General features: G+C 37.1%; 3 protein-coding genes across 7 annotated transcripts; 2 read left to right on the top strand and 1 right to left on the bottom strand.

Moving 5' to 3' along the window:
- Positions 1 to 467: 467 nt before the first annotated feature.
- Positions 468 to 90376, bottom strand: LOC124405131. 2 transcript variants are annotated; one of them, XM_046879783.1, is made up of 7 exons: positions 90021 to 90376; positions 34278 to 34331; positions 14385 to 14494; positions 9337 to 9453; positions 4858 to 4928; positions 1668 to 1946; positions 468 to 687 (listed from the first exon to the last, which is right to left on the bottom strand). In XM_046879783.1, the coding sequence occupies exons 4-7, from the start codon at positions 9407 to 9409 to the stop codon at positions 577 to 579; spliced, it is 534 nt and encodes a 177-aa protein (XP_046735739.1). In that variant the 5' UTR covers positions 9410 to 9453; positions 14385 to 14494; positions 34278 to 34331; positions 90021 to 90376; the 3' UTR covers positions 468 to 576. The 2 variants fall into 2 exon arrangements, with proteins under 2 accessions (XP_046735739.1, XP_046735740.1); XM_046879784.1 differs by lacking the exon at positions 34278 to 34331.
- Positions 90377 to 105705: 15329 nt separating this feature from the next.
- Positions 105706 to 114399, top strand: LOC124405963 (probable elongation factor 1-delta). 4 transcript variants are annotated; one of them, XM_046881234.1, is made up of 9 exons: positions 105759 to 105895; positions 108659 to 108799; positions 109679 to 110035; positions 111682 to 111780; positions 112094 to 112193; positions 112327 to 112517; positions 112945 to 113014; positions 113100 to 113225; positions 113353 to 114399. In XM_046881234.1, exons 2-9 carry the CDS (start codon positions 108707 to 108709, stop codon positions 113505 to 113507), a joined length of 1191 nt encoding a protein of 396 aa, XP_046737190.1. In that variant the 5' UTR covers positions 105759 to 105895; positions 108659 to 108706; the 3' UTR covers positions 113508 to 114399. The 4 variants fall into 4 exon arrangements, with proteins under 4 accessions (XP_046737189.1, XP_046737190.1, XP_046737191.1 ...); XM_046881235.1 differs by lacking the exon at positions 109679 to 110035 and having other exon boundaries at positions 105760 to 105895; XM_046881236.1 differs by lacking the exons at positions 109679 to 110035; positions 111682 to 111780 and having other exon boundaries at positions 105760 to 105895.
- Positions 114400 to 114843: 444 nt separating this feature from the next.
- LOC124405964 (splicing factor 3B subunit 6) lies at positions 114844 to 116147 on the top strand. The gene is made up of 3 exons (XM_046881237.1): positions 114844 to 114987; positions 115174 to 115292; positions 115629 to 116147. Exons 1-3 carry the CDS (start codon positions 114955 to 114957, stop codon positions 115855 to 115857), a joined length of 381 nt encoding a protein of 126 aa, XP_046737193.1. The 5' UTR covers positions 114844 to 114954; the 3' UTR covers positions 115858 to 116147.
- Positions 116148 to 144179: the final 28032 nt, after the last annotated feature.

Consider the following 144179-nt stretch of genomic DNA (forward strand, 5'->3'; position numbering starts at 1 on the left):
TACAATTTACGCGCACGTTTTTTTTTTTTTTTTGTTTACCCTAGTCATACACCTTTGACGATTTTTCTTGTAGTAATATAAACATTAACGTTAACTGCAAGTATATGATCAATTAATTATTCATTCATCTCGAGTCTGCTGAGGGGTTTAGATTAATATTTACGTGTATGTATAAGTAGGTATATAAACTGTGAAAGATGCTAGTCAACTAGGTTCACCGCAAAAGCTGAGCATTTCATTTCTCGTTAACAGGATCAGATAACTGGTTGTTTAAATAAATTGTCGAATAAAGATAAGAAGAATGAAAAATATAGTCTTTTGAAGAAACTGAATTTTTTTTATCAGTTTTAATTTGCAAACCAAAATAAAAACAAATTTCCGTGAATAATCTCCTTAGGCCAATGGATTGTTAATTTATTTTTTCCGCATCTTAATTCCGTTTTCGGGTAATGCATGCTTGCAGCTACAGCTTTTGCCGTGAAGGTAATCGGGATAAACGGTATACATATCATAATGTGGGTAAATTGCAATAATAAATTTTCTGTGTAATGTTATATAAATATATACATATACAGGTTACTGAATAGTACAGGTAAGCGGATGCGAAAGAGCGTGAAGAATCGGCGTGCCAGCGGCGACTTCCGTTCTCGTGTCACCGTAATCCTCCTCGCAGTCAAAGTAGTTGCTCTGCGAATGAAAAATGATGAGAAACGAAAAATTAAGAAAATAACAGGTGGGGGTAAGAGTCTAGAAAGATCGGAAAGTCGATGGAGTGTGAATATCGAGTTTTTGAAGAAGCGAAAATTTAATTTGCAGAATTCAAAAATGTTCAAAGTCGAAGTGTAAAGAAGAAAAATTATACCGCAGTCAAAATGTAGAATCGACAAAATTCGTCTCGATAATATAGAATCGTATACAGCAGATTTTGGATTTTCCGTTCTACGATTTGATCTTTCTATTTGAAATTTTTTTATTTTTAATTTTCTATACTTGGACTTTCCTGCACATTTTCATTGATCCAAAAATCAGATTTTTGCCTCTTTGAAAATTTGATATTTTGGTCATTCTGTCTATCGGTTATTCTAGTTTTTCACCCCTACTTCAAGCATACAATCAGGGTGAAATGTAGAAAGCTCAAAGAGTAGAAGTGCCAAATGTGGAATTTTCAATGTCGCAAAAATGTATTTCATAAGATATCGAAATGTGGAAAGTCGAAAGACGGAGGAGTCAAAACATAGAGTGTAGAGTGCAGAAAACCAAACCACAGAATCGTCACAATTCTACTTATTCAGTCTGACGATTTAATATAAATCAGATTTCTACAATCTAACCACACTAAATTTGAACTTTCGAAATTCAAAAAACTCTATGAAACAGATTTTCACATTTTCAAGGGTCCACATTATAACTCTACTATATATTCTCTGATCTTTCTACATTTCTACCTCCACCCCATAAATATTATCCAATCCATAGTTTCTCCATTTTGGATTCCTACATTTCATATCTCTACAACTAAAAATTCTGTAAAATCCAGACTAACTGTCAAAGTTTTGGAAATACGCTATTACAATGACACTTCCGCAACTTGATCCTTCTACACTTCTACACCCTGCACCCCGAAATTGTCCCTCAATTTTTTCCAAAATTTCTCCCCCTCTTTTCACCTGGCAGTCAATGCATCGACAGCTGTCAGTCAGCGAGCACGTGAGTCCGAGTATTTCCGCCGCTTCTTTGTAAAGTTCGGCGCTGGACTTCCGGTGTCGAGGAGGAGATGCCGGGGCGCTTACGGTTCCCGTTCCCGATGCTCGTCTGCAGCTGTTCTTCGACCTCGACGACGATTCTCGCGACAGACAGGAAGTCAGCATCGAACCCTTCGGCTGGCTTTCGTTCACCATCAACGCTCTTCCCGCCGGCGATGCGAAGAGCTGCAGCATGTCCATGTCCTGCGATCAGTAATTAACGACGTTCGTCATTTTTATCATTTAATTTACAGTCAATTCAAAAACCGCTCATTTCTCTCATTTCCCTAATTATTTATTTCACCGGACTAGAATCAACTTTTCATTAATTTTGCGATGATGAAGAAGAAGAAACTCACAATTCATCTTCATGTGCTTCAATTTACGAACGTCCCCTTAAACGAAACCACGAATTGAAAAATTCATCATTTAACGATAATAGTTTGTGAGTTTCTGTTTAAATTAACGCCCGGACTTCAGATATATTTTTACTGAAATTTTAACGTGTTTTTTCACCGTTTACTAATTGTTTGAGAAAAAAAAATTCCTCTAACGTTGACAGAGAATCACATATAATGCATGAAAATTGACTTATTAGGATTGTTACTTTTAAGGATGCAGTATGAAAAGTTTTCCCAGAACGTGCGTCAATTTTTCCGCAATTTCTAAGACTGAATTTCATAATAATTTAAAAAACTACCCAGCAGTTGTGGATAAATTAAAGAATTTATAAATAATTACGACTTATAATTTATTTTACGATGCAATTTATAAAATAATTTCCATCTCGCTCAATACGTAACCCTCAAATTGAACATGTGCTCAAAAAAAAAAAAAAAACTCTTTAATACTTAAATTAAAAAATTTTATAACATTGTTATCAAGTTGAATTTAAGAATTTATTATTTATTACCGTAGCGGGTATAATAATTATGCAAAAAATTTTTGCCGAAGAAAAGGGAGAAAGAGAAAGAGAGAGAGTGAAAGTGGTTTTCTTCCAGATTTGAAAATTACAACGGAGCTACGGGCAAAAGCGTACAAGGATTGGTGCAGAGGAAAGTATAAAACAAAACGCCGCACGTGTGAGGGGAAAAACGCGAAAAGAGTTTGCACTAATTCGTCGCTGCGTCCGTCAAACTGTATATCTAGCCCTGCTTTTCTGTCCTGGAAGTAATTTTCCAGAGAGGTTTTCATTCTCTCCCAACTTCTGTTTATACCGACTTTGTTCGGTTTCCTGTCGTCCAGACGCTCCGCGAACGGTGAAATTATTCCAAGACTAATATTATTCTAAAGTGAATCTCGCGATGAATTTAACTGTAGAAAAATTTTGTGAAAAAAATTATTTTGAAAAATTAAAAAAATAAAAGTTTTAAGAAAAATGGTCAACATTTTTTTTTACAATCTACCAGAACTGAAATTACTCAGAACTAATAATACAATTGTTAGTTATGAATTCTCAAGTGAATATGAATTTGAATAGTTCGTAATAAGTTATTTGAAAATTTGTGAAAAAAAATTTTCTGCCAAAGTAATTTTTCCTGCTTTTATATGAAGTAGTTGGATTATTAATCGAGGCCGTTAGTTTGACTCAACAAATTCGGCGATTCCCTTACAGTTTGAAATAACGAGAAGCGGTTAACTGTTTAATTGGTAATTAAAGCGATTGCTGTCTCGATGAACACTTGTATTTCTTGCGCTAATGTCACTCTATTTGCATAACGGATACGCGAATCCCAACCAGCAAGTGATCACGGCGACCCCGGACGTTGATTCAAGATAAACGAATGATCCTGGGATTCCAAAGCTAATTGCTACGGCCAACTAATCGACGCCTCCCGAAAAAAGCAAGCCTAGTAGTTTAACGACGAGGCAGAATCTGCGTTATTTCGTAATTATTTGAAAAGAAGGTGAAAGAAACTGGATTTTGATGGAAATTAGATTCTGGAACGACGATTTGAGGTGTCGCGAAAATATTAAAGTCTTTCGAAAGAGATTTGAAAATATGTGAAAATATATTTTTATTTTTTGCAAGTTTAAGCTGATCTATGTTACAAGCATTAGATTCTCGTCGCGTTTTATTCATACTTTATTAGAAGTCAAGAAGTTAATTAATTGCTCCTTCCTTGTGCGAGATGCAAAAAGAAATTGTATCAAAGATTTTGATCGCGTCATGTTACATAGATTTCATTATAATACGAGATTTCTGAGATTAAAATTTCATGCTTACTTTTCTATAACCTTTAAACATCATCATAAAAATTGAAGAATATAAATTGGATAAATTTCTTATAGAATTAGTCTCATCTGAACTTAAATTACAACAATTAAATTACTTATACACAAATTATTTCCTTTAGTTTAATTTTTTCCTTCCGAATTTCCAGCCATTTTTCAAAACTTTGCATCACATATGCAATTTGAAATTTGATTAGAAAATTTTGCTCAACAACAACCCCTTTAATAAAAGCGTGTATGTATTAATTATCGTGGGCGTAAACTTGAGGCTGGTTATTACGTGTAACTGCATTATATTGTCAAGCCACGCATTGTGTTTCGGTAAAATTGAAACAATCCTGCATTTGCTGTCGTGTTATTATACTCCGATCCTAATATTCTACGTTACATACACAGATTTTACGAGTTTCAATTAAATTTATAATTGAATTTCATTCAATTAAAACCCAGCGTACAGTTAATAGCGATACAAATATGTCTGCATACACGCACATGCACACACACTCAGTTATGTAACGTAGCATGCATACGCAAATTGATTACCAATTTGCACACACACATATATATATATATATATCTATACATATATGTATTTCGCGTATAAACGCATTCTACAGTTTTAACGGAAAATCCGTGATATCCGCGTCAGAATAATTAATTTCAATTGTAATTATTACCAATTTTATACCAATTACCGAAATATGATCATGTGTTACCTATACACGTACACACATGCTTATTTTAACCGTAAAGTCGTGAAAAAAAAAAAAATGCTTTACGTGGAGAAAATTTGTACCAAGAAAATGTCCGATCCTGACTTAATATATAATTGAAAAATGAATTTTCAGCAGAGTTAATTAAAGAAATTCTAATCACCTACCGGCAACGATTCCTGTGTATGATCCAGCACGTAAACACTGTTTGTGTAGCCGTACAACATCGCGTCGAGATCTGAAATCAGAATAAATTTCTTCATTATTTGTGAGATTCAATGATTTATCATTCCATAATTATTCATCATAAGACTCAATCAATTTTGTATATCAGTGAAAAAAATCTTGATTATTTTTCTTCTGATTTTTGAGACGTGAACTTTGTTTTTGAATTTATATATTGTTCTGTCAGTTTCGTTTAAAGACTAATAACCGCATTCGGAAATAAAAATGGCAGCCAGTTTTTCAGTTTCTTTTTCCTTGGGTTATTCGATGCGATTTTCAAAGCTCCAAGATAACAGTTTCAACCCAACCAAAGCTGAAACTCTTTTTCCACTGTTTTTGTAAAATCAAATTGTAAAAAAAAAAACGAGAAAAATCTCGATTATACTGTTCGTGAGTGAAAGAGACCAGTCCGAGGGACAATTTGATAGGTTTCGGTTGATCGCAGCTGGCGTAGCTGAGCTCAGCGCGAGTTTCAGGTCGATAGGGGTGAAATCGAGTGAGACGGTCGCAGGGTTCGGCTCGGTTTGGAAGCAAATACACTGAGAGGTACTTAACTGTCGTTAAATAATTCATGAAACGACGACAAACTGTATGTATATCGTTCCTGGGTCAATGACCATCGAACGAAGAACGGTCCAAGAGTTATTGTCGCCATCTTCCCTCCCGTCTGCCCTCATTCTCATCTCCTTGGGCCATTAGATTCGAGACTATTACCCATTTTAAACCTGGAGAAATTATCGCTATTCGACATCACGTTGTTATGTGCTGTTATATTTGAATAAAATTGTCAATTTTCTTGCCATTTTCGTACACTCTATAGATTCACTGAGTAACTTTCGATACGATTTAATCACGAATTGTAATGTTGGAATCGTATATAACAAGATATTGAAAATATTTTGATACTTCTGCTTTTTCATTTGTGAAGGCAATGCTCAATTTTTGCTTTCCCAGGTCGATACTTTTTTTTCTTTCTTTTCTTCTTCTTCTTCTTTCATTTACTAACAGATGTTATTGAAATTAGTAGAAACTCGACTCGAGTGAAATGAGGAATTGTGAGATGTTGAGAGATTTTGATTAGTTTTGCTCGAGTCACGCTGTTTGTCAAATAAAATTATTGAATTATTAAAAAAAAAAAATACATTACTCTGAAAGAGTTAGTTGAAAAAATCCAGAAAAATTTAGACAAATTTTTCAGAGTTAGAACAACAACATATCAAAAAAAAAATGGATCGATTGGGAGACAGTCTCATACATGTTTATATATAAATTTCTCAGAAAAAATGACGAGACGAACGTTTTGAAAAAGTATTTCAAAAACTTACTTTACTGAAATCAGCCCCAATTTTTATTAATTATTCCAGATTGGAATAAGAAATTATTGAAAATGAACATTGGATTTCGTCATTCGCCTTCTCTCTCTTTTTCTCTTTCCGACCCAACAGTAAACCCAAGAAGCGGTTCCTAGACCCAATAAAAACTTTTACCTTCCATCTGAAGGTAAGAATATACATACCTATAAACTTATGTATATACATATATATATATATATATATATATATATAGCACACAATCCAAGTTAGACGGAACTTGGGTAATTCCAAAGAATTAAATAGTTTGAAATTTATAAGCCTAATGACGAAGGGAACCGGAAAGGGTGAATTCTCTCGTTGAAATAAACCGCTGCGGTAGGCTACGCCTATATAGGTATATTCGTGTGCTAATTATTTCGACGTGCATTCGGATGGAAATAGAGATAGTGGAGGGAGAGAGAGAGAGAGAGAGAGAGAGAGAGACTCGCACGGATGATGTGCCGATTAAACCGAACGATCCAGTGAACAGAAGTGAAACTTTTTGAATCCGCTGGCAAGTTTCGCGGTGTTTAAAAGAAGTGAAAAATATAATAAAAGAATCTTTTCTTCTGGACGTACTGCAGCGTGTATCGTCGTCGTGACGGAAACTCAGCTCGGGGCGTTTAATGACCAAACTTTGTTCCCCCTTTTCGTATGATAAGAATAGTAATATAATAAAAAGAAAGAAGAAGAACGAGTGGAATGAAAAGAGAAGAGAGAAAAAAAGGGGGTGAAAAATACACCAACTTTTTTTGTGTTTTTTTATTCACCATCGACTTTCAGCTTCAGGGTAGGCGACATGATTTTCATCCCTGCGCGGCACCGTCCGATAAATCCTCTTGCTGGCGAAGGAAAAGTTTTTACTTTCACGAGACACCCTCTCCCTCCCCTCCTCCCCCCCCCCCCCCCCCTCCCTCTAAGGGATAAAGTAGAAGGTGGTACACGGGTAACCACCTACGCAAATGCATATGCATACATATGTATGTACATGTATACATTATATATACGTTATGGGTGCATCACGACTAGAATGGAGCTACATTTTTCAATATACGTCCGCATAAAGTGCTTCTGCACCAGAGCGGGGAGAATGAATTTGTTCTTTTTACACCTTCTCGTTCTGCCAAAGAGAGAAGAAGAAAAAAAAAAAATAAATAAAAAATAATAATAATAATGAAAAAAAAAAAACTGCGAGAATTTTTATCCCTTCTTTTTTTCTCTCACGTTACGTCAAACGTGGCGCACTTCCTTCGACCCTGTTTCTCCACTCTCGACACATTCTCAACCCCCTTCTCGTACGGTTCGTGTGATATGAATATTCATCGCCACGCGCTCATAGCGAAGGCGAGCTGCAGGTTAATTTCTACGGTAATTTAAGGCCTAACGATCCCCGAATCCGTCCATACAATCTCAAGTGACGTTTCAATTAGAATCGAAGGCTACCGCACCCCCATTTTTTTTTTTTTTTTTTTTTTCACTTATTTATTCGGTTTTCATTTTTTTTTTCCACCTTTTTTTCTCTCCGCAATTATTATACACACCCTTGTGATTATTATCGCTGTATCCTCCTACTCTTCTTTTTCTTGTTCAGTTTTATTTTGTCGTTTTCATTTCTTTTTCTCTGCCCAAAATTATATGAACCTCGAAATATGTGATTAAATCATAAATCTTGAACGGTTAGGACGGAAAACGATGAAAATACTGGAATTTTGTTTGTGGAAAAGATTAAGAGATGTGAAAAAAAATTTTCGCTGATTTATGTCGTTGATATGAATTTGAAAAAGCAAATTATTAAACACAGACGTTGATTGCGTACTACTGAGAAAATATATGTATTTTAATCAATCGAACAATAAATCTAGGTATCGAACGAAAGAGGAGAAGAAATAAAATTCGTACCTTTTCTGGAGTAAGCTTATAAATTGTTTAAAAATCAATAGGGCGACTGTTCAGCACATACAATGGGCATGTACTATATAGGTGTATATTTGTAGATACGTATGTGGTGTACACACGTCGTTGGTGAATTACGACGCGAGGCGTTGGCTGGTTGCCACTTCTTCCTAACCCGAAGCGTCGGGACAAATGGTGGGAATAAATTCCAAGTTTTAATTTCAGAGTGGAAGCGAGATTATTTGATAATTTCTTGCACAACCGGAGATCGGTATTCCTAACGCACAATTCGAAAATCGCTGTCACAGCCATTTGCTACTATTTAACGAAGTTCTTTTACACGCGTTGAACAGATATTTGTAGCTTTTTTCAATTGTTGCCTGTTTGAAAAATAAGGAGGAGAAGAATCGAAACTCGGGTACCAAGACTTGTCTCTCCGAAAGAGAAATGAGATTCAGAACTGTTTCAACTTATTCCATTAACTTGGGTGTAATCAGACTGAAACTGATTAAAATTAAGAGTTGAATTCAGCATCCATAATTTGTTAATTGAACCTTGCAGGAACGTCGAGTTGGAGCGAATTTATGACTGATTAGATAATTGCAAAGATTTGATTATTTAAAATACGTAGGAAAGTTTTCGGCTCGAAACGATGATGAAGTTATAAAATCGAAATGAATGCAGAATTCAAATATCTTTTAATGACAACAGGGGTGAGTTATTCGCCCAACGAATTAGCCTCGATAATAAAGTTTACAGGCGTCATGGCTAATCTTGCATTTAAACACACAGCTAACAAAGCCTCGCTTCGTTGCTCCAGCTTCCGTCGCCTGAGCAGATATACCGCTTCTGGAATCGCAGTGCTCGCGGCGTAATCCGCGAGTAGATTTTCGCGTCGTTTGTGCCGTGTGTATGCACTCTGTGTACGCGTGAACACGGGCGTATAGGTGGATACTAAAGTCTTCCCAAAGCCGCAAATTGTGTACCGGATTTAACTACACAGCGTTGCAGGACTCTAACTTCACTGTCAAAAGCTCGAAAGTTCGTTTTATAAGCTGATCCGTTTAAAAATGGCTGCGGCACGAGCGGACGACCGCTTATAAACCGGCTAAAAATCATATAACGAAAATCGAATAGCTTTTTTACTAGAAAAATTATCCAAATTTATGTACTCACCCGATGGCTGTGTGCACGGTATTCTAGCAGCCTCGACCAGATCCTCGTGGCTGCCCGGTGGGGCCTCCAGCATCGCGGTGCTGCCCGACGACGACCTCACGCAGAGCAGGCTCAACGCTGAAACAGAATATTTTTCAGTAAAATATGTTGTTCGGCTGCTTTCAGACGTCTCGATTCTCGTATCAGTGGCAAAAATCTGCCAAGGTTCCAACTTCTTGGTCAGAAAGTACGCGTTTGAATGTATTCCGAATTGACGGTAGCCATTATTCCACCTCGCGATTTTAAAACCGCATAAATTTGAACTTCGTTGTTGGAAAATTCTGAAAAAATTCTCGAATACGTGATAAGATAGCAAAAAGTTATTTCTTAAATTTCATCAGAAGTTTTCGATACTGGCGCAAAGTAATCGCTTTAAAAGACTTTGGCTTATCGCCATTTTGAAATACCGATTGCAGGGAAACGCGTTTCTAATAAATTCATGATATTTGGTTAAGATTTTGTTCGAGTGAGGTCAAAAATTTGTTTAATATTAATCATACAAAACCAAGTTCCTTCAGACAGTAAATTTCGCGATAAACTTCTAGGGTGCGAACACCCGTGTGATTCTAATTTCCGAAATTTTTCTCTGATCAATTATTCGGAGCGGGGAATTGAAGGATGCATTATTGAAATAGGATCTCACAAATCCGTACTTACATAGGAAGGGTTTTGGCCGGAGGGAAGTGCTAGAGGATAAATCCCTTTATAAAGTCTACGGCAGCACACGAGGCTGCAGGAAAGCGGCGAAAGCCATAGATCTTCTTACCAGGATGCCTGACTACCGATAAGGATTCAACTTTCGGTGTGCTCTGCAGGATCCGCTTCGGGGGTAGGTAATCGATCGAGACGAGCCGTAACGGGAGCCATCGTAGGACCTCACACCGGTGAGGAAATTAACGAATTTCGCGAATATTCACCCCTCGGATTTACGTATACCTTATACACCCGAGATTACAGCGCAGTATGTATCTCTCGTGTATGCCCGACTGATTCCGTACCCAAATCAACCAATTATTGTCCGGAGGGAAACAATCGTTGGTGCCAATTATTGTTACCGCAGTTTCGTCGTGAGTCAGCGATCGATCGATGCGGATATATTTGGGAAAATTGCCGATGAATTCAGATCGGGGAAACGACGCTTCTCGAATTTTTCTCTTTAAACAGACTAATTTTTGACGTTGAATTTGTATTGTTGCGGTGAAATTTTTTCGAGAAGAATTATGCGATATCTATTCCTTCCGTTCTGCAAGATTACAGGGACGCAGAAATTAGGAAGCATTTTTTGTTAAAACGGAGCGGAACAAAAATAGCAACAATATTTTTTTCTTCTAACGACTTATGCTCATCTTGTGGCAAGACTGTGGATGTAATATCGCCAGTTTACCCGGCATGCTTTGCAGGACTATAAATATTTCACGCAGAAGGCAGGATGCGCGTACACTCAGACTGCTGTAATTATCCTTTGACGACAGCGTACAGTGCGGAACTCGAGGAATTTTGATTACGCTATGCAATAAGTATACGGTTAGATGGTCCACGCTTTATACGGTACACGATGAGCAAACACGTTTTCACCGTAATTAATTACCCCAAGTTACGTCATTGCATTGTGCGGAGATGATCAGGGTGTCCAGCCCTCCTTCGCAATAATCCTAGGGAGTCCTGGATGTGATCCCCAAATTTATTGTTACTCCGAAACAACTTCTTGATATTTTTACCATTTCTTTTTTAAGGATGAATGAAAATAGAAGAAATCTTTAAAACCACGAATAACGTGAGTCTTTGAATGATTCGACTTTGTAGAGTATTTCGAACTTTTCAAATAATTCGAATCTTCAATTAATACGAATTTCTCGAGTAATTCAAATTTTTAAGATGACTCGAATGTTTCGAATAACTTGCTTTTCGGTTCAACTGTTTACCGATCCCCTTAACTAATTATGAAATCGTTATTAACGTTTAGCGTAAAATAACGTTCAGTGATTCTTGAGGGCTTTGAGTCGTCTAACCACCAAACAATTCGAATAATTCTAACTACTCTTAATTATTCGAACTATTTGACTTATTCGAGCTATTCTAATTATTCAAGATATTCTAATTATTTGGGTTATCCGAATTATTCTAGCTATTCCAATACTCGAATATTTGACTGTGAAACTCAGTGTGTCAGTAAATTGTAAACTTTCAACAATTACAATCGCTATCCCCTCTTCGAAACTTCTGTAATGTTTTTATTTTATTTCATCCCTCAAAAGACACTGTGTATTGAAAAAATGCCGAAAAATTACGCATCGATTCTACGCTCTTTCGTTCATTATTTGTTTCGGTTCTTTTTTAAGGGATGAAAAAATCGTCAAAAAAAGAAACAGAACCCTTCTGTTGTATCCGCTTATAAATAATCACGTGATGTGAATAGAGGACGCAGGGGAGGCCAGATACGTATCTCTCTGTAATCGAAACGACAGTTGAGCGCAGGTGACTTTAACACGGGGAATTGGATAACCGGAAGCTTTTATCTCTGACTGACAGGGAGGGGCGGTAATCCGTCATTTTTCGATCCCGATCATTTTCGAGTTTTACTTCACGCTTTTCCTTTTGTTCCTTCTCTTCGTTCTCACTCTTTGACAAGAAGAGAGAAAAAGAAGAAAAAAAGAAAAAAAAAATCAAACGAGTGTAGTAAAACGGCCGGGTAATGCGGCGTGTCTGATTTTCTATATAGGGGTTGAAGTTATCCACGATTCCAACGACTTTGTATCATCAGTGCAGATCGCGTCAGTCGCTACCGCCCTTGATTATCTCCACTCGGGTGGAAGATCTTCAAATCTTCTCCGATATTTACAAACCTGTCTGCCAGAATGGCTTTTAAAATCCACAAATCGATTAGTGTTTAAGGCCTGACTTATTCACCCCGCATCTTTGACATCGAACCAAGAGGCACTCGGTCGGTCCTCGAATCAACTTCAGTAGTATGATCTTTGAGATTTTCATTCCAGGTGAAAGCAGGGATTTTTATCGAAAGCCATGTTTGAAAACTTTGAGGGGTTTAAGTCAGACTTCATATTTTCCAAATCATTCACCGTTTTATTTAGGTATCCAAAAAGTGATCGGTTGCGGGGTGAGAGTAGAAATGTGGTTAAAAAACAAAACAGAAATTCAAGGGTAGCTGAAAGTTTTCGAGTGAAAAGATTTGGACAGACTGTAAAATTATCAACATTTGCGGACAATAAAAGTTTGGAAATGTAAAAATCGGAAAAATATTGTTTTTTTATAAACTAATTGAGAATCAATTCTTCGATCCTCGTAATAATTTCGCCTGAATTTAGTTATCCGAGATTTTTTTGGGATCACTGATCATTTGATCGTTTCTAAATCCAATATGGCAGATGTAAAACCGACAAAAACAATAAAAATCGGATGATTGTGGCCAAAACTTGTTACTCAGGGGTTTTTGGAGCAACTAATCACAAATATGAAGTCAGAATTAATACTAAACTGTGATACGGCTAGAGCATGCAAATTTTTTAAGTGAGATACTAGCATCCCACTGTGACTGAAAGAGTTGAAAATGTCTTTCCAACTGGGGTGAAATTAACCAGATTTACTTTATTCCCCTGAGTCGAACATTTTCCGATGCGAAAAGTTTCATTCCGAGGATTCCGGATCAGGATTGACCCGGTCGAGGTTCGCTTATCTCTCTCGGCCGTTCGGGCACGTGCATGTAGGAGGCCGTTTCGGATTTTAACAAAGTGCCCGGTATAAATGAGTAACTTAATTTGAATGGGCGGGAGGGTCGCTGCCGGAACTCGCGTCCATTCTCATCCGAATACTGCAGGACCAAAACTCGCTCCTGAAGCTCGGAGAGAGAAGGGTTGGTACTTTAATCACCCTCTCCAATTTAAATGCGATCTATGGGGGGCGTAATTTTCTTTATACCTACCTACCAGAGTTGGCTCGCGTTTCGTTAGGTTTTGAGTAGATAATAATGCGTCTGCAGGTTTTACCCGCGCAGGACATGGGTTGGATAATTTTTTTATAATTTTACTAAGAAATGTATCGTGTATCGAGTACTCGTCAAATTTTCGTTTCCGGAAAATAAGAGGATCTCTTTGCAGATATAAAAATAGAAGATACTTGAATTATAAAGATCGATACTCCATTTGAAATCGCTTCGAAACGGTTGAAAATATGGTAATTCTAATCGGTTTTACTTTTCGATGGCTCGTTTTATTCAAAATACCATTTTTTCAAAAGTCACCGCGACAGGTTTCCTGCTTTTTTCAATAGTTGATTCAATATTGTCATCTGACGATCACAATCAATGTCAATAGCATTTTGTAAAATTGAATATTCTGTGTGATAAAAAAAAAGTGTTTCAACGAGTTTGCAGAAATTAATAATTTTCCGAATAAAATAAGCCATCGTCAAATTAAATCAGACTAATAAAACAAATTCTTGTCATTTTGAAGCGATTTGAAATGAATTAACATCGATATTTATAAACTTTTGAAACAGTATGTGGAATTTTTCATTTATGGTTGTTAAATTCATTCTAAAGCTGTTGAAATGGTTCAAAAACGAAGTATAATCTATTAAATTATTCAATTTCTTCGAGTCTTTTGAAATTCTTCGATATCTTTGAATTTCTCTCGGAATCGTTTGCTAAACTTATAAAAAAAATTTCCTTTCAAAGACACCGTTAAAACTGCTAATCAATTTTTTTATTTATTTTTAAAACATTTATCTGTGAATGCCATGACACGTTTTTGAATCCCAATAAAAAAAATTTGAAATCCTTTACGTGAATCTCAAGAAATTACCAGGTGAAATGTTTCAACAGCGGTATTAAAATTTCATGTAAATTTTGTAAATTACGTAAAAAAATGATTGTAAAAACGTGACATAAAAAAAGCAAAAAAGCAACAAAAAAAAATGGACAACTTGGCACCTTTTCAATTGGTTTCAAGATAAACTGTCGTACATTATAGGCAAGAAACGGGTATTAAACTCACCCCGCTTCAGTTCCCGCCACGTGATCGTGATTTCGTTGCCACCCCTTGAATGGCGTTGGATCTTCAGCGTGAATACCTTGCTTTAAAATAGCGCCGGCTATTTGGAAAGCCTGAAACATAAAATGAGAGGTGAATTCGTTAATTTTAATGGGGCGCAATAATACTGCATAGACCTGAAAAGGAAATTCGCATCTCGAATCCTCATCTCGTTAAATATTCAAAATACGCCCCCTCCCCTCTATTATTCTGCTCTTTCGGTATCTCTCTTCCAAACCTGCGGAAGAAAAACACGCGGACTCCAGCCGATCCCATTATACCCGTCCTGACGCCTGACCAGCCTGCGTAAGCGATCAGGCGCAGGCATTCTTGTACGCAGGGTGTATAAAAATTGCACGATTCAAGTAGGGATGGCCGGGGGTGCCATAACCCCTGGAAATATAGAACGACACGGTGTAGCCGTAGCGTGCTTATTCTTCCCTTTTCTCTTGGTTCATTTTCTTTCTTTCTTTCTTTCTTTTTCTTTTCTTTTTTTTTTTTTGTTTCTCGTTTTTCGTTTTTCTTTTTCCTTTTTTTTTTTTGTCCCTTTTTTCATTTCCGCAGATTGTACTTTTTCACATAAAACAGAATTTCATCACCCTCACAGACTCTGTATAAAGTTATTGCCGTATAGATAGCTGTGCGTCGTAATTTGCAGCAAATTGGAGACACTTTGAGTATAAAAGTGTAGTGATCCTAAATTCAAGGAGGTTTGTAATTCTGAAAATCGATACGCTTATTATTTTATTAATGGGATTGACTTACTTTGAGTATTTATCGAATTTTTATATTCATGAGATGTGAAGAGATCTTTGAAAATGTGAAAATAGAAAATGCTTAGATATCGATGATTTACTTTAAATCGATTAAAAATTGTTAGAAATCTTGTAGATTTCTTCCAAATTATTCTACGACGTGTCATTTTATTCAGGGAATTATTCTGTAGGAATCTGCTTCAACAATTTTTTTCTGTTTTTTTTTTTATTATTATTATTCTGGCATTGTTAAATATGAAATTTTACAACATTGCAATCAACAAATGAAAATGTCAAACAGACTGGCGAAAGACAAGAAATCTTATTACACAATCAGTGACTTTGTTAAAAATAGTTGTAAGTTTTGTAAAAAAATGAGCCATCGTCGAGTGAAATCAAACACTTTTCTTACAATTCCAGTTTTTTTTTTTTTTTATATCCACAAATTCATTATGAGTTTTTCGTAGCGTAGGTATACCAATATAATAATAATTCAAATCAGTGTAATGAGCAAAATTTCTGAACACGTGTATTTCAGAACATCAAAGCCTTCCGAGTAAACAACAAATATATATAACATCCTGCAAAGGGGTAGGTAAGCAGAATAAAATGAAATAGAAATCAGAGTGGCTCGGTAGGTTTCTTCATTACTTTGTCTGCGTCTTTGGGCCATGCGGAGGAAGCTGTAAATTAACTCCGGGATATCTCGAAGTGAGAGTAACGACGGGTGAAGAAAGATGCGTAAGTATTCTCAGGCTTACAGCGAAGGCAAAAGGGCGTCTCGAGGGGTGGGAAACGGCGTGAGAAACAGGAAATCAATATTCATATCGGTCCCGGTGCCCGTTATCACGCGAAACCCGGGAGTGTCTCGTTGTATATACCTAAGCAATATCGCGGAAGGTTGTTTTTGACGCATTGTTAAAACAGCCCGCAGATATATGTTATATGTATATTAGGGTGGCGCAAAAAACGGACTATTTTTTTTTTTTTTGTTGAGTCTCGTGTGACAAAATGTTAGTTTTTGATGTTTTAAGAGCTCACTCCAAAGGAGGGTCAAAAAATATAATTTTAAGAGGTCACTCCAAATTTTAAAAAATGTCAAAAATCGTCAGAAAATTAAATTAAAAAAATTATATTTTCAGTATTTTGTTTGATTTTTAATTCATGTCGTCGTGTATTGTTATCGATTCTTTCTTACTAAATTGAAGAAAAAAAATTTATGAAATTTTAATATGAATATTAAAAGGTCGCTCGAAAAGATCTAAAGAAATGCACGGAAAAATTGAGAAAAAATTATTAGCGATCTTTCAAAATTCAAATTTTGAACTGAAACTTTCGGAAACTTATTTTTTTTTTTTTTGTCTATAAAATTATACCGTAACGAGAAAAAAATCGATTTTTGACTATTTCTGACGTTTCAAATAATGTGGAGCGACCTCTTAAAATTTTTTTTTTAAACTGTCCTTTGGAGTGGGCTTTTGAAACATTAAAAACTAACATTTTGTCACACGAGACTCAAAAAAAAAAAGAAATAGTCGGATTTTTTGCGCCACCCTAATGTATGTACATATATTAGGGTGATTCAAAATAAAAAAAATAAAACATTTTTTTTCACGAAAACAGGCTTAAAAGTTTCGTTTAGGTATAAAAGTAAGCCTGTAAAAATTTAAGCTCTTGATAGTAATATTAAGATGATCCGCATCGGTTTTTTCTATTTTACATAGAATAACAAGGGAAAAATGGTTTTTGCTCCTTTCGATTTTTATAACTAGCCAACGACGTGTCGTACAGAAAATTCACAGACAAGTTTTTGTAGAGAATTGAACGTTCTACAAAAAAGGTTTCTTGTTATTTTTCGATAAATCTACTCTTTCAAAAGTTATTTAGGGTTAAAAATTGATCCCCTATAACTTTTGAAAGAGTAGATTTATCAAAAAATGACAGCAAACCATTTTTGTATAGCGTTCGATTCCCTACAAAAATGTATCTGTGAATTTTCTGCACAACCCGTCGTTAGCTAGTTATCAAAATCGGAAGCATCAAAAACTATTTTTCCCGAGTTATTATTGTGAATAAAAATTGATCCTTATAACTTTTGAAAGAATACGACTTTTCGAAAAATGACAAGAGACCTTTTTTGTAGAGCGTTCAATTTTCCACAAATTAGTAAGAAAAAAAAAAATTTATTTTTCCATTTTGAATCACCCTAATATACATATATACATAACCGTTCGCCTTCGGCGTCGGGAATGACGGATCTAACGGAATGAATAAACCAGGGGGTGGCAAGCCGTGCCTGCTGCCTCTGCTTTCCGGAAAATCACTTGAAATACATCCACCGATAGACGGGGGATTTTATTGCCACTCAAAATCCTCCCCTCATACGTAGGTGCCTATCACTCATCTGGAGCCGTGCGTTATTTACACATGTATTAAAAAAAGAAGAAAAAAAGAGGAGAACAGGGATGGATAATACATTTTTTTATACTCGCGGCTAACCCATAGTAACAATGGTCACAGAGCTAAAAATAATCGATACATCGATTGATTGAGTCCAAAAAAGTAATCGAACAGGACTTGATTGAATCGGTAAAGATTAACCGATTATTCAATCATTTCGTATTTTTTTTCAAATGGTGCATTTAAAAGCAAAATTTTGTAAATTTCAGTATGTAGTCTTAATAGCGGAAAAGTATTTTGAAAATTTATAGTTTTATTCGCAATGTTTTTCAATTTCAGGTGAAAATATTTATTCATCTTTCATTTGTTATGTCAAATAGGTATTTAGCAAGTAAGACAACGATAATAATTCATACTTTAATTTCATTAATTGATACTGTATTGCGTTGTTCATGGGAGTAAAAAAGAAAATTTTATTGAACATCGATTATTTTTGGTTGTTTTTAACCCGTAGACACAGTTGAAGTAGATACGTGGTTTATGGAATTGCAAATCGAAACATCGGGAAGCTTAGAAACGGTTGATGAAAAAAATTATCATTCGATTTTTTGTATGGAAATTCTTAGAAAAATGGTGGAATTAAGAGGAAATTAAAATTTTAGTAAGTTGTAAAAGCGTTTGTTTCCAAGAATTCGTAACTTGAGGTATATTAGAAATTACAAGGTAATGAAAACCCTCTTTTAAATGTGAAACTACCCAATTAGTTTCCCGAATTTTCCAATCAACTTTATCGTTTTTAACGTATTTTCATTTATCGTCTGGTTAAAAAAAGCCTTAAAACGAAAAAATGATAATAACCGAGCTGCATTTGATTAAAACAGTCTTTTCACATAGCTGAAAACGTATTTAAAAAAACGAAATTTTCACTTTCGCTAACAAAGTGCAATCATTATAATATCATTACTCCGTAAACACGTTATTCATCCAATAGCAATGGATTTGCAACTCATTATATTGGCACATAAATTTCATACTAATGGCCTGTGGCAAATATTTTCAGGGAACTCGTTATCGAATCACAAAAATATGGAACGTACATGAAATTGTCATGAATTTCTAGTGATTGCGATTAAAATTGCGATTCATCGAAGAAAAAAAAAGTATAAACATTAATAAAAATTCATCGTTAATATGCATAAAAATAAATTCTCAACTTGTTCCACAATATTGCACGAAATTGAATCGGTTTAAAAAAATTGATGTCAATTTTTCAATGTCAGTCCTTTTTTTAAAAAAAGTTTATCGAGTTTATACCTCGATGAAATGCTTTGGAAACTATATCCTATAAAAAATAAACAAAATTTTTCCGTTCAACGTGAAAAAATTGAAGAAAAAAAAACCAAATACAAGTTTTCTGATCGTCTTGGACTTTTAATGTGACGTAATTTTAGCATGAAATTCGCTTACCTGACAAAAAAAAAAAAAAATGATTGAAATAAGAATGAAGAAATCACTTGTTTTTCGTGATTATTGACACTGCAAACGACAATTTTGCGTTTAAATTTATTATATTTTTTGTTCGCAACAATCCTTACAACGAAAAATACAAAGTAGCTACCCGTCTATCCATCCAACCTATGAACTGTCTAAACTTTATGAAGCACCTCGACCATACTCGTGCAGTGCACAGTACCTGCGCCCATGTGTGTATTCAGATGTATATACCAATACAGCTAGGTGAAACGGATACGTTATATACGGCCGACTGGGACCCGGTGCCAATATCCGTTGGAATTAAAATGGATGGAATGTTCGTATTCCGAGAGGAATAAAACGTACGTCCTACGTGGATACAGTTACGGATGGGATATACGTCTACGTTGTAGGTAAAGTTACGTGTTCAATTACGTATTTAGGTATAGAGAATTAAAAACGAGGCAAGGGGGTGAAAAATTTTTTTTTTTTTTTTTTTTTTGTTCACCGACTCCCCGACGTGCTTCATATCGCATCCCTTTTCGAATATCTTTAATTTAGAATCTCTCTTTTCCGTTTTCTTTAATAAATTAAATTCTTCCTCTCAGCTCTCTCGATCCGCAGGAAAAGCAGGATATGTGATATTTCAGCGGGTATCATTCAGGATAATGAATCGCGAAAACTAATTCCGTATGTATGTACATGAAACGAAAGAATAGGAAACGCATAATATTTCAAATCTGCATGTGAAATTGTGAAATTTGAAGCAAAAAAAAAAAAAAAAATCGAATATTACATAACAAATTAAGGCAACTTTTGCAACTTGTGTGTGGATATTTTTGGATTGCACCTATTGTACAGCCAACGAGACGGCTATACGCGAATACCAACCCCCTGCACGGACAACGATTCCGAGTGATTTATGATTGGACGCAAATTCGCGTGGTTATACCGTGCAGTCGTGCCGGGGATATTGCAGCGAAAATCTATATTGTATACATGTAGGTATATAACATACACAAGTCATACGGAAATGACGAATATACAGAAGTGCGAGAACAGGGGTGAGTGGCCTGCTGCTGCAGCAGGTCTGCACCCGCTTTACACCCCCGACGGAAATACATTACATGCAAGCCCTCTGGCTATAGGAAAAATTTCTTTCTTCACGCTATAGGAAATTGAAAAATTCTACTAATATATGATAAAAGAGTAGAGGAGGGTGGGTGGTGAGCCGATATAGGGTTTGTGTGATCGTCTGAAGGGGATGGGGGTGTGAATAGAGGACTCTGCATGTGACCGTGCAGCGACGTTATGGATGGCTATAGCTATGAACTGTACCTCGGCTTTGCAAACCCGATACGATCCTCATTCTCAAAGCAAAACGCACGAGGGTGTGAATTTTTTTTTGATCAAATTGCACCGCTACGTGCGGCACGTACCATATATTATATATGTATATGTATACAGCGTATCGAGCTCACACAGGTATACAAAAACACCTCTCGCCTCTGCATGAACAGGCGTGGAAGTTTCGTCTCATTTCATCAATTGCGAAGGGAAAAGAGAAATAAATGAAATAAAATAATGATCATGAAATGGGAATGAAAGAGGAAAAATTTTCCACCCTTACACCCAGCTGCAGCGTGTATACGAGTATATTCAAGCCACGCATATTGTATAAACACGATATTTATCCACCGTGATGAAATTCGAATTTGAAATGAAATTTTTTTTTTTCTTCCAGTCGTTTATATTTCTTTGCAGAATCTACGCTTACAGTTGAACAATAGTGGCGAGAGAATATTTGTTCTAACCAATTGTTTAAATAGTATTATCGTTTTTTCTCGCAGAAAATTGCTGGACGCGTGTTTTTACAACAACAAATTCATCACGCCGGCGTTTTTTACCAAGCAAGAAAAAGGGAAAGCTATCATCCTCTCTTCCTTCTCTACATCTCTGTTAAAATATTTACGTAAAAAATAGGGATACTGTAGAACGTCGACGGGTTGTACTAACATTAATTACGGGGGAGAAATTTGGACAGTTAATCACGATATACGTTCAGAAAGCAGGCGACGTATATTTCAACCTTTTAAATTCGCTACAGCAAGAGACTGTAAAAGTCTGCCATTCTGCCTAAGAACACGGCGAGGCTGCTAGATTTATTTAGTGGTGACAAAGTGGACCGAGAGCACCCGTAAGTTCCTGGATAATGGAGACTCGGCTTACTCATGTACATGAATAGTTTATTCTTGTCAAATCCGTGGAATTTTATGGATATACCAAATGGGCCATATGATCACCTTTCTCGCGCACTCAACGCACCGGCGGCGGCCTAAATCGTCGATGAATAGTTTCGAACAATATAAAATTTTGAAATGTTAGTCGTGGTTGAGTCGTGAGAATTTTTAACACTGGTTAAGTGCCTGTAAAGTGTAAGGAATCATCACATTCTTCACTCGGTTGGAATTCTTATTGTCACTGACTTCGTTTGTATGTGTTTTTTTGGCCTCTCGATTATAGCTGAAAACCGAAAAAATTCAAGGAATTGCAATATTTGGTGAGATAATTTATTTTCAACTTGAATTATCTCGTCTTCATAGAATATTTCACGGGTAGCCTTAAAGTCTGTCAAAGTAGTTTCAACCCCTGCCAGTAATCATTCCCTATTGAGTCGAAGTATCAATACCAGGTGAAATAATCAAACCCCCCTGGAATTCCCCATGAGAATTCTTGAAATCCCATAAAAATTCTCAGAACCCCATGGGATTCCCCATAAAAATTTTCAAACCCCATAATAAATACAAAAACCTCTGCCGTGCTTTGATAAAAATTCTGTACGATAACCCAAAATCCGGTAGAATTTTGATCTCGCCAAAGATTTTCATCCACCGTGGCGATTAAACGAAGAACTGTTGCTCTAACGTTTTGCAATCTGAGAGCGAGGCTTGATGAAAAGTGTGAGAGGGTCGATCCCGGGAGTCATTACAAGTTATCATTATCCTTGAATTTCTTGTCTCTTCATCCTGCAAGTCCGTCGAGCTCTCAAAGTACACGATATTGTCTACAGACATTATTTCTCATTCCATCCTCGTTGACTACACGAGTTAGCGATGCTCCGGTAAACTGATATTGGCAAATTTTTCATTTTTTCCTTTTTCACAGAAACACGTTTCTCGGCTGAGACTCATCCGGCCTGACACGCGAAGAATGAACAAAGAAGACGTAATAACGTAATTTTACGCAATCGAATGGCCGATATATCGAGATTTCAAATAAACGAACATAAAATAAAGAGAGATGAATTGTTCGAAATCTTAATTTTCGCAAGTGTCGCTGATCGGAATGACTACCAACTACTGACTCAAGATTTCTATCAATTCAATTTTCGTTATTTTATTTTCGCATGTTTGAAACTCCTCCATACATCGGCCATTCGCAATATTGTTTCTTTCAAGTCTTAACCCCCAGCGAATAAAATGGCTGCTAATTCCGACTCCACTAGCCCTTATTCCTTTGGAATATCGTACCAGCTGGCTGGAAAAGGTCAGACACAAGTTGCAAGATGCGTGGCTCTCACGTTATATATCTGAGAGTCGAGTTCCTCCGGCTAACTTGATTTGTATATGTCGCCTAGTCGCGCGGTCTTCGCACGTGCTGCAGAATTGACGAAGCCAATTTGTCTCCGGCACCTGTTAAGGCATGACATATAGGTAGGCATCTAGTATATACCTGTTATATCTGCGAGGTGCGGAGGCTAACTGATAGTCACGGAAAGCCTAGGAGTTCCGAGAGTTGCGAGAGTTGCGAGTAGCAAGATGAGAATGATTAATGAGACCAGAAGGTGATACAGGAGGCCGCCAAATTTGGAGGTTAAACCGTATATAACGGCGTAAATAACAACATCCACACACGCAGAGACTGAGCTGTGCTATATACATACATCCTGGATGTTGTTCCCTCGGTCAATTTAACTGACAATATACCTGGAGGCAGGAACGCCACCCCAGCGTGTTTGAAACGCGTCAAAAACAGCTCATCCCCGAAGCGTCGTTTCGGCATACAACGATTACTGTTTTGGCGAGGGGCTGTTAGGCCACCCGAAATCCATAAAGCGAATCCGCCCATCCGTCCAAATTCCATAAAAGTAGCTTACGTCCTATGGCTGTAAAGTAAAACCGTCCTAGGATCAAGTTGTTTCAGTTGATGGGAGCATATTTTTGACACCGCGGTTTTCCTGGAATTTCAAAATCCTCGATGTCCGCTACCTTTAGGGTGTATCTCAATTCTTCTCGCGAGAGGTGAGAGCATTTTACTCTCGCAAATTTAGAACACTCTTGTATAAGTGGTAGAAACGTTTTATCAGTGAAATATGCATAAAATGGATATAATAACGGTAAAAAATCTAAAACCCTAATTTCGTACACGCTACATCGTAAAAAATTTTAGTATAATATACCGAATACGTGTCACGTGAAACGAGAAAAAAAAATTACAGACATTACTGACCTCGACACCGGAGTCTATTCTTAAATCTAATTATCAACTTTTCATTAAACGAATAAAATTTTCATTGCAGCTGATAATAAAATATTAATTAAATAGTATGATAAGTAGAATAAATTGTTCACGGTAGAAATGAAATCTTTCGTTAATTATAGTAAAAATAAAAGTCTTCACTTACTAATTTGTCTTTGACGTCACCGTTACTTGATTTCCAATCTTCAAAGCTCTAGTATGATTTTTATTTTCCGCCCACTGCTCCCGAACATCTCGACACTTTGAAGGTAGAAAATTAGCTGGAAGTCTGCAGTTTTTTTTTTTTTTTTTTTTTTTTTTTCTTTAAGCAAAAACTCAACGCAACGAACATGTGGGCAGGAGGAGAAGGCGCGGGGGAAATTAACGCCGTGCGAGTGCAGAGGCGGGATCGGATCAAAGGAACGATTGTTATTAACGGTCCAGCAACGCCAAGGGAGGATCTAATTCGAGGCTGCCACTTCGACGGTCTTTCGACGCCTCGCTTCCTCGCCCCTGACGACGACTGCTTATCATTAGCATCTACACTTGCGCCTGACGAGTCGTCATCATATCCGACCAACCATGAGGCGATCTTTGCACCGGAGATAAGCTCTCCTCGTCAAACTGACTGCCCTCCCACCCCCCTCCTCCTCCCTTTCGCAGTCTGGCTTCAAGTTCAAGACAGACGCTGTCATGCAAATGATCTCGTTTCAATCCTGATTTTCAATTGTGAATATTTCGTTGTTAACAATTTTCGTGAAATCACGTTTTTTCACCTTTTTTTTTTAATGATACGTAGCTCATTTTATTCGTTAATTAGTTACGTAGAAACTTGCACGATAGATTCCTAGCAATCGTAATGATTTCAAGATCTTAAACTTGTGTTATTCAACGAGAAATATGTTATTTTTAATCAGTATTTAACTTTGACGGTCTATGGAGAATTTGTTTAGGAATAAAATGAATTATTGTGAAAATATAATATGATAATCAGATTAGGTGTTCATAGCTGAATTTCAGTGTTTTCACATTTTATCTTCCGAACTCTTTTAGTTGAACGTAACGAGATCAGCTCAATTGACACTATTTGAAAATCTGTTTCGTCACGGTTTTCTTTCAAAACTTTTTCAACTTGACTGTACACTTCGTAAATCCTTAAGGATGAATGAGAACCATAGTCTAAATCAAAAGTCAGGAGAGGAAGAAAATATGGTTCGAAGAATTTATTATTTAATTTAGATTGTAAATTATACAGTGATTACGAATGACACGATATTTCTGAAATAAGACTGAAATGCAAACTAATTTCGTTTCAAACTAGACCCACTTCTCAAATTTATTTCTATCACATGGTAAGGATGGATGCTTTATTCGTGTTTATCGTTATTCGCGCAAATAACATTTCTGACAATTTCTCAACCACTTTTCTCTTCTTTCCTAACTTTTGAATCAGACCAATTCAACTTTTATAATTCCGTCTGTGCGACGACGCGCTGGATCGGGATAAAAAACCGGAATTCCCAGTTTTAAGAATAAGGAAAAACCAGTGAACTGAGAACTGATCGTGAGCAGGCGGAAAAAGGAGAAAATAAAATTTATGAGAAGGATCAACTCGACGCACTCCTCGCTCTCGTATCTTCAATCTCTCGATAAGATCTGGTCCGGTTACCCACCCCTAACTTATACGTCTTAGGGGTAAAGTTACCATTGTTTTTGCGAATCGTAAACTGTGTGCATTCAATGTAATTCTATGCTTTGAAAAGTTATCGAATCGATGAGACTGATATGGTATAATAAACAAGGGTGGATGATATATACATATAGATATATATTGATCTACGCGGGATCCTTGATGTATCAAATTATTAATTTTACGATTTGACGAGAAAGATATCCTGCGGAGTATTTTTTTTTTTTTTTTTGTTTTTGTTTTCTCTCTCTTCATTTCTCCTCTTGTTTGGTCTGAGATTAGAACCTCGTTGAACCTGATAAATTCGTAACTTCACAACTTTGAAGAAACTTTGTAATTCATGAGCTTTTCGTTTTTATTTTTTTCCCCACCTCCTTACCAATTACTGGAAAGTAATTAGGAAAGCAGCGGGATAATTTAAATTTTTTAATCAGAATATATGAAGCATTCCGCACCGAACCGACCTACGCAGTAACCTCACCATCGACCATTCATTTTATTTCTAAGTATGTTGTCGAGTCGTAAGACAAATCGTCAAAAAAAATCTTTATTTGACTTTTAGTCGAAACTCGGGGTGCCGAAAAATCTTATATACAGTAAAAAACCATTTTTTCGTTAACTTTACACCATATTTAAAAATAAATTAGTCGTAGATCGATTTGGGATGGAATGTGTCGCACGTATTACATTTTCATCGACTTTTACAATTCGCAGTATTAAATTCGAAAATTTGAAAACGGTTTAGAATCGAGCTTGCGCGCGATTTTCTAAAATATTCAGCTATTTTTTAAAACATAAAACTACAAGTACGGTTCCTCGGAATAACGGTTTACTGATGGATGGATATAAGAATGCGCAAATAACTATATAACCACCGTGGATTGACATAACTGTGCAGGTTTTATGAGAGGAAATGAAAACGGATGCAATACAGATTCCAGACTCGTTGTTTACGGCGAAAAAGGAAGGATGTTCAGATTACGAGCTCCGCCGTTGGCCCATTGACCCGAAGCCCCAGATAAGGAAGACGTAAATATCGTGATTACCTATTTCCCACACTCCGTGTCCCCGAGTCATTGTCGTGTGAAAAATCGTTCGATGGGCGCGATATCGCCACGTTTCGAGGGGTAGTGTACAGAAAAAAGTTTAAAAAAAATAAAAATAACACAAAAGTCGATGAGATAAAATCTCGAATAACGCAGAAAGTCCGCAAAGACACAAATTTGTCTCATAGAAAAATAAAAACTGAGAGGACATAAAAATTTATAAATAAATTTATATACCTATTTATTTTTTTTTTTTTAAATGGGCAAGATTAACGAAAGATAAAATATTTAATTTAAATATTAAAACGTTCAACAAAAATTAACAATTATTTCCACGTTGTTTCGGCTCTCCTGAATCCAAATTCAACCACCGAAATTCGATTCTTGGATTATCAATCAATGCTGGACGAGAATAGCCAAAGGTCAAGGGGTGAGGGGGGGTGGAAGATTTCAAGGAAATATTTCACCACGGGGTTGCGGCAATATATCGAGAGATAGGAACTGTTGGCGAGGCCGTCGCATCGCGACGGGGGTTTCCACCCCTCCTCCACTCCACATTGAACGCGTACGGAATAATTCGAGGCCACAAACTACCCGGGTCGCCTCGTTCAAGATGGGTCGACGCAACACGGCGAAACGGGAATGCCTGTTACAGGCCACGGAGGCCCAGTTATATTATCGGGATCGTAATTATTTCTGTTGTCTTCTCCCGTTTTCTCGCTGCTCTGGGGCAGCTGTAAATCGGACGATCTATAATCCCGAGACACCTATGTAACCCCCGTACACCCGGCGTATAAAACCGGGCCAATGGCGGTTGTGGCCTGCAGTGAGTTATACCCTCCATCAGGCGGGGGTCGCTCAAAAACTGCTTCGACCAATCCTCCCCATTCACGCCGCGTAGCTATCCTCGTTTATTTCAACTTCTCCCCCACGAAAGTTGTCTCGAAATTAGGTGGGTTGCTTTTTACTTTTATTATCTAATTTTTTCTACTTCGATTCTAACTTTTTTTCCGTCTTCTTTTCACGTCGGTAGGATCCAGTTTTTCAATTTATCTAGTAATTTAGTTCACTGTTACAAATTATTGTCGCCGTTTTGTAACGTCATATTCTTTTTTCTTCTTTTTCGTTTTATTCTTCTAATTTTCGTTCAACTTTTATTTATTCTTCTTTCTGTTTTATGTTTTTTTGATTTTTGTTTCTTCTCGAGTATGCGAAAATTGAGATTGTAGTTTTTTATGAAGAGAAGATATTTTCTGAACAATTCTTTTTTTTTATTTACACCGTTATTATATATTCAATAGTATAATTAATTTTCTATCAGCAGCTTTCGATCTTCTCATACTTTATAAGTTTTTTTTTTCTACTAATTCAGTGAATTAATGAATTTCAGTTCTTGGCCACAGAAAACAAACAGTAACAGACCCATTTAAACAAAAAAATGAGGTATTTTTTACAAGTTCGAGACACTTATATTCATCCTTGGAACTAAAAAAACTCATCATGCGGTCTGCCTAATTTTTTTTTTTAAGTAAGTTTTTCGTAACTTCATCAAATCTTAGCACGTTCTTAATTCATAATTGTGGGAGTCTAGTTGGGACATTGATTCGTTTTAGTTATGTACTGGAAAATCAGTTATTAGAATAAAATGTTAACTCAATTTCACTAAAACCGTACAAACAGTTTCGACGTAATCGTTTGAAAAGTGCTAAATTCATATCGTTTACTTTAATTCTGGACCACTGTTTGAATTTGAAAGCTAAGACTCGTGTTTTCCATCCGTCAAATATCATTGGCTGTTTAACCTCGATTTTGGTGAAACGTCAAGTAATTTTTGAGGAAAAATTCAACAATGGATTTCCCGTCGAATTGATCGAGCGAGAAAAATGTCTTTCATTAGAATATGTAAAACGTACGAGGCTACAGCGATATTCTCGGACAATGGATACGAAGGGATAAGAAGGAGAGTGAAAAAAGAAGATGTCGAGGATATGCGAGGAGAAGAATGCGTCGTCTCAGCAGGTTCGCAGGATTTGCGAGAGCCAGTTTATCGGTGAACTAGAGAGCTTGGTTAAAAGCGCTTTCGGATAAAGCCCTTTGAAGCACCGAGTAGGTAAAATGCTTTCGGATGAGAGAAAGTTTTCGCATCGGCGACGCCCGCGCCCCTCGGCCTTCTTCTTCTTCCTGCTTTCGGTATGCCTCCAGAAGTGGAGAGAAGATTCCAAATTCACCAGACACAGCTGCAAGCCTACACCTCTACGCTCGTCTTTCTATAACTATATACATTTCTATACACCGGCGTCTATCCCCGAACTCTTGCAGGAGTTGAGCTTTTAATTACTCATGCCTGTCAGCCGTTGCGCCTCCTGCCCCAAATTATCCTGCGAGAATTTTCTTCGTGGATAAAAATTATTCACCCTTTCCTTATTTCTTTCTACTTCGTCTTTCAACTCGATATTGTTTACTTTACTTATTAAATCTGCTTCGTCGACCGGGCGTGCTTAAGGCCTTCAAATATACGTCACGTTCTCAATAGGGGAGGGGGGTGATCCACTTTTTTGAAGTGCATTTATCGGTTTTTTTAATAAAAATTTTCAATTGAAAAAAAAAACAGGGGAGAAAATGCGAGAACAAAGTAGTTAAAAACACGTTGAGAGGGGGGTAAAAAAAAAAAAAACTACGTGACGATGCATGATATGAAAGAGAAGAAGGAGGGGGGGTACAAGTTGGTAGAAAATTGCGTGACGTAATCATTGAATGGCCACCTTATAATGATTTTCTTCGTTACTAAATCTACCCTTTTCAACCCTTTTTCACCAGGCTTCTTGAAAACTGCGAATTCCAACGTGACGGGTGAAACAGTGAAATTCGAAGCAACAATGGGATGTGGAGAAAAATTGCAAGGGAGAGAAGAAGAGAGAGAGTGAAATTGATCCTCTGAAGCTTCACACCGCGTGATCGCAATCAACGAAGCAACGCGTTGAACGCCTCCGGGCTGCACGGAAATCCACAAAAACGAAGCCTTTCCAGGGACAAAGAGAAAGAGAGAAACGGACGAACGAAGAGAGAAACACCCACACACACACATTTCTCAGCTCCGATGGCACGAACCAACGAAAAGCTTCCTCAGCTTGCTCGCCGGATGTTTTGCTCGCGTAGGTATACGTACAAGTATGTATATAGCTAACGGCACTTTCGCTAATCCTGAAAATTGGCACAACATGGCGCGGAGGAAGGGAGGAAGGGAGGGGGAAAGGAGATGAGCGAGTGGTGCAATACCGTATTGTATTCTCGGAGAGACACCACGAGGAATCAAGCTGACACACAACGTGTCCGACACGTGACGGTGTGACGTATCGCGATCGGTACACTCGACGTCAGGTTGGAAAGGAGGACGTTTAGTTCTTGGATAGCCAATTTCTTTCCTATGGTTATTATACTGGTCGGTGAATTCATTTGAAAAGCAATTCTAGGTGGAAATGGTTCCCTGTAGGACTTCTCGGATAAATTGTATACGGGGCATTCCACGTCAAGTTAGCAATTTTCAGACCACGATACATTCGATTTTATTCTTCTTCTAGGATTTTTTTATGCTGTGTGAGGTTAGTGTCCATGATTTATTTCGAATTTTTTGGAGTTCTTTTTTCAAAGTTATTCCAAGCCTAAATTTTATGGAAACTCAAAATTTACGAATTTTTGATCTTTGATAATTTTTAATAGAAGAGTCTTGAATTCAACTTTTTGTAAATTTTCAAAAATGAGATTCTTGATGAAATTTTGAATTTTTTCTTTCAACTTTAGTTACGACAGACTAAACGTTGCGCAGAAATTTCTGAAACATTTTCTTTATTCAAAAAGTTGGATTCAAGACGCGTCCAAACACCACCTTGCTGTTATTGATACGACCTTTCAACTTACACGAATGCCCCATATGAAGGTGTATGTAGAAAAACTAATCTCTGTTGTCCACAAGGACGACATGTCGAACCTAGACTGTTTACATTTGTATTACGCTCTTACGTGCACATCAGAACGACGTGTGTGTACAAACGAATAACTCATTGTTATTAACCGTCTGAGTTCATCGAAGATTTCACAGAAGAAAGAAGGTAACAAAAGTGACGCAAATACAATTTCGAATTAACAATTTATCCCTTATAATTTCCTGCCAACCGAGGACCCGATGGAGTCACTTTTCAAAGTCCGTTCACTCGAGATAGACTTTTCGAACGACGTTCGATTCTCCGGAGTATAAGTAACAAGTGAAAAGGGTGAAAACAAGCCAAGACCGCTTGATCAAGCTCAGAGGAAACACTCGGCTGAACAAAATAAGCAGAAGAACGTAAAGAGAAAGTCGCGACTCACCCTCGGGTAAAAAGCGAGGAGGACAACGTCGTCGTCGATAACGGATGTTGACGGAGCTTACAAACCCAATGACACTTGACAACACCTTTCAGGCTGCTCCAGAGTCTAGAGTCTCGAGTGCCGAGTATCGAGTCTAGACTCCAGCCATCGAGTGGGCCATTCCACACCGTCGTCGCTACAAAGGCGTCAATACCATTTCCGGTTCTTGCTTGTGCCCCTTGTGTGTTCGTGTGCGAAGGTAAATTGTCCGCGTATTGCAAACTGTGTCGTGTCCTACACTCCCTCAGGTTAACAACACTTGTGTGGTGAGAACCATCGCTTATACAACGAGTGGGAACAATTAGTGCGCGTCTGTTCTGTACAGTTTGGTGTTGTGATACGTGACGAGAAGTGTGACGTTACTGTAGCCTCGTGCTAAAATTTTTTTGGTCGTTCCGGTCATACGATCTTAGTTTGTCTACGATGTTTCACATGACGTCGAAGAGCAGTTCTGGTGAGTTTTTTATATCGTTGAATCGAATTTTATGTTAGTTTTTATTGCGATTATTCCATCCACGTTGTTACGGTGCTCTTGTGTTCTGTCTAATTCGCGTTCGGGCAAGTTTTAGGGATTGTCTATATGGGATTTTTCAATTCGACACTGTGGGTGAAAGGATCGATACTTCTTTTTAATTTGATATTACGAGATAGTCTTGGGTTAAGGATTCAGCAAATTGGAGTCTGAATTTGATCAATACTTAATAATGAATGTGCAATAGGGTGGCGCAAAACAACCGACTATTTTTTTTTCTTTGAGTCTCGTGTGACAAAATGTTAGTTTTTGATGTTTTAAGAGCTCACTCCAAAGGACAGAGAAACTATATCTTTATGAAATTAATCAGATAGTTGGTATCGGTTCTTGACTTTGCAAACATCTGTGTAGAAATTATGTTGACAATTATATTATATATTGAATTCAGTTGAACAGTGATAGAAGTATTAAGAAAATAAAGTCGGTAAATTTCACAGAAGTTGTAACAATTTTTATATGGTTTTAAAATGGAAAATGGAAGGGATTCTTCGCCTTGACATTTAACGTTTAATACAAATTATTGCGGAAAAATGTCGTGCGAGCTTTTAACCTTTCAACGTCCGATTTATTCACGATGAGAATTAAACGATTGAAAATTGGCCGTCGGTTTGTTTCAATAAACTGATATAAATTGATCGCGGAGAATAATGAACAACGGAAACCATTCAGCGGGCCAGATTTGGACGAAGAAAAAAAATCCTTCGAGATAAAAATGGCCCCGGAGAACACAACAAAGCGAAATAATTACCCTGAAAGTCTATTGCGAAGGGCTCAACTCACTCGGAAGGTAACGTAAGTACAGAACAGCTCGGGTTTGTAAACTAAATTCGAAAAATTCGCCGCAGTTTAACCCGTGGAAAGTCAAAAACCTCGGGTTTTCCTCTCTTCAAGTACTTAGGCACTCGAGCCTCCCTAATTTCTTCCAGTCTACCTCACTCCGGCCTATTTATTGCGTCAAGTACACCGAGAAAAATTTCGTTAGTTACGGTAACGTAAGAGAATTTTTATAAAAATTGGTTATTTTTACAAGATATAGGTTTAAATATTGCTGGAATCGGGCATAATATTCAGCAATACCTTATTTTCGAGGGTGCAAAAGAAGATTTTTTGTTTTGATGAAGAATAGAAATAAATGAAAATGAAAAAAACAAATGAAAATTAATCTCTGCGCGTGAAACACGATCCGTACGTTGGAAAGAAAAGCAATGAACGGCACAACTCCTGGAGGACATTAACGGGCCGGAGAATGACAGGAACTTGACCCCCGTCAAACCCACCCCCGCTTTCCCTTAAACGATTATCATAATAATAGGAGCTGATAGGTTCCTTCTGGTCTCGAGTCGGGCGTATAAGATACTGTCTGAGAAGCAGTAACGGATCGCAAAGATTATCACTGCTGATAAGGACGGCGATGCCGATGAATGCGCGGGGGGGAAACATCAGCGGACCCGATCACGAAGATTGAAGATAATTCTTATTTTACGATATTGATGGATTTACTCGAGCTTTGTATGAATGAATAAAATAACTCGCGGGGGAAAAGTTTAGAAAGATTAGGAAATCGCAGGGTCAAGATGTCGGATTTTTGAAAACAAAAAACAAAATTTGAAGTCTAAAAAAGATGTACAAAAGCCAAGGTATGGAAAGCCTTAAATTTCTTAAAATTCTATATTTCCGTTTTCTAAACTTGGACATTTTTACAGTTTAAAATTCTTCAACTTTACCATCTAATTTTTTTATACCTGATCTCCCATCCAGCTTTTTGTATCCTTTTCAAGGATCACTCAAGTCGATAACGCGAAGAAGGAGAGTGACTTTTTGTCCGATTAATTTATCGAAATCGTTTCCCCGTTGTGTAGAAAATTTTCCTATTCACACAGCGTTCTGTAAGAATAGTAGAAGAAAAATAAAAAACTATCTATAAAGACAAGCCAAAGTTTTCCTAACCGAAGAAGTTGAATTTTCCTTTTTTACTATCGATTTTCTTAAAATATATTCAGCTCGATTTTTATCCGGGGATTCTGAGTAAGGAGATTGATGCAGTAAATAAATCTAAACGGGGAAAAAAAATAGATTCGTTGGAGAAGCCGTAAATAAAATCCGTGTGGGTGATTTTTCAGAATCCCTTCGATTCCAGAATTTTTCCACGCATGGATAATTGAAATTTTCAAGAATCATATCGGCTCTGAAATTCCTTACGAGTAACATTCGAACTATTTTTTCCTTTTCATTTTCAATTTAATTATTCTTATTTCTATTAGAAATCTACCCTCAAGAACAAACAATAATTTGTACATTGAGAAAAAGAACAAGAGCGATCGTTTATTAAAAAACTGCTATTTTTTGCCTACAAGATTCCCAAAAAAAAATTTCACGCAACTCATTTTTACGCCCTTTATAAACCCTCGGGACGTTTAATTCAATTTCTAGTTCACGGCACGATATAATTCAGTGTAATTTAATTCATTGAGTCTAGCTTTCGAGGTCTCTCGCCTTGCTTATGATAAATAATAAAAAAAAAAAACAAAAACAAAAAAGCACACAGAACAGAAACAAAGTAACAAAAATTTGACGAACACTCGTTACAGTCTAGACTGCAGATTTGCAGACGAAAATAGGTTTTTCTCATTACACGTCGCTGTGCAAGACGACATCACGCACGTCGTGTGTTACTGTTTCGCTAAATCGCCCCGATTTACTCGACAGTTTTTATCCCTCATTTCTTTCCTAGTATCATATAAATCGGGTATTTTCGTCGGTGATAATGGCTAGACACCCGCTTAACGATCGGTGATCATCGCCACGTTTCACGGTCCCGGTGATTTCATCGGTCAACCCCTAATTCTCGAAGCTCTACTCTACTTCGACCCCCTGGCTATATAAATCTGTCGCTTACAATTAGCAGAACTGCAGGTATGGGGGCGCGGGGGGAGAGTCGAGCCTAATGAGGTGATTCATTCACGCCTTCGCCCCTCAGGAATCCCAATATATCAAGGGCCATTTCAGATCTAGGTGTTTATCTTATTGCGAAAGTCCACTTACTCTTTACTCGGCTTGTCCATTTCAGCTCTATCCTTTCATCGCTCCTCGGTACATCTGAAAATTAACCAATTAAATATCGTTATTGCTTAGCGTTGGTTGATTCATTGATAAAAGATAGGCTTGAAAAGTCGTCCTTTCAACTAATTCCCCCAAAACATTTGAAGTAGGTGGATTTTGAAAATTTTTCAAAGTAAAAAGATGCTACGATTAGAATCTAAAACATTGTCGATGGAAGAAATTGAATGTTTTTTTATAATAGATTAGAAAAATATTTAAAATAATCTCTGAACACGAATTAGCTTAGCGAATGAATAAAAATGTTCTAATTTTTTAAACACAGGACTTTAAGTGCAGTAAAGAATAAAAATTTTGATCGCAGTTACTTTATTCGAATTTCTCGTATACCTTGGAAGATACTTTATTTCTTATTTTTTATGCTCCAGCTTTCGCGATAGTGAGAAACGGAGAATGAAATATAAAGAATGAAGAATCGAACGCGATCGACACTTGAGTGAATAATTTTGAATAAATTTAATCAAAACAACGAGACCGATTTATTACCTGAATAAAATCTAAACGCTTTGACTGATTTTCGAAAACTTTTTTTTCTCTCTGGGTCTGAATTTCACCCCAAACATTTTTCGGAATTCTCGTAAAGTCCCTTAGTCTTGGAAACGGGCGCCTTGACGCCATTTTTCATGCGAAATAAATGCCTTTTTCGACATTTTTGGCACTGTATTTAACTTCGCTGATGTTCTACAATATTTAAACAATCAAATTTTGGATGAGAAAATAGAGAGACCTTTTTATGCGATTCTTAAACGACACCTAGATATTTCTTTTAGATTTTTACAACTCATTGTTGAAACAAAATATTACTTTTGGTGTGAATTTCAAACCGTTATGCGATTCTACCGGAATGAAATTAAGTCAAAACATTCTAAAAAATTAATTTTTTTCAGTCTTCCAGCAACGTTTTCAAAACTCGATTTTCTACAGCGTATATCTCAGCAGCGAATAAAGATTTTTCAAAATTTCAAACGTGACCTGAAAGATTCAATCTTCTACTTACAAACAAAATAAAGTTTTCGAAAATCGGTCAACGCCTTCGTATTCTATTCACGTCTTTTCTTTTTTATTTATTCATTATTTTTTTTCACCCATCCTGTATATATCTGTCTTGTATAAGATTTTACCAAATTTTTACATACCGCTAACAATAAGAGTGAAAGCTCAATTATTATCGAGACGTTTTGCAATTACGATTCAAGATTAAAATTACATCACTCGTCTCTCTGTCTCTGCTTTGATGATAATAATAATAACAACAATAATAAGTCTCTGAATTTACATACATTATACGTGTATATACATAATACATATCATATATGGGTACATTAACCAACTGTACTTGGGCGGGTAGCAGCAAACACTTGAAACAAATGTACATACATACATACATACATACATAGCCACCCTGCAGCCACCCGTCGTACATACTCTCCCCGTATTTGAACAAACTTTGAGTCGGGGATAATTATTTATTTTCGGTTCACCCCCACGGGCAGGCCAGTGCAAATATATACATAGAGGCGTGTATAACACACGTATATTTAATATCTCCTATCCGGCTCGTAGGACCGGGAGAACAGATTGAATAAAATTATTAGTACCTACATTGGATATTGATAAGACGATTCTTGTTATAATCCGGTGATGGTTAAATATTTTTTTACGCTGGGAAATAGGGAGGATAAAAACGGAGAAGGGAAAATAACTCGGTGAAAGCGTTTTTGCTTTTTCATTGTTTTTCACGCGCGTCTTTCTCACATTCATTTTCCTGCCAGGAAAATTCATCTCTGTTTAAACCCACGCATCTCTTTGAGAGTATAATTTGTTTGTTCGAAAGATGGATGAAAATTGAGAGAAAATATCTTCAATCGATGGTATGTTGAAATATTAATTATTATCTTGCGCACAGAGTGAAATTTTAATGTAATATTAGGATGGCTATCGAAAATACCGCTGGAAAATGGCTATTCACTCATAGATCAAGTGACCAAATATTTCGAATGATTACAAATTTATTTCAAACGGTTTCAGGCGATTTATAAATCATTCGAAGGTCTTTCAAACTGGTTTTAAGGGGTTTCAAACGCTTATAAGCAGTTTTGAACAAATTCACAAAGGTTTAAACGATTACTAAGCGGTTTCGACTTATTCCAAGCAGTTTCCAAATAATTACATGGGATTTCAAACAACCTCTAAGCTTTTGTACGGATTTCAAGCTCTTTTAAACTGATTTCAAATGATTTCAAACTAATTCAAAGTAGATTTAAACGGTTTCAACGTCTGTTTTCAATCAATTTCAAGCGGTTTAAAAATGAGTTCAAACAAATTCAAGAGATTTCATGCAATTTTTGCAGAGATTGCCATCAAAAGTAGTTCGCAACTTTACCGAGTTGATATAGCACCTTGATTAAACGTATTAATAGGTATAATTAATTGCGGAATTAATAATTACTTCAAACAACGATAAAAGGTTTATTTACGACAATATGAAGAAACCAAAATACAGTTAAAGCTGTCTTGGTTACAATAATTGGCAATCATCGGCTTTTTTTAGTCTTCGTGGACCGGGTTTCCATTTTGTCGAGATTCTGGAGTTCGGCAAAGGGTCCCGGGTCTAGTTTTTTCTTTGTTTCAGGAAAACCTAAAATAATGTATAAAAATTTCTTACCAATTTTCTCTATCTTTTCCAAGCACATATTTCTCCAAAAATAGATTTACAATTTATCGTCGAATCGGCATGACAGACATTATATACTTTACTTGTTTCGATGATTATAACAAAACTGACGACACGGATTCGGAAAGTTTGACGAACGTTATTTTTTCCATAAAAGAAAAAAAAGAGCCGCCACGGAAAAGGAAAGTAGGCTTTTAATCAGTTCACAACTTCCCTCCGTATTAAAAATGAAATATATAACCAACGTAAAAAAACTTTCTCAATTTACTTCCTTTCTCGATTGAAAAAAAAAAACAAAACTCATCTACACACCCATATTCAGCGTGTGTATACTTTACACGCTGAACGCAGCTTCGTTATCTACTCAAATCGAGAAAGATTTTTATTTTTAACAACCGGAAACGAACGAAACGCCGCGTTCATCCCGTCGAATATTTTAATAATATTCATATATTTGCATAATGAAAATTTTTTTCCTTCCGTTACTTTTTCTTCTTCAATTAATTATTCAATCTTTGTGTTTTGATTTCTATTTTTTTTGTTTTTTTTTTCCTTTTTTCTCGGACACTTTTTTCCACGCACAAGTCAATTCCCTTAATGGATTGCGAATTCTCTCTGATCCCAATGCGGCGGCAAGCTTCGCCCGACTGCGTGGAATAACGTGCATAATTTACACCCACGCAAGCTTAAACGCAACTCGTGTGTCGTCCGCATACAACTTTTGCGCAATTCACGCAACGTTAGGCAGACAGAGAATTTCGGTTCCCCATTTGATTATGAATTGGTAGCTAAATTTCCTTCGATTTCCAAGTCGTCGAGCAGTTCACGTTCTTATATTTAATACCTAAACCTAAATTTTTTCTTCATTATCTATTCATTTTATTTCAGTCAATTATAAATTGAAATTTTGATGCATCTAAATGAAAATTTTTACCATTACGACAAAATACGTGTAAAAGGAGAACTTAGAAAACAAACTATTTGTTTTTAAACATAAAATTCTTTCAATTTCTATCGTAAGATTCTTTAATCACGTCCAAAGACATTTTGGTTTTCAAATATCTTTGAGAAAAATTGCAACGATACAAAAATCGTGGACGAAATCCAAGAGGTCGAGGGTCCAATTGGCGGGGAATCACCCCTATATACATCTGGTTAGATACCTTTTACGAGAATTTTCAGTTTCCTGTCGACGTCCTCGTATTCGCGTGTGTACATAGCTTCGGGCGTCTTGCTGAAAACCGAGGGGTTGAACGGGGTGGAATGATCAGGAATAGATGCTGTAGACACGAGGCACTAATGAGGACGAAGATGACGCTATTATGGGCATGCATGTATGCACTGGGAAAATGGCGTCAACTAACGATAATTGCGAGGAAGACTGCGCGCGGTAATTCGCATACAAACTGCGAACTACGTTCCTGCGTGATCTACAAGCACAAAGCTTCTTCGTTTGATTCGATTTTTCATCCAAGCTTGCCAGACAAGATGGCGACGTTTGAAGTATCACAAGCAAAAGTGGTGGAATGTTTGGTGTGAAATACGGTTAATAATTGTTTGTATTATGTTTGATAATTTGAGAGAATATTGCCAATTTTATTCTCAATTTTTGGAAATAATTGCATTTTTTGAAGATCGGTGTCACGGAACTTCAGCAAGTCAACGTTTTTGTGTACTATAAAGAATTGAGGGTTCAAAACTGTTTTTTATAAAAATTTTATCTGTTTTCTTTTTGGTTTCACTGTTTCTCGATTTATTCGAGCATTATTTCGACGCTCAGATTGGCCAATTACTTGAAAATACATTTTAAATATCTACCGCGAAAAATTTTCTTGCGAACGTGTACAAGGTAAGGTGGAAAAAAAATCAATCAAAAATAACAAGCTGAAAAAACAGTTTTTTCACGATACTTTTCATAGCCATCAAAATAAAAAAGTCTTTCGGTCTGTCCGACAAATTTTCGCGATGATCTCGGAAATGGTTGGATGAAAAAATTTGAAACTCATAGAATTTTACAATCAAATGATGGGCGTCAAAAATTAGCGTGACTTGATTAATCTGAACTTCCGGTTTTACCTGATATAAATCAATTTTTAACATTTTATCGACAAAAAGATCCTTTTTACTTCCTATTACTTTTTCTAAATAAATAATTATGATTTTCGCAGTGTATTTGTTTACTCGTTTTTCAAATTAAATTTTTTTTTTCAATTTTTCTAACTTTGCGTTCAAAGCTTTTTCATTTGAATTTTTAAAAACTGTTCTTTCGGCTTCTTTTTTTTATACCGATTTTGCGTGTTTTTTCATACATCGGTAGAGATTATTTGAAGAAAAACAAAGAAACCAAATCTTACGTAACGTTTAACCGTGAAAATTTTTTTATACCGTCAACTTTCAGCGACTCGAATTGAATGTACAAAAGTAACGAATATATTGCGAGTGAATACGTTACGTATTCACTAATGTATACCCGAAGAATATCTAGGTCGGACAAAATCAGGGGTTCAGACGAATAACGACTTTCGGTTGATGGCGGTTCGTCGATTACTAAATCCGAGGGAACACTGCTGTCCTGGTTATGCGAGGGGTTATTTTCCTCGGAATCCTCGCTGATCGTTATTCCTTCGAGAATTTTCTCAACTGTTATCAAGCTCGGTTGGTCTACTACCACGTATATCCTGCGGATAAATATCATATAAGACATCGTCGACAGACATTGCAAAAGAATACGCAAAAATAATTCACATAATGTGTATGAGGGATTCCACACCAAACCGATTTCACGTATAAAACTAAACATCAACGATTTTTTTTATTATTAACTACGATTTAGAAGGTACGAAGAGATCGTTTTTCTTATTAATTTTCAAAATTTTTTAACCATGGCTTTCATTTTTACCACACCCAAAAACACAAAACTTCAATCTTCGATGGAACAACCCTGATCGATTGGCTCTAAATTTTTCTCACGATATATATTTGTGAAAAAACTAAAATTTTGCTGGCAAAGCAAGCGATTGAAAACAACGAAAATTCGAAATGATTATAAATTTGAAAAATACGTATCAAAGTCGAAAAACTTTAAAACTGAGTAAAAAATCATCTTGTATTACCCTCCACTCCGTACTTAAAAATAAATAAAACCGCACATGGTGAGGGTCAGACGTAGGTCAGTTTAGGGTCGAATTTCTCACGTATAATGTCTACGTTCTTTATTTTTTGCTAGAAAAAGGTTTTCCCTCGTCTCGTTTGCCGAATTAAAAATCCTCCCGAAGTATCAGATTTTCATTCCATATTATCCACTCTTTCCCCATTTAAATACCGTGTAAAAAAAAAAGGTGTTTCCAACATTTTTTTTTCTTTTAATGTTATCCATATTGCCAGAACCTCCCCCCCACCCCCCACCCCCACCACACACACACACCTAAGTCTTCAGTTAAAAATCCATTACTCGAAGGGAACTTTTTCTCACGGTAAAAACTAACGCTTAAACCTTGTTCCAGGGAGAAGAAAATTCTATACCTACATACACAGTATAGATTGGCTTAATTTGAAAGAGTCTAATATATATATATATATATATATATATATATATATATATATATATATATATATATGTGGATAAATTTGCTGCCTTATACGTAACTAGGTAATAAAACTTGGGATTATCCCTAACAAGATTATCTTCGAGGGATAAGTAAACGCCCTTTTTATTACCCAGCTCAGGAAGTAATCACTCGGTGAAGTAACCCGCCGATCTGCCTATCTGCCCACCCACTAACGCTGATTAGTTTTCACTGGTCGTCACTGAGCCGATCGCGTAATATCGAAGAACTGAAGGGATTAGTTCGAAGGGGGGGGGGAGATAGGCTGTGGAATCCAGTTTACCTCGGGACGAGCATCGAGTTGAGGGCGCTCTTCAGCTGAAGATAATCTTTTACGATTAGAAACCCCGTCCGAGTTGCTCGCCAGTAAATTCTGTGGGGTAGATCGTTGCAGATATTTTTAACCTGGGAACACGATATCCGGGATACCGATAATCGAATTTTCTGTTCCTTAGCTAATACAAACGAAAAGAAACAATTTTTTTTCAACTCACGTCGGCGAAAAACTCCCGCGGATCTGGTTGCAATTTATTTCTCATTCGCAGGACCATTTCGACTGTATCAAAGCTCGGATTCGCGACGATCGTCACGCCGATTTTCAACACTGGATGTCGCAGCATCCTAAATATTTTGCAGCGATGAAAGAATCCGATTTAAGATGCGAATTTTTGACGTCCCGGTAGGTTAAATTTATCGACTGAATTGACGGTTTTTTGTTGTTTTTGTTTGAAAAAAATACGTGTGGCAAAAAAAAAAAAAAAGATCGAGGGTGAAAATAAGGGGAGAGGGATCGAAGATTATGAGCGTAATAAACAACCGACTTCAGACACTCGGCTATGCATGAATGTATGTATGTATGTATGTATGTATGCTAATGCCAGACTCAAAGTATGTTAAGTTCATGCCTTTAGTATTCGGATCCGTATAATAATCTTCGAAAGGAGGGAATAAGAAGGAACTATCAGCATGAATAAAAAAGGTCCGCCGCTTCTTTGCGTTGGTATCGACATCACGATCAGCAGCGAATATAGTATCTATCATATAATATGATAATATTGATTTCGAAAGACTTTAGAGTTGGGCGTTTTCATAAGAATTACCAGAAATAATCGATTTTTGATTAAGTCTGAAAATTTTTTTAGGATTAATCGAGTGTAATCGAATATTTTTCAAGCTCGATTATTTTTTCTAGCGATCGGTTTTTTTTTTTTTTTTTACTCTCATGAACGACGCAATACAATATCAATTTATTATTATCATTGTGAGTACATATTTGATATAATAAGTAAAATGTAAATAAATATTTTAACCTGAAATTGAGAAATATTTTGAATGATACTTTAAATGATACAAAAACCTTTTCCGCTATTAAGACTATATACTATGAAATAATCGATCGATCGTTTAATTTTTACCGGTTCAACAAAGTCACGTACGATTATTTTTTTGAACTCGATTAATCGATGGATCGATTATTGTTAGCTTAGTCACCATCGCGACAGTTTATACACTAAATCTTAGTTAACCTTAGTTATGAATAATCATAACCAGTTCAAAACTCAATCTCTGGGAATTTGTGAACTTCAAAATTTCGCAGTAAAGCTTCTTGGCAATTCTATAACAAATAATAAACAAACAAAGAGGAAATAACGTCAGGATTGCTGTATATATATATTTACCGGGGCTTATTTGTTTTCCCATCAATTGTGGCTGTTATATTAGTCCTGAGAGAGGGAGGGAGAGAACCGTGCAGCTCTCTTATTTCCTCATTAATTCCAATCGGTATTTAATTATCCCAAATCCCCGTCACAAGGTGACACGCCCTCTATTTGCACAGTAGTCAGTACCTCGTGTGATTCTGTTGACCCTTGTCCATTTTGCGCGGGTCACAGCTGTGCGAAATGTAATCGGATGTCAATCAGGTGTTTATGGAAATTATCAAATCGAGGAAATATCATGGGACTTGACGTTGCGGTGAAAAAACCAGCGAAAATCAGAGAGTTCAATATTTAATGTGAAAATAAATTAGGGAGGGAAATTGGAGGACAAAATTTAGCAAAAGCTGAATGTCATACGATTTGGTTATTTTTTATTTACATTTTTTCAACCATAATGTATTCTTAATTTTGAATAGTTTTTTGCTTTCCGTTTCCGCTGAGAAAATTTTATTTCCAACCCGATTTTCCGAGCGTCTCTTACGCGTGAAAAAAGGACCAGAAATAAGGACACAAAGACCTTATTTTGAATTCGAGGTTCATACATTCGTCGCGGTGAGAGGCCACCTCGTTCTTCGATTTCACCGTGTGTCGTGGGAAAATTGTGCGGGGCAGGCAGACGGATAAGGGATGAGCCAAAAACCCTTTGAGTCGCCTTGAGCTCAACCCAACCGAGGTTATTATGCATCGTGAGCTTTTCCGACCCCGAATAATCCCTCCAAGTTTTGAAAGTCGAGCTGAGACGGTAGCCGGATACTCAACCCTGTGTCGTCGGTTTCATATTACAAAAAATGTGCGGAAAGTGGGGATGGAAACTCGCCCCTATCGAGATTAGATGTCGACGCTGATTTCTTTGACTTTCGTGAATACATTTCCCGAGTTTTTCATCCGAAGGGTAAGAAAAGTATTCAAATCGTTTTATCTTCCTGTACTAAGACAAATTTCATTCGGTATAGTTACCAGAAAATTTTAGTGAAATATGTATAGTCGTAATAGTTTCAATATCGGTGGAATCACAAGAGAATCTGGTATAAGCTAGTATTTAGTGTAATTATTTTAATCGCCAATATGTACTACATTTTCTGGTTACAGTAACGAATAATTTCTTTCGTAGATTTATTATCATAGCCTTCATTGCGAAAATCCTTTTCAGGCTAAATTAGATCATTTGTCGATTCTAAGACTCTATTTCCGGTCGCCAGTACCAGATCTCTCAATATCATACACAAATCATTCGTTTTTTTTTTTTTAAAAGAAGATAACGAAGAAGAAATAAATGTCGATAATTGATATTTGAAAATGAAACAAGTAATTGGAATTTGAGAGAAAAAAATATACTCACGAAGTCAATTCTTGAACATTCTTAAGCAACTGAATTCAGTATTTCATACTCATTAGAATGGGGCATATTCTTTATTTATTTTTTGATAAAAACTTTCCACATCTCTCAGAAAAATTGGAGCAAAATCACGAGACGTTATGCCTCGACAACACAGGACCGGGACCTTATCGTACGATCCTCGACTCCTTTCGCGCTCTCTTTCCCAATCATAAACTCGATATAATAAAAGGGAAGGGCACAAAAATAGTTGGAGATCGGGGAAGGCGATTAGACCTACACGTAAGGTACAGCAGCAGAGAGCTTGGCCTCGTTAAATTATGCTTGGTCTGCCGCTTCCGCCGGCTAAATCATTCGGGTCGATTATCTTGACAGCTGTTATTGTATATACGTCTTGCAAGTGAAGATGAGATGAGATGAGATGAAACTGGCGCTCGTTCTTCTTGGGGGCTCAGACAACGCGCGTTGGGATTTCAGTTTTGGTTCGCTAGTTGCAATTACGCTATTTGCTCCGCTCCATGTACTCGCGAAAGTTTCTCCGCCACCGCAATGATAGTCGAGCCAAGTGAATTTCGCAGAAATTTTACTACGCAATCTATCGTTCTCTCGCAGAGAACCTCGGTGCACAAGCACCGGTTATACAGGCGAAAATCACTTCCGTTATTTGTTCCTTACTGCCGGAACTTACTGATTTACTGACTTACTGACGGACGGACTTACTCGACAAAACTTTGAAACGGAGTCTCGAGATGCTGGAAGATAATTTAATTTTCGGTTACCGCTTTACTCAATGGGGCTTTAAAGCCATGCCTGCTTGATGAATATCCGACCTTCAATCTTTTCGATTTCTTTGCTAGGATTTGTGATCAAAAAGACGTTACCGTCATCTGTATCTAAATTTTACCGAGTAAAATGTCACTTTTTTGAAGTGAAAACTAAGTTACAGGAGTGAGATTTTACTCAAGACAATTTGGATTGCTCTATAATGCTCTGAAAAAAAATCCAAATTTGATAAACAGCAGTGAGATTTTGATAAAGTCTCAGTTCTGTCAACGTGGTTAGGTTTTCGCTTCACAAAATTTAAAGGGAATCAATCCAGTCTAAACGGTTCGTTTTGGCATGATTTCGTAGCTCTGAAGATGTTCTACTTTTTTGTGTATTCATTTAAAAAAAGTACATTCCAATGCGAACTGTTTCAGTTTTTTACTTTGAAAATCCTCCGTTACAATACAGCCAATTGCGAATATTATTCGGAGTAGAAATCGGTGAAATTTATTTTTTAACATCGTTTCTACTTCACCTCTTGAGTCTGTAAAATCGAATTGAAGTAAACGCACCAAAGGTGAGGCAAGGCGATATTCTGTTACACCGGTCCATTGTTACATACGTCTAATACCTATCCTCAGTTTACATCCGTCTGTAACTAATGCCGGATTAGAAGGGGGTAGCCTCGTGGAAAATCCCTCGACTATAATGCAGCCGGTACGTCTTGGAGATCCAGGCTAAAGTGTGCTTAAAATTTCAACTTTGGATGTCTACCCGCGCAAAGCTGCATCGGGGTTATCCGATCGGAAAATACCTTCTTGAATCCATCGACTGCGTACACATACAACGTACACTTGTCCAGTGCAAAAGTCTTCATAGATATTACATACACACGTGTAGGAAAATAGTCGACAAAACGTACAGGATTTTTATAAAACATTTCGTTTAATAATTCTTCATCGAAGATGAATTTTCCCGCTTTTCAGTAGATATACAGTGCCGGTTCTGGTTACAGATTTCATTACCGACACGTCGCACGAACGTTCTAGAAAAAGGTTTGTGTCTCGACGGGTAAGTGTCGGTAAGGGAATCTGTAACCAAAACCGGCCCCGTGTATCTATTTGTATCGTATTTCTTGTGTGAAAACTGAACTGAATCCTTGTCTCCTCATCTTTCTGAGATTGTTTATGCGATTTACGATTGTCCGGAATATGTAAGCCATAATATAAAATCCGAAAATTGGTATACAAAAACAATGAAGGTTTGTGAGAAATGATGCTTTAAATTATCATATACGCACGTATTTATTTCGAGAAAAGTGCGGTTCCTATATCCGAGACTCGGCACATAATTTTTCCGAAAGCGTTGTCAGAAGAAAACCAAAAGCAAACTAAGAGGCGTATTTTATTCGAGATTGGATGAATGTTACGCTGTCGGTTGGTTGACACCATCTTTTCGTACGGATGTAGCGCGGAGCTTGTGCTGTGATAAAAGCTCGGACATATACCTGCTGCATAATACAGGAGCGATGTAAAGCGTGTACCTAACCTATTCCTGGGCCCGTTGCTATCAAGGTTTCATCCCTCAAGGACCACGGCTGCGCTCCATATTTGTATAATGGAAATGTTTGACCCTCTGAAATCTCCCTCGAACTCGCAACCAATCTGTGTCTCTACGTCTCTACGTCTCTATATTCTCGAGTACCGTGGAAACAGAGATATATACCGAGACACGGCAAAGGGACGTTGGAGAGCTTAACTATGTCAGTCGAGCATTCGGCCGAACTAGCTCTGAATAGCACTGCTGATTGTCCTTTGAAATGCAGATATGCATTATGCACGTTTCGCCTGAGCTCCACCTGACTCGAGGAGATCTAAACTTGAGATTGACGAAAATGGCCAACCCTGCAGACAGGGTTGCAGCTCACACCTATTTCGCCGCGAAACTGTGTTTCAGAGAGAGAGAGAGAGAGAGAGAGAGAGAAGTAAATAAGTAATACAAACTACAGGGAAATTTTTTATTATAATGGTGGTGCAAGTATTTTGCAGACTTTCAAAGAGTGAACAAGACAAGATGGCTTAGGAAACTTCGGGAGTCAAGACTCAATAGTTTTTCCTTTCCTTTTTTTCATTGGTTGAGCACTAAGGATTTCTCAAATTGTCATATATGAAAACTAAGAGGATTTTCATGAAAATTAAGAGGAAAAGAAATGCAAATTGTACACGGTGCTCTACGTATATCAACTTTTTATGTCACATCACTTTGACGTGGTTTGAAATCTGGTGAATTTGTTCGATTTCATTCCACGATGACTTATTGCGTTGAGGATATGAATTTCTACAACTCCACTATGACAGTTTTTTTTATCCAGTGGGTGGCAGCAGTTAGTCAGTTTTTTAAGGTTTCACTGATATTGATTTGGATTAAAAAATACCGCTATTCAATCTACGACTGAGGAAAAAACATTTGTACAGTCAATATGTGAAAAACAGATGTCCCAACCAAATAAGAACACCACTGTAGAGTGAAATTGAAAAAATTTACTAGATTTTTAAGCATTGTAAAGTGATTTCAAATTATCAGAAATCGTCCACTATTCTCTCGTTCATTATTATTATTATATCTTCTTGGGAATCAAAGCAGCTTATGGATGTATAAATTTCATAAAGTCAAAATGTCAAACTACCTTGTGTAATCAAATAAAACAAGAAGGTATAAAATATCGACTAATTCACCTCCTTAACGGGTGACAAAACACTTTAGGATTTATAAAAACTTGATTTTTGGATTTTTTTTTACTTGAACAAGATTTTAGGCTCACAACAATATCCAATTGGTCTTATCGTGAAAAGAAAATTTTAAAAACCTGAATTCTCGATTTCGGAGTGCGAGCTGAGTTCTCGTAAAACTATAAACGTTAGATGACAGATTACTTCAAAATCGTTACATGGATCGATTTGAAATTTTGACAGTAGCTTCAGAATTACATTCTCTGTGGAAATAAACTTTTTTCTTTATCAACAACAATTTACTGCTCATTTTTCGGCGAAAGCTGATTCATTTTTTCGAAAGTACGCAATTTCTAGGAAAATTGATAAAGAAGAAGATCAAAAAAAAAAAAAAAAAAACCTTCCGTACTTAAAAATAATTGAAATATTGAAAACTCTATATGTGTGTACATAATCTTTATAAAACTTATTAATACTAATAAGATACAGCCATATAAAATGGCGAGTAATGAATTCGGATGTACATAGCGTTTAAAAAAATGTGCTCACCGTGAGGCGTCGCCGATTAATCGGGATGCCTCGTAAAAGAGAAAATCGATGGAATGAAATTTGAAAAATATGAAAACAGGATTTCCAAACAGCTGTGCTTTACGGCGGTTATTTAACTTTGACGGTTCGCTTCGAGGCAGCCCCCACGGCTTACACGTACAAAAACATAATAAAGAAAAACTTATTCGTCGAGGGTTGCTGGCGTTGGTGTAAATTTCTTGGGATCCGTGAAGAGTGTAACAAGGAGAGGCCTGGATCTTCGATTTAGTAATAAATTGAACAAAAGTTATGACTCGAGGCTGTGGCGTGAATGTGCGTGTAAATATGTACATTACATACTTCGACGGGTCCCGGTATTTACTTTAAAATTTCGAACATAACTCCAATTATTAACTTTTTCCAATCCCGTCACCCTCGGGCGAATCTCAACTGAATAAATACCTATCCACGTGTATATATATATATATATGTATATGTGCACCGTAGGTACATACGTACATACACACACACTCACAATGTACAATAACCTCGCCCCCAATGACGATCCTGAATTGAATTGCCATTGTGAATATTCATCCCTCGAAATTTCATCCCCTTTCATCCCGCAAACTCTATCCACCGATGAATTGATTTCACGGGCGCGGAAAATTCAGATCTTCGAAGAAGCGACGAAGGAAAAGTGAAGTAAATTTAACTCAAACTTGAAAACCACAATTTTCGAATAAATATAAACCCGGATTCGTATAATGAAAAAAAAAAAATTACATTTCTGTCCCACGAAAATTGGATAGACGATATAATTTCGGTTTAATAAACCAAATTTTTAATAATAAAAACTGTATTATTACAACCTAACCTATATTATACAAAAAAAAAAAAATCCTAATTTACTTTTCATATTTTCTTACCAATAATTTTCAACTTTAGTTTCACTTAGAAATCCACACGTTATAAACGGTGTATTTGAATATTTTTTTCAAATCAATTTACCGCATTCACGTTGGAATATAACACGAAAAACTTGATTCTTGAAAACAAATGGGGTTAAAAAAATTTGTAAAGATAGAAACTGTCTGACCTTCAAAAAAGGCAGGAAATTAAGCCACACCTTGAAATTCGTTTCGGAAATACCTAAGCATAAACGGATATGTATTTTGTAAATCGTTATACCGCATGATATACGTGATAAAAAAAATTGGTTCATACAACAAGCAAGTCATGCGAAGAGACATATCCTGAGGACAATGGTCGCGATCCTTGGGGAGGAAGAAGGTTCCCGTGGGACGTTGAAAGCGCGCGTTTTCCATAAACAAATCAGATCCAAGACGCGGAAGGAGAAGAAGAGGGAGAAGACGGGGACAAACTGAAAATTGTCTCACGTATCGCGAGTTATAACTGAAGTAAGTCGTGAAGTCGAGTTTTCTTTTGATTTGAGAAAAAACCATTATATTTAAAAGGGTTGTTTTTTGCCTATACAGCTCAAAATTCGTTTCTAATTCGCCTACTTCACCCTTACTTCGAGCTTATTTAGTCCAAACTTGCTCTCTCACTTTTCCTTCGTCTGTTTAAAGAACAGATTTTAAACCGTCGAGAAAGAGAGAAACATAAAGTAAGAGTGAGAGAGATTTAGCCGAGGGTGAGAACAAATATTTCTTCCCGAGAGATGAGTAAACTAGGTAAGAGGGGCGGAAAACAAACAGGTTCATCTGCCCATATACAGCCTGATGTATACCTCCTGTATGTATACGTATGCTATGAATAGAACAAGAGCGGATGATGGAACACAAACACGGGATAGCCTGTATGCCACAATTGATTCAAGAGTCACGTCTTGCGCCCTTTGGAGGCGTCGTCGAAATAGAACGGACAGAAAATAGAAATAAATTGCCGCAGGGGATGGGCGAGGGGGAGGAAAAAAGAGAACGCGAAAAGCTTATCCACATTGGTTCGAATTACTCAATCATCCCCTACGTCCACCGTCACTCTGCCGGACTTGTTTAACCGTGCCCGACACCACAAACACCCACAAGCACTCAGCTCCGCCTACAACTTTTTCTTTCCCTTCTTTTTTTCTTCGAGGTTCCTCTTGTTTCAGCTTTTTCTCGCTTTTCCGATCCTTCTTATTTTATACTATACTATACCGCTTATAAAACTCACTTCGATTAATTTGAACTTGGGGGTAGTTGAAATTTTTAGAAAATACAGTCAATTTCAACACCATGTAATTGTTTTTCATAAAAAAAAAAAAACCAAATGTTGGGAAGGATGGGGTAAAGTGGGAACCTTAAAATTCTTGGTGTTTCAAAAAATTTGGGGTCAAAGTGGGCTCCCTGAAACCTTCTAAATAACAAGGGATAAAATATAAAAACCAGCTGAATTTTTTATTGAATGTGAATTATTCGGAAATCATAATTACCCTAAACCTTTTACAATGATTTTAGGTATTATTTTCTTAAGGGGCCGACTTTGCTTCACCCTCCCCTAAATACAAGTTAAAAATTTCATTGTGTTTACCCAAAAAAAAATTTCACATCTTCCCAATTATTTGCTGCCTGAGGTTTTACAATTACTGGTTGTGGAAGTAACAAAATTCCGTTAATTAGATGGCTAATTGAAGTTGGTGGGAGGGATGTTCGTCTCACTTTTAAGGAATCCGAAGCCCGCCGCTATCCCGATCCGTCGCATCCCTTGTCCCTAGAAAGTTCGGTGGAAGGGGAGGGAATTTCTCTGATCTCTGGGTCCTGTTCCCTGTTTGCGCGGAGAATACACGCTGTGCCTGACCTCTCCTTGCCTTATTCCTGGTAAACTCCTAGCAAGAAACGTCCCGTGAACCGAGTTTCAATCCCTTTAACGAGAATTTACCGGGTTCAACCAAACTCCACCGCAAACCCATTATATACCCATACCCACAAGGTATGTTGTGTAGAACCGCGCTGCATGCACGCGATTTGTAAGCGATTTTCTTACTCGAGTGAGAAACTTATCACGGCGACAAATGTCGCCGAAAAAGTCCAAGCCACGTGGGTTAAGGCGAAAAAACGAAAGTAATAATCTTTGCAAGACTGTTTCGGATTTAAACAAGGGAACGAGGCTGCTTAAAAAAATTAGTATATTAGATTTTAAGGTTTTTTTTTTTAAACTTTTTTTCTTTTCACGTACCCTTCGAAAAGGTATTTTTTAGCTTCAAACAAAGCCTCGTGGAACCGGAACTCGGTAGCAAAATTAGAAAAGGTAACTCAATCAGTTTGAATTTTCAAACACTAACCGAAATACTTACAGAACTGTAGAATTTTGAAAGAGATTTTTCATTTCATTTTGTAGATAGTCAATTTTTTTTTTTTTCAAGGTTCCAGACTACTATACACTTGAATGTTCATCTTGTATTCTATACGAACGTTCAAAGTAATGCGAACCTGCGTAAGCATCTTCATTCATTTATTCAATGTAATCAACTTGACACGTTCGTATCGAATACAAGATAAACATTCCGGTGTATATTAGTCTGAAGCTTTTTTTTTTTACAAAAAATTTGATTATCTACAAAATGAAACCAAAAACAGCTTCCCAACTTGTATAGTTTTCGAGATATTTTGATCAATCAATGTCCGATTAAAAAAGAAGAAAGAAAAAAAAAACAGCCCATATCTGATACGGTTCAATTATATGAAGAATATTTAAGGAACAAAAGTAACTTGGGAAATGACTTTAAGTATTCATTCCTGTAAAATCTTCAACTAGATATTATACTTTAAATATGACGACTGTAAAAAGTTACTTTTATCGCAGTTCTTCTGTTATAAAAATACTGCATCTAGGGGGGGGAGGGCAAAACGGGGTACTTAAGGAAATACTTAGTTTTCGAGGACTCAAATATTCGAAATATTTGTTTTCTTTTTAAACGCAACGAAAGAAAATAAAAATGATTTTCAGATGTCAGGGGGAAAAAGAAAATGTTGATAATTTTTTTAAAATTCAAAACAATGCTCAATAATGTTTATAGAGGTCACTTTTGAATATTTAAAAATCGATTTGAAAAACAAAATTTTTCTTGCCGACCTCTCCTCTATATTTTACTACCTTTCATTTAATTCTAACATAATTTTCATTCAATCTCAAGATTATTTTATTTTTTTTTTATTATCTCTTTCCTCTCTTGTGACTAAAGCAGATAAAAATTTGTCTTTTTTATTGTGGAAACAAACGAGGCTGTGCTGGTAATTGCTGCACGCGGTTTAAAGTGAAAGCTTTTTCTTTCTGTACATTTATTTCTTTTTATTCGTTGTTTCTTTTTTCTTACTTTTTTTCCCTCTTCTTCTTCGGCTTTTTCTTCATTTTTTTTTTTTTCTTCTTTTTTTTTCTTTCTTAGCAGATACCCGGTATCGTACTGGTGTAAGTACTACGTATAATTACGCTCGACGACGCGTCACCGTCTGCGGGTTATGCAGAATGAGAAATGATTAATCAGCCGGTGAAAATTAAAGTAGGTGACTCAGACTCGGTATCCAAGTTTGCATTCAGAGCTTAAGATCGCTTGAAGTAAAGCTCTCGACGGCAGCTTTACTTTTCCTCCCTTTCTTACCGTGTTTCTATTTTTCTGCCGCTTTCTTTCCTTTTTCTTTGTTTCCATCGGTATTTATTCCCCGTTTTTTTCTCCCTGTTTTCTCTCATCTCCCTTTTTCACTTTTTACTTCTTTGCTCAGCAACGAGAAAAAGTAGCTGGGAAGTATACAGGAGGAATGAGATTTCCAGGAGCAATTTTAAGGAAGCTTGCTTACGAAGGGACGGAAAAAGATTACGCTAAGCTTGCAGCAAACCGCTTTTCAGGAACGAATCAGTTTCGGAGAATCCGACACCAAGAGTTTGTTATATCGGTTCACTGATTGCAACGAATTACTAGCAACGTCAGGATATCATTTGAAAACTACTTAGGAGTGGTTAAAAGTATAAGAAAAGAAAACTTCTGTTTGAAAATAAAAGAAAGTGATGCAGACGATCGTCAAATTTATTAATACAAAGATAATGTGGAAGTATAATGATTTTTTGAAATGAAGTTTCAAGTCAACTTCCTAGATTTTGAGGGGATTATTTTTCAAATATAATTCCGGAGAGAAAAGCTTTCTTTTCTTATTCTGGCTGCATCGGTGCTTGCAGATAAAATTCCATTAAAAACCGTTTTCCTAAGTCGCGTCTGCAAGCCTGAGCTTTACTGTCTTATAATTCCCTCTCAAACGAAACGCCAAGAATCGCAACTTGAGCCCTCGAATCCATCATAACAACTTTCCAGTTGAATGGAAAAAGAAAAAGAAGAGATCGAGCCAGCGAACGAACTAATAACTCCTTCTGAAATCAACTTGCGAGAGCATAAAAAGAACAAAAATAATCGTAGAAACAAAAAGCTTTTGTCAATTTTCAAAGCTGGATGTAATAGTAACTGATTTAGTAACTAATCGTACCAAGTGTGGAAAATATTTTGCTCATAAATGGACAAGGAGAGAGACTATATAGAGCGACTTTGCGATTAAAATGCATCCTTCGAATTAGTCCCTCGAAAAGTCGATTTCGAAATCGCGACTGATGTGGAAACGTTAAAATTTCAAAACTATCCATCGTTAAATTTTCCCTGATTTGTTTCCTCCCCATAAATAGAATATCAGCGAATATCATATATACGGTGGACAAAATTTCCTATAAAATTTATCACGTACGTACATGCATCGATACATGTGATATAATTTTAAATTATGTTGTTACTTGGTTCTATTCTCCGTGAGAGAGATACGGTCAAAGGTGGAAATGATCCTTCGTTTCGTTTGAATAGCTGCTGATAAAAATAAACGATTACTGTCCTTTTTCCCTCCTCGTGACGCGATCCCTTTCGTACAGCTCGTGCAAATTGCCTCTGCAATAGCAATAACGCGGGAAAATAATGAATACGAACGAAACGGCGAAGAAAATATATGCGTATAAGTGAGTTTAATTTGATTGAAGAGGACGAATTGTTTAACCGACCGTAGTTAATTGAATCCTGAAATTAATGTATAATGTTTAGGAAGGATATAATCAAAGGTTTACTCGATCTTCAATTAAAAATAATTGCGGAATTAGGAGGGAAGCCGCCATTCGACCTCCAAATCCACCGGACCAAAGACTCTCCGCTGCTTATTTTCCTTATCTGAAATTCAATCTGAAATTCAGGCGACCCCAAGACTGCGATGGCACTTCGATGCTCTCTTTAACATTGGAAAAATAAAAGAAAACACACTATTTCGATTTTCCAGTTACAGCTTAAGTCGTTTGTGTCCATGGAAAGTGCGGTTTTTAGAAAATTCGTGCTCATAAAATGTGACGTTTTTTCAAACCTTCTCTCTACACACCAAATCTCGGTCTTAAAACGAGCCTCGGTTTTAAATTGGTGTAAAAGATCGGTGAGAAGGGGTCACAAATTTAAGGGTGGCTAATAATTTCAAATCATTGATTTCGAGTCTTCGAGTAGCTACGATTTTTTCATTGAATCGTTCGATTCTGCATCGAATAAATATATCCAAAAGTCACACCTGTCACTCGACTAATTGTATTTTCGAAACCGGCATTAAAACATTACGAATTCGATTTTCGAATAATTAAAACCATTCGAATTATTAAATAAAATAAATAAAACAAGTAACATTAAAATAAAATAAATATAAAAAATGGAGAAACAAGGATTAAAGGAAGGAAAGGAGAGAGGGAAACGAGAAAGAGACAACCGGCTGTTATTCGCGTATAAATAGCGCCCATGGCGCGGCTCAGTCGGTAAGTCGTACGAATTCAATATCGTTAAAGTTTAGTGCCTATACCGCGGGACGACTAGGCTCTGCAGGTTTTATCTGAACGAGTAAAGGTTTGTATAAGACCGAAAGGCCGGTGCCACGCTTCCGCTCTTTTCTGGTCATGTTTTCACCGCGAGGAATTTCATTTTTTGTAGACGTAGTAGAGTTCAATTCAAGTAAAACGGTTATCGTAATACGATATGAATATGAACGAACATTCGAATGCGGTTTGAATTACAAGAAAATATGGTTAAAGTTAATGTTTAATCTCGTTGCTCGGAAGAGTACTTATGACGTCAGAGCCTGGTTTTCGGCGCCATTTTATCACGACATAACCTAAGTTTTTTTATTTTAATGGAGGCAAATCGTAATTATTGGGGTTTCAAATAACTCACTAGTCGCATGAATTAATTAAAGATAATCAATAATATGCCTGTTCTGCCATCTAAGTGCGAAAAACACGATCAACGCTCACCTGTCAGCTTGGTATGCATTAGTTTGATTTTTTTCCACCAATAGACGCATTGCAAAGTGACAATTCCGATATTTGTAGATACTGTGTAGGGGAGTGGGGTGGGGCAAAGTGGGCCCCTTAAGAAAATAATGCCTAAAAACAGAAAACAGTAATAAATTTTTTGCTCAGGGCTAGATTGAAATTCGTATTAATTTTTTACCTAGAATCACGTGTTTCGATTATGGTGAGATATAAGAATCATGGCTAATCGTGAGAATGGCATAGTCGCCATAACTAGAAATTTTTCTCATCGTCAGTGTACGACCTACAGCTTTTATCCCGCTCTCTCGTGCTCTCTCTCTCTCTCTCGCTCGTTTTCTGGTCAAAGAACACTTTCGCAACTATTTCAACCCCCGCGTCGATCTTCCGCCCGTGTTGTTGCACATCCTCGAGACGTTTTCAGGCGCGATAACATCTCCCTCATGGGGAAAAGTTCTAGCCTCGTAAGAGGTCGTAAGAGTTGACCGAAATCCGAGTGCCTCGGTCCCCAGGAAACCGTTCCTCCTCCTCCATATTCTCACCCTTCTTACCTAGTTGTGTTTATACCGGGCTCCGCACTGTTGTAGGTCATATATTTAAATTCCTAGGCTCGTAGTCAAATTTTCGATCTTTTTTCTCTTCATCTTACAGGAGGAAACTTTTTATTTTTTCTCGGAGTTACGCTTTCCGCGAAATTGGAATGTCGGGGTTTTCAAATGCTCGAATAAAGCTTGAGGGGCGCTCCGATCGTTTCGGATCTTATCGAAATTTCGATCTTCTCGTCCGCTTTTTTTTTTCTCTCGATCCCACCAATACCGGGAGCAAAATTTTGGAAAATCGTTTCGTTGGTGATTTGGTTCTTTCTGAATCCCTAAGCATATTCGACCCACGTTACGGGAAATTTTTTTCCTATTTTGATATCTGAAATTGATTTCAGTTATTATTTTTTTTTCCTATGCTTATCGTTTTCAGCGATATCAAGATGAAAACTCCATTTTCGACAATGGCTAAAAAAATATGTTACATTATACTAGATTTATCTGAATGTTTTTTTCAGATTTCTGAAAACGGGCGCTCTGGAAGTATCAAATTAAATCACATCTCACAAAAACGCACTTGGAAAGAATTCAGAAAAAAAAAAATCAGGCTTCATTTTTCGATAAGTAATCTAACGTTAAAAATTCTTGAACAAGTCTAGAATATCAATTTTTCATTTACAATTAGATCAGTACTTCGTAAAATCCCTTACACAATATTTAATTTTCAAACGATCCGAACATAGATGTAAAAAAAAAATGTTGCCGTGTATCATTTTCTCGAAAATAGAAAAAAATTCGAGAAGGACGCCCTATAAAACCGGGTTGCACAAATGAATAATTGAGGGGTGGAAATAGTGCAACCCTCGCATATCAGGGAGAGTAATACGTGGTCGATATGGTCAGATCTGGATTATTTCGTACCCATCGACAGGTACGCGAACGGGAACTGGGAGTTCTTCGGTTTTTTTTTCTGTTTTTTTTTAGGTCAAGGGGGGGGGGGGGGGCTGCAGGGAACGGGAAGCTTTTAGAGGAGCCAAAAACGCGAGGGTCAAGTCTACCGTAAATGGTAGGCGTTATTTGCCGGAAGCTGAATTACATTTGTACGGGTATTCATCGAGTTTTAGGTAGCTACACCTACGCGATACGTGCAAGCACGGATATTGTGCCTGTTGTAGCAGAAACCAAACGTTGGGTACGCCAACTCGTTCGAAACGTCCGAGTGAGTTTGAATTGAAATACGGTAAATACCTACCAACGCGTGACGAGATACCCCTAATTTAATCAGGCTTTGACCCCTCGGCCGTTGAAATTATAATTCTACATCGTGAACAGTTTTGCTTCGCTCAACACATCTGTGTATGTACATATATTGATCTAAACGTTTCACGGAGTGTCTCGTCACTGCGTCGAATCAATGGGAAAAATAGACGGAGAAAAAGAAAATCTTTGGATTGGTTGGACAATAATAGTTTTACTTTTTTCTGTTAGTTATAGGATGCATAGATTTTTACTTTTTTTTTACTACACGGTTCTTCTTCATCTTCACATTTATTTCTCGTCCCATTTTATTCGAGGTAATTCCCTTATTTAATTTATAACAGCTGGGGAAATTCCAATCAACTATCTTCTTTGTGGTAATTGTTGTTCATTAGTCACAAGAAAGATGTTTTGTAACGAAACTCGTGTTATGCTTCTTGCAAATACGGATTGGCAATAAAAGGATTCCAAAAAAGTCGCGAATGTATCCTGGAAAATATTCTATAAATAAGTAAATATCATGTAACAAGATTTCATAGCGATCTTTCGATATACTTAGGAATGACATTGATACTTGAAAATTTTTTGAAGACAACTCATCAACGAAATTCCAAACTTTTTTTCAATTGATATGAAATTTTTAAGTTCCTAGATATTGCTTCACATAACGTTAAAGAATTACTATTCTTCGAAAAATTCATTGACTTACAATTTTGGTAGAACTTTTACATATAACGAAATAGGCAATGAAACACCGTTTTGTTTCACGAAATTTTGATCATAGTTGAACCGTCATGAAAAATTATTTCCATAAATTTTATAGACAATAAAATAGTAAAAATGATTGCGAGTAAAATTTTTTCTCCGACGAAACCTGGAACATGACATATCGACTTCACTCTCCATGGAGAAAATAAAGAAATCTGATATAATCTCGAAGCTGAAAGATGATTCGATCAAATAATTGACAATCCCCAAGTCCGGGGGTGAAATTCGTCCGGGTTTGATCTCGGACTTGGAAGGTTGGACGCGGGCGTTCCTTCCTCGGCGCGATAAAACCGTGTAGTCCTCTCCGCGGTCACAGTCTGTGGTTGAAGAAAATCGAGGAGGGTGAACGGGGACAGAAGGATATCCCGAGGGAACAAGGTCCGGGAAGTAGATTGCAGAAATAGGGGGGAGATTGTCGGAAAATGGGAGATGGCTGCCCGGATTGTCACTTTCTTTGGTTGACTTGCAATTCGAAAGAACCCGATTGGAGAGCCCAACTTTATTTCCTTGTTACAAGACGCGAGCCCAACTCCTTTCGTTTATCCGGTAAAATCATACACCCGGCTTCCAAACCCGGAGCCACTTTTCCCGAGGACTTACATACTCCCCCTTCTCTCCGATTAGGCGCGTATATTCGGACATGGATACTCACGAGTAAAGCCCCATGTTTCCACAAATCCGTTGCTGAAACGTCCATTGTGATATACACGACGACGTCTATAGACCATCGTTTGATGTCGATTTGACGCTATATCTGATGTCAAGTTCCTCTAACGCTATATGATATATTTAAAATTAACATAACTCTTGTCTTATGCCAAGTCAATCTAGCACCGTCTGATACTAACTCCCTGCGATACTATTTGATCTAACAAGTCAGCCCGAGACTGTCTGATTTTATATTTCCAAATTGAGCGTAACAACTGTTGGACAGCAGGCGACACCGAGAAAATTTTGACACGACATTTGTTACGGTGTAATACGAGGCCAAAATTCTGTTGGTTTATGTCTTTTCCAAAAGTACAAGTGCAGTTAGCAACACTTAACAACTCGTCAAGTTGGGGAAAGAAAGCTGTGACCATTAACGGGTGGGCAGAAAAGCGCGTAGAAACTGGCGGAAAGGGAGGCGAACTTTTTTTTATATGGCCTCCCTTGACGTATGCCATAAACCTGCGGACAAGCCGAGATGGAGAATCCCAAGCGTCTGAAAAAGAATGTAAGCACTTGAGGGCTTGCGGGTGAGGAACTGCCGTTTCTTTAACGGTTTTTCCACTCCGTTCACGTGGTTCCGAAAGTCGCCAAGTGAGAACAGAGTTCCTGGTCTCAATAATGGCGCGAAAATCGGTAGCTAATGGTCAGACTGTTGTACATATTTTTGAATTTCAGGGTTGTGACATGAGAAAACTCAGGCGCCCCACACGTGGATGGGGTCGTTAATGCCCAAGGTGTGAGTCCTGCATTCGAATCGTTGGCAATTGCTGTACCACAATAAATTATACTTATAACTGAACACGACGAATCGTTAGCAACGAACAGCCGAACGTTTCACTCGCTAATGAGACTGTGATAGTCGAAATTGCCGAAGTCTATGAGTGTGATGCGACACTCCTGCGTCAGCTCAAAACTAGTTTCAGGATCCACGGAGTCTCGGGCGGTGTCTGGTCACTGGTTAGGGACATATTTACGAGCCACTAAAAGTCTGGCTGATCCAAATAACTATTCCGAAAACAAGAGTTTCCCTCGACCAACAAATAACAAACCACGCAGGACCTTCCCTTGGGTGCCACTCCTGCCTTGTCTCTCCTCCAGCTATCGTCCGTCCTTCGCCTCGACAAATCACCTCCTCAATTTATCTGTTCACCACAAATAACAGGACGACTTAGACAGGTTTGTACAGTTTCTAAGCTCACCTGCTACGGTGACTGAAATACGAGTGACTGACAGAGAAGCGACGTACTTTATACTCGAGCATTCAATCACTGGTTGACACACCGTAGGCTAGCAAATTTTGGTTCCTTAAGACTTTCAACGCGTAAAATGAATTCTCAACACGAGCCCAAGGATTGTACGTTGCAACTTAGACTTGTAATTTGTGAAATCGAATACCGACTTTTCGATTTCCTTCAGACACATCAATTCAACTTTCGAAACTTGCGGAAGATCGGGAAAAATTGGTTGGAAACTGAGGCAGATCCAACTTCGGAAGTTGCCGCAACTTTTCTCTGCGAGGATTCTGCATAATTCGGTTAAAACTGTTCCTAGTTACGCCGTTACAACCGGTCCGAATTTTGCTAGCTTATGGCGGACCTCTTTCAACCTGTGATGTCATCTGCGTTCACTTCTTTCTGACCAAAGTCTAAACTGCCGATGCTGCGTGACTACTCGAGGGTAAAGGAGCTTAGACCATATACGACAATCACGATAAAAAGTTTGTCGCAACTTTCATCCAGCAGGTAAAAGATCAGGAAACTCTGCGAAACTACCCCAGTTACTGTTATCGTAGGTCTACCGAAAGTAATCCGAGTAATTTTAGTTCACAACTTTTCTTTTTCGGTTATTTGGTTAGACATTTGTTTGACAAGCTTGCACCGAGAAAAATTTCATTTAATATAATAACTAGATACGTGTTAGTAAAAAATAGTCTTTCAAAGAATCGAGCTATCGTGAAGTGAATCGAACTAATCTACTGCATTTTTCAAAATTTTAAAGTGATTTAACCCTTTGAAGCATGCATTTTTCAATCATTGTTTTATAGTGAAGATTCTCACCTCGGTGTTTTTGGGGTCCTTGATTACGAATCCGCTATCAGATTTGCGAAATTCAAGCTGGCGGCGAAATATGTAGAAAATTGTGGAATTTTTCTGAGAATGACACATAGGGGGTTGTTTCTGACATTCTTTTCTTCAGTGACCCCGAAAACTCTTGAGTAAAAACTTTTATGGATAGTCTCGAAGATTTAAATTTCGGTGTTCACCATCTTGAATCCGTAATTTTGAATTTTGAAAATCTGAGTTTGGATTCGTAATCAGCGACCCCCAAAAACCCACTTTCACTAAATTTCAAGTCATTTCCTTGGACAGATTCTTGAAAAAATAAATTTTTCCGAAAAAAAAACGTCATTTTTAGACTATATTTTCACGTTCGTTCATTTCTAAAGTAACTAAAAAGTAATTTGACACGTATCTAGTCAATCTACGAGCATCCCGAATAGTAAAATGTTGAAATTAACGAAAGGTATTGATTTTTGTCCAACGAACCACCCCCGCTCTGCAGGGTCTTTGACATACTTTTTCCTCGAGATCGTAAAGAGACGGGGGTAATATTTCCTCAAGATTTCTTTATCTCTAACTGTAATACCCTTCCCTCTAACCTCGCGGGGACTCCTTACATCATTTTCTTTGATTCTCTGATTGATTATTTTCACGTCTCTTCCCGCCTCGCCGCGGTTTCTCCCCTCGCTGCTCGCGTTCTGGGCAATAAAGTTTTTCCCCGAGACCCCAGCGCCGTTTGGGTCCGACAAAGAAAGAGGGAAATTAATCCTATTTCCACCCTTCACTCCGCAGCAAAGGCACTGCCTCCTGATCTACGACAGGCCGGGTCGACTTCCTCTCTCCTCCTATTCCACCCTTCTTCCTCTTACTCCACCCTCTCGCCCCTACGCGAGAGATAAAAATTAGACGGCATTAAGAAGTACCGCCGACGAATTTCAATTTAAATAATGCAAAACGACCAGGTTTCACCCCATTTCCCAAAATCGCTTATAATCGTTACTCGGACTTTTCTTTTCTACTCACTGCAGCTGGCTCCACTTATTCTTTTCCCCAATGAGCACCGAGATCCGCTTCTGCTTCTTCAGAAATTGAGGAAAGTTCGAGATATGCCGAATGAATATTAAAGACTCGCTTCTTGTATTATAAAATATCGCCCTTGCCGAACGAGGGTGCACAGGTACATGATACAGGTATGAATGTATATATACATACACACACACATGTATACATATATATGTATATATATACCTACGGATAAACGAGCAGCTGTGCAGCCGCTCAGCCGACACAGTTTCTCGCGGTCGAGGTTTCGAACTTAAAGCTTTCCAAAATCCTGAACTTAAGTTACGCCAAACTTTTCCCTGCTATCTTTTACCTCTTTCCGCCGCGTAGAGACATAGCTATGCTTAATATATATATACATATATATTTGTACATGAACCTCAGAGATAATCAACCTAGCATAGCAAGTCTTGAAGTACCCTTGCCAAAGTGCCACTCACCCTCAATTTTTTTTTTTGGCTATTTTAATATTTTCATGATGTGGATAGCGCGTTTTTCCGTTTAAGATTTTGACAAATTAAATTAACGATATAATCGGGGCTTGGAAAGCAAAATTGCAGAAGTTAGTTTGATGAATTTGAATAATGTAATTTTTTTTTTTGTCGATACTTTTGTGGATTATATTATTGTTTTCATTGACGAATGCCAAAATTGTATTGATCAGCGGTTGTTATACTAATAACGATAGAAATTTCTTTGTTTTCTAATAAAGTACAAGTTTCTTAGTTATAAAGTATAATTCTTACATCGCATGTAAAAATTTATGAATCCACACAGATTATTTTTCTGGTTAAAATAAAGTAGAGGAATTCTTGAGATATGCGCTTGTTAATTGGCTCTAACTAATAAAATTAACAATAATTGACTAAAATTGGACGGACAGTATTGAGTTCTTGATGAAATTCTGCTTTCGCTTTGAAATTCGTGGGAATGAAATAAAAAAAATTTTTCCCCCTAATCAAGAAGACAATTTTTTACTAGAGCTCAAGCCAATTAAAATCCCGTTGAATCTTTCGAAACTTGATTTTGCTTACCCGCTATTCCTTCTCTCTAACCTTCTATTTCTCTCCGTTGTATTTTCTTATCTTCATTTTCCTGCACTTCCATTTCAATGACATTAATTTGACGGGTCTCTTTACCACCCCGACAACAGAGGCATCACGGGGAAGTTTTTATCGGCCGCAATATTGGAAATTACTTCACCAGGGCAACAATGCGGGTATATACATATATATACATATATTGTATATGTATATATATTCAAATAGTTATATACCTACGTATTTTGGCCTGAAATCCGGCCGTCTCGTCCTTAAAATTCCACTTTGCGATGCGTACCTAACCTTTTATACCAACATAATACAGTTAGCATTTATCCAGAAAACAAGAATGGAAAATAATTAATTTCTTTTGCCAAAAACGGGGGGGAAAATATGTTCACTGTGTTGAATAAATTTATGTTTTCTTCGAAAAGAATCGGGTATTTTTGTTTTTTGGTTTTTTTTTCTTATCTTTTCTTTTTTCTTTCTTTCTTGGTGAAAAGAAAAAAAAAATTTCTTTTCCCGTTTCACGATCTCTTTTGGATATTATATGAAAAAATATAATAAGAAGATAGAATAGATTTATAAAACGCGTGTACGTTTTACGCGTTTTTCCATGCACAAGGTACCTCTCATACTCTGGTTATACAGGGTGGTCCATTTTAATTGATAGAAATTTTTTTTTCTCGCATATTCGAACTAATCTTGAATATCGCTATCAAAAATATGCGTTCCATATTCAAAATCCGAAGTTACTCGCAAGATCTCGGAAGTGGCACGATCCACAAGTCAAAAGGTATCAGAATTATTTTTCCTCTTAAAAACCCTTCAAGTTTTGTATGAAACTTTTTCTCACATCTCTTGTAGTTTTCGAGATATTCGCTTGGGGAAATTAAAATTGAACCACCATGTCTGTATATAAAAGGAATATATTTGCAATATTGCAAAAAAAAAAACCAACAAAAAAAAATCATACCGCAAAGTTACGCTTATGGCAAGTTACACAATATACCATTGTTGGTTGATGTTCACTGGAGGGAGCAATCTAACCATAATGAAGGTGGTCCTCTACTTTATTCTTTCTCCTTTTTATCGTCGCGGTAGTAATTTTTATTTCCAAAGCACACGCGAAATTTCGAATAAAACGTGAGAGATCGCAAAACGCGGCGCGGAGAGGCGGCGGAAATGGGTAATTCAACCAGAGGCTAGAAACCCGAACAATAAGGCCGCCGCCTCCAGCGCTTAACCCACTCTGCCCCGCAGTCATTTCTCGGACAGGTACACACAACCATTCAGCTTCCTCGTCGGCTCCGGTGGGTTCCGGGATACCGAATGATACGAAGCAGCACCCAGAATCGCCCAGAAACACCCACGGCGTTTTGCGTTTCGGGGGGAAGGGGGGGAGACGAGAACAGAGCTTTCGCCCCCTCTTAACCGAGCTTATGGCCGCAAGCTTCGGCGCAAATTACTGCGTGTATCACAGACGACCAGGAAGCGCGGCTTTCGAGCATCGAATTTTGCGCCCTCGTTCAGTTGAGACTCGGTGAAAATTTATTGCTTATCATTGTTTCTACGAAATGAAAAATAATCTTATCAAATAGACGAGGACTTCACCGACTTCGTTATACCACTATTTTTATTTGATGTATTATATATATATATATATTTGGCAAATAATTTCGTAAGTTCAATAAAACTCCTTTCAATTTGACGAAATGAGTATAACCTGTAATATAACCGTTTCGCAGAAGTAATAAAGAATGAAGTCTCCGACTCGTAGAAAGTTTTATCAAGTCAAATAAAACTATCTATATACATATACGTACGTGTGTTTTGTATATAGATATATAAGTCAACTAAAAGAATTTATGAATAACGTTTGACAGACAGTTTAAAAAAATATTTATTCTAACCGAGATCGAGCATTAAATGAACGCGAATGTCTCCACATGAATAACACCGAGTAAAGTTATTTCAACACAATCAAAAGTGGTGAAAAGTAAACGGAAACGGAAAACTCCCGCTAATTGCGAGATCATTGGTCGAAGGTATAAATCGTCTCCTCTTCTCCCATCGGAGGCCAGGAAACTGACAATCAGACGTCATATCGGAATCTCGAGCATTGGGATGCGGAGGAATTAATTTAACGAACCAATTAACAGCCAACAACGAACAGTGACGTAGGTAAGACGAGACTGGGGTGAGTGTACATTGACTGGACGGTTTCTCGGGAAATTCCCAAACTCCCAAGCACCGAGTTTTCCGAATAGGCCACCTGTATGCACGTCCTATTCCCCTGAATATCTGCACAGTGTAACTATACGCTCGATAACTCGCCGCAAGCCCGCGTGATTTCCTTGCAGCAGCGTCGAAACGACTTGCGAATACGTCGCCATTCGTCGGGCTTTTTCTAACTTCCCGTTTCTGGGTAACTTCTCCTCCGTAAAGCCTCCTGGAGGGGGGATGACGGACATGAAGGGGGGGGGGGGGGGGGGCTTTAAAGCACGAAGCGAAATTGGCGATCGAATTAGCACTATATTGCGAAGAATGAAAGGGTGCGTGAGGAGGAGGGAGAGACTGACCAATGTCTCCCATACGGGTTTCTACTCCCTTAAGGGGTACAATTCAATGTTAACTTAATTAGTGGGAGGATCCCGCGGGAAGGGATCGACGACCAAGAACTTCTAATTGGTGGATACGGGTGTGTATGTGTGTGCAACATGTTGTCACGAATATATATGCAAGATACGAAGGGATCGAGATGCTTGTCGATGATGATGATGATAATGATGATCGTTGCGTTAGTGGTCGGAGGAGAATCGCGGGAGGGATGAAGGGGACAAAATATATCGAAATATATTGGAGAATGTAAGGGTGAAAATAAATGTTTACAAAATTTCAAAAATGAACACAATTTTTTTTACACCTGCAATTTTTTTCAACGAGTTTCAAGAAAACTTGCTTTCCTATCCGTGGATTTCTTTCTCGTATAAACAAAATAAAGACGAGCCTAATGATCAAAAAAAAAAAAAAGATTGTCTTGATCGGATTTTTTGGTAATCACGATCGACGTTTCAAAGATTCCCACATTTGTAGGAACAAAGATAAATCTTACAAGGGAAGAATCTTCTGGATAAAGATGTTAAGCCTTTATTCAATAAATACAGTAACTAAAATTTCAAAAGTGAAAGAATGGAGATATTTTTCAGTGTAACAGGGGTCCGAAAAATCGTCGGAAAAACTAAAACTTATTCGGTTACAAGTTATTCCTAAGCTATAAATGGAATTCGAAAAGAATTGAGATATAGAGAATGAAAATAATAACAATAATAATAATAATAATAATAATAGTAATAATAGTAGAAAAAAAGGCAGATAAGACATTTTTGCGAATCGGTGGAATGCCACGGCCTGCGTGGGCATCGGCAACAATGGAAAGGTTATTTTCTCAGTCAGAGAAGAATGATATCGTCTCTCTGGTACGGGTAAAAAATAACGAATGGTACTATTTCTTCTCTTCTATCTATCTCCCTCTAGATCTTCGCATAGATCCCTCTCCCTCTCTCTCTCTCTCTCTCGCTCATTTTTCTCCATGGAACACCGCCGGAGGGTAAGAACGAAGCTGGCGTAAGTATAAGGCATGCTTTTTGCCAACAGAAGTGATTCCCGGTTCTGCCCGAGCTGCTTTGAGCATCTCTGGTTTAAAAAAAACCTTCACAATTATTCTTAGAATATCTCTGGATTCAGGGGGGATCTGAGAACCTGACATGCTCATTCTTTCACCCACCCTCTGCAGGCAACCCCGTGTACTGCACCAAGTTCTCGAAGAATCCGTATTACGATTTTCCACATTTTTTTCCTCTCTCTCTCTCTCTCTCTCTCTCTCTTCTCTTTCTACTCGCTTTTATCCTCTTTACTTCCTACCCCGATTAGGATTAGGTCTCCAGACTTTTAAGTCCCGGAAGTAGGTGCGAGTGTAAAGGAAATATGGAAAATATTCTTGCGTGCTTATAATTGTGCATTTATGTGTGCAGAGATTATTTATATTAATATACATTTTTCAAGACTTTTTTCTATAGCAGCAAAAATCGTCTCTTTGCTGTTTGGAAATTTAACGAACTAAGAATTTTTCTCCTCTCAATGAACTGCCGTATGTAACAATCAACGCGAATCTTTCTTTATCAGGAAATTATAAATTGTTATTTGCTGACGATGATTTGTTGGGAAAGTTGGAAAAAAAAAAGTGAAGAGACAAAAAATTTCGTTCAATTTTAATGTACGGGTACGCGATATTTTTGAACAAGATTGATAATTGTTGAAATAAATCTTCGTGTCTTACCTGATTTCGATTTAGACGAATTTATTAGATTGTTTTTTTTTTTTAACTTTAAAAAATCGAAATCATTACAATCGCTTGTCACGCGATCTATGAGTGATCTATCTCCTCGATGAAATCTGATTATTGCAAGGAACTCTGTAGAAACCCTTGAAGAAAAATTACTCTTATCCGGAAAACGTGTTTGGTATGCAAAATAGACTGATGACTATCCCCAAGGAGCAGCATCGGTAATGCAATTTGTTCCACAAGATTTATAACCGCGTTTGTAGGACTGCGAAGAAAACGGGTATATAATAAATGGAGAAATGCAAGAAACTAACAATAACGAGAAAGAAAGAAAGAAATGAAAAAACAAATAGAAATTGAAATTGAAATGATTAAAACGAAATTAGATAATTCGACATTGATCAGGGCAAGAAACCAGAGGAATTATATCATCAGAATGATCCCCGGTAAATCGGGAACGTCTGCAATTAGCGATCCCAAAAGCGGATAGGAATACGTATAACCCTGGTTTCTAGACGGTATTATACAGCTTCGCCATGGGCGCAGGGTTAAACCAACCCTTGCTTCGGTAATTGGTTAAATTGCCAAAACTTGCGTCAACCTCGACCGGGGCAGAGGCGGAGAACATTTACCGTCATCAACGACCGTCGACGCAAGATGTTGGCCGAAGCGTCTAGTCGACGAAAATCAGGGCAAAAAACCAGCGACTGATTTCCACAGTGTTACCGAGGGAGTATCTCTGGCCGATCGCAGGATCGAAGCAACAGCCCTTTTCATTCATCCCCCGGGTGCCAAAATCGGTGAAAAAGTATAATATTAAGGGGGAATCAAAAGATTTTTTTCTTTCATCAGGCTGATGGAATCAATAATTTTTATTGATTTTGTCACGAGGTAGGATTTATCAAATTAATTTTGTATTTGCGAGCGATGAAGATCTCCTCAAAATCCGAATGTAAAAATATTAAATACTCAAGTTTTTATGAAAACTTCGATGTCGATGATTTTTCTTTCAAGTCGTTTCAAAATTTTTATATTTTGTATATTCGTTCGATTTCACTCTTTCATAGATCGTTTTATTCAGAAGATTTTCTTTTTTTTCTTTAGCTGTCGATTCGATATCGGTGATATTTTTTCATCGTCATCAGTATCTGTGCAATGTTGTAAAATGAAGCGTTTAACTATGTCAACCTGACAAGAAAAAGTGTTGAGGTGAATTTGTAGATAACAAAGTCCTTTGAATAATTAATATAAGCTATCGTAGGGTGGAATCAAACGAGTCGACTCGACATTTAACCATTTTGTGGCAATTTGAAACGAAGCATCGATATCCGAGCTTTTGTTTATTATTCCGGTGTTTTCATTTTCCATTTTTTCCAAACATGTCTTCGCAGCTTACGAATATAATCGTTTGATAAACACTCAATGAACGACTATCTCGTAGTAAAGTTATTAAAAAACTTCGATTTTTGGGTAACCTTTAAAACAACTTTAAATAGCTACCATTGATCGGAAAAAAATCGCAAATAATCAACGGTTTAACGTTTTTTAAGCTTTCAAATATGAAAAATGGTCTTCCAAATTTCTATCAATACGTTCATTGTGCTCGAAATAATGTTTTTCAACACATTTTACAGGATAACTTCGAAATTGACGGTCTCTTTACTTTAGAAATTTGAAACTCGAACTTCCTCAGTGAAGAATCAATATATAATCACGATTTTCAACGTACCTGTGATAATTGGTTAAATACATACGAAGGCTTACACAAGGACAAGAATTAGAAACGTTCCACCTCCGGGGTTGAATTTCATATCCTGCTGCTCTGAGATTTTCTTTAATCAGTATCATCAAAGATATTGAATTCAACCCGTGTGATGCTTGTAATTTATCTCATCAAGAGTCTGTGTACAGTTTCTAATACGTATTGTGAAGGTAGAACGTAAATATGTAAAGAACTTTGTCACTATTTTCTAATTAACTATTTCCAGACCGTTTTTCAAAAAAAAAAAAAAAAAAAAAAATCACACATCCAGGGATCCGAATTCTCAAAGATTTCGTATTGAAAGAAATCGAACCTTAAGAATCTATTCTTTGTTAGAAAAATAATTGGTTCGTCTCAGTTTAAGGAAAGCAAAAATAATCGGTTAATTAAAATCGTTCACAAAAGAAAAAAAAAAAAAAAAGATGCGTAGAATTTAAATTTATTCGGTAATAAATTTTTCATTTCTAATTATTACGCGTACATCCGCATAGTTTCTGAGAAACGTCAAGCGCAACGGTTTCGAATAGCGAGTATCTCGTCAGGGCCAATTAACCCGGGACGAGGGTAGTAATCCAGGGAGGGGGTGAAAGCGTTACATAACCCATCGTGAAATAATTTCACCAAAATATATTCTCTCAACTTGAACAATTATACCGACCGTGCTGTACTGCCACTATTACTATCATTCCGACTGATGTTTATGCTATTGTTATTATTACTGTGAGAAGGCAGGATCCAACTGACTAATTAACTAACGAACTAACAAACTAACTAGCCAACTGTAATTACAGTAGCATCAAAACAGGCATAGAGATTAATTATTAGGGTTATCGATGTTCTTGCGACTGAAATAATATTTATTAAACAGGAAAGTGCAATATTTTTTTTATTAGTTATCAACGATTCGTTCGAAGTTATAGTGTATAAAAAATTTTGAAAACGCTACCAATCTCGCTTTATATAACGTTTCGCAAATGGAGAAAAGACAAAATAAGTGAATATTGCAGTAATGCTTCATGGCTTAAGCTTGTCAGTTTGCTCTATACTGTCACTTTCACTTTATGCCTGAAATTTAATAACGAAAATTGAACACGTATTCACACAGAGCCGCAACAAAGCAAGTTGGAAAAAATAAAGTAAAAGAAGAAACACAAATTGAGCAACGCACAGTGAATATGTAACGATCAACAGAACGATCTATGAGAATTGCACCCATGCTGCCACAGCCAGGCGAAATGAAATTTTAATTACCATCTAGCCACTCGGTGTAGTCGGACTTTAACCTGCAATTACTGAGCGGCAGACTACTCTTTGTAGACAGCAAGTACTGTTTTTACGTTTTAACCTGCACTCGTGTTTCGTACTTAGTGCGAGGAGATACAAACGCGCCAATTTACGTTTGGAAGCTTGCATCTCGGCTTGAAATTTAACATCACGATTAACGGAGTATAATTCTAAATAGTAAACAAGCAAGTAAACAACAATTATAATTCGACAAATAATAATTATTACATGTGTAGAATAAAAAATTTGAAAAAAAAAAGAAGTAAAAAACAATCGTTCTTCTGTCTATATCTTATAATACTCTGTGTATTTTGAGAATTGATATCCCGCGGACAAATATGGCTTTATAATTTGCACGCTGTCTGACTTATTGCCGCATTGTTATAAATCCCTGAAGAAAAACGAATGTCCGCTACCAACTGTGTCCTGGATCCCGACCTACAGTTATCTACTGCACAGCCTGCAGGAGCTTCAAGAGCTTACGCCGCTTTGTGCCGGAAGCCCCGTTTCCGTGAAACTAATTAATGTGCTCCAAAAAGTCGGAGCACCAACACACGTTCGTTTGCCGAGGAGGCACGTGTGCCTACGTAGGTATATTTTATGCATCACGCACGCGTCGTTGCTTCTTCATCACCTCAAATTATGTATTTAGGTATACATAGGTAGACAGAGAATATTTTTGATTCATTTTTTTTATCTACATTATTATTTTATTTTATTCATTTTCGTCAGCCTTTAGTTAAAACAGAAATCTAATAATGATTTAACAAATGAAAGTGTTGATGCGATTACAGTAAGATAGTGGAAAAATGAAAAAGAAGAAAAAAAATTCTGAATCTTGATACATTTTTTCAAACGAAAGATATTATTTGAATTCTAATTTTTATTCTTGATATTTTTTTATCAAAGGCATGGAATAATGTTGAAAATTTTTTATCTGTTCCGATTTTGATCTACAGAAATTCCATGATAATTTTGTGAAATAAGATTGCATTTTTCTGTTGTTTTTATTTTATTATAAAAATTGTGCAAGATTTGAGACCTATATTATTAAAATAAAAAAGACAAAGGAGGTAGAATTTGAAGGAAATTTTTTCCAATTTTCGTGAATTTGTGCCGAGATTCGGCGTTTATTAAGTTTCTGATATGTTGGACATCGGGCGGGGAAAATTTCTCGTCATTTCCAAGTTTATTATTACCGCAATGCAGATTCTGTTATATCCTCATATACTCGACCGAACCTCGTCATAATTCCATGATTTCAGAATTTCCATGATCAGCGAACACCCTGTTCTCCATAATTCCAAGCTCCTCGGGATTACCATGCGATTTGCGTATCAAGTAGTTCGCATCGCCGCGGGCAGGTGGACACGTGCGTTTTCCTCATCCCGGAGTCAGAAGCGGCTCGTAAAAATCGAAAACTAAATTAACACCTATCCAGTGATTTTTCATTCGTCGGTGTAGGAGGGAATAAAGTAAGAATATCTGTTTATAGAATTTATTAAAATTCAAAGAACATTCATAGAACAAAATACAATAATAACTGAATTTTCAGTTTCACCTTATTTAGACGCAGCTTTTTTAATCAAACCGGTTTTAGTTCGTTCAATTACACCGAGAATCAATTAATTTTTCTCCCATAGACTTGGTTTATTTTAATATAATAGATAATAGATATTAGTTTGACATTTTTCTTACTATTCGGCGCATCTGTGAAAGGCGAAGGAAACAGTCTCGAAAAATTTCAACCCCTAGAACTCTCGCGTTGTCTTCGTTTTATTTTAATGCGATATTCCAGTCACGGTCGGTTAATACGTCACTATTATGCGAATCCTGCGGCAGGCTTCTGAAATTCCCTCTCTGCACCCTCCGGTAATATACCCTTCGAATATGATATTTTCGAGTGAATAAAGCTCCCTCGGGATCCCCCGTCGCCTACTCTCGAATGAATCTATATAGACCTGAATAAGAATGTCTCGAAGTATATTACAAGATTAAAGTTATACGTATCGTATGAGGTACCCTATTGGAAAACGTCCTCGTGACGTCAGAGCCTGGTTATCGGCGCCATTTTATCACCACATAACCTAAGTTCTTCATTTTAATCGAGGGAAATCGTAATTATTGGGGTTTGAAATTACTCATTTCACGTATATTAATTAAGCATGATCAATTATGTATATGTTCTACCATTCATACGTGCAAAAAACGCGGTCAACGGTCAGATGTTAGTCTGTTGCATTAGTTAAATTTTTTTTCCATCAGATGACGCGTTGCAAAGTGACAATCCCAATAAACGTGCATCTTGTTACACTGAGAAAATTTTATTTCTTGTTGTTGATAGAAAATTTCAACAAAATGTATATCGTTAAAACAATGGTATGAATATTATTGGAATTATTACAAAATTAAATTGGAAACAAACAACTATTCAGTGTAATTAAAGTTATTGTCAATATTGGATTTTCTGGTTATCGCAACAACAAATCTGTTTAATTACTTGCCTACATTTCCTCTGGATTAAATAACGCTTTGATGTCAATTTATTCTCGTATGAACATCAAATTGTCGCAATTTTTATAAGGAAGTTAGTACAAGTGACCGTAATCAAAAAGAATAGTAACAAATAGTAGATTTTCTGGTTACGGCTGCAAAATTCACTTTCATATTGTACCCAGGGCAATATATTTCAGTCATTTTAAGAAATGATAATTTAAAAAACTACTGAGAACTTTCCTCATTTTGCGTATGAATTAGTGAAAAAAAATTGCGCTGCTTAACAATCCACGTTTAACTCTATATTATATTTTTACTAAAATGTGTTTTTGAACGTTTGACAAGCATCCTGTAGCACAAGTTATCATGCTTAATGAAAACTCGGTAACTCGGAGAAAGTTGATCCAATACTTTGATTCAATTAAAAACAACTTCTTTCTGGTACGGAGAACAAAAATATGCAACTTGTGTTAATTTCAATAGCAAATAACGTAAACAAAGCGTGAGGGTATATAATATTGTAGTTCTGAATAGATGATTTTTCTTATTTTTAATTGGTGTATATATTTTTAATATTCTGCGGCTTGATCCGTCAATTTGAGCTCGATACCCGTTGAGAGGTTTGATTTTTTTTTTTTTTTTTCCCGCCTCCATCGATACTTCACAGTTCTCTCCAAGGCCTATTGCATAGTTAATCCCGATATTTGCTTTCCCACGTAATATTGTGAAGTTCGTGACTCGAGTGAAAATAATATATAGTGTAACACGGAGAGAAACTCGTTCTTTTCGCACCGAGCGTAAGTTTGCAAAATGAGTCGTAGATGAAATTGAGGTTAGAGTCGCGTAGATTTATTCACGACAGCGCATGCGCGCGGTTCAGAAAAGACCATTTATAACTCCTAGGATTTAAAAGTGTTCTTTTCAGTTCTCCACTCATGCGCATTTGCAGACTGATCCGTTTCTCATAAAAACCAGTACTTCGAGTACGGAAAACGCGCATGGAAAATCGCCTAAAACATTCTCGCTTTACGTAAAATAAGTTAAACAACGATCTTTAACTCGCAACTCGACAATTGCGATTCCGGCAGCAGATTACGCCTGTCGCGAAATCAGGACCGGGAAGAAATGGTGACGGTTGGGGGTGAAGCGGCTTGCAATTACGCGGGAATTGAATGTCGGAGGTTGTCCAGGGGGACGAAAGCGAGGAAGGGAGAAAGGAAGGTGGGGGGGGGGGGGGTGGAGGAGGAGGACCCGTTTGAGGGTAAGCTAATCGCGGTTCGACTGGTGCAGGTCGTAGTCGCGAATATAACACGGGTGCACGAAGCGATAGCAATAAGAGTGGCGAAATCGACCGGCGCCGCCCAACGGGGACGGAAATTATACGGCGCCTGTGTGGCCGCACTAAGAGCAGCAGCAGCAGCAGCAGCAGCCTGCAGCCGGAGGCACTTGCCTGGATGAATATGCAAAAATGTTTGCCGAGCGTTCGCGGGCGGAATTTGCATTATCGCAGCCGGGCCTCTTATTATACCTTATATACCCACCCGCTGCACCGAGTTGGATAAATTCACGCAATTAAATCTCCTGCTTTGCTCCGCTGCTTTCTATTTTCTTTTCTTTTTTTTTTTTTACTTTTTCATTATTTTTTTTTCGCATTTTAACTCGGATGCACTCGTGTCGCCCTGCTGCTTGGCGTTGCAGTTGGCATGCAAAAGCACACCCTCAACCATTTCTTAATTCTACGAGAGAATAACATTATTATTAATAATATTCTCATGGTTTAATCAAGTTTCGAATTGTATACACTCGGAGAGAATTTTGGTTGATGTTTAAATAATATGTTATATGTATATGTGTTTTATTTTTTTATTTTACAATTTATATAGTAGTTAAGGTTTTGTTTCATTTCATTTTACGAAATGTGAAAATCAGCTGTTCTAGGGTTTTACGACAATGCTGTTTTTCAAGAAATTTTTTCTAACGAGAGTTAATAATTTGGTTGTAAGTACAGTTTCATGAAAACGAATGTTCAATGGATTTTATCAAATCATTATGTTTGACAATTTCGTTATTAATTAATCAACCTGACAATTTTCCCAGATCAAATAAACGGTTGTATGGTTGGAAAATTGAACTTTTTACTGAGTGCAAATTTAACCGCTAATGATAATAATATTAGAATTCACTTTCAATAAACAGTCTGGATAATTTATATTGAAAGCTTCGGAGTAGCTCTAGCTAGGTTTCATCCCCTTAACTTCCTCAGAGTCTAATTATCTCGAACGACGCTAGAATATTTGTGAGGTTCCTGGTGAAGCGACGTAGAGCAAATGCTGATCTAGGTAGAACAAGGGAAACAGATGATTAAAGTAGGGGAGGGTGGGGCATAACGGTCCCCTTCAAAAATTTGTCTAAAAATTTTTTTTTTCTCTGGTTTTCTGCCAATTTATCGTAAATTTAATGTATTTACTTATCTTCAAGCCAATGTGAGAGATATCTGGGACATAATGGATTACCTAAAAACATTGGGTCAAAATTTTTTTTGGTTTTTGGGTTTCATTGTTGTAAATTTAGAGTATTCATCCATTTAGGCTAGTTGTTAATTTGAAAAAATGTGGTCTTTGAATCGAAAAAACATCTTTCCTCATATTTGATAAATTCAACGAGTCCTTTCTCCGTGGGTACAAGCCCAACGAAACTGCATTATCGATGAATAATAATCATTGTTTCCGATACGCTTAGCCCTTTTGGCACAAAATCCAGTATGACATCCCTTTACACTGTCAAATTGTTATCGTGTATTCATATATAGGTATTATACGTATACAGTTATTATGTGGAGGTATCATGACACGATGGTGGCTGCGGGACGCTGCCGAATGAAGCCGTGCAGAATTCTCAAGCACGTATTTAATTAAATCATCCCCCGTCTAAATACTAACGAGAATCTGGAACAACGCTACGTGTTTGTGCTTCTTCCTGTGATGCGTGCGTCGTGATTTTCAAGCTTCAGGATAGACATCAGAGCGCAGATAAACTTGCTGCGGGAAAGTTACCAAACGTGGTGGAAAACAAGACATCCGGTTCACGCTCCTTCCGGCAGGTGAAAAAGCAGCGATTATATAACGCCTTGGTATTTCGCTAACGCAGCAACGAAATGCCGACTAGAGTATAACAATTCAACTACCTTATTCTCCTGTCATCTTATGACTGACTGACTGAATGAATAATGTCTCCTTACGTCAGCCCAATTCACTGCATATAAATAACCCGCCGTTCATGAGGAGATAGACATTAACATCTAACGATGAGAAAAGAAACGCAATAGCTGAGATCTACTGGAACACAAGCAGGGAGGATTTACGTCGACTTTGCTAACTTCAGTGATCGAACAGGACGCAAGAAATGGTCTCTGGACTCGGAGACATCATTTTTATTATCAAGTAAAGCGACGTTCATTCGCATTGACAAAAGATCTCTCCCGTCATACCTTGATACATTGAATAAATTTTGTTTTCTGTATACGTTATTCTGACGGTGTGGGTAAATTGGATAACCGTTGATGGGGATGGAGGTTTGAGTGAAACCCGATTTTCGAGAATTTTCAATATAATAATGCATTTATTATTATATGTAAAACAATTACTTTTATATCCATTAGAATTTAACGACTTTCAACAGAATTTGCTCAGCATGCAGCGAGCTTTTGTAGCCAACAATCTAAAAATTTCGTTCGATATTTCTGAAACGTTATTACGCATGCAACACGGTGGCTACACATTAATTTGTTCTCCGTACGAAGTAAAAATGAGATTAGGTCACGTGTTGATCATTTATTATTTTATTTTATTTATTTTTTTTTCACATTTATTCGATCTTTCCTTTACCTTTTGACGAGAGAAACTTTTGTCTATGCTGACTATAAAATAGTAGAATAAAGTTTGTTTCCTAAATGCATGATAATAAATTTTGCTAGTCTCTGATAAAATTAGCACCATTTATACACTGTACAATAGAGATGAAGAACCAAAGATAAAAAAAAAAAATTTAAAGGCATGGAGAAATTCGGATAAAATTGAATATTGACTGAATTTGTTCCGCGAGGGGAATAAAATGATGAGTTGAAGTTTAGCTGTCAAATTTGACTCTCTTTTTCTCTCTCTTCTTCGATCATATATACATATAGATTTTCAAATCATCCCTTATCGCGTACGTCGGTTTCTCCTTGTCACACGCACCTAGCCAGGTTTAACACGATTTCTGCATTGTTGACTACAAGTGCGCGTTTAAACGTCCTCTCTCAAAGTTGAAACGAAGTGGTTGCCGTTGGGGTGCCGAGCAATAATATTTTCCCCTCGTATTCTTGAAGCAAAGTAAAAGTGGCACGACGTTTGCTTCGTTAAAGGGGGTTGCGAGGGCGGGGAAACCTGTCTAAACAGATGCTTGTCACTTCCTGACTCTCGGTCTCACTCTTTCTCTCCCCCCCTTCTCCTCCTGACGCCACTTTCTCAGCTTCCACAAACTCGGAGAAAATAATACAAAAACCGAGTGGAACGGAGAGAAAGAAACGCAGTGAAAAGCTACAAGCGAGAGAGGAGAAGTAAGAAAAAATCTCGGGAGTCACGACGTTCATTTACTCCGGATGCAAATTTATAAACCTCTTATAAGGGGGAAAGGCAGCTTTGCTATACACGTAACGAAAGCTTTTACCCTTTGCGTTTTACTCGGATTTTATATGCTCAATTTTTAATCAATCAGTTATACGTGTGGCAATTGTTTTCGATGCCTTCCCCAACGTTCCCGCGTTCTATTTTTTCAAAATTTTCAAACAGTAACGGTCAAGTCGAGAGAATCCAGCTGACACCGTGTGTCTTGGGTCGCATATTTCCAGGCGCAGGAAAGAGGAAGGAGAACACTTAGTCGGTGACGCCTTTGTCCCAGTCTCCAGCTATACTTTACAGAGCTTAAAAGATAAAAGCTCAAGCTCAAAGTCTGCGTCTTTTATTTGTCACCTTTAGCTCTGGCTGCCTTCTTCCCTCCCTTTTCCGTCTCGTTTTCGGGTCGGGGGATGACTGAAAGACTGTCGCCCTGAGTCGTTCGAGAGTAACAAAGCTCCCGACGACGCTACGGCGGAACCGGAGACGAGTGAAGGGAGAATGAGAAAAGGAGAAAAGGAGAAAAATAGAGCCGAGGTACTGGGAACAGGGATAAAGCGGCAGCGAACATGGCGAGCTTGTATTACGAGAAAGTCGACTTGTTTTGGGGTTAATTGATGTCCGATAATTCGCCAAGTTTTGACTCAAGTCAATTTAACTATTACGAAACTGTGTGCGTAGAGATGTTGTTGAAAGTTGTTTTTACCATACAAAAGGACATCGGGCACTGAATATGAAATATTTGAAAACTTTTGAAAATTGGAAAATTTGAACGGCGAACAATAAATTTCTAAAAGTTTCAAAAAAATAGTTTTCACCAATAATGTTTGGTAATTTGATAAGATTTTACGGTGGATAATCGATAGTTTTAAATCTTGTAGTACGAACGTGTTTTGAATGTCTTTAAGGCGAAAAAAATAATGTGTAACATTATTTACGATCTTCAAAATATGATAAAATTCATCGGTCAATAAGAAAAATTATTAATCGTACTATTCATACAACTTCTATTGATCAATTTCGAACCTCCGACGTTCGCAAATACTTTAATAAAATGGTCCAATACAACAAGACTTAGACGTAGATTCGAGCGCTGAAAACGTTATTGACCAGTAAATTTAATACAATACATTTTCAAATGTGCATAACAAAGGCAGTCACAAGTTGACAGCAGAATCCCGTCTTGTTTCAAGAGAGCTTGTTCAACGGCTGACTGGAGCACGTCAAAACGCTTCAGATAACAAAATCGAAAAAATGTCACGAGAAGCGGAGTTTAAGCGTAGATAGAACCCGAAAATTATTTTGTCGCTGAATGTTGGCGAAAACTGCAAAGCAGACGACGTGCAAGCAAAGCCTGGAAAGTCTTGATAAAAATTTCACAAGTGATTCGTTTGTGTCACTCGACGTGTATCCACAGAGCACCATCCGCCCCTCTGGGATCCAGAATCCAAGACTGGTGACGGGCATCTCATCTTGGAAAAGTGATGAAAGCAACTTTTTGTCGGGGAAAAATGTCGCTAAAAACTTACCCCAGCGAAAGGCAATGCTGTCATATTCAATCTTGGATTTATTCAAAAATTCCACTGCTCATGCCTTTCCGAAAAAATATCAAGACTAAAGTTGAATTCCTTTGCCCGAACTTGGGGGAACGCGCCGTTTCAGAACTAGACGATTCCGGAGTCAACCAATTGTGACCCTTTCACGTGACGCTTGATCGGTCACGTGACACAGCGACGCGTGCTGTGATTGGTTAACCTCAAAGATGCATATGTAGCTCGAATATCGCTGGGCCGTTGAACTGAACGTAAAATAAGTCGACTGCTCAGAGATTTCTCGAGGAATCTAACCTCAAATCACGATTCAAACCTTCAGCTGGACATGAATCATCCTGTAGAACGAAGCTGTACTCGGCAGGCGCTGCAGTTTACCAGGGAAATGATCTGCGTTTGATTACTCGGTCCGTTCCCCCCGTCGTCGAGTAGCGTAGTTTATGCTTGTGCCGGGTGGGGGCGTAGATCCGTGTACATACGCGTGGGTATACACGTCCTGGCGTACACGAGGTGTGAGGAATTGATAAAGTTTATGGAGGCGCAACTGCGAGCGGTTGGATATTTTAGACAATATGGAGCCACGCCTGACCTCCCGCGCACCTCCGGTTCTCCGGCTCATTGCCAATATTGTCCGAGAATTTATGTACCCCGATCCCCGGAATTGACGCCATCTTTATCTTCCCGTTAGTCACGGGAGCGCGCGCAAAAGGTCTCGAGGTTGAAGTTAGGTTAGGTTCAGGGCCCTCACACGCGATCGAAAAACGGGAAACGTTTTTCGAACTCGTCGTGGTTTTTTTTTTTTTTTTTGCACCCCTATTGTACTCTTACTCCGCAGGAATTTGCGGGTCGAGTTACGACATTCACGACGGAGAATTTGTCTCGTTTATCGAAGTGATATGTGCATGTGAGTGTTCGAGTACCCGATTCAAATTCTTCCTTGTTCTCAATAGTCCGGGAAGAAGGCTTTAAATTAAAAACTTGGTTAAAACACGCCAAAGTTTCATACCTGACATTTAATAACCAATCCCGACACAATCCGCCATATTGGTACGCGTTATCGCATATAACCAGATGCTGAGGGGCGGCTCACATTTCGGCGAGGGTTCAACGGCTTCTGCACATTGATTTATTCAAAACGAAATCGAATTGAATTCTACGAAGAATAAGGAAGCGATCGCGCGTCAGTCGGTATGATTTAAGCGGATATCACAGCCGTGAAATTGTTTCGAAGATCGAAATGCCTGCCCATATTTCAGTGGCGAAATTCAATATGGCGGCCAATTCCGTCAGCGGGAATTTCGAATCAACGAGTGGAGCGAATCAGTTAAAATTGTTCCGTGCAGCGCGGAGGTTAATTTTAATTCACCACCATGCGAGAACTGCAATAACATATCTCGCGATGGGAGAGGAGGACATATTCAGGAAGGTGCAGGAGCCCGACGAGGAGGTCGGCAGGATACGTGCGGGTATTACGAATCCGAAATAACCAGGAAACAAAATCCGGGCAACTCCACTACCCACTGTTGCCGTTTTCCAACACCCTCTGCACCATCCCCCTTAGAATTTCCATAAGCCGAATTTATTGCCGCTTAAGAAAGCAGCGTTGAGGAATCCTTCGGCGGAGGGCAAAAGGAGGACGCCGAGCGGAAGGGAAAGAGGAAAGGAAACGGGAAGGAGGACAAAAACTGAGACGGAAGGCCGAGGCACGTCCTTCCGGCCTCGACGTTAGTTTGACCTCGTCGTCAATAAACCGTCACATCCTTCCCATTTTCTACTCCCCATTTCGTCCCTCAGGACTCAAATATGTTTTTCTGGACGTAATTGAATAACGCGTATATATATATATATATATATATATATATGGAGGCTGACTTTCGAGTTTCGAGTGATATGCCATATATATTTATGATGGACACATTCTATTGATATAAAGTGGAAAAGTTCTTCACAGTCACTGGTTGATACTTGACGACTCTTGTGCAGAACATATAACAACTCAATTCTTATATTGATCAAATTTCAACAGTCAATTCCGTTGACTCGAAACAATGGAAGAAATATAGATCCCGGATCAAAGTCATTTTTTCAAGAGTTCTAACCTACAAGCTTCGTCGAAATCACTTTTTTGGATTGATATTTAATGTAGAAACGAATAAATCACTATTTTTAAAGATTACAACTCAGTAAACATAATCACATATTAAACTCTCAATTTGTCCTAATTAATTTCGATTAGATTTAGACGCATGTTTAGATCACCTATCCGTAAAATTGAAAGTCAAAAAACGTGAAAAATAATCGGAAATGAATGCAAGAAATGGGAGGAAAATATGAACGTCAAAAAACGGGCGTAGCAATTTTATGATAACCGGACAAAATCAAGCGGGGGTTGGAACGAATAAACGACGTGATGCCCGGGGTGGCTTCACTACCCTTCGAATAAAGCCTATTCGTCAGGCACACACAATACACGTACCTTATACCGTACACTGTATATAGGTATAATCGTATACACATAGAACGATGGATTATATCAGTTTGTAATGAATAGGTTTACCCCGCTGGACGGGGGAAAGGGGGAGGGATTTTCAACCAAATTTAGATAATGCGGGGGCAAAAAATAAAATGATTGATTTCGAGGCCCAGTGCAGGGTGGCGAGGGTGGAATTTTAATCGACTACGAATCGCACGTATTCGTATAATTTATACGTCGCACAGTGCAACACTTTTACGAATTTACGAACATGGGAACACGGAAAATGCGAGACGAGGGTCAAAAGAAAAAAGGGAAAAAAGGAAGGGAAAACTAAGGGGGAAAGGAGAAAAGAAACAAGGAGATGAAGGAATCATTTGTCTTCTAGAATAAATATGGAAAATTTGATACCGCAGTGTATGGGCAATCTACGGGATCCCATGAGGCCTGAGGGACAGTAACCGTAGCCCTTGCGAAGACGACGACGACAACGACTAACATCACGTACCTACCTATCTCGGGGAAAGGGAAGCAAAAAGGGACTCGATGATTCTTTTTATTTTTTCCCTTTCCCCGACGTTTTTGCTTCGTCTTTTTTCTCGGTTCTTGAGACAAAAAACATGCGTAGGACGAAAATATAACGTTAAACAATTCCGATTGATGTTGTACATATACCTACAAGGAGGGTGCTCGTTGCCCTTTGGGCATTTTTTCCTCCCGGAAATATTCGGACATCGTAGAGAGGGATTGAAAATGCGAAGAAGGAAAGTAAGAAATTGAGAAGAAATAAAATATACATTGGAACTGGTGTACGCTGTTCTCCAAACTAAATCACAACAAACAACGAAGGGATCGAAGGGAAGCTCCTGACGTGTCTTCCTTCTGCTCTTCTCATATATATATATATACACGTAATATGAAATCGTGCCTTTGCCCCGTTTCCTCTTTGCCCGCGGATTGTTTATTATAGGAAATAAATTCGATCACCGAACCCGCGCGAATATCTTCTTCGATTTTTTTTTTTTTTTTTTATAAGACTGAAAGAAAATTGGAACAGTAAAATCTCCCTGTATTTTCACAAAAAATTCGTATACGTATCGTGAGTGATTTAAACCGGTGTAAAGATCAGGAGGGCTGGTATTTTCCAAAGTAATTATGTAAATCATTCATCATCAGAATAACGACGATTCATTCCATACTGACTGATGTCCAATTGCAAATGCAAATTTCAAAATTATCGAATTCAATTACAGCAGACTTTTATGCCTTGTTCCCACAAAAGATGAAATAAAAATTATTTCATTCATAGTTTTCATCACTCGAGCGTGTTTTGAGTCATTGTTCATTGATACGTGAACGTCATTCTGCCAAAAATTTTATTCTTTTTTTTTTTTTGTTTTTGAGTTGAAATTGTACGCGATTATTGAATAAAAGTTTTTCACTCTTTATTATACAACCTAAGCAAGGACATGTGCCTATCGTTTTAGAGAGAAGAGAGAAGTAAGAGTTACGTTTGAAATTTAAATTCTAATTAGCATGAACAAGTAAATTTTTGTCTCTACTTATCATCTAGGATGTGCGAGAAAATCTTGAAATTAGCATATTTTGTTTTCCAGTGACATGGGCTACGGGATTACGGAATACGGAGTTGAGGCGGTAATTTATGCGCTTCGGATGTGATCGGATTTGTCACGTTATCCAAATTTTCAATCCAGCGCAAGACGCGTCACTCGAGTAAGCTCTTCACCCTAGCGGGCATTAATGCAGATGTGATAAGCCCGAATGGGATACGAGAGTAAAAATTTAAACAACAAGCTTCGCTTTCCGTCCATATTCCTGTCCGTCGAATCGTCAGCTTTATGCTTAAATAAAACTGCTACTAGAAAATTTCTTCTTGTTGAGAAACGAAAGATGCAATATTTTCAAACGACATATGGATGCTATTAAGCAATAACGTCTTAACCAGAGATAAACAAAAAAAAATTGAGATTTTACGTTCATATTTTTTCATTGATTCTTGTCTTCCACAACAATAAACTAGTGTTTTCGCATAATGAAGGAGTACAAAATGAAGAAACACGAAAAAATATAAATGATGAATTGTAAAAACAGCTAATCCGTTTGTGCGTAAAAAACTGTAATTTAATGAAAATCTTAGCCATACAAAAAATGCGATTTTAATTTTAAAATTTCAACTGACTATTGCTTATCAGCAATAATGATATGAATTATTATCAAAAAATGTTTGATTACGGGTAAAGTGATTTAAAACGAAAATATAATAAACGAATAACTTTAAAAATAATTGATTTGCTTAAATTTCCAGTAACTTCAAATTGAAAATTCAAATTTGCATTATATCCATCAACATCGTCTGGAGAATCAATTTGTTGTAAAATTCAGTTGACGCAGAAATAAAGAAATGGCACAGAATCTACGAAATCATAATACTAAATTCGTAGAATTTATGCAATTTCTTTATTTCTGTGTCAAATGAAAATGTATCAAAATGTTTTCCCACCACGTTGCCAAACTTTACTCAGATTGTCTCAACTGACGGTAAAAATGGCCGATACATGCAGTGGGTTTACGTAGTCTTGGATTTAGAGATATAAATTATATTCAATATGTTTATTTTCACAGTAAACAATTCACCTATTTAATAGAAATATTTCATTACCATATGTTCACCTGGCAACGTCGCATTTCATTCAACATGGCCGGCACAGTGATTGCCGCGCGATAAAATTCGTCGGGCAAGCAAGCGCGAGTAAAGAAAGATTAATAATCGTTTCTTAATTTACATGAAAATTTTCCAAAGCTTAATTCAAATATTTGTTTTTCTCGTAACAAGAATTCAAATGTCTTACACAAAAATTTACTGCCTCAAAATTTTCCACAATATCAGTTTCTGTGTATTCTAATGGATATGATTTTCCTCAGCAAAGCAGAAGGTTTACCAAATAAATAATATTTCATCCACCCCAACTCTCTCTCTCTCTGTATATATATACAATATATCTTCATCTCTCTTCCATCATCATCCGTCTCTCCCAGTTTTCGTCCTGTGCTATTAACGTTGAACGTTGACGTTGGCCCGTCCTCGCACACAGCAAAATTTTTTTACAAAGGATATATTAATCCTGTGACTCACATAAAAGCAGAAAGAATTCTCTTTCACCACTTTGCTATATGATTCGGCTGAACATAAACCAAAAACTGTCTCAAACAGGAACAAAGAGGGGAAAAATATGACGGAATTCATTTGAAAATTTTCGAGAGTAGCCTACACAGCAGATCTGAGGGTATTTGTTACGAATTTTTTCAAAGGATCTTCTGATAATCCATAAAAAATTCACAATCTCTCTTTTGCGTTTTAATTGGGTTTTTGAAATCTCATTACCGTAAGCAAAAAATGTCGTTTTCGATGAACGAAGTTTGATTTTAGCGCCACTTTCGTTATACGTAGAGATACTTCGAACCAATCATAATTTATCTTTTCGTCTTCGAAGATCTTGACTTTTTCCCATGTGAGGAAGATTATTTTCGAAATACGTGGACACCCTTTGCGAAAATTGGAGAAAATTGTAGGCGAGGAAAAAAGAGAACGTGGAAATCAGTCAACGAAAGCTTTGCCACTCCCAAGGCTCTGCGGGAAAAATTCTTTCCAGTTTTTCCCCTTTTCCAGTCACGTTTCTGAAAAATTTCCCCGAAGCTTAACAAAGGAGCGATAATCATCGCGTACACGCATTTTTCAGCCCGCATAATTTCGCGAGAGGTTTTATAAAAATGAAGGAAAAAAAAAATTCGTCGGGCTAAGAAATGCAAAAGGAAACATCGCGAGCGCTGTGTCTTTATTATAATAGAAAATTCAAAATTCTTGCACACTTTTTTGCTCTTCAGCGCCAATATTTTTCCACCTACCAGACGGAATACGAAATTTTTTCAACCCCTGGGCTGGCGTACGAAACGAGGCGCACATGTTAAACGAGGAAATTTCTCTTTCGCGTAGACTCGCGGTTATCAGGGTACGCGGGGCGGAAAACGACGGTGAATTGGAGAATTAACGAATGTGATAAACAATGCGCGCGACAAAGAGGAGGATAAGGGGGCGAGAGAATTTTTAGCTGATTCAATCTGGGACTGAAAGCTGATTGCGCGATTGCGAATGACCTTGAATTTCTGCGAAATATGGTAGAAAACCTGCAACAGCGACAATAAAATAGAAGGAACCAAAAAAATTGGATGGAAAAAAAAAATTTGAACAATAAATTCTTTCCCAAATTTGCATGTGCAGATATTGATAAAGAAGACTTTGGACGTATTTGCCTGCAATTTATTTGCACGAGTACGGAAGGGAAAAATTGAAAATAAGTGCAACGTAAACTGAGAGGAAAAAAAAAAAGAAAAGTTGAGTGAAAAGTGCAGGGGAAAAATTAACTTCCCTATAAATTGCGAGGCTTTTTGCTGCATCCTCTTGCAGCCATATAATTATTCGTCTGCGGTTCATCGGCACTCTCTGAAAATCGATCTACGAAGCGCTTATACGTTAAAATAAATAAATTGTTCAATCAATTCCGGGATTGTTAGATGTTCCATTGGGATAATTGGCAAAGCTTGGTCACGAGTCGAGAAAATTTTTCGTGACATTCTTAAACCTGATCAAATTCCCCAAAACTCTAGGGATTTTAAGGAATTCCCTATCAAACAATCAAAGGCATACCTATTGATAATAATTTATCGGCCATATGTTCCGTTTGTTTCACCTGAACAACGAGTATTATCATTTACAGGGTGTCCAGTTATTTGTGAAAACGTAATTCCCTGAGATTCCCAGGTTTTTTAGACAAGAATCATTATTTGTCCTGTAGTTTGTTATCATGTAGACTATAAATGAAAAATACAATAGTCATACGAACAAGAATATTCAATATTTGACTAGAGTACAGCTCATTGTCAGACGAATCAGTAAGAATTCGCTAGCAAGTCCGATTTTTAAGAAATCAAAACTTGCTTCATGACCATTGCCTGAAAGTTGAAAGAAAAATTTTTTTCCTCACCAAAAATAGCTAAATTTTTACGAACCTAGGATGAAAATTATTATATTCCAGATACGACATGAAATTCCCAGAAATTTCCAGGTTTTTTTTCAGGCGATATAAAATTCCCTGAGCATTCCCTGATTCCAAAATTTCCATGAATACTGGACACCCTGATTTATATGTATAAAAACTGAGGTTTGATTGAAAGTCCGGCGCCTCCCGTTGATCCCTCAGAAAAAAAGTACATGGCAGTGCATATTAAATTCGACGAGAATAAACGAGCGTCAGGTGCCCCTTTGACCGAGCAATATGTCGCTGAGAAATGTCTCTGGAAGTGACTGGGTGGCCGATGAAATTCCCGGGGGTCCCAGTTTTTCCCTGACCGTTGGACAACGCGCTGTTAATTAACCTTTTTTAATTTTCATTTGCGTCTCGTTTTTCTTCCCTGTTTTTCTTTCTTCTTAAGTATAAGCTATATGTCATCTATATACGAGCATATACCATCAAATATAATTTCAGTTCCTCGTTTCCTGTATCGCAAAGTAAATCCCGACGACGGTGGTTTTATTTTATTTTGTTTATTTGTTTTTATTTTTTATTTTTTTTTTATTCCGTCCTTCCTCCTTCCTTTAGCTATTATATTTTAAGAGAAATTAATTATATTCAGCGAAATGGAATTTTGAATATAAAAGGAAAATTCATAAAATAAGAAAATACTGGAAAATTTATTATTGTACTTATAAATCGTAACTCAGTGAAAATCCAATATACTTGGCTGAGAATTCATCGAGTTACTAGCTCCAAGACACTATTTACAAGATATTTAACAGATATTTAATAGACAAGATATTTGTGAAAAAAAAATATAGAGATATCACTCGATGAAGAAAAGTTTTTACTCGAGTGACTGGAGTTGAATTATTTTTCGACAACGAATGACTCAACGATTTTTACGATATTTCATTATTTATCTTGAATCTAATCAGATTATTTTTCATGCTTTCCGTGTGGAAGTTACGGTGAATATGTTCTGGGGTCATTTTGACCCTGGTGGTATGCGGCGTAAGGGTTGAAGAAAAAGAAGGACAAAAATCCCGAGGAAACGAAAAATTAATAACCCTCGTATCTTTCTACGCATTCGATTTTACTTCGCTTTTGATTATGTCTACCATATTACCTCGTAACATTCAAGATTCTCTTTCAAATCCTGTAGAAGCTGAAATTTCGGCCCAATTTTTATACCACGCTATTGCATATTCCCATTCCTTTGATTTTCTTTCAAATAAAAGGTATTTACTCTTTGATTCAAAGACTCGTCTCTTTGTTAAAATTCGATCAAAGTTCTCTTCAAGATCGAGTGGGATATCTGAAAAATTGATCCTTGCCTGGTTACTGTTTGCTGAAAATCATTCACTAGAAAGGACATTAATTTTACAATAGATTGAAGGTATATATACATTTACTTTATTGTATTTTATACCTTCTCAAAATGATTTCCAGACTCGCATCGATCAGCTTTTAAAATTAAGTGATCGAAAGTGAAATCTAACCGATTTACCGACTGAGAATCGGTGACAACATTTCCACGCATAATATTTTTTTTTGTTTTTTCTTTCGTATCAAAAACCTGCACCCAGTAATACGGACTCCTTGGGAACTGTGTCAACACACCGGAGTATAGAAACTTGCTGTTTATAACGCTTGTATAATTTTCTGACGATGTAATCGATGCCGCAAGATAATCGCGAGGAACTCGAGAGTTTCGGCTCGGGACTCGGGATCAGAGAGGAGAGAAGCTGGAAATTCGTGGGGAGGAAAGGAGGCTCCAGAAACTGACCGGATCAAAGCGTCGCCTTTGAAGATCGATGCGATCTGGATGGATCAGCAATGCAGAAAGCCATCCACCCCGCATGATCCGAATCCCGATCCATCTCGTTACTTCGACTTGTGGTACCTGCCTGTCCCTAGGGATATTGGTTGCGTAATTTTCCGCTAACCATCGCTGATGGGTGCTATCCTTTGACTAATAATTACAACTCACTCATCTGATGAGCGGCCAGAATTTTCGTAATTGCGACTTTTCGACGAGCCATTTACTGCAGCTCTTAAAGCGTGCAAATTTATGGAATCGTATGATTAATTGGATAAAGAGAAAAAAAAATTGAATCTGGACGAACAAAATCTAACGAAATTAAACGATTTATTCGATATAATGGACGTATAATTAAGAACGAATGTGCAAAAATGTTTAATTCTACACCGATAAAAGTTTCTAGTTTTGCTTGCTTTATAGTAATTAAGTATTTTTCTTTTTCGGTATAACTCAGAAATATTGTGGCTATTATGGAAAAATTTGTTTCACGTTTTTAATATATTTTCATGCAACAATTGCGATTATTTAATGTCGGTGCAGCAATAAATTGATACCAAAAGCTCTTTTAATCGAAAATAATGTGTTGAACCTAACAAAGTAAAAAGGATTGTTAAGAACTATGATCACTCTAACTACTTGTAAGAAACTTTCGCATAGTTCTAAAAATATTTCAATATTATAATTTTCTAGTGAATCTAAAAAATGAAATTTTCCTGAGTATACCGAGAATTTTTTACGTAATTTGTTATTTTGTTACACCCAGTAACGAGTGTTGATTGCCCGGCAGTGTGATAAACCAGGTTTATTAAAATCGTGAGTTAACCAATTATAACTATATCAATAAACTAATTTGCGGCTTTGGTGAAAATCACACAAGACTCTAATTTACCGCTGAAATTGTGTGTTTAAACACTAGAAGGTTATAATTTACTTCGCGTATGTTAATTTTGTTTCTGTAACTCTACCAAAGGATTTAGTCTAAATGTCACGTCATTTTTCATGTTAAAAGTTCAAACCGTTTGATCTTCTTGCAGGAATTTTACACTGTACTCTTAATTCACGTGTTTCTTATAAACTAATTGTTTTTTACTCCCTGCTCTTTGATCGAACAGTAACCTGAACGATTTCGAACGAGACTCTGAACAACGTTTGGTATTTATGGTATACATACCAGTTCCAACAAGCATCGTGCATTCCTATCGCATTAAAATACGTTATAAAGAAAGGAGAAGATGACTGTGTAATGAACGAAAGAATGAAAAATAGGATGAACGAAACGTCTCGGAATGCAGGAATTTTCAAATCGTTATTTTTTCGGAGCTTTTTCACGGTATCTTTGCAACGAAGACCTTCAAAGGGCAAAAGGGGATCCGACGTTTCGTTTTGGAGTTGAAAAATTCAAGGATAATCGGACACCCGCGTAATTTGAAAACGTCAAAGTGTATGTCAGAGAAACGACAAAAGGCGTATCCGCACAGGCCGATGAAAAGCCGGCCCGGTTTCATCAGGATAAAGCTAATCGCGAGTACCAAAGCAGAGCAAATCCACGTGTAAAGGGCAAAGGAGCTGCAAAGTATAACAGAAAAGCAGAGAGGGAAAAAAGTGAGCCGAGTAAAAAGAAGACAACAAATTAACGGCAGCGAAAACCGCGATGCTTCTCATCCAGTAAAAAGAGTGCTCAAAAAAAAAAAAAAAACGTTGAATGGCCCTTATAAAAACGAACCACACGATTCTCAACCCACCCGCACATGTTTCCGTCACACGTTCCGTGCTTCTCGAGGTAGGCGATTGTGACGAGGTTGAATCTTAACGTAAACAAGGAGCCTGGTAAGGATCATCAAGTTATAAGTACGGAAAAAGAAAAAAAAAATAGCGCTAGAAACCGCGACGAAGAGTTAAAAGTGAAAAGCCACCCCCTATAAAAAACGAGGGTAGCCGCGTAATTTCTCCGCGTGTTTCCCTGTTTTTCTCCGCGACTATCGCCCGTCAAATTGCCGGACTTTAAATTTTTATTCAAACGAGATGGAAAAAAGGATCGAGAGACGACCTGGAGGAGAAACGAACGGCGTTACTCACCGGCTGCGAGGCTGCAGGACGATCCGCATTCGGCGGTGGCTCGATTAGTGCGATCGGAATCGCGGCTCTCCGAGTAGTGGGAGGAGAACCAGGTGGCTGGTGGGTTCGACGAACATTTCTTAATGCGTGCGAAGCCGCGAATCGCGTCGTCTGCTTTTCACGTTCCCCTAAACGCACTGCGGTTTTATTCTACGGGCGTTTTCTATCTCTCTCTCTCTCTCTCTCTCTCTCTCTCTCTCTCTCTCTCTCTCTATCTCTCCGTCTCTTACAGCTGGCCACCCTCGCCGTCAGAGGGCGCAAGACCGACTGATGCTGCCGGCCTAGCGAACTCTGGAACTCCGGAGGGTGTAGCTGCTCCGGCGGCAGCCTCGCGTTGCGCGACAGAGGGTGGAACTGGGTGAGCGAAGAGGGTCGAAGGGGGCAAACGCCCCCAACCTCAACCTCATCCCCACCCCCAGCCACCCAGTTTCTTCTCCCGCGAAACGCGGGGTGGCGGATATGCGTGGGTTGAGAAAGACGACGAGGACGAGGACGAGGACGAGATGCTCTTCGAGGTAAATAAAGGGGCAGGGGTCGAAGGTTGCGTGAGAGAGGTTCGAAATACCGAATTCGAAACGCGAGTTGCCGCGGGATGATTTCGAGATGAAGGAAAAAATTTATTCTTCAAAAAATGGAAATTTATTTTACACTTTAGTCGCACACTTCGTGTAGGTTGTTTTTTTTTTTCTTCTCATTACAGCTCCGATTAACTGCAGTTATAGAACTCGGTGCGAAGGCGATGATCGTCGTAAGTTTACAGAATCGCGGAATTTAGATCGTTGAATCGATCTTCGATCATTTGGAATCTGGAGTCAGTAGAGAAGAGAATTACCGCCACCAGAGGGCGTGACAAAAATTTTCCAGAAATGAAAAAAAGTTTTCCGAAAATGAAAGAAAAAGAAAAAGGTCTGAAAAAAATAAAATTCTCGTTTGGTTATAACTTCAATCATTTCCTGGAAACTTTTTGTTACGCTTTTTGCTGGCAGAAATTGGAATTAAATCCAGAACTGTCATATTATATCTAATGAGAAGATTTGAAACTTGGAAATCTTACAGTAATAATCTGAACTCGCTTGAAATCACCAAAATTATTTTAGATCGTCTCAAGTCAGTCTATAGACGTGATTTAGAAGTGTGTCATTGGATTAGCAGGCAACAGTCGGATGTCATACCACTTTTGGCCTAACGAGGATAGAAAGTGTTCGTTCTGAGCACGATTAATTAATTAATCGATCGATCGATCGATCAAACTCGTAGGTAAAGAACTTCCTACGCTCAAGCTTAGATACACTTTTGCTTCTGCGTAGATTTGAATAATTTGTTTGTGGGGCCAAAAAAAAGTAAATAAAATAATAATTTGAAAACTGTACGCAAGATAGCATAATTTTATCAAAACGTGTTAGTCTAGAAAATTTTATAGCGTAGCACACAGATGAAAAACATAAATAAAGTTCCATCAAGGATATATATAATGTGAAATAGCCTAGCGTGATAATAATTCTCCACATCTTCGTAGACGCAATTTCCTGTAGAGGATGGATACAGGTTTATGGAACAGAATTTAAAGGACGCATAAAAATACTGCAGGGTATTATACACGCACGTATAGATATAATTCCTTTCGATAACATTTTACGTCGACGTTTGAGGGGACAAGAGAGATCAGGCGATCATACAGTCAGGCCGATATTGGTTTTGTGGATGCTGAATTGGCTGAATAACCGTTTAGCGGTGAAAAGTTGAATTTCCGGAAAAAAATATATGCAGAGGCGTTAAGAGTGTTTAACTTGACAAAACAATTCGGTATTTGGATGGATATGGACAAGGTCTAAAGGAGATTAGGAAAATCGCTGCGAAACGAAGAAGGAGAAGGACGAAACGACGACATCTAAAAGGTAGTTTAAAAGGGCGAAATGAAGAGATGTGATGCTGGTGGAACGAGAGTTGGTCCAAAGTTTAAAGAGCGAGAGCGTAATAAGCACCGCTGATAAACCGCGACCTCGTTAACCGTGCAAGGGACACAAATTCTCGCCTCTGCAACGTTACTTCACCCCCACCGCCGATCATTTTAACGCCACATAATCACTCGCAGGACTCCCTAATTATTACCAACCCCCTTTACCGCGTCCTTTGTCCCCGCTTTCCCAAAATCGAATTCGCCTCGGACGTAAATATCCGCAGCTCTACGCAGGCAGGGCAACCCCAGCAGGGTTAACTAGGAAGGGGATGCTGTTTTTACCGTGAAAAATTACTGCTGCGAACCAAGTGAATGAAGGTAAATCGACGAATCTATCATGATCGTAGAGACAACGAATATTATTTAACTATAATCAAACACCGATGACTATATTGGCCTGAAATGTGGTATACATGAATGACTGTCAAGACAAAAGTTAAACAAAAACTAGATATCTTGTACCAAACTTATAGACATAATTAATTAATAGAGTGTCGTTTAACTATTTTTCAACTTGTATACACTGTTGTAGTTCAATGTCGTCCTCGGATTCGTCCTTTTCATCGGTCTCCGATTAGTCGACTTGGTTTTCCACCGGCAACAAGTCGCATACGAGTTAATTTGACTAGCTCTTAAGGTTGATTGGAAGCCTAATGACTTCTAGAGCTTCCATGGCACGCAGAGTTATCCAATCAGGACATTGGTTCCAAAGTCGGTGGACTTTGCGCGGATTGAAAGCATCGAATATATCCTTAGAGATCCTGGGATTCCCCGTTTTGAATGCCATGAACGATAATGTTCTCTCACAGGCGTTTCGACCCGACCCGTCTCAGAAACGACGACACATCAAGTGTGTTTCCGGGACGTGAATAGGTGCGGAAAACTCTGGTGTCAAAGAGGCGACAGAGAGGACAAGCGAAAATATAGCTGAGGAGACAAGTTGGAAGAAATGAAAAGGTGTGCGAGTCGCGATTTCGCCCGGTTGAATCTCAAGATCTGAAGTTAAACGACGGAGCCGTTGCATATCGCACATCGTGGACTCGGGCTGAGCTCAAGTTCACTTCGCCACTTCTTTCTCTTTGCCAGAGTCAGTGTCCTCGTAGTTTATTCACTAGCTCGCTTTCCTCCTTCTGTACTCCAGCCTGACCCCGTGACCCTAGCTCAAGCAACGTCAAACTGCTTGGAGAGATATTCCAAGAGGGATGAACTGAACTCTGAAGCCTGAAGCTTGTTCCACGGTCAAAAGTTTTGACTTTCGGTAAGTTGCGCCTGCGGGTTTAAAAATGGTTTTAACGACTTTTCTTCGGTTGGTGAATCAGGAGAGAAAACCAATCTCTTTTCGCTCAGCTTTGCGCCGTTCTAACGGTCTTACATTATAACCTTTTGAGATATGATGTGGGTTATATTTTGCATGCATCACGCTTTGCTAATCATGCTTTGCTTTGAGGTTGCCAAAAACTTGACGAACATTTCATTGTCTTCACGTCACTGACTGTAAGTGACTTTGTATCACCTTAACAATTACATTTATTCACAATGTATGATCTCGCATGATTTCAAAAAACTTTACATCACTTCATTGAGTTAATGTTGAATAGCTAAAGACGCCGAAAAAGCGTGTGAAATGGAAATTCGCAAATGCCACGATTCACGGGTTTTCATGGAATTGGAACGCATATGCGCTCACATTTAGGTATATACTCTTATCATTTATCGCACATGGCGCATTTGCACTTTGTAATTCACTCCCCATTGCACCTCCGGCTTGCAAAGACGTAGGTATTACTCAGCGTCGATCGTTATCGATTCCGGAATCACTCGTTTGTTGTGAATGATTCTACTCCTGTTAAAATTTAATCCAGCTAAAAGCGTATGTCAAACCCCCAAGCCGTCCAAATCCACGCCCGCAACAAAATCCGTTAATACGTTATTCGTGATATTTGAACATTAACGATTCCACCAGAGTGGAGAAAGTAGAATATAATCCAAAACCATTTCATCTTTCGAGATGAATGAAATAACTGGCAATCCTGCAATCCTTCACGGTATATTTGATAACGTAAGTACCGTCACCGTCTGTATCTTGCTAAAAAAATATTGTGACGCTTAGGTACGTTGACGTCAAGCATGATGCGAACGGGCATTCTGAAGTCGAAGCTTGGTTCTATCGGCCGTAACATTTTGTGTTCACACAGGTGCCAGCCAGGGAGGCTCGGATGGTTTTTGATTTGTCGATATGTCGTGTCAATACAAGGGCCGTGTGTATTGGTCAAATTGCAGTTTGACGATGGCGCGTCTCTTCCCGCTGGAGTTCAGTCTGAAAGGAATTTAATGGTTCCCCTTGACGCCCAAACCCGGCGCTCCATGTAAATGGTAAACACATTTATTCCACCTTATTTACTGGAGCAAACGCCTCTGCAAGATTTTGAGAGATCGATCTCAGATCATTCTCGACATCAGATCTCTCGTACGTATTAGATAATACCTATAACTTCTCTCCACAGCGAGAAGTGAAGTGATCAGGGTTGAAAAGCTGCAACAGCGGTGAAACGAGGAATCAGAGAAAGCTCACTGGTCTAGACCGAAATTGACCACTTGGCTAGCTGCTTTCCTATCTGATCGAGACTCGAACGGGGTGGAAAAACGATTCTTGTATCACCGACCCAGATTAACGTGCAGCTGCCATGACGTCAGTCGTAAGAAAGACCTCGGACCGGTAATTACGTAATCTTCTTACCGACCGTTTCCCCTCGAAAGATCGTTACAGTCCGTCTCATGTCCACGGAATTTGTTCCCGGGAAAAAGGTCGCGTCTTCGACAGTTTTCAAACAGGAAGTCGATCCAAAACTTTACCAATCACTTAACTTAACTGTCGAAAAGTTCGAAGGGGGTCAGCGACCACCGCACTGAACTGCCAATGTCTTTGCAGCGAGTCGCAATTGGCAAACTTCGGATGGATCCCGCGCATTCAAAAACCCCCGATGCAGCCCCGAGTTTTACCTCTTATGGAAACACGAAAAGCCCTTACGGGACACCCTGTACATCTGTACACACCGCCTCCATCTAATATTTCTCGGCGAATATATATGATCTTATTATGGCGGAGCCGCTTCGCGCTCTCCTTCACTCACTGACTCAGACACACCCGGTTCGTTCGTGGCTCGATCGGTTTTTCTTTCAAGGTTGAAGGAACCCGGACTTTTTCGGATCCGACTCGCTGGGCTTTTTGGACTAATTGGACGGGTGAGTTAAGCTTGTAGGTTTGATGGGTGGCGATACTATAACTTGAAGGTTTAAGGGAAACATCATTACAGGTATCGCATAGAAACACCCTTAATATTTGTACGTAATGATAACACTCTATACCTACTCCTTATTGTATTTATACTCCATATTGTCGATAAAACTCATTTTTTAAAAAGATGTACTTGCATGTGGTCAGAAATCATAAGACTAAAGCTTAGTTCAAAGTGAACTTCTTTTTTTTTATACAACATAGGTGTAACCGAAAAAAATGTTAGCTTTCAAATCACACTTCGATCGATACATTTTGCAGGAATGGCACTCAATTTCCGAAAAAAAAAATTTCTTTCTCTTTTCATACATTCTGAGTGGCGAACATTTTCATGTGGGACACAATTCAGGATTAGGTATAAATTCAGAGCTTAAGGCGTGGGAACGAAAATCTCGGAACGCGTTAAAGTCAGTGATGTATACTTACTTCACACTTGGAAAAGTCTCTCACATGAGCTCGACTGTCCCATACATGCATATTTTTTCTTATAACATCGAGCGTGGGCGGTATTCTATAGGCGTCTTGTTATATTCAATTCAAGGCACCCTTCTATGCGATGTTTATCGAAAGTCAAGTTATCTCGAAAAGGTTGACGGGAACATGAAACACTGGTAAGAAAAGTCCAAAGGAAGCGTAGTTTGTGAATTTTAAATTAAAGGTACCAGTGCAAAGCGACTTGGAAAAGTGATTGGAAAAATGCCGATTCACTCAGCCTGTAAGAATTTCTTTCCAACGAAACTCAATTGGAGTTATTAACCATCAGCTGCAGAGATTGATGTGGGAATATAAAAAGTCGGGTTATCTTCAATTGTGGTTGTCTGATACTGTATGTCGGAAAAGATTAAAACTTTGATATTTTTAAATTCTCTTTCTCAGAAGAACATCGAACATTAAAAGACACGTATTAGAAACGATAAAAGAAACATGTGTCTCAGTTTTCAGTGTCCTACAACATAATAAGTTGCAACGAAATCGAAGCAGTACATCAAACTGATGTTCCGTGTCAGTTAAAATTTGAATCTTAATTCTCTCACTGTTCGTAATATAATAGTATATTGTGTAACGAGTGCAGAAAGCGGATGATTTCCGACGAGTGTGAAGTTTACAATGTAAGCATAAAAGCGAGTGCTGCAACCGCACGAGTCAGACATCTCCCCGTCCACTCGTGCGAAATGCGCTATTTTTGCTACACCTGTTAAGGTAGGCTTCATTAGAGAAACACTGAAGGTGCCAGTGACAGTACGCTCAATGATACAATTTATAAACGTGAGTTATTCGGAAGTGCACAAGTGTCAAATAAAGCCCTAGTGTGTGAAACTAAGTACTTCAATTGTGCACATGCGGCAACGTCGTTTTACCACACTGTTCGGAAACGCAGCAGTTTACGCATACTCCACAGGCTTCGAAAATCGAAATTTCCAAACGGATGTTGTAAAAAGAGCTTTTTTATCAACATGTGCGTGTGTATAACTGAAATTCTATATTTTGCAGACTATAAGGGCTTACTTTAGTGTATTCTCAATCCTCGGACGGAGACAGCCAAAATACACCTTGTAACTCCGCGATATACGTTAAACACACATTTCATTCCGTCGAGACAAGACACACGTTTCCGGTTTCTTCATCTTTCGTCGTCTTGACGTGCCGCTGGTGGCATTTTCGGAGTTGTTTGTTTTTCTCTTCTCTTCTCTTCTCTTCTCACGGTTTTTTTATCTTTCATTATTCTCCCCTTTTTCCTTATTTTTCTCCTTGTTCCACAACCCGAGCGGAAATTAGAGCAGCGAACACCCCAAGCCCTCTATTTCCGACGGCAAGATATTTCGTGTCCTCGTATCAAACCCGGCCATGAAATATTGAGGGCTGTAATAAAACACGACCGTCGCACACACGTCTACAACGTTTGCGCACATATCGCGATGCCTGTCTCTTTGGAGATTCGGCTGTCGCGACACCGTGAACAAGTGTTGAATTCTGAAATTAATTACATTTTTTAAATCAGGGCGGTACTTTTTTTTTTGCTGAAAAAAGATTTTTATCGAACTAGATATCTTTCTTACCGCCAACACGAATTTTCAGACCTTCTTCCCTCGAGAAGATAGTTTATTGTATAACAATGCGACAAACTCGGTCTTTTCACCCCATTCTTTATACAACAAGAGTATATTACGCGTTTTTCACGAAGCACAAAATTGAGGTTATGGTCACGTGATGTTAGGCTTGTTCGCAACAGCGCATGCGTGGAGTGCAAGTTAAAAGTGGTCTTTTCAGTCCTCCGCGCATGCGCATTCGCAGGTTCACTATAACGGCATAGAAACGAGTACTTCATGTAGGGAAAACATGCGTGAAAAAAACGCTTGAAACATGCTCGCGTTGCATAAACAATATTCCGGTAATTAGATAGCGTCTAATGTGATATCTCTCCGTACAACGCATTCCGTTTACCTTATTGTTATAGGCAAATGGAAGCAGGTATGTATGTACTGCAACCACTTGGAACTTTCATGGGAAGAAACTTAACCTCGTCCATGCCATCCAACCAACTCCACCCCCACCACCCTCTCTCATCAGCTCAGGTGGCTCTGCGCTGATGCTGCCGCGGCCAGTGTGGCTGTCAGAGTTGGACCAACTCTCGGCGAGTTAATGGACTGCCTCTTCTCTCCTCTTCGCCCATTCTTGCTCCACTACCATTTCCAACCATCCCCGTTTTCCCTATTATCGTGCGAAAACACTATCCCGACGACCAGCAGACTTTCGCTACACCGAATTCCGCGGCGAGGGTTACCCGGAAACACGAGGGCTTCGGACCGTTTTAACTTCCTTCTTTTTCCCCTTTGGTTCTAGTTTCTCCACATCTATGTTTAGCTCTTTTTTTAGCCATTTTGCCCCGCGAGAAATATCCAAAACAGTTATTCGTAGCGGGCTCTTGTTAACTATTTTTTTCGATTATTGGTTTGGTTAGATATATATGATGTGCATGGAATCATTTCCCGCTACGAGTATATGAAACTTCAAAAATTAACATGTCTTCTTTTCTCGATTTTGCTCAATTCTTAGTCCAATACTTTATTAAGGAAATTTAATTCTATACATGTAATATACCGATTTTCTGCTTGAATGACTGAATTCTTTCACCGTACAGAATCAAATTAGAGAGTAAAAAAGCGATTCCAAAAATCGTCGGAAAGGATCTTCGAGTAACAATTAAACACACATCACGCTATTTGCACAATCATTTCAAGACCTTGATATTTATCATTATACCTAATTACATTTTGCAAGATAAATTTAATTCACATTTGGCGATTCCTTTCAATTTCCGTTGGTAAGATTGCTCGAGTAAAAAACAAGTCAAAATCCTATTTGGTCGGTAATTTTAAGTGGCTGTTAGGGGTTTTCAAAGAGACATTTAATCTGTCTTGAAACAAGGAATTTTAGGCCCTGCGCCCTTTTCCTGTTTTCATTATTACCCCCACGTGCACCACGCGTGTGTTCAGCCTGGTTGCGTGAGGGTAGTCAGAGGGAATTTATCCCGGTTGAATAAATACTCGCATCCCTGCCTCGGGTGACTGGGAATCTGGGATGGATATGTACGAATGTGAATCCCAGTTCGCGATTAACGAGCGAGCGTGGACAGCGCAGTCGGTAATAAATAGCGTAACGCGTAGATTGATGGGACACGTGCGGATTTCTCCCGAAAATATAGGTATCAAGGTGAGGATTGAGTTGTATTCGTTTTTTTTTGTTTTTTTTTTCATTTTACTTCTTTTTCGGAAACTGAATATATTCACTCGAGACTTAGGGAGTCCAATAATGATTCGTTATAATTGTACGGATGTGAATATATGAATATATTCAAGACTCTTAACACTTATTCTTGTTCAGAAAATTGTTCGGTATAAAATAATTGGCAAATTTAGGAATTATTTGACTCGAGAATTCGATAAGTTCAGGATAACGCGTACAGACTAGATCTAACATTTGAAAATTCGTACATTAAATGGGACACATTTAAAGATACGGCTATCGAAGGAATTGACAAATTTTTAACAATAGAAAATAACGGAAATAAGATTTAAAACTTTGCAAGATGTTTATAATGATGGCTGCAAAGTTTTGAAATTTAAAATCGTATAGAAAAAGTTACGAGGTTTCAAAGAGTTGAGTATACCTACTTTCGATTCCGATAGAGTATAGTTTCAAAAAGTTTCTCTTCTTCTCACTTCGTAAGTTTTATTCAAATATCCATGTAAAAAATAAAATCATATTCCAAACTCGAGTCTACAATGATTGTGGAGGAAATTTTTAATCTGTATGGTTACTTGAAAATTTTTACAAAATGGGGATCGTTATAACAACAATGGTTTACCTACCGTTGAGATTCCGAGTAAATTTACTACCAGAAACTATTTGGTGTAATTATAATTGTCAAAACTACATTTTCCGATTATCGCAATATTAAATCTTCTCGTTTAGTTAACTACAGTTTTTCAATTCAATAGCTAAAAACCAGTTAATCATTGCACTAACATTAAATTGTCGTAATACCTATAAAAAAATTAGTACAACTGAACATAATAGAAAATAAAAGTAACTTTCGACATACCAGACTATCCTAGACTGTCTCACATCAGCTACAAAAGTCATTTTTACTTCGTACCGAGAAACACATTTTTCTGTTACAGTAAAAAATGTTACAAATAATTAAGGACTGCATAATAAAAACCACCGCTAGAGATTTCTTTTCCAATTGATTTCATAAATTACCATAGTTGTTACTTTCTTTTTGCAATGGTGTCAATCGAATTACATATTCCTCATGTATTGCCTGTTCAAGTCTATATAGGTAATTACAGTCGTTAAAGGGCACGTTGCATCATCCGCGTGCCTGTTTTATGTCACAAGGCTCAAGCCTCGCCGGCTCCTCCTAGCAATTAGTTAATTAATGACGCGGTCGTGGCACTTTCGGCACCCTGCCATCGCCCCCGTGCTTTTGCTGCACCCTACGCTACTATATCGAACATCAAAGCCCCAAGGGTGAGCTGTTTCAGTTATTGCCTTCACGTTCAGCATCCCCGACAACTCAATCGTCAATAAAGAATCCACTTTCACAGAGCGGTTCGCTTGCCTTGCCGTCCACGCAGGGGTGATCGAATAATAACTCTACATATATACAAGTACACGGGGTATATAATGCATGCATAATTTCTCATCGTCCAACTGAAATAAGTCTTTGGATGCTTGCAGTATTTCTTTTTAAGATATTAATTGAACAGCTGTAATCGCTTGTGTGTTTTACAGTTTTAACATCAAAGATGCGATATTGTGAAAGCAAGAATCATCGATTGATGAAGTTTTAGCCCGGTTTTATTTTTTCTACAATTCAACTATTTATTCATATTTATATTACACACAATGCGAAAACTTTTCTGCACGGCTTGAACGATATATCGACAGGTGAAAAATGAGAGAAGAATAAAAGAAAAAGGGGTTGGTGATTCGTATAACGTGAGAGGCGCGGGAATGCCGGGTATTTCGGGACAATCTTGAAGTTCGTTTTCGTCTTTTTCTAACGTTATAACGAACGGTTTAAAGTAGGTACGCTTTGGAGCAGAAGAAACGCCTCTTCGGCATTCCCGATTATCCCTGAGTTTTCAAAGGGTTTGTTTTACCGCTGCTCGGGTGCTCCGGAGAATTGAAGAAAGAGGCGGGGAAATTGAAAGAAAAAAATACACTATCCGCTATATTCCTATAGTCTTATAGAGCTGTGTGCTTAGTTCAAAGGCACGCTGTATAATCAGCGTGTAACAAGCGGCTTTATGCTGACCGGAAGCAGCCCTCGAACTCCCCGTTTATACACCGCAGGCTCCAAGTTCACAGAAAAAAATATTAATATCCAATTCGAATTTCAAATTACGAATTCAGATTCGTGATTAATGATTCAAAAGCTCTGGGATACCATATTACGTAAAAATATTAACATTTTTTTTATTATAAATCATTATAATGGATCCGCGATTACAAAAATTTGGATTCATCTGTTCATCTGTTCTGAAAATATCATAATTATTATTTTGTTATGTGAATAATTTAAAAGTACGGAACGGATCAAAGCCAAAATCTAATCAGTCCTAAGTTTGGAAAAGCCGCGTCGATGCAAACCAAAATCATTAAAATCTGGTAAATCATTCTTTAGATTTCGTCGGGGAAAAAAATAATCACAGACATACTTACACAAGTACATAGCTACGTACATTCGGGGTAATTAAAATAACTTCCTTTTTTTCTCTGAAGACAGAGAAGCGGGAAGTTAAAAAAGTATAGAGAGGTATAATGAAAGATGAAAGATCGTGAGAGAACAACAAAGCGAAGTGCTGTATAGAATTAACCGCAAGGTTTGAAATTGATCAGCATAATTCGGATGGTGCGGCGTTCGAAACACGCAAATTTCATTTCCATTCAATTTCCTGAGCCGAATGTGGCGCGCTCCAATAACCGTTATTTCTCGTAATAGCCTGAACATAAAATTTGGCGTTATTTATTGCCCCTAAGTTTCATAGGAATACACAGTCTAAAGTCTGAGCGATGAGTTATAACGCGGTAAACTCAAATAAGTACCTTTCAGAATGCTACGAGACGTTTATTTTCCAATTACCCAACTCAAACGCAACAGAACGAGTAAAAAGCTTCACAATATATGTATACTTTGTTTAAAATATGCTATACCTACAGCTAATTTCGAAACGTCAAAAGCCGAGCTTCTCCTCGCGCTTTAATGTATAAACTCTCGCTGATTCTTCATCCTCCACGTTTCTGTCGGCCGAGAAAGATCAAAGGTCAATGTTTCTATGTACCAATACATAAACTTGTGAGTATACTCTCTCTATGTGTATGTGTGTGTGTGTTTGTATACACACTTCTAAATGGAACCTGTCAAAAACATCTTTTCCAAGAACCAGCTAAACCGGCGGCCGCCTCCAGGATTATTAGGTTGACCTATACGTAAACCTATAAGCTTCACCTAAGCTGAAAGTCGATTAAGCCTTTACGCATAAAGTTGCTTGGGGATGAAATGAGTTCTGAAAATTTCATCTTCTCAATTTAGATTTTATAATTGATCGATGATGATGGAATTGGTGATCATAATGACGTAAGTCCAAGGCACTTGAATGATATGTAATGTGTAAAAGCTCAAGTTTTAAAGAGCGTGTTTTTTCATTGTAATTTGCGACTGGCATCAGGACCGCATATGAATGAATACCCGAGACGATCAACGGTCTGCAGCTGAGTCGGCGGAATTCTTCATGAGAAGTTCCTACCCGCCGCAAGTTATTCACCGGCAATGTCGCCAGGATATATTGAGAATTCTGCGCGTGGTTGAGTCGGAGTCTTGGCAAATTCCCTTCAGCCCGATTAGATTCACGCAGTGCCTGCGGGTAGATCTGCAGCTGGAAAGCTAGATGAAATCCACCTGTTATCCGTCCCCGTGCGCAGCCCTTCGTTGTGAAAGAATGATCGCCCTTTCAAAACTAGGACTGAATGTATCCGAGGAGCTGCGGGGCTTATTTCCAAGTACGAAGCTGCTCATAGAACGTAAGGCTTCAGAAACGAGAACAGAGCGACCGATTGTGAATAGGGGATGGAAGCTGGGTGGAAAAGCCGTTCGAGAACAGAGCGGCGGGATCGGAACTAAAATTAACGTCGGGGGTTTCCATCTCATCGGAATGCCTCTTCTATATCTCTACGAACATCCCGTGTTACACATTCGCATAATCGCACTTGACGGTGATGCCAGGCTGTGGTTCAGTTCCTAGGATTCTGAAGCACCGCATTGGCCGCACGAAAGCCAAACTTCAAAGTCGAAAGCTCGTTTGTGTCGTCCGCCTTTGAGTACTAGGTTTAGTCATCGATCAGACTGTGGCACGGTCTTATACACAGGTCTTATAACTGGGGTTTCGATGTGGGTCTCTTGGGGGTGCCCTGGTCGACTTCGACGTGCATGTACGTATCTCCGGATATTGAAGTCTACGTGTTTTAAACGCAAAAAGGGCTGAACAGCCACAGTCTATACACTATTGTGAACAATAGTGTATAAAAAGACTGTAATAGATTTTCATTTGATGCAACAATAAAGAAATGGTATGAGAACTACGAAATCGCAATTGTAAATCCGTAGTTTTCATGTCATATTGCTTTAGTTCTGCATCAAATAAAAACGTATTGGAGTCTTTTTGGTCAGAATTGTGTATAGAATGGAGCTGTTAAGCCTTTTTTGCATCTAAAACATGTGAACTACGATAGCGTAGATCAGTCACACGCACGATATAGGTTATGTTTTTGTATCCCTCGATTGCAGCGCCACCCGAATTTTTCTTCAATAGTGGAGTCACTGCCTGTTATTGAGATTCTGCCTGAGTTGCAAATTTTTTGTGTAAGACCGTTGACTGTGGACATGTTAATTAATATGCTTCAAGAATTGTGGAAAGTTTGTACGCCACGTAATCGTACCGGCGATGGACTTGAAGTCATATGGGATGCTAAAAACTTCATAATACTTTAGATCAAGCGAAGTTATGCAAATTGAATTGAATCTAGTCGTTTGAATTTTCTGACAACGATTGTGCTTCCAGTCAGTTGAATCTTTCGAATTCGTTAAGTGTTATACTCGGATCCGTAACGATTCAAAGTTAACTGCACCACGTTTAATATCCCTCATAATTCTAGCCACTGAGCTACATTGTTGCAGAATTATTATTGTGAGCAGAGAACCCAAGGAGTAACGATGAGCGTACCATGATAAACATAATAACAATAAAGATGATAAGGGTTGGAGTGAGGGGGTGGAAAGTTGGTTCACTTTAAACGCCGCCTTCGACGTCACGGTACTTCAGTGCAGCCATCCGTAGTCCTAAATGAGTTTGATGACGCTGTTTCAACAATGATTCATTGCCGAAAGTGTGTTTCAGTTTTGGACAATACCCACTGCTCAACACAGTATCTCTGGCATTGTTCGTCAAATACCATCGTGTGAAGTGAAACTGGAACAGTTTTAATTTGATAAATTTTAATCGTTATACATATATGTGGTACATCCGTATCCTACTGAAATTGAGCCTTACTGAAAATACTCGTGTGTCAAATCAAATAAGTAATGTTTTGAAATTCTTAATGATGGAAGTCTCGACATTTTGAGAATGATTTTTTGCATGTATATACTTGAAGAACTTGTTCCCACAAACATAATACATATCAAGTGTTGTAAATCAGAGAGTTGTCAAAATTTTTAAGTTAGAATTGCTTATATACTTAAAATTTCAATTCCACAGTCACGTCTGTTAATTTTTGAATAAAATTTTGTTGTTCATTTTCAAATAACTCTTCACCGAGGTATCAATGCCACAATTTAGGGAAATTTTTTTTAATAATCGTTAAATCAACACCCATATCTTGGTTAATTTGAAAAAAAAAATTTAACTAGAATTTACATAAAATAGGTTTAATATACACTTAACGAACTACTAACAATTCAATTCCTCTGTTAATTAGTTATCCCTGGGAAAATATTCTTAAAAGTCGGTTATTTTTCGGCCGTCACAGTAGCCTTACCCTTAAATTACTTCATCTTACTACATAGTTTTATATTAAATAAAGCATAAAAGATAACAGAAAAACGACTAATGACGAGCAAACAGAACTTTAGCTATCTTTTCGTTTATTTTTGAACGATATTATCCAACACGTTTCATACATTTCGAAAATGCTTTTGGCTTGAAAATCCGTAAGAAAAAAGAAAATTAAGCTCTTCGATGGAGAAATATTAGCAGATGAAAGACAATGTTTTGCAGTGAATTTTAAGCTAACAAAACATGCAAATTATTTATTCGTGATGGAGTGATATAATTTGATAATTTTATCGATCACTTCAGTTTCGTCCACTACAGTGGCACTTCGCTGTGGCAAGTCATTCGTGCATTATCCACCACTTTGCTGATTCCAAATACAGCAGAGTATTATTCAGTGAACTACTTGCGTTTAACTTTCAGATACTTCGAAAATTTGTACTAAAAATCAGTTCAAATCCCTAGCGCGTTGAGGACCTGAGCAGTAACCTGCAAAACTCCTACGTCTATAGGTAATTCTCAAATGGTAATTTCGAAGAATACAGATCGCGTAATTATCGGTTGTAATCGATCGTTCGCTGAATCAGTCATGTCGGTAAGTTACCATTCATTTTTTGTGGATAACAAATCTTCATAAGGCTGCATCTCTTCAATATGGTTACTCAATGGTATACAAACTCTGCCCTAGTCAATAGATTTGTTTGTATTTTACATCAATACCGAGAGATTGAAAATATTCCCAGTTTTCACATCAATCGATTTTTTTTAAATTTAGAAACACCCTATCGACTGAAGTTCAGCCTGAATTTTTGAACTTATTTTCCATAATTTGAAGACGACTTGACTCTTCTCGGTCCGGCATCATTTCTCTCTTTTCGGTTTTCCGGCTGCTCTCTGTCGGCGGTCTCATCACTAACCGGTCCGGTTTATCTCATCGGCTGCACGCCGTTCTAACATCTGTTAAAAGGTAATTATTTATTACTGTTCGTTTATGGAATCGCTGTATCTGTACATCGTCTTTACACGAATACAAGGATCGTCTAATTTAATCAACATACATACCGAATTTCGTATATAATTTCTACGATGCGTCGCACATCCTTAAATGACACGATTCGATGGATTGCACGCCTGCCCAATATGTCAACGGTGGAATCGATACCACACATTACGCGATGAAATCAAGCACAGATAATCGTTATCTACTTTATTCAAAAACAACTCGGTTCTCAATAGTTTCTTATATTCATTCTGGTCAATGCTGCTTTTTGCCAGACGAATAATCAAACATAACCTCTAAACTGTACGTCGAAATCATAGGAACGTTTAAGAGGTGTTCAAAAATTTGAAAAACCGTTTCAAGGAGAAACTTGGATGGTCTCATGTGGCGATTTTATTAGGTAAAATATCGTGTTTACGTTTTTTGAAAACTACGAAATCTGAACGCTATGTGAATTGGCTATCACTAAACGGTAAAGCCGATAATTTTACATAAAAATTTCTCTACTCTGATTGGAGTCAATAATTTCATACAAAAGTTTCTCAATTGTGATTAGACTCGAAACTGTAATTAAATTCTGTTGCGATTGTTTAAAGACCAAACCGATAAAATATAGATTGTTATTTTCCCGCTAACTTTACGAACAGTCTATGAAAAAACACGATAATTTTTAAGTGATCAGATTCGGGAAGATGAGCTTAGGAATTTGCATAAAAAATATGAAAATTAAATGGATTGTTCATCAGAAATAAACACTCACGGAAAATGTACTCAAAGTTGACCATACAGCTCAGCGCTATTCAAGTCCAAAGAAAAATTTGGATTCAAAAGGACCGAGTGTGCAGACTGAAGGTTAAAGTCGAAAGAGTGCTGCTTCCATTGAAACGACGACCAAGTTTCTATCTTCAGATGTGAAAGAACCAATGAATTTATTCTCACTTTGCTTGAGAATTAGATATCAGTAATAAAACACGCTGACTAGACGCTTGGTTTTTGTTCTAGTTGATGCCGAGCGTCAGGCAGATAAAATGTCAACTTTTCTTGGTCAGATATCTGAGATCCCGGGGATTTCTGTGGACCGTTTCAACGGGGCAAACTTAGAATCATCAGCATTTTTTTTAAGCCATTGTCACAGCGATCACATGAAGGGTTTGGACAGCAGTTTCTTCAGACATTTGATCGAATCCGATAAATACCTTTATTGTAGTCCAATAAGCAAGGCGTTTTTGATGGGCATAATTTTTGGTTTGCCAGAAGACAGAATACGAGAAATAGAACTTTCGATACCGAAAATAATCCGATACACTGTACTAGAAGGCGAAGCAAGTGTAGTAACTTCGCTGACTGTATCAACTTCGCCAACTGGACATTGTCCAGGTTCGGTGATGTTCATTTTCACCAAAGACGAAAAGTCAATATTGTACAGCGGAGATTTTAGAATAAATCCGAAAGACTTGCCGAAGTTGAATCCGTTGAATCATAAAATTGATGGTAAAAATCAGGCGAAAAAATTCAACACAATTTATTTGGACACAACTTTTCTTAGTTTAGATTTCCTTAGTTTTCCATCCAGGCTAGAAAGTTGCGAGGTAATTTGTGATGCAGTTAGAAAATGGCTTGACTCAAATTCGAAAAATGTGGTGATTATCGAGTGCTCAGCTTTATATGGTTCAGAGCATCTCTTCATGGAAATGTTCAGACTTTTGAATTTAAAAATCCACGTTAAAGACAAGATTTACTCTAATTATATGAGAATTTCCGAGCTTGCCAAATGCATTACCCTAGATGGAAGAGATTCGAGAATTCATGCCTGCACTTTCAAATGGTTCGGTCAAAAGAATCTTACTTGTAGATCGGATGTCAATTATGAAAATATACTCACTATTGTGCCTTCGGTGTTGAGATGGAAGGGCAAAAATACTTCCTGCGTTAGCGAATACGATACAAGAAATACACAACGATTATATGTTTGCTATTCAGCTCACTCTTCTTACGAGGAGCTCAGAGCTTTTGTCGATTATTTTAAACCAGATAAAATAGTTCCTTGCGTCTGTCCGAGCGAATCAACGACCGAATTTCATCAATTGCTGAGTGAGCTCATGTCGTATCAAATGAAACTCGATGTCTCTGATCAAGTTTCTGAATCTTTCAATCTTGAGCCACCCTTTAAAAGAGTTTTTAAGAAACCGTTTGTCTCCAAGTACTTCGCCGATGATGACAATGAAAACGATGAATTATGACATGCGCTTGATGAATTTATACATTTTATGATTTATGACAATTTCACCACATTCACTGATGAATTAGTATTAATACCGTTATGAAATGCATAGTTTTAAGATATGTTCGAATTTTATATTTTTATTACGACAATGTATATACAATTTTCAATTAAATTTACAAAGTTTTAAAATTCTGTTGTACAAGTTACAGCATCTAATATGTATGTTTATTATATATTGGTCAAATAGTTTTTTTGAATAAATATTATTGTAATTTTATTCTTTGTCTCATTATATTTTATGCTGAAAATGGTTCAGTCCATTCTCGTACACTTTTGATGTGCTGGTCCATTATCTATATTACTCTAAACGTTTTCCCCTTATCGATTAATCAATTTCTCACCCTCTCTTCTCAAATTTTCCCCGGCAAAATATCTCGTAGGGGCAAATAAATTAAAATTGAAATTGTTGAGTCTCTTACATTGAATAGGATTTAATCTTGTTCCAGCATTCACGTCCTGTAACTTACCATCATCTTGATTAGGATTGAATAAAAATGGCAACAACCCCTCTAGCCCAGGAGAAAGTGTGGTTCGAGAAGCCGATGTACGATAAAGCCGAGTGCCTTCATTTTGAACGGCTGGCTAAGGTAACAAGATTTTAATCATCTTCAATCCAACAAGCAACTTCTATCTAACTACCTATTCCCGATTGTAATATTCTCACGTGTTTATATACATGTTTACTTGTTGTGTAACAATAGCATTACAGTGATGGCTTGGGATAAATTATGTTTAATAACATAGAAATGAGATAAAGTTTCATCAACTGTAAGCTTGATTGCTTGAATCGCTTAGGTACATGTTGCAGAAATATTTCTGTGAAAACATTATTTCAGCATAAAATAATCAGAAATATTTTACTCCTAGCCTCGACATTGAATCATAATTTTTATTTAATAAGCAGTTTTGATCAATTCATTGTTATCGATACGATTGTTTTAGTTTTATCTTCATTTTCATGTTCTTGTTCCATTGATTTTCTAGTTATTTTAGATTCTGAATTTTATACAACTTTAGTATCTGTGCATATGTGTGAGACATGAGGAATCGCGATTCTTTCATCCTTTGTGATTTCATGTTACTTGAAACCAAAATCTCTGCTCTTGTTTATGTAATACGTGCTTTCATACTTCATAAATACTTCATACATACCTTTATTATCTCATTTCCTTCTTAACACACTTCAGGGAATATCTGGTGGTGAGATATATGAGCAGAATAATTCATTCAGCTTCAATCAATGATGATTGGGTGAAACTCAATGACAAATTTAACAAAATTGTGTTTTAGCATACGTAGAAAAATAGTTTTGAGAAATTTGTCGCTATTTTTCAAATATTTACTAATGAAGAAAAGTTTATCCCAAAAATTGAGATATAATCTGAGGGAATTTTTTAAATAGCGACATGTTTCACAAAATTTCATTGTTATGGTAAATGTCTTGTTTTGTTCTGCTAACAACATAGCCTACGCAATATAATGAACTACTAACCAACAACGGTACTGGAATTCGGACGAACTGCAATAATACACTGGTTGAAAATGCCCAAAATCAAATTAATCCAAATCTACAATCAAACACGGTATCGAAAAAATCTAAAAAGAACAAATCGCCTGTCAAAGGGATGGAGAATACAACGAATCTCGATAAAATAGAATCTGTAGAAGATGCTGTTTCAAAGGCAGAGGACTTGACCAAATTCAAGCCGAAGGAGGCGAAAGAAAAAAAAAATAAAGCTGATAAAAAACATGCAAACAAAAAAGAACAAGAAAAAGGTACTCGAGATCATAAAAAACCAGATAGTCCAACATTGATGAACAAGGTATATCCTGAGCTTAGACTATTCATGATAGATCTTAGATAACAGTCAACTTTTGCTTTCGTATTATTATTTCTCTTTAGATGTACCTTTCAAATTTGATTTTGCCATTTTTGCATACGATTGTTTGCTCCTCTGATAAAGACACCTTCAGAAACGATCATTCCTGGTCTATCCCTTACATTTTCAGACAATAATTCAACTTATTAGGAATTCTTCAAATTTCTAAAGATATTTGATTCCCAAAGAATCAATGTTTTGTATCGTCAAATATGAGGGATATTTTTTGTTTGTGTTTTACTTATTATCTCAATACATGCTTATTTTGAAAAAAAAAACCTCAGTACTTTGGTGGTCTGGAAAAAATGATTGACACAAATTCTTTGAAAACTTTTTCTTTATTGCAAATATTGTGTTGTGATTATACGTATATTGTGTATTACAATGCAGTTCTTTTAAACACTTGTTAACAAAATTGAAAGTTTCAAGCAGATGGCAGATGGTCCATTTCAGAATTGATAGATTCCTAAAATTTTTTTTTTTTTACCGATTGTTTCGTTGTGCCGTGGGTGAAATAGAGATTATTGTCCTTATGTTATTAGTTTTATTTTAGGTAACATAATACTAGATTTGTATTGGTTTGGTAGTCTTGTTTGCATGCAGTGCTTGAAGCATCAACCCTTGTCATTGTAAGGCCAAATAAAAACGGTTTCTGTCAAAAAGTTATTAAGTTCGAATGGCAACCCTTCGTTCAAAATTTGTAATACATCAAAATTATGGCTACATGGCTTCATATTAGTTTCTGTGTAAATGGGTTGAGTATCATTAACTATTTCTGGATTGACTAGCAATGTTTTATGATACTAAAGGGATGATAAACATATCCATGGTCAATTTGAGAGAGCGATATTAAGCTTCAGACTTGCCGAATTCGTGTTTTCACTTACTCAAAGTTGACAGAATAATTTTTTCATCTCTATAAATTAAAATTTATATGTGATATATATACATATTTCAAATTAATTCAGGCTGATAAGTTGTCGTTGGTTCTGTAATCTCATAGTCTATAGGGTGTCACAAAGTTAATGGGACATCTGAATATTTCCTTAGGTAAGATATTTTGCAAAAAGGTCCAGATCTTTGTAGTACCTTTTAATGAAGAATTCGATGGTGACTTCGATTTTGACAGTGAGGATTACCTTGAAAGTTCTTCAAGGTCAACTTTTTTTTTCAATGGAAACCCCTTTTTTTCGACACCAAATATTGCTTTTCAAGTCATTTTTATTTCCATCTCATTTATTAAAGAGGGTTTCTATTTAAAAAAAAAAAGAAAAAAGCTGCCCTTGATATAATCTTGAAGGACATCGTCAAGGCCAAAATAAAGGTCACCATTGAATTCAGCGTTGAAAGTTCCTCCAAGAACAACCTTGACCTTTTTGAAAAATATCTCACTTGAGGAAATATTCAGCCGTTCCGTTACTTTTGTTACACCCTGCATGTGAAATTATTTATTCGAAATAATAGAACCAAGCACTGTAGAATGCTGTAGATGATTTTTTTTGCCATTTTACATTTCATTACTTGGCTCTGGCTTGCGTCTTAATAGTAGTTTAGTATATCGAGCTGATCTTTATTATCCGCCGATGCAGGGAGGGCCACAATTATCTTGTCCAATCGTACCTGCGCGCGGAAGTTTGGCCAACGAAGTAGCGAAGGCTCGTCAACATATTAAACAATCTTTGCAGTGTGTGAGTACTTTATTTCTTGCTCACTAATAATCGTTGATTGGAATATCATGTAGTACATTGATGATAAAAACAAATGATTCTGACGGCGATCAATAAGTTTTAAACCATGAATAACTGATCAGAGGCTCATTTTCACTATACTTACTCACTTATTACCTCAGCTCCTCGCGATGTTTAGGGTGATCAAATTCTCATGGTATAAAATCTGAACAAACTTCACTACACTTTACTAATTTTCAAAACATCCTTACATTTCATTTGAATAAAACGTTCTTCAATTACTTCATTTTGTTTTTCTTTTCGTTAATTACAGGTAGATAGCATTGCCACTTTTGCAACAACAAGCGGTTCTAGCCCAGAATATGGGTCGCGCATTGTTGTCTTGGAAAAAGAGAACCAGGAATTGAAAAACAGTGAGTAGAAAGAACGAATATTTTGAAGTCACGTTACAGTTACTGAATCATGTGCAGGTACTAATATTTCTCATCATTTCCCCAAATGCCGTCAGTTTGAATAGTTTTTGAACTGACTTTGTCTTGTCAACAGTCGTTGCTGAACTTAAGAGCATCGTTGGACGACTAGATGAGCGCGTCAAAATTCTGGAGGACCGACCACCAGGCATTGATCCAATGAGGATTGCAATTTGCCCAGCCAAACCGCCATCGCCGACGCCGCCAAAACCAACTGCTAAGGATGATGATGACGACGATGTCGATCTGTTTGGCTCAGAATCAGAGGTAAAGAGACTGGTGACAATTAGAAAAATGAATTAAATAATTGTCTGGGTGTTATTCACAGTTTATTTTTACAATCTTTATCTTCACCTTATCTGCCTAGTCTAGATTTTCTCTTTTAATAACCTTTGTGTCCTGTCATTGAGTAAAACTTTCAAATTTTTCGTTACAGAAAAACAAAATTAACCGAATTCAATATGTCACTGTTTACATTTCAATCAATATTTGTAAACGTACTCCCACTTCGGAAATTATACACCAGATATTCCCGATTACGTTCTAGCAATATATATGTATATTTGACTGTTGAATATCTAGAAGCTTTTCATCTAGCTCATCATTGTGCACCGCATTTGTTGGCACTAATTGTTACGAAATAGGATCCCCATTTCTTCCCCGCTGTTGTTATTTTATTTGAAACTTATCACAGGGTGAAGATGAGGAAGCTGCCAAAGTAAGAGAAGAACGTCTCGCTGCTTACGCTGCTAAGAAATCAAAAAGTAAGTCGTCGTAAACTTGGCAAAATTCGTAATGCTTGAATTTTTCTGTTGCAGTAGTATTTCATAACATATTTCTTCGTTTCAGAACCCGCACTGATTGCAAAATCAAATATCATCTTAGATGTCAAACCATGGGATGACGAAACTGACATGAAAGCCATGGAAACTGAAGTCAGAAAAATTGAAACAGAGGGCCTTCTCTGGGGTGCCGGTACGTTTTACTTTCCTCTCACACAATACCATGAAATAAGGATTTCTGTTTGTATATTATTATTGCAACTGTCAAGATAATTTCCAGTGATAGGATCAAAATAAATAGAACAATTTTCTATTCTTAGCCAAACTTGTCCCACTGGCGTACGGTATCCACAAGCTGCAAATATCTTCTGTAGTCGAGGATGAGAAGGTCTCAGTTGACTGGCTGACAGAGCAGATTGAGGCTATCGAAGATTATGTTCAAAGTGTCGATATAGCTGCTTTCAACAAAATTTAAATCAATATCGGCCGACCCAAATTGTTGACCATCAACTTTTCGGTATTTGGTCAAAGAAACAACCGAGTGTACAGATAAAATATTAAATATGTCGCCGTTTTCTCATTCCACTAGCAATATCAGCATTCACAATTTAAAGAAAAAAAACAACAAAAAAACAGGAATTATACAATAATAATAATAATAATAATAATGATGATAGAATTTAAATATTACTCTATACAAACTTATCAATTTACGGCAAATATCTTTAGTCAGTTAGCTGAATTTGACACGCCATATCTATGGAACCAGGGACAACGATACGGTGCGTAATTACAGCAACTGATGTTCTTCAAGCCTTAGAGAGGCGTTTGATGTATGTTTATGAGATGAGAGAGACGTCAACATCCTTCGTGGGTCGATATACAATGATATTTTGACTATCAGTCACCGAACTTGTTTCCCAGGGTGCACAAAAAATCAGGAGCATTGTTTGGAAACGTCAAGTTGTCGCTCGAATTAATTAAATATCAATGAGAAAAACAGTAGTGATGAAAAAATGTTTTCAATAGTGTGTCAGAGCATTGACCGTTTCGGTTTCTGTCCTGATTCAGTTATTCTGTGTACTTGTTTTGATTGTTATTTAGTCTCTGTTGATAATTACAGTGATGATAATTGTTTTAAACATCTTTTAACTCATGCGCAAATGCCATACACGTTATAATACAGTGTGTATACATAGCTATATTCTATACATTGGTTATCTTTATATGCCCACATTATTGTAACTATTATTGTTATTCTATTACATAAACATCTCATTGATACTGTACATCCGTAATTTCAGATGATCTTTGCAATGAGAACCTCTATATCTATGGTAAGAATAATAATTGGTAACACGGCGTCACCAATCAAAAAGCGTTCCATTACTACAGTCACCTACAAATATAAGTCCTTATTCTCCAGTCCATCGAGTGAAAAGCAGATTATACACCAAAGTCAAGCGTAGCAATGTGTTACAGGTGATATGAGTACAGGTATTGATTGAACTCTAATTGAAATTATTCATCTAAAAATTATGGCATATCTTGTGCATGTATATTTCACAAATCATCGAGTCCTTGACTTGCTTTTTGAAGCTTCTGTACTTTGTTGCGCGCGCAGCTAATTGGAAAAAGAAATCGGAACCCCGTCTTAGCACGCACTGTTCTATGGTAAATCAGGAGCGAAGAAGAAAGGTATATGTTGGTTATGATCTGTCTCTCTCGCTCCACACCTGATTGGCCGATACGTTTCCTCTCAGCCAATCGAATGCAGAGTGAGAGAGAAAGCGCTAAGGCTGACGGGCTGACGATACTCACGCAGCTTCATTGTGACAAGTTGTTGGTGTTGAAGATTTGTGGGTTAAATTACTGAGTTTTGTTAATTTGATCTGTGATACTGACTTAAGAACTCCGCAATCATGACGATGGCAATGTTACAACGACGAGCCAACGTGAGTATACAACAGTTTTTGAGGAAAAGCGTAAATATGACCGTCTGGACGATTCTAATCTTCCGTACCTTCGACTCCTAACCTCACTTTCCTTCCAAATTAATCCGGACGTTTATTCTTTTACATTTATTCGTTTACCTCTATAGTATTGAGTGCTTGTTTCACACTATTTTTTGAATTTATAAGGTTCGGCTGCCCCCAGAGGTCAACAGAGTTTTATATATAAGAAACCTGCCGTACAAAATCACCGCTGAAGAAATGTATGACATTTTTGGTAAATACGGAGCAATACGACAGATCAGAGTGTAAGTTAACCTCATTCAATGTTAATTCTACTTGTTTAAATAAATTCTGTATTTTTTTATTACAAAAAATTATATTCCCCACACTATTATGCTTTTATTAACTTACGATGACGTGCTATCATCAATACTTTTGTAGAATGAAATTCACTGCTACGGTACTCAACGGAACTAGTGGAACTACGAATTTGTTTATCACGTGGGAATATCTGCAATCTTTGAAAATTATTGAATGTTTAGGTTGCCATGCAGCCGGTTCAGCTTCAAATATAAGTGCATTTATCATGCAGGGCGATTTGAACATGAGTGACAAAAATTTTTTAACTTTCTTGATTGCAGAGGCAATACGGCAGAGACGAGAGGAACAGCATTTGTGGTTTATGAAGATATCTTTGATGCGAAAAATGCCTGCGATCACCTGAGTGGTTTCAATGTCTGTAATCGTTACCTAGTGGTACTGTATTACCAGAGTAACAAGGCGTTCAAACGAGTCGACGTAGATAAGAAGATGGAGGAAATTGATAAATTGAAAACAAAATATAATCTCAATGAAGAAAAGAAACCATAATGTTAAGATATTCAAGTAATATTTTGAACAATTACAAAGTATCACTAATGTGAATGCGGCAGTTGCTACGTAATCACAAATGGTCCAGTTGTGCGGCAATTGCAAGTGTCTGACGGATTTGTGTGAAGTTATTTACTCTCAAAGTGAAAGGTATGATAAGCCCTATCCTATTCTCTACTGTGCTGTTTACAGTTTGTTGTAAATATAAAATGATTTCGTATTACACACTTACAAATCATCATTCAATTTGTGTTATATTTAACTTATAGCAAACTAGAGAAGTGTAGAAAGAAACTTTTATAACCAAGTTTCTAGCAATAATAACCAGTAAGTATATTTATTTTAAGTCAAGTCCTACAGATTCTTGAAACAAGTGTCATTGAACCAGTAACATGCACGTGATACTTAATGATAATGGAAATTTCAATTCGGAAACAAAACAAGCAGCCATTTCATTTAACATTTATTTTCAAATCTCGAATTTAACTTGTTCATTTTTAGTGTTAGAGTGCGAAAAAGGTGGTTTGTCATTTATTCATATAGTTTAAAAAAAATTTCTTTCAACATTATAATTCGAAACTACTATTTAGTGGTATTCGTATCGAAATAGAAGCGAAAAATAGTTGCAGTTTAATACGATTTTTCTCGTTAATAAGTTGGAATTATCTACCTCCAAACGATTCGTCTCTAATTTTGTTAAACATAAATTGAATGCGATTTAATTTCATGAGAATCTAATGAGACATAGAAAAGTCTGTGCAAATCAATTCATTATTTTACGCGTTGAATTCAAATTAATTCCACCTGATATGATCGAAGATTAAGAACAAAAAACACAGAATGCTAAATTTAAAACATTTTTAAAATTTTGATAATAAAAATAAACATTTTTTAAATAAAATAGCAAGATTAAAACGATTGCAAATCGACAGAAAATCTGGAAATCGTGATCATATAGCAAACTATTTTCGCTGCGTCATAGCGATTCGTTTAAACGATATCGTATTCGAGAATTGGATCAAAAAACATGCTGTTTTACAATTTAATTCAGAATCATTGTGCGCCAGAATTTGATTGAAAAACATCGCATCTTATAATTTGGTTTAACATCATGATATCTCATCTCAATGTTTCGTTTGCAAAAATCACGTATTCAGCAGTGGTGTAACCTTAGAAAATTTCGCTCGTGAAATTTTAACTTAAAACACGATTACGAATCAAATTCGAAATACAATATTATTCTACTCAGTCTTTGATGTATTTAGTTTTAGACCACATGAAAATGACCTCGACGGTTTATGGATCATTCAAGACCCATCTTGGTATAAAAAAACGTTCTATGGAATTGAATCACATTCAAGTGTTCCTTATTCGATTAGAAAGTTAAGAATAGATCTTGATGAATACTGAAACATTTCCCACAATATTATTTTCGCCAATGCTATTGAACACGAATGCAACAATATCTATAAATATGTGATAGCAATGAATCTGAGCAAATTCGAATAACACAAGCTAACAACAAGATATCAACAATTTGAGAAAGGTTTTATCATTAGAACGTTTAAAATGATTGATCCCTGATGTTTTTAATAAGATTCTCATGTTTTTTACATCATTTTTTTCACTATACAGATCGACAGAGTTTGCCTAAAATAGTTTTACAAACAGTCACCTCCAGAGTGAATCAAAATAGATTTGTGTAAGCACGGTACAACAGATGTTCTTGAATATAATTCAAACAATTTGTTGAAGTCCAGTCAGCAATGGGTGCGAAAACATTGTAATCAGCCGAAAAACATCGGAGTTTAATCATTCTGAACGTTCTAATTATCAAACAGTTTCTTAAATCGTCGATCTTATTGTTGGCTTGTGTTATTTGAATTAAATAACAGATACACCGTATCATTAATTATCCTTCACCATCGTCTTTGGCGCAAATAACGTTGTTAGAAATTTTTCAAACAGCTTTTTTCGTCTAATTTTCCGATTCAGACGATCCCCGGTCAATCCATCATTTCGCAAGCACGAGTCGCGGAATGCGTGTCTTGGCCTAGCCGTCTCGGAGTATGCAAAAAAAAAAACAAAAAAAACGCTGAAATTTCAATTTTTACATGCCATAATTTTGTTTTTCTGCATCGTTGCGGCCGGGGGGGGGGAGGTGCCACTCTAGATCGAGAATTCTATAGTTGCTCCAGTTGCCATTTTGAATTTACGGTTTAATTCGGAAATTATCAATCGGAGTAAAAGAAATTGTTACATTGTTATATTGTATAACCAAAGCAACAATATCTTTCAAGTTTAATTGTGATTATTTTTGAGTCGAAGGTTGAAAAATAGTCATTTAGCAATACCAATTTCTGCCATGAATTCAAGATTGCGATCGAACCTACTACAGAATCTTGTTGAAATTCTGGATTTATACTACCTATGAGCCCACTCCAATGATTATAAAAATAAAATCATAGTACGTAAAAATTGCAATTTCAAATATTCAACACTCCGACCGACTAGGCCGCTAGGCTGTCGAGTGGCGGCGCGTAGCGGCGAAAATGCGAATCAACAAGATTCCATTTCACCTCTATCACATCAGTCGAAAGGGAAAACCCGCAGAGCAGCCTCAAGCCAAAGGCCGTTTTCTCCGATCCGACGAGTGATAAAAAAAAGAGGAACGCAAAGGATCAATGTCAGTGATCAATGTCGGCCGTGTCGCCGTTGCGTCTTCGTACGATCCATTCTCCGTCAGGCCGCAAGGCTCGCTTGCACAGGCAGAGGCGTCAGCCATTCATCATAAGGCCTAATAGCCGGCCGGCAGCAAAGCCTGAAAGAATCGCGAGGTAGGTGGTGGAGGAGGGGGAAAAGAGGAAAGCCGAGCCGTCGGCAGCGGCTATTCGGATAAGAAACTGTTATCAGAAATTCCCGGATCGTCGGACGTTGAGCACCTGGCACTCCGGCTGGGATCAGATGTCATACGAGTGCTGCGGCGACGGCCAAGCCGCTGGCAGAACCTTCTCGGATACTCTGGCGGCGCTAAACGATCTGAGGGAAAATCTTCTCCCCCCTTTTGTCATTTGTTTACAATATTTCGCCCTCGCGGCCGCCTCTGCGCTCGGTTATTGGCTCCTACGACGCGCGACGCTCGAGCCGACCGCTCTGAAGCCAACCGGTGATCGTGCGGCGCCAAACTTCAGGGGATTGAAACGGTCTCCTCGTCGTCTGACGCCCTCGAAAGGAAGCTGCATCGACGATGACGACGAGTGAATGAGCCCTTTGAATCCCACGAGGTTCCCCCCGTCCAGACGCCTTCTTAGGACCGACGGAGACCCGGGATAATACTAATTACGTGAGTATATGTATGTTCATTATACTTATGTCTGTTACGATCGACTAGATCGGAGCCTTGACTCTCGGTTCATAGGTCGAAATTAAAATTCGGTGTTGTTCATGCACACGCACCGATTTCACGTCACGTGGACCGAGCTAAACAGCTGACGATCAGACTCGTCGCGTCGTTTTGTTGCTGTGTTCGTTGCGTTGAATGAGCTGCAACCGCATCCGCTGTTTTGTTTGTGTTTATACTTTCAGCGTTGACTGAGGATATGTAAGCTAATTGTAAGTTCGAACCGGCATAAACATACGAACAACAGCATGCGACGATACGCATCTGCCGCAAGTTATCGCAATCTTGCCTCATCGCGCATGTGTGCCTACAAGAACGATTGATTACATGCTGTTGAAATAATAAGCGGTCACAATTTATCGGTGTCCCGAAAAGAACCCAGGAAAATTTGCATCGGATAGCGATTGTTCTTATTTTTCACCAGGTTGAAGTTAGTCACGTTATCGGAACGGAATATTCGGGAAACAATAACTATTTTCTTAATTTTACGATCATTTTTGAGGAAGTCAGATTTCGGAATATGAGTGTGTTTTGTTTCATTACGGTTTACTGAATTTTAGATAGTTCCAAAATCACGAAATAACGCTTTTTCCTCCTCAGTATGACTCGCTACGATAATGTTACTAACTTCAATATGATAGTTTATCATCGGCTATCAGAATCTAAAGAAAATAGATCGGAATTTAAATATTTGGAACTTTGAGATATTTGGTATTTGAACCGATAGAAATTAGCCCTGTAGAGACTGCCAAGGAAACTGCAACCCTTTGCACAGTTTAGCGGAATCTTGAATGTAACATGTATATTCTTGAGCCACAACATATGTATGATTATTAATATCATCACTGCATTGAATAATTTCGAAAGTATCATATTGCCTACTTCATATCCAAATGTCTTCATTCTGCAGAGATGTAGTACCTATTGCATATTGTTCTATGTAAAACACATCTTTGACTATTTCCTCAAGTTATCGACGATGAACTGTATATTATAGGTATAATAGTAGATCGAATGACGGTATTTATATCAATCCTGAATTATTACTGCTGTCATTCAATGACATAATAATAATACTAATAACAATGTTGATAAATCTGTCTCATTGCACCGTATAATAAAACAATAAATAATATATAACATAATAGAATGGTTAAATGAGCCAAACATAATCATACTACACACGTTCAGTTACGTAACAACAACGCGTGTATTTAGCGCAGCGAACAAACAGACTACTAAGAATCGTCCTAAGGAAACTTGTAGTGTTGAGACTGCGTTTAAGGGGTTCTTGCGGTTGCGTCGCGTTTTTTAATCAGAAATTCGGCTTATCTTTTTAAAGAGCCACAGACTGCACTCGTCGTTCGCAACACGAGAGTCCGATTGCGTGTTAGGTTAAATACATGCGAGACCTTGCTGATGATGATGATGATGATCGTTTTTTACTCTGTTTCGCGGGTTTTTATTCAATCTATCATGGGTGTACGTACACTGTTCCCTTCTTTTTCTTTTTCGAGTGCCGTTACAGCTCGAATTATTATACATCATCGATTTGCTGCGTAGTAGCTGCTGCAGACACGCACTAGATATATTCGCGTTTTAACGCCAAGCTTGTGTTCATCTGATAGCGAGCTTGGAGTCTAAAGTTGACCAAATTTTATCTCCACTCCTAAACACGATATTTATCCACCTATAGCCACCACTCTATCGTGGCTTTGCCGAACTATTTATAGACGCACAACGCGTTTACAGTACCTATATAAACGACTTAATTTATTCAACGTGTAATCGATGTATCGACGCGCTTTCGCTGGCCTGTACGTATGTCTATATATATGTATATATTGTGCGTGTGTGTTTGCACGTATTCCTGAATATATGTGTATAATACCTGATTGACGATCAGCTTGAGACGATGAAACTCGATGGAGTTTTTAATTTAACACTCCTTGGCTAAATCGAAGACGAATATACTCCGCTCGCTAATATTTTCAAATGCTTCTTGTCGCAAAACTATTAGACATAGACACACGATATTGCGGACTTTTTTTTTTTTTTTTTAGAGACCTTGAAATCCCTTGAATTCTGCAGTCTTACTCTATCTATTTTTAAGAAATACGATTGTCAGCATTCGCATAAGTGTTTGATCCCGTTCCGATTTGGTCTACAAATATTGTTACATATCGAAAATTACCGATCTGCGTTATAACGAAATGTAACCTAAAATCTGGCCAGACATTGCAGCTTTTCACAGAAAAAATGATCGCATTGATTTTATTTTTCTTCCTATTTTCAAAATTTTGGGAACATCTTTCGAGTGTGTAGTATCAGTTTTTTGCAGAATAATCACAGCTTTTATTTAATTTTTCACTGTCATTATTGTGAATTTAATGGATTTTTCATGATTTTTTTTTTATTTCGTTCGATTTAAACGCGGGTGTAAACTACTCGAATAAATGATACTTCCTATGATCGGTTCTTGATTCAGGATGAATAGATTGAATCGCATCTTCAGATTTTAGGGATTTTTTTTTTTTAGTATAACGAATCACAAATCAGAAGTTTAAGTATTTTATTAAAAAAAAACAGGAATTATAATAATCATTGCTCAAATATTGTCAAAAATATTTCAATCAATTATTACATTGATTCGTTTCAGTTTCATCTCGTAGGTACAATATGATAACGAAAAAAAACAGATTCGTGCAATCGACTATTTTCAAAACAGGTATTAAAACAATTACAAGGAAACAAAAATCTGTACCTACTAATATACGACTACTATTGCTGTATAATAATAATACAAATACAAATAATAATTTTGGTTTTCAAATGTCTTCAAATGAATGAATCAAAATTTGAATTAACCCCTCAATTGTCGAATGATGATAATACATTGAGTGTGATTGTCTCTATGCTCGTTTCCTGGCAAAATTATTTGATAATTCCGCACTTATTCCCGCAGTGTTTGCACTCCAATTTGTATTCATGATTAGGCGGGTGAAACCCGAATACATATTGTATGATAAGCATGCATATATATGTATTCTATGTATATATATATATAAAGAAACGGTGGCTGCAGGTATGGAAAATTTCGCGAGTGAAAATATGTAGGCTAAAAGCAGCGTCCCGTTAATGGTGCGCCGTAGAAAGAGGAAAAAAAAAAATAAAAACAAAAACGCACAACTAAACGAGATATAAAAAAACTCTCACCTCACATAGGCACGGAACTCGTAGTTCACGAATAAGCGAAGCGGGGTTAAAAGAGCTATTTTATATTGAAATATACGCGAGAATGATCGCGCGCTGAAAACCATATAGGCATATATATAAGAATTGAAGAAAGCGCCGGCGCGTATAATGTCGCATGTATTATAGGTATATCTATACTATATCGTATAATACGAACGTGACGCGTATTTCGATTTCCGTATATAGTTATATACTCGGTCGTTCTTTTCGCGCGCGGTTTCGAATCCGTCCATCGATCTATCGATCGGTCAAACGGAATCAATTTGAAACGCAAAACAATCTGCTTTGTACGCATGCAAGTATAATAATATAGGTAAGCTTCGTTTGCCCACATTTGGCTACACATAATACATATATGTGTTCCTTATGTGCCTGAGCATTGCCTAAAAACTAGCTGTACATATTATAAGCGCGTATGTACACCCGGCCGCAGTGATTCTGACAGTGAAACGGTCACGTTGGCAACGTGGAATCAAACCGCAGCGCGATCCCCGGCTGGCCCGTGAAAAAGGGTCAATCTTTGTAAACATTAGCTAGAATTAAGGTTAAGAATTTAGCGCTGCGGGCTGATTCCGCGTTGCCAACGTAACCGAGTGACCGAGAAAATCATCCGTTTGAAAATCAGTGTGGCTAAAAGTATATGTGACACGTCTGTGCACGAGGTAAATGGAAGTTTGAAAAGTCTACCCGACACCACGGTATTATTATACAAATGGTAGCTGTCAACGTGCCCAATAGCTTTCTATATTCAAATTTTGTCCAATTCAGCTGTATGTAGGTAAAAAACACACGCAGGCGTACGCGCGAACGGCGAATTCGAGTTTATGTATACGGGCATGTGATGTACATACACCTACCGTACAACAAGGTGCAGCGACACCGCATTTCGCAACTTGGCGAAAACGCCGTTCGAGTTCCGTTCTTCGTCTTCGCGTTTATTATGTCCGCGATTATCGCGATCCGTGACCGAGAATCTAAACTACACTTGATTCTTCTCTTTCTCTCTCTCTTTCTCTCTCCCCATTTTTTTGCCAATGTATTCTTCTTTGTTTCGTTGTGTTTATGTACGGTATGTATATATATACGTATGCGCAGGAACATTAGCGGATGGTCAAGAAAGTATGTAATATGTAAGTAACGTATGTGGGAAATTCCCTGCCGCTTTATTTATGAGAGCGTCGAACGGTCATGCACCATTGCCAATTTTGTTTCCTCTTTAATACCCGCTGGTTGCAGTAATCTCAAATACAACTGAAGAGGAGAATTAAAAAAGTTGGAAAAAACCCCCCAAAAAAAAAATTACCTAAAATATTCATGTGTCTGGACTAATGTATTCTCAGAAATTTTTTTTTTTTTTTTTTTTTTTTTTTTTTTACAATATCGGCACTCACGACTTTTTTTTAATTCTCTTCGATGAAAATCACCCGCTTTTTTCTTTTTTGTGTCTCGATATCTCTCGCTGTTTCAAAATTCAAAGCCGTGTAACTGAAAAAATTTAATTATATATTCTAATTAAATTGTTCATGAATCTATCGTCAAACCAGGGTGTCCAATATTCATGGAAATTATGGAATTAGGAATTTCTCAGAGAATTTGATATCGCCTAGAAAAAAACCTGGAAATCTCAGAGAATTTCATGTCGTATCTGGAATATACTAATTTTCATCTTAGGTTCATAAAAGTTTAGCCATTTGGTGAGGAAAAAAAATTTTTTTCTTTCAACTTTCAGGCAATGGTCATGAACCAAGTTCTGACTTCTTAAAAATTGTACTTGCTAGCAAATTCTTACAAATTCGCCTGACAATGAGCTGTGCTCTAGTCAAATATACAATATTCTTGTTCGTATTACTATTATATTTTTCATTTATAGTTTACATGATAACAAACTGCAGGATAAATAATGATTCTTGTCTAAAAAAAAAAACGTGGAATTCTCAGGGAATTACCTTTTCACAAATAACTGGACACCCTTGTTAAACGCTTTTAATTTATCATTAGAAGACTATCAACACCGCGAGGAATAAAGCGATAAAAAAAAAAGAGGAAAAACTGGGCTGCGATATCCACTGTTAAATAAAACTATTCGTGTATCGTATTACATAAATTATTTAAACTATGCCTACACACGCAGACGCACACATATATTTATACATAATATAGTTAAATACGAGTGTATGTAAATGGCGAAAATACCTTCTCATTCGTATAACGTTGCGGCGATGACGATACTCGTATCGCGAATTTCTAGCTCACGCGGAATTGGCGGCGCGTTCTCTTCGCGCTATACCGATTTTAACATATATACTTTATTCAATGGCGCACCCAAGATCTTAACGATTTCGTTCCGTACACACCTACTTGCTGCCTGACTGCCTTTACACACTCCACACAACCTGTCGCGTGCATAAACGATACATCCGTCTCTATATAAATTATATATACACCTATATACCATAATTATAATATGAATTCTATATTGTGTATATAAAAATGTGTTATTTATATAAAAAAATATTCAGTATTTTTATATACGATTTTTGTATGTAACATATATTAGGTACTGAAAATATATATATTTTATTTATTTTTTTTTTTTGAATCTTTTTTTTCGCCTGAAATATTTCTCTGTTTTTTCTTCTACCCTGGCCGCGTCGGTAACATATGTAATTGCCATGCACGTCATGTGTGAGAAGAATCGTTTCGCTGAATCGACATGATGTACCTACGTCTTGCAACTACTGTATAATATCATAATAAAAATATTTTCATTTCAATTTAAGTTTATAATCATCCGCGTAGAGTCATTAATGTGTTCTGATCACAATCATCCATTTTTGTTTCATATGCGATTTATTACGCGTCAATTCGATAATCAAATCGTTGTTTTGCCTGTACACTTTGGTTTTTGTTCCTATATTTTTGATTTAGACTAGATAAATTATGTAATTTTTTTTTCATCGTTTTTAAAAATTATTCTCCCAATCGATGTCAAAATATCATCGTTTGAAGAGTTCAGAGGACGTCAAGACGGTTGGAAAAATCTGAAATAATCTCAAATGCTTTTTAGAATTTGAACATCGGTATAAAAAATCGTGGACCAAATCCAACAGGGTGACATTAGGGTGGTCCTAAAATCGAAAAAATTCTAAAAAAAACCCAGCTAATGTCACCCCCCCTCCCCCCCCCCCCGTTAAGGAAAGCGTGGACGAATTTTTTTTCCTTTTTTTTCTATCACCTATTTCGGAATTTTTACAATTTTTAAGTCCTTAAAACATTTGAGAATGTTTTCAGATTTTAAAAAATGGGCATTCGCAATCGACTTGAAATATTTATAAAGAATAAACGGTTTAATAAAAAAAATTTGAATAAAATTCAGGTTGCGTTTTTTACCGAGTAGAATGTTAGAAAATGAAAGACAGGTCGTGTTGGCGTGGAATAACCCATATACATTATATATATATTTTGTTCAATCCTGAAATGTTGACACAAAGTATAATATTCACGTATGAGGTAAATTATTTTCCCGAGATTTTACTCGCTACGAACAATTTCCTACTGACGCGATGACGTGACAAAGAGGATGGAAAAAAATGTGTAAAACGATTACGCGACTTTCTCAACTTCAATAATAATGTATAATATATATTTTTGTCCAACGTCCAGAGTTCATAGTTCTTAAATTTTTTATTCGTCACGGTGATCCACGTAGGTGGGTGTAACTGCCGTTTTAATTATTAGATGATTAAACTCGATTAACTTCAATTGCCTTAATACTTATGTCAAATCTCTATTTCATAATGTTTTTCTTTTAAAACTTTTTTTCAATCGCATACATTGTGCACTGAAGTATTTTATTACAAATTTATTAGTCAGCCGAGATTCGTTTATAACTTAATTAATCAAATTTACCGTTTAACGCGTTATGGTAATTATTGAACTCCAGGAGATTCTCATTCAGTTATAGGTATGCGTAATGCACATATATATATATATATAATGCAATATATAGTTAATTAATAAATGCAAAAAAAAAAAAAAAAGAACGAGTTAATTCCGACGAAGAAAATAAGAGACTAAAACAAACGTTTGATTCTTAATTTGACGTAAATTATCTTTCAAGATCCCGTATGCGAATACACAAGGATATTATATATTATTGCAACATGTAATGAATTAGGTTCTAGCTAAGCTAAAAACTAGCAAGTTTTTAATTGAAATACGTGTTCCTCTAATTTTGTCATAAAAATTTCTGATTTCCCTATATTTATCTGTCTATTATTATGCCTGATTATTATTTATCGAATAACCATCCACCATCATCGAAATCGTCATTAAAAATGATTCGTTTAATAATCCTGCCGATCGTATATTTTTTCTAAACGAAAAGAGTCACAAGAATTTTTTAACTTTGCCATTTGTTTTTCATTGAAAATTTGCAAGCAACGACTGATTTTTTCCATTCGTTTCCATTTTTTCTTTTCTTTTTTTTTTTTTTTTTTTTTTTTTTTTGTTTTTACTTCAACTTCCGCATTTATTTATTGTTCATCGGTATCGTTAAAAAATTTGTGATAAAAATTCAAGATCCAAACCAAAATCAAACAAAAAAAAAAAAAAAAAAAAAAATCGTATCGTTTCAAAATCGCAAGAAAACTTTTTACTTACCGTTAGTGTGGATCCGTATACAAGTAGCTAAGGGAGAAGAAAGATGATCAAAAAAATTACTTCACGACTTCTATTGATGATTTGACTTTCATTTCGTTATCACTTGCTTATATATATATCCAAAATGCCAGGTTTCCTTGGCGAAAATCTGACTTCATTTACGAAATTCTAAAAGTCGACCACTTAAAACATCATCGTTTTCACTCTCTCGTCTCGTTTTATTTTTCTCTCTTCACATCTTCGACTGTATCATGCATATATATGTATACATGTCACATGTATCTACGTATAATGTTATACGTGAGTGGAAAAATACATCTAATTCAGTTTTGAGTCATATGTAATTTACGCCTGTTAAAATACTCTCGGCTAGAGCCAGTGATGATCGTCAGCTGTGACCGACCGACACTCGGTCTATCTCTAGCCTAGTCCAGCTTGTATAATGCAAGGATTTACTATCTATTATATGACGTAAAAAAAAACTATTATAGCGTAAAAGCGACGGCGAGGTGTTGGACTGTCGTTTTTTCTGAATGGTTTTTTTTCTTCTTTTTTTTTTTTTTTCTTCTCTTTCGTTTCTTTTTTTATACTTCTTTAGTCTTTTCCGTTTCACGGTCACGGTACTCGGATTTTATATAATTAAACTCTGGTTTATCGCGTCTGTCTCTGCGAGTTCGCTAGATTATTATTAAAGGTCAAAAAAAAAAACAGAAAAAAACAATGCATAAATAAAAAGACAAATTATCGAACATTCAACACGTGTCGCCAATCATATTCATATTGTATAATACGTATAGGTGTGTTATATGTATACCTATATCTATTCATTGATCTTGGCAACAAAGAAAATACGTGTACAGTAACCTTGCTGTGCATGTCTGTAGAACAGATATAATTGTTCTATGTGTGATGATTAGTAAACGTTTATACACTTTTTTTTTTAGATAAAGTTTAATTTCAAGAATTTACAATTTGATATTTTGTTGTTTATGTCTTTGTTACTAGTTTATTATTTTTAGCGTATGAATTATGGTAATGGGTTGTAAAGGAAATTCAGCGTTACGATGAAATTTGTTAATGATCGGTTAAATTGATTGCAAAATTGATTATTACAAAATGATTTTACATGCTGCCAAATTAGCAATAAAATAGCAACTTTTTATTTCGTATGCTCGATCGAATTAAGTATGCAATTAATTTGTTAAATATTTAACGAATCATTTTTTTTATTTCCGATTTATTCTCGAAGAAATGTGTTTAATTATTTTTAATAGTACGGGGGCTTACGATGCTCGATTATAAACGCCGATCTTTTATAATACACATCTGAAATAATATTGCAAAGGATATTGAAAACTTCTGATGTCACGTATAAATTATCACATATCGTACAAAGTTCAATGCACCGAATAGTATACAAAATTTTTCTCACTTCTTACTCCAGAGATCATTGACCAAACAATTTATTTACCTATAGAAACTTAATATGCGTTATACGTATAGATATATCTTTATATACGTAAAACTTGTGTGGGATGTTATTTATACTCGGGGAATTTAGAAAATTAACAATCAATTTATCGTCTCAATTATCGTCGTTATATCTACAATATAAAAATTATTCGACAAAATCTGTAAATGAATAATGACTCTGTCAATTTCTCATGTTATTCAAATTGGGAATAGAAAGTCGCGATTATGCACCTCTATAAGTATTAATATTTGAGCTCCAACTCAAATAGCATTCTTTTTTTCCTCACTTGGAGCAATAATTTCGACTCGAGTTTTGAAAAAAAAAAAGATATATTGCTTTTTTTTTATACAGTTTAATATAACTATATATGGTATATATTAAGGTGATCCTTATTTGGAGGTCGTAACAACTTTATTTGGACAACTCCCAGATCTGTGGGAATTCATTTTGAAGAAGAAAAAAAAAACAAAAAAAAAAAAACTGTGTAAAGTTTGAAATCTCTACGTCAAGTAAAACACGTGCCTCTAAACTCCGAAAGTTTTAAATGTAAGGTGCACGTAGTTTTTAGAATTAGTTACATATTTCGTTTTTTATGACTTTGGTTTCGTTTGAGCGAATTTTTTTTTTTTTTATCATCCTAATATATACTGTAACGCATAATATCGACCCGGTTCTATAATTTAATACACGATTCGTGGTACACATTTAATTACAGTTCAAATCGTAATAGCATTCGTTTCAGTTTTGTTTTATGTTTAAATTTTTTCAATCGTTTTTTTCCTCATTCGTATAATTTAATTTAATCCCCTTCTCGGTCTTAATTGTAAAATACTTTTTTTTTTTCACAATTCCATTCGACACACTCTTCAATATACATATACATATATGGTGTATTTCTAATTGATAAACCGACACACGGAGGATTCTAGATAACGCGAAGGCGAGAGGACAAGGCGCAATGCGAATTACGCAATGGTTGAAGCTGCGTGTTGGCATATTCTCTGTACGTAATACATTGCAAGTTGGCGAGCAGCGAGAGACAGAGACAGATAGACGGATACATTATACAGAAATGTAACGGCGCGAGAGAGGGAGGGAGAAAAAGAGAGAGAGAGAGAAAGATGGATTCGTATAATTAATATTCTAACTGTGATTTAGACGTGAGAGACATCCTCAATTATTTACGCATAGCCAATATATATATATATATATATATATCCTCTTAGAAGAGAGTACATACATACAGTATAAGCACATAATATTATGACTGTGCGCGCGCGCGTGTGTGTGTGTGTGCGTCTGATGCGCGCACACGAAATATCGTCTGTCTTCAATATATCGATTGAATAAATGAACATCTGAGGTAACGCCGGGAATAGGGTGTAATATTACGAAAGAAGCATTAAATTCTTTTGTCTTTTTTTTTAAATGAAATTCACGCCAAGCGTGTAAATATATATATATATATAGATAGATATGTAAAATAGAGTGAATTGCTAACGATCACTGAATGGTTTAGTGCGCATGCGCTAAAATTCGAGAGCAAAAGCAGTTGTTTTCCCAGGCTGACCAACATTCGTCAATTCAGATATGACATGTCGGCGCGATGTATGTAACCTCAAATATGTTGGTCGCCCTGACGAAACAACCGCTTTTGCTCTCGGATTTTAGCGCATGCGCGTTGAACCGATCAATCGTTAGCAATTCACTCTGTATACTTATACCTTTGTGTGGAACTCAAGGTGTGTGTAGTGACGATTTACCGATCCAATCTTAATGGTATAATAACTTGGTGGAAATTCTTAAATTTTTATGTTATAATATTTTGCAGTAATTTCATTGGTTGCAATTCGCGGTGGAATGATGAACAGATTGCAATCGTGATAAAATTATCCGGACGATGATACAATTTAAAAAAATTTTTAACAGCGCCAGGCTTATTAGGTATTTTTTTCTGTATAATATATACATACGAAAGGATTTTGTGTACGCATAAAATAGACTGTTTCAAAAAAATTGGGAATTTTTATCGTTTTTCTTGGTATATAGTTTGACATCAATTTTTACTGTAAAATACAACCATATACCCACGATCGTATATATAAATATATGTATATGTATGTATGACCTTTTCCCCATTTCATGTATATTAAAAAAAAATCATACCTCTTTCGGTTTCTTCGTGAAATTTTTGAAAATAATCGAGAATATGGAAAATGTATTTTGAAAAATGCAGGTAGTAGTTTCTAATTCTTACGTTTGAGCAAGCTAAAAATTGATACTAGAAAAATCAGGACATTTTGTACCTTTTGTCCAAAATGGTGGACTGTCGTCGATCTTCCAAGGTCTGGGAAAACAAAAAAGGTTATTCATTATCTACATTAGAATGAATTCAGTCCAACTGTCAAATCGTATTACGCGATTGGTTTACTCAAATGAGAAAGATTCATATATCTTGATCTTGAGCTAAAAATCTTCGATATCTTGGAGAAATTTTTTCATCGGTTAAAACTAACCTCCGGACCTTGTTTCAGCGAAAAAGAAAGAAGGAAAGAAAGAAAAAAAGCGAAATATCGCGTCCAAGGTACACCCATATTGCACGTACATACCTTGTTATATATATTTGCCGGAGAAATGGTGCCGGGAGAAATGCAGTTGCCTCGGTCAAAGGTCAATGCCCGACTTACCCCCGACCCCAAAAGCCCAACCCCCACAGCTCGGCGTGTACGTCCGCCATGTTATTGATTTTGTTAACCTTCTAGATACCGGATTCAGCAGCAGAGTTTTCCAGCCTAGGCTGCAGCCGTTCACCTCGTTGCTTTTTCCCTGTCGTAGGGAAATACCTACAAATCTGCTTGTATATAATAATAATAATATAACGTAGAACCGAAAATTTACATTTGTTTTTATTTTTAGAAAATTTCGCTCCAATTTTGTTACCTTTTACGTGTATCGACCTGCGTAAGACCCTCAAGTACTCAAAAGTACTCAAACTTTTTTCACAACGTATTACGTCCGGAAATGTTTGTTTTCAAAAATCATAAGTAGAAGAAATTTACTGAAAAAAATTTGAAGAGATATTTTTTTTTTACATTTTAGAATTGGAACAATAATTGGTGTAAAAAAAATTGTAGAACACATTCAAGAGGTCGAGGGTTCGACTCTCGTTGATAAAATTGAAAGAGAATTTTTGAAAAAAAAAAGGACAAATGTACACATTATAGTTATGTTTCATTATAGCAGCAGGTGGATTTGTGTACCTCTATGGGGAATTACATGCCAAATCGAACAAGCCTTTGACCCTAAACATACTCGATTTTATTCTTAATTTCTCATATGATTGATCTAATCCTAAGAACCGCAAAAAATTGATGAAGATTTGTTTTTAACGTACAGCTGGGAAATTGGTTGTTTATGGTTCGTGATTTGATCGTGATTTTCAACGAAATAAATTATTAGAAAAAAAAAAAAAAAAAAATGAAATATGTAATGATGTATAAAAAAAATACAGTTCGTAAGAATTATATGTATATTTTTTTGGTTCTTAGGGTAAAATGTGGGCAGAAAAATTTTTAAAATCGAAATTTCAATCCAATATATTTATTTTATTTTATCGATTGTTTGACAATTATTTTATTAAAAATTAAAACTGGTATCCATACCCTCGAAGAAATGTATTACAACCACTTAAAGCTAAAAAAAAACTTCAAAAACCATTGCAGAATGAATAATTTCAAAATAGATATGAAGAAATCTTAGTCTCACGATCGGAACGAGCTTAAAAGTTTCGTTTTCGAAGTAAGAATTTTTGAGAAACTTTTCGTAATTTTCAACAAAGACGAACATCCCGAAAATTTGATATGTAGATTTCAAATTGGAAATTAAGTGTCAAGACGATGTTTTATCACCTCTGAAACATGTTACCTAGAAAGTTGCTTTTTTCTCCCGAACAATTTCATCACTTTGTTTTCGTAAATTCGTGCAGTGGATGCAAAGATAGATAAGCGTTAGAAATATAAATGATCACGAAACATATTAATTTTTCAAAGATTCAATACTCAAAGGCCGTGATGAATGAAAATTTGTTAAAATCAAGAAATCCTTTTTGATACCGAAGTTTCGGTCTAATCAAAAATTTTAAATTTCAAAGTCTCGCCAATCGGTATCGAAAGCCCCCATATATACCTATATATCTATTTATTCTACGCATAAGATATATATATCGTGTGAAGACGTGGAGAGACGTCATGCTGATATCGAGTACGAAGTCGCAAGTGCATTGTCATCCTCCCACGCAGCTATTCTATCTGTACCTAGTGCGAAAAACAAACACATAATTTCCATTCAAATCTTTCCAAGCTTTTGGACACACGTTAATCCTGAAATTGCAAGCTCAAATTTTATGGGACATTTTTTTTTTTATTTCTTATATTTATTTGCGAGGTAACCAGGAGGTGCGTAGCATTCATTAACAAACAAACAACAACAACAAAAAAAAAATGGAATAAAGACCACCATAAGGTTTTTTTATACAGTCGATTCGCGTTTTTTTTCAAGTATGTAATTACAAGCTCGTAGCTGAGAATTGTGGTAATCAACGTGTGCCAACGGAAGTCGTATTTGGATCGATGTAAATACACGACATTGTGTATGTTTGTTATCAATCAATTTACGATTGTTATCAATTTGTACGCGTCAATATTATTTATTAAGCACGTGTAGGTATGTATAAATAAGTTTCCAAGGCAGAATTAAATTGACTCGGGTTTTAGTAGCCTAGAATACAAGTGAATTCTGTAGAACTTGTACGAGGTTTGAATTAGTTACGTTTCAAACTATTTTCTTAATCTTAGAATCATTTTTTAGGAAGTAAAATTTTGAAGTACGACTCAGACTCACTGTGTTTGGTTTTTACTATAAGCATGATCAATAATACGATGAATTTTTTATATCATTTATCATTGAACAGGTTTTATAGGTAGATTACACTCTTGTAGCGATAATACAGGTCAGATGCAAAGATTAAATACGATACCGATCGATGAAAAAAAGGTATTTATTCGAGCTATTGAATTTGATCGTGAGTTGAATTTTTTGAGAAAAGAATGAATCAACGATTTTTACGATATTTCATTATTTATCTTGGATAAAAATTAGATTATTGTCGATGTTTGCCGCGGGGTCATTTTGACCCCGGTGGTGCAGCGTGAGGGTTAATCGATGCGTAGTACTGATTGGCTCGCCACGATTAGTAGACGCAACGATTGATTGCCTGCTTTATAAGTTATGCTATCAGCGTGGTTCGAGCCTACTTACAGCTGCACGTTGTACGTGTAATGCACACCGCGGCGACGTTTAATTAATGCGTATCGGCCACTTACTCGATGCACGCACGTTCAACACGTAATTAATAACAATCTGCTTGAGTTAGCAGCGGCTTGTGTGAGTAATCGAAGCTTTATAGTATTCGCTAGACCGACTCGTGCCAAAGGGAAAAACTACTTTCACAGAAAGTAATTCATTGATGTAAAGTTATTTTTTGAGAAACTTGTGACGTGTAGTTTTTATGTAATCGATTATTTAAAATTTGATTTTTAACACGCAGTATAAGGATAAGGATTCTTGTGTAAAACGTATATTTTTAATACAGTTTAACCACAACTGCTGAAGATAAAAATACAAATAACTATAATTTATATTAATCAATTCTCGTTGATTAACTGAAAATTGTAAAAAAAATTTAATCTCACGTGTAGAGGTTTTTTTTTTAATATTTAAATGACGTTGAAAATTCGAACATATCTCAAAATAGCACTAAAATCCAATTGTTTACATCTATTTGTTATGACTGGTAACAACTCCAGCCGTGATAATCAATTAATTAAACCCAAAGAATGATTTATGTAATTTTCAAGAAATAAAGAGTAGAATCATCTCAATTTTTTCCATAATAGTAGAAAAATTTATGTGCTGGAAAATAATTTTTTTCAACTATTAATTGAGGGAGGCAAACGATTGTTCAACACAATGAGATGATCTTGACAAAACTGACGTCGGGTTGACGAATTTCATGAATTCCGAATTCTCAAGAGATTCGGTATTTCATCCTTTCAGGACTTCCGCATTTTGCTGATCGAGATTTTACTCCTTCTAATTGTTTTCTTTGAATTTCCAATTTCTGAACTTTGATTTTTCGGATAAAAGAGCGTTCGATTAAAAATCAACTTTCGAGAAAAGATCAGTTATTCTACCGGGTGACTTATCGAAAATCCCAATATTTCGGTACACCGATCGTAATATAGTTATTTTAAAATTCATATCTAAAAAATATCGGCTTTTCCATAAGTCGTCTTGGTTCAAATTCTTTCGGAATTTCGTCCCCCACCCCTGTGCTGTATACGGGATTGCAATACATCCTTAAAGAGGCATAACGAGATATAGAAACTCTCTTTCTTATACCGAGTAGGTACGTCAGTTCTCGTTAGTTCGGGTTGAAAATTTTTCGTTGAGTAACCGTCGCCCGAAGCATTGATTATTAATAAAGATTATCGATCGTCTATTAGTTACAGTTATAAGTATGCAGCATCAGCAGCATCAACAGCATCTCAAAGGGAGTACCGCCAAAGTACACACGTGTAGCACGCGGTGCATATATGCTCAAGGTATCGAGGTATGCGCATATAGATAATATCTACACATGCCCATATCCGAATACACGGGACATACACGAGCATAATAGAAGCGTATCTGCCTATATGCATATACGTACCCGGGAGAGACGCGACGTGAGTGCAAATGGCGTCGATTGGTCATAAGAGATGAAAAGCGGCGAGAAGAGGAGAGAAGAAGATACCGGTTAGCGCCTTGCGCAAGTTCTGTATCAGGTGTGTACGGTAAATTAAAAAAATCGGTGTCACGTCGGCCGAGCCGGTCGCGTGCGCCATGGGACTTGCGGTGCGACGCCCTCCAGGCCCCATTTTCACCCAGCATCTGCATCTCTCGCCTAAATGATCCGCGAATTTAAAATCATCGCTGATCGCCAGAGTCCCTCGACTATTCGAAGAAAGAATCCAACTTTCGGACGTATAACGGCTCTGCAAAGTTTATAGTTTAAACTTGATCAGCATATATATATATATGTATATATACGTTTAACGGGGGCTAATGGGGTTGCCGTATTTGACATTTTTACACCTATGCTTCCGAACGATAATTTGATTACTAAATAGTTATTAGAAAAATTTATGCCATATTACGTTTCGTCGTTACGTTACGATCCCCAGGTTTCACACTTTTTTTTACTTAAATACTGAGTGGTGACGTGGTTCACGAGAGTGGCATGCGTTTGAAACTTGTTTCAACTCTCGTCACGCTTTTAAGACACTTTCAATCATTTTTATTAATCAATTAAACGTAGGAAATACTTACCCTCGCGTAAATTTATTGAGAATGACATTTTTCGAATGTTTCTCTCCCGGTGAAGACAACTAGACTAAAAAAAATTCACATCGAGTAACCTGCTTCTTTACTTATATGTATACGAATGTTTCTGCGTTTTTATAATCGCCTCACGAAGAGGCACTTAAATAAATTCGCGTTCAGTTCTATATACAATTAAACACCAAAAAGCGATGGTCTGCAGCACTTTCTAATTGTTTCTGTTGACAAATAATGGCTAAAGTTTATAGGAAATAGTTTGAATAGTAATAAATGCTTTACAATTCTTGTTACTTTTTGCGGTTCGGTTCGAAATTACGCAATTCAACTAATACTCTCAGATTCATGCTACGTACTTTCGTGCTGCGAAAAAATGACTAATTTTAATCTTCCGTTAGTTTCTCAAAATTGGAATGTTTATTGATACATTTGGTAAGTGAGGTTCTAATCAAAACTAAACTGAAAGAAAAATTTTACTATTTTAACTTACGATCTAAACATCCGATGTCTAGTTTTTAACTAATTTACCTGAAAAGAGGTGAGTTTGTTAGTAAAGTTTGGTTGAAAAGAGTCTTAAAAGAATGTTTATCTATTTTCGTTTGATACGTCATTAACAGTAAACACCCTGCAGTGAGTATAACCCGAGTATATAAAAATGTCCAAAAGATAAGTTTTTCCTGAAACACGAGTGTACGAAAAATTTTTTCTCACTCATACTCCCGCATCCGTTTTATTTTTACCCCGAGACTGCGTCTCCGCTGCTGATTACACTTGAAAAGTCTGGCGCAAAGAGGGCAGGTGCAATAAAACCGCGTTATCGTCAACGCATAGAGATTTCGCAGAGAGTATGAAATGCGATGCTCGCGAGAGAATGGCCGCATAATACAGGGTGCACCCTTCTTCTTCCTGGCTTCAAGATGTCTGCCTGCCGCATGCACACACCCAGAACTCTGCTGTGTGGCTCTCGATATCCAAGGATAGCTGATTGTGAGTAGGACTCTAGGCAGAACGAGGAAGCACATAGCTGCGTACACCGGGCTCTGACCAACGTACCAAGAATACTAAAGACTGGGTTACTAGTCGCCTCTTACACGCGGCGTTCTATTCAGTCCGGTATGTCGTATAATACACGAGGCTGGAGCCTAGCAGCCAAAGGTTCCAATGGAAATGAAAATTTTGTCAAATATTTTGAATCATTAATATGAATACTCTTTACGGCATGGGCATTGAAAAGTCCACTTTTTGTGGCAGTTTTCGTTCCGTAAAGTGACGCTTTATACGGTAGCGAACAAAGTTGCGGGAATAAAGTCTTTATTCCGCAGTTTTGATGCACAGTTCGAAGTGCGCATCCCAAACTGCCGAATAAAGTAGCTTCGTCGAAGAGATCGCGACATAACCTCACTCTTCGTTTTGCTTTTCAATACCCATACCGTAAAAAATATTGTACGTGGCATACCCGTAAACCGTTTTTTGGCTCGGATAATTTCAGTACTCGCTTCCGGCTCGCCTTCGGCTCGTCCTGAAATCTTTATGCTTGCCAAAAAAACAGGCGGTTTACGGGCATGCCACGTAAATAGCTATGTTTCTAGTTCCAAAAGATTGTGAGTTCCAGAGACTGCAAGAATTAAACGATGTTGTTACGGGGACCGTATTCGGACTCCCCTTCCACTTCGTTCGTTACACGTACGCCATCGCGTATGATCATCATTGCCTGCAGAATGCATACTCGCCGCCAATTGAAATTGACATTTTGCTGTTTAACGATCGGATTCGTATTCGATCCGCGAAACTCTCACCTTACCGATTGACGGTGGACACGTTTGAGTGTTGCTGGACTGAGAAATCCGACCCCGGATTTGGATTGATGGGATGATCAGGGAGGGGGGATACTTGTAAGGTGCTGCAGGTCGATCTTATCCCCTGGATTCTAGGCGAGTGAAGCTAGACCTTGAGTGTGGGATAGTCCAGGTCGTTGCTCAGGTTAAATCAAGACGCGAATACTTTCGATGGTGAATTTCACAAGCCTGAAGCGATCAACGACGACTACAACTAGGTTTTGGCGATTCCTAAGAGATCGGTGTCACCTTGGACGGTGAAATTTGAATTCGACGGAGGAACTTTATCGATTAACTTTCGAAAAGCACCCACATACGCCAATACACACACACACGCACACACACAAGATCAGACGAGGCGGCTGTGCACATATGTACACACGTGTTTGCAGCGGGAACTCTTGGGATCAACGCTGCGGATGTGTATCAATATTACATGCAGATGTCTCGTGTGGTATAATCACGTGAATGACTGCTGCTGTTTCGTTTATCTACACTCGTATACATATACATAATATAACGTTGTATAGTATATATGATTACGCAAGTCTTATCGAAAAATATCAAAACTAAAGAAAAAGTATAATCAACTTCGGCGTCGTTTCTCTGCTGCAACTGGAGATTGATCGATCCTCGAAATCTACTCGACGATTCATCATCTGTCAAACGGTTCAAGTTCTCTTTCAATTCGCGTGCACCTTGGTCGAATTCCGTTACAGGTAACGCGAGTCGTTATTAATCTTTCCAATTTGGTATTGAATCACTCAACTTGATGCACGTTGTATAGGCATACTCAAATAGATATTCGTTATGTAAGATGTTAATAAAAAATTAAAACTGCTTGTATTTCGCAAGTTTTTAGTTCCTTTCGATGATTCGAATTGGGAGGGATTTCAAAATAAGATAAAAGAAAAAAAAAATAAACAGAAATATCGCCGTTGATTACGTAAGGTCTTTATTCCCTCTGCGGTTTAGGCATGCATTTAAACGCTTGTGAAATATCATCAGTCAGTATTCCCTTAAACACCAAATGGAATACATTATGCAGTTGAATTGTCATATTGATGTTGTGAAAAATTTGGAAGCTCGTCATCTGAAACTTACTACGATATCCGATCCCTAATACGTCAATAATGGTGGACTTTGAATAGAAACGATACCATTTGCGTGACCCTTGTACAATTCCGAAGACACTCTATTAGAGGAATAGATCTATTCAACCGTGTGAAAAATAACGTCTGAAACGCATTCCAAAATGTTGTAGAAATTGATGGAATTGGTCAGGAATATAAATTTGAAAAAGAATCGGTTTCATTTCAATTTCACATCCCTATTTTGAAGAGACTCATAAAATTTAAAAATGAAAATTATTCCGCGAGACACGAGAGTCAGAAAGTAGAAAACCGTTGCGGCACGTTTCTCCTCGTTGGCTAGTGTCCTGTGACGTCACCGACCTCGAGTCTGCGCAGTTGCTCCAAGTTACGCGAGTTTCTTTCGTGTCTTTCGATTTTCTTTCTCTTCTTCTTTTATAAATTATATCAGATTCGAATCTATAAATAGAAATTTCTTTAATATCGCAACAGTGTAAACAAATTTTTTTTTTTTTTTCATCACATCGATGGTAGTTTTTTCGTTCTGCCAACCCGTTAGTGAAGTGAATCTTGTGCGAATAGAAGCGGACTTTGGATTCCAACGCGTCGGATGTACCTAGTATACTACTGGGTACCTCTACTTACACTTTGAAATGGCGAGTCCAGTGTCCAGGCGCCAATGCGCGTCTACACTTGGCGCAATTTGTAATATAGGTAGGTGCAGTGTCTCCCTACATGTCAAGTTGCACACATATCCGCATATATCGGACGCATGCTTAATGGATGTAGGTATATTAATTCGCAAGTGAAAGGGTTGTTGACGTACGGCTGCTGGCTGCTGGCTGCTGCCACGGCTCTTCGCGATATTCCCGCGACACACGAATTACTCCTCCTTGTGCATAAGGTGGACGACCGTTGTAAACGTTTTAAAGAGTTTTGCCCTTGGCCCTCAAATTGCGTCAAATTGATTATATTATTATTTTATATTACGCCTGTTATATACCTACTTATTACTGCTGGCCTCGAGTAGCCTTGCATACGTAAGTATCGAGCGTGTGTAGAAATAATGACGAAGTTACAGAAGATCGATCATCTCTCTGTCAATTCACGACGAAAATGTGAAAGCTGATAGATAATCTGGATAATAATCGTGATAAGGATGTAGTTATTATTTTTATATATATATATATATATATATATATATATATATATACCAATTTATTTTAGTTTCACAGAATAATATCGTTTCACTTTGCAAAGATCGTTATGGTAATTGTCATTATTTTTTTTTTTTATCTTTAATTACAAATTCATTTTAAATGAGTGATAAAAACGTCTTAATGTCTGAGACTCGTTATTCCGTCTGACGATACTATGTCATTTGTACACAATTACAAATTATACAGGTGTGTGAATATCAAAAAATGAACGCATATATACATATTTTCCTTTTTCGCAACGTTTACTGTGCATAGCGTATATATACGTTCGAAAACATGTATATGTACATAAATATTGCGTTTCGACGATATAAGTAAGCGTATAATTTTGAAGTCATTCTTTTTTTCCCAGCGTCATACATGTATATATATATATATATATATATATATATATATATATATATGTCGATATACTATAGGTGTAATATTACACATACACATGACAGATTACATCTTTGCCAATCAGACTTTCATCACCTTCCGAATGTTATTGACTGCCGACAAATAATGTCATCCGTCCCACCTTTCTCTCTCTCTCTCTCTCTCTCTCTCTCTCTCTCTCTGACTTTATATTACCACTCCGTCAGTGCGGACAGATTATTATACTATATACTTGCAAAAAGTGGCAGCTGCAATTGGGTGATTCGTACATTGAAATCAGAATCATCTTTCGTATGTTTGCTTGCAAACTTGAAGACAATGTCTACATTAAAAAAAAAATGCTTACATTTTCAATAAACTCATGTATATATGTTTGATTTAAAATTACAGGTCCTCTGCTTCTACAAACAAGAAAAAAAACATCCAGTAAGAGTAAAACTATTTTACTATCTTTGCTCAGCCTGTCTTTTTAATCCTCGGATACTAAATTTCTGGTCATTTCCAGTACAATTATCAAATTCCTAACAATTATTCAATATGTACTAAGTTCTTCAAATAATTCACTCCGTGTAATTATAAAAACGTGACTGACTACGCTCCGATTTTATTATCGCATAATAGTCGCATTCTAAGCCACGGAAAGTGACATCATATAGAAAATAGATTCTCATATAAAAACCATTTGATTATCTGTCTCATTTGTAATTATTAGAATGTATCAAAAAAGTATTGAAATGTGTGAAAACAGAATCGTTTTTACATTTACCGATCCGAATTTTACGCAAGAAAACTGATTGCATGATCTTAATTAATCGTTTTATTGTTTCGAATTTCTTACCACGAATTTATCTTTATTCCCATTTTTTTAATGTTTAAACTGCAACAAATATTTCGATCCAATTTGTAATGCACAATTCCATCTCTATGTACGTTCCTATTCGATTCTTTTCCACAAATTTAATTAAAATCATCTGAAATGAAGTCGAATACGTTGTGGACAGTTCAATATCTATCCATTCGATTAAAATCTTATTTTTTAAATTTCGTTTAAGCCTGGACGAAATAATCCAAAGTCTATTGCGGTTTGGAATATGTATAATTCTTCAAGCACGTCGATTCACACTATATAGGATATTTATAATTATCCCTTCCTGTAAAAACTGTAACAATAATACTTGTCAATGCATTGTAACCGTTATCCACTGATTGGTATGGAAAGCAGCAATGTTCTTAGTACGATATTGAGAATATCAAACAATTCTAAATGAGATAAGAATCCTTGCGGAGAGAGCATTTGTACCAAATTGAATTTGCAAGTGGGTGATCTGGTTGACCTTGACGTGCCAGTCTCAGAAGAAGTTTCCACTTGGATGCGTTTCCAGCTCATAAAATATCGCGAGTGAAATTTTTTTTGTCTTTTTGCCATTTGAATAACTCGAAAATTGTCGAACCGATCGATTTTAAAGTTGAGCGAGCTTCAAACTATCGAGTAGAACCGCGTCGTTTGAGACCAAAATTATCGAGATATTATTATTTGTATATTTTAATTAATTTCGTTTTGGAATAAGTCGAAAACTGCTGAACCCATTAGATCTAAAATCTAATCAGTTTCAAGTGAAGAGAATCCTCCTCGAAAACTATCAAAATTTCTTTCATCGTCGAGATATAGTCGAGCAAAAAATTTATCACTCGCATCCAGAGATTCAATCAAAAATTGTTGAAGGTTGAACTCAAATTTTTTGTTTTATGAGTAATCATAATAACTCTTTCCTCCTTCTTTTTTCTCAAATAAAAAAAGTAGGCACCTATAATTCGGTTGCTAAAAATAGCCCGTGATAAAAATTATCAAAACTAAAATTCTATCAAATTTCACACAATATATGCAGGGTGTCCAGTATTCATGGAAATTTAGGAATCAGGGAATTCTCAGGGAATTCAATATCCCCTGGAAAAAACCTGAAAATCTCAGAGAATTTCATGTCGTATCTGAAATATATTAATTTTCATCTTAGGTTCATAAAAATTTAGCCATTTGTTGAGTAAAAAAAATTTTTTTCTTTCAACTTTCAGGCAATGGTCATGAACCAAGTCCTGACTTCTTAAAAATTGTACTTGCTAGCAAATTCTTACAAATTCGCCTGACAATGAGCTGTGCTCTAGTCAAATATACAATATTCTTATTCGTATTACTATTACATTTTTCATTTATACTTTACATGATAACAAACTACAGGATAAATAATGATTCCAATGATCTTCTGAATTACCTTTTCACAAATAACTAGACACCCTGATACATCTGTCTTTTATCACGAATTATTTTTTACTTTTGAGTTATTGTTGCATGGGGATCATTTGTTTTTTCTTCTCTTTTATCCGATTTTCATAAATTATTTGCTTCTAAAATCCTACGACGCGCGACGTCAATTTGCAAGCGCGCATCGCAGATTATTCCGATCATAAGCATCTGTCAACCGAAGCGTGAAAATTTGAAGGTTCGCGATAAGGGCGCAGAAGGTGTGAAGCGACGTTAAGTATGCGGCGTGCCGTTCGCCACGTAGGTTAGTCCTTGTTTTCATCTTCATCTTCATCTTCATCTCCTCCTCCTCCTCCTCCTCCTCCTCCTCCTCCTCCTCCTCTTCGTCTTCGTATTATCGAAAAGTTCGAATGTATGTCGACGTTTCGAAGCCGTCGCGTCGCGTCGTTGCACAGGCCTGGCTATATAGTGCTTATATTATCCACTGGTGTATACCTATATAGTTGCATGGGCCCTGTCTAGACGGCGGGGTGACGTCACGCGACAAGGCCGTCTGCCGCCTCCCGGCTCTCCTTTCTCTCCCCCTCTCCCTCCCTCTCTCCCACCCTCCCATCTCTCTCCCTCTTCTCACTCTCGTCGTCGTCGTCCCCCGACTTCCTCTCCGTGTAACCCAGGAACCCGGGACGAGATCAAGTGATTCTTGGTTCTTCTAACCTGTCCCGAACCCCGAACTCCGAACCCCGTCCCATAATCCTATTCCTACTGTTATCCCGGCGTGGGTGAGGACCTCGGACATCACGTTCAAACGTTGAAACTGCGCCTGAAACCCCCGACCTATAAGATATCCCCTTTCCATTTTCCCCTGGCATCCCCTTCCCACCTTCTGCCTCTCTCTATCCCTGTATTGTTGGAGATTTTTTTCTTCACTCGTCACGCCCGATTCTCCACCTTTGACGCGAATCTTTTCGTAACTGCGCACGAACACGTGGCGTGGGGCAGACACACATTCCGCGACGAATCTATGGATGCGATTGCATTTAATCTTGAGCAATTTTTCCAATTTTCACGTTAAGACTGTGGCTCAAAATTTCAATACAATTATCATACGCGATGAGACTTGAAAATGAATAAAAAATATGATGAAATATTATAGTTCATTGCGTTTTAATTCTAAAAGACACCAGGATAATGACATTTTTTTATATATATATATTTTTTTTTTTCACAATCGATGTAACAAATGACGCGAAAAAATTTCAAAAACTTTAGAATATATATATTTTTTATTATCGATCATTTTTGAAATTGAG

Source organism: Diprion similis, chromosome 4 (genome assembly GCF_021155765.1).
Source record: "Diprion similis isolate iyDipSimi1 chromosome 4, iyDipSimi1.1, whole genome shotgun sequence".
NCBI lineage: Eukaryota > Metazoa > Arthropoda > Insecta > Hymenoptera > Diprionidae > Diprion > Diprion similis.

What these genes read in the sequence shown, in the direction of transcription:
- LOC124405131 (XM_046879784.1), bottom strand. Translation starts at nt 9,409, where the DNA reads ATGCTGGAGGCCCCACCGGGCAGCCACGAGGATCTGGTCGAGGCTGCT. An exon ending in ATACACAGGAATCGTTGCCG is followed by an intron (nt 1,947 to 4,857) that starts GTAGGTGATTAG and finishes TACTGATCGCAG; the next exon opens with GACATGGACATGCTGCAGCT. An exon ending in GTCGATGCATTGACTGCCAG is followed by an intron (nt 688 to 1,667) that starts GTGAAAAGAGGG and finishes TTTCATTCGCAG; the next exon opens with AGCAACTACTTTGACTGCGA.
- LOC124405963 (XM_046881233.1), top strand. Translation starts at nt 106,957, where the DNA reads ATGTCAACTTTTCTTGGTCAGATATCTGAGATCCCGGGGATTTCTGTG.
- LOC124405964 (XM_046881237.1), top strand. Translation starts at nt 114,955, where the DNA reads ATGACGATGGCAATGTTACAACGACGAGCCAAC. An exon ending in TGTTACAACGACGAGCCAAC is followed by an intron (nt 114,988 to 115,173) that starts GTGAGTATACAA and finishes TGAATTTATAAG; the next exon opens with GTTCGGCTGCCCCCAGAGGT. An exon ending in GCAATACGACAGATCAGAGT is followed by an intron (nt 115,293 to 115,628) that starts GTAAGTTAACCT and finishes TCTTGATTGCAG; the next exon opens with AGGCAATACGGCAGAGACGA.